Source organism: Somniosus microcephalus, chromosome 9 (assembly GCF_052327205.1).
Source record: "Somniosus microcephalus isolate GS21.2 chromosome 9, FLI_Smic_1.0, whole genome shotgun sequence".
NCBI classification, from domain to species: domain Eukaryota; kingdom Metazoa; phylum Chordata; class Chondrichthyes; order Squaliformes; family Somniosidae; genus Somniosus; species Somniosus microcephalus.
In genome coordinates, this window is record NC_140995.1 from 137,399,070 (window position 1) to 137,543,248 (window position 144,179).

The window sequence follows — 144,179 nt, forward strand, 5'->3', positions numbered from 1 at the left end:
GCGGTTTCCCGCGCTTGTCTTCTTCCCCGCCTACTGGCAAAATGGCGGTTTCCCGTGCTCGTCTTCTCCTGGCGGGAGGGTAAGCTTTTTTCCTCGGGCGACGACCGCTGGCTTTCGGGGTTCGCAGCCTGCGCGTCGGCTTCAGTGCGTTCTTTGTTCCCTTTTCTCGGCAGGGCAACTGGCGCTGGGGACAACCCGTTGATGGCGAACAGTTCCAGCCACGGGCTGGATCTCGCTCAGTCTCCCTCGCTCGGGCTCTGTCTCTCCCGCTCGCTCGGGCTCTGTCTCTCCCTCAGCGGCTTCCAATCGCGCTTCCCAGCCCTCTCGCAGTCCGGTGCTTTCCTCCCCGGCTGCGGCTGAGTTCTCCGCGATTTATTTATTTTTATATCTTCCCGCGCCTTATGATCCCGGTCGCAGCGCTTCGTGGCCTCGGTCGCTGCCGGCCTTTTTCACTCCAATCGCGCCTCCCAGCCCTCTCGCAGTCCGGTGCTTTCCTCCCCGGCTGCGGCTGAGTTCACCGCAGTTTATTTATTTTTATATCTTCCCGCGCCTTACGATCCCGGTCGCAGCGCCTCGTGGCCTCGGTAGCTGCCCGACCTTTTTCGCCAGTCGCGGTCTAGCTGTCTCACAACGCCGTTGCGTCTCCCAGCCCGCTTGTACCGCGGCTTCCGTGCTCCACGCTGCCCCAGTCTCAGCGCCTCTGGGCCCGACTTCTGTCCGGCTCCTTTCCCCCGACCGTGGTTGAGTTCACCGCCCTTATCCTCCGTTTATTTTTTTTATTTTCCCTTTACTCAGTCACCGTGGCCGACTTGCTTCTCGTGCTGATCGGCTCACTCACCACCGTGGCAGAAGGGACAATCAGTGCCTGTTGCTGATGGAAGGCTTCGTGTCTGAATTCTTCCTTCTTCCTTGCTCTGCAGGCTCAAGTTTTCTCTCAGCAGAACGACGAGGGCGGGTGCCTCTTCTCGACGCTCGTTAACTGCTTCGGAAGTATTGTTGCCGCAGGGTAAGATCGAACTCGTCGCCACTGTAAAGTCTGTGGGTATTATGTTGAATTAATACACAGACTACAAGAGTAACTTTAACAGGACTTTACTATTCGAAGGTCAGGGCGAATCTGCCCAATAAATCCTGACACAGCACTTATATACTGGTGTGGTCACCGTCGGTATTACAGTATACAGCAGCCAAGATAAAGTAGTGCCACACCTAAAATAGTTCTCTTAAAGGTAGAACAGTTACATACACTACACCATGGTATTGCTTCTCTGCTTTGACCATAAAACAATACACCTCCCCTTTAAGCCGTTGCAGGCCCTTAACTGCAGCAATGCCCAATTTCCCATCTCCAATTGGCAAGCTGCCTATAGGAAGCACGTTTCGTACCAGAAACTCACCTACTGCATGCAAATGAGGGACAGCCCGGAAACTGGAATGGGTCTCCAACCAGGTCCGTAGGCACCCATTGCTCTTGCTCTGCCCACCTCCCATACTGCGAGATCGACATTACCCCAAAGTATTTTAATTAAACCACAATTATCTATCTGTCATCTATTATCATAAATGTATTTGTTTTAAAGCTACAGTTAAACAAAGAGGGAACCAAAATGGATTGTTGTATGTGCGCAAGTATATCAATCCAATTAAATTAGAATTTGGATTCCAATAAACAACGCTAATAGTATCAAATAATTCTTGTTACTGTGTGTTTTCATTGCTAATAAACAAGTAAAGTATTATATAGATTTTTTTATTCTATCTTTTCACATCTTTTAACAAATTCTTTAGGCTTTTGAAAACATGCAGTGACATGCTTAAAGACACAATGCTGATAAAAGGGGAAAAATTTGTCCCCTTAGCACCACCCATTAGCGTCAGTAGATGGCACTAATGGGGTGCTAGACCAGTGTTGCTGGGGCGAGATGAATCCAGCGCCGCATGCCAAATCTGCACCCTCCCCCCCCCCCCCCCCGCAGCACCACCAGTAAGAGGTATCGCCGGGAATGTCAATGCCAGCTAGATCATGACGTCAGTGAGTATGCAACGCTCACTGACCATCCGATTTGCAAAATTGATTCTCGCCCCTTACCTCACCACCTGGAGTAAACACTGACAGGGAGAGCGGCATACAGCACCAGGAAGTTGGCTCTAGGGACGTTATTTAAAGGGATCATCAGTAAGCCCTTGCAGCTGTCAGGTTAGTACAGTTTCAGTGGTTTTTTATTAGTTTCACCCACGGCAACAGTTTCATTCAGTAATTTCAAGGTTCTTTTGTATCAGGAGAATTCTGGCAATGAAAAAGTAACTACATTTCTTTTTCAAAGATTCAAACTGTTACATTTGGTAACATTAATGGGGACTGTACTGGCATGCCACCTTGCCCTCCAGGATCTATGGTGGAGGGAGCGTAGACAGCGAGAAATATGGGAACATATGCACAGAGGGAGGAGGAGGGCGATCAGGGCTCTCACTAGGAGGTCTTACCCTCCAAGGGTATTCTGAGAGCATTTCTCCTACCTTCAATTAAGCGAGGAGCAGTGTAGGTGGTCACAGAACTCTGGCACCTCCTGCAACCAGACCTCCAGCCTCAGACCACGGTGACCATGGCTCTCCCAGTGGCAGTCAAGGTCACTGAGGCTCTCAATTTCTTTGCCAGCAGAGCCTTCCAGTCTGCAACAGGAGATATAGCTAACATCTCACAGTTCGCCGTCCATCGCTGCATCTGGGAGGTCACTGAGGCTCTCTACACCAGGAGAAGGGGCTATATTGGCTTCCCGATCACCAGAGAGAAGCAGGACGAGCGTGCATGTGGCTTTGCCAGGATAGTGGGCTTCCCCATGGTGCAGGGCACCATCGACTGCACTCATGTGACTTTGCGGGCACCGCATAACAATCCTGAGATCTTTCGTAACCGCAAAGGCTACCACTCACTTAATGTGCAGTTGGTGTGCGACCACACACAGCGAATCCTCAATGTCAATGCCCGCTATCCTGGCAGCAGCCACAATGCCTTCATCCTGTGCCAGCACTCGTCCAGCCACCACATCAAGCTCGAGGGTGGCTGCTTGGAGTCAAGGGCTATCCGCTCTCCACCTGGCTCATGATTCCCCTCCGCAACCCCAACACTCATGCCCAGCACTCATAGAATGAGAGCCATGCTGCCACCAGGAACATCACTGAGCAGACCATCAGCTTATTGAAGCAATGGTTCTGCTGCCTTAACCGCTTGGGAGGAGCCCTCCAGTTCTCACCAGAGTGGGTGTCCCATTTCGTCTGAAGCCTGCTCCACAACTTGGCTATCATGAGGGCCCAGCTCTTGCCAGCAGGGATTGCGGGACCACCTCAGGAGGAGGACAAGGCAGAGGACGATGAGGATGAGGAGGACGAGGAGGAACAGGAGGGAGGGAGGAGGCAGTGAGACAATCAGCCTTCTGGACAGGCTGTCTGTGACCGGCTCATCAGACTCTGATTCATATGAATGAAACCCCAGATCACCGTAGCTACCACATCCCATTCATACAATCCCTGTCTCATGGTATATCACAGCATCCTCCTGGGCACAAAGATGAAATGAGAGCGACCACAAAATATTCCAAAGACCATTAATAAATTTATCTAAAAAAAATCACACATATCACATTAATTCTAATAACTAATGACCCCTGTGCCTGCCATAGTTGAATAGCTGTCATTGTGTGCAAGGTGTGAAATGTGGGTGTGAGTGTTGGTAAGTGGAGATTGTTGGTAGGTGAGTGCTGGGGGTGTGGTGCTTTGGGCAGTGTGTGCAGACTTGGTTCAGATGGTGGTATGTAGCATTTGTTGAAGCATTCACTCACCCAGGCCACCTGAGTAAGGTCGTTCAATTTCTTCCTGCACTGTGTGTGGGTCGTGAGGACCACAGTGCTGCCCGAGACCTGCTGGGCTACCTCCCACCACATGGTGCGGAAGACTTGTGGTGAGGGCCTCTTGCCACTTGTCGGGTAGAGTGCCGCCCTCCGTCTCTCCACAGCAAAAAACAATGCCTCCGATGCTTCATCGGCGAATCTGCGGGCTCTTTCCCTGGGGCGTGGACCTGTCATGAGCACACTTGGTTCAGTCCTCTGGCTCATTCTCCTTGTTCTGCTTCTGCTTGCTGAGGCAGCTGCACAGCCAGCAATGCTGAGAATGAGGTGCTGCAGCATCATGAACCTCTCCTTTAAGTAGTGAAAAAAGCCTATGGTAATGATGAGTTGCAATTAGACTGCACCCAATATTGGTCCACCCTTTAAGTCTAACTCCAATGAGCTTGGGTTTTAAGATTTAATTTAGGACTCCAATCATTTTATTGAGCAGTGAGGACGAATTTGGCGTGCAGTCTAATGCATTTGCACCTGGCACTAATTCACCAAGGGCTAGAAATTCAGTATCTCCCCAGTTGGGGCGCTAAATTAAAAAAAGTTGAAGAATTAGCGCCAGGCGTTAATCCTTCTGACCTCCCACTGAATTGATTGTTAGTGCTCGAAGAAAGAACTGGAGCGCTAAATCAAGCGCTAATCACCTAACTTAGGGCACTACACACAGAGAGCGGGGCGCTACCCGCAGAGTAATAACCAATTTCAGGTGCAGTCCAATCGGGATTCACCATTCACACTGGCTCCTTCCAGTTAAAGGGGAGGTTCAATCATTCTGCACAACCTCATTCTCAGCATTGCTGGCTCTGAAGGCGACCTCAAAGCAATTCAACAGCTACACCTCTTATCCTCATGGCTGATCCCAGTCCCAGGGAGAGAGCTCACTGGTTCAGCGACCAGGCATTGGAGGCATTGGTCACGGCAGTCGAATGAAGGAGGGCAGTTCCTTACCCGGCCACTAGCAGGAGGCCATTGCCCCAGGTCCTCAGGGCAATGTGGAGGGAAGTGGCCCAGGACGTCTCGGCCAGCAGTGTGGTCCTCAGGACTCTCACACAGTGTTGTGAAAAATTCAACGACCTCACTCGGGTGGTCAGGGCGAGTACATGCTTCAACAAGTCCTACATGCCAGCATCTGAACCTCAGTCTGTACACACTGCACAAACCATCACACCCCCACCACTCACCCACCAAGCATCTCCACCTACTCAAACTCACATCCACATCTCATGCCTTGCCTACCGTAACAGCTATTCAACTATGGCAGGCACATCTCCCAAACACATAGCTGCACACTCACTCACATACTTTCCTTTCTCTTGCAGGCCAAGCTGGGCCACAATAGGAGGGAGCAGGAACGAACAGGCGGGGGAGAAGCGGACATCGAACAGCTTACAGACCTTGAGGAGCGAGTGCTGAGAGTCATTGGGTGCCAGGTGGTGGGCACTGTGGCCGTTGGCGACGTCGGCACCCTTGGGGGCAACAATGGTATGTTCATCCCCTCTCCTTCTCTCATCCCACTTCCTCCTCACACCACAAGCCTTTCCCACTTTCCAGCTCATTATACTGTCTGCATTCCTCGCTTCCTTCCTGCCCCCCTGCCCTCACCTTAATGCGAGTCTTGTGCCTTTTATGCTTTCAGGTAATCAGCAACCAGATGACCAGTCTGCCCCTGAGCCTCCCAGTGAGAGCGAGGTGGGAGAAGAGGAGGAGGAAGAAAGCACTGCATCACTGCATGTCTCACCCGCAGGCACCACCTCAGATACTAGGACTAGGCGATCTTTAGAGGCAAGTTTAGTAGAGGGATCTGCACAGGGTGATGCACCGGGGATGAGCGGGCTGCAGCAAGGCCAGGGGGAAAGGGTAGCTCGGGGGCCAGCTCCCCGGCGGGTGAGTTCACACACGAGTTCTGCTGCACAGGACTCAGATGAGGATCTCGATGGGGAGGCATTCACAAGAAGGGTGATGGCCGTGCACACTGAGATGATGGGTGCAATGGCAAGGGTGCCCGAAAGCCTCTCGGCAATGGTAAGGAGCGAGGAGGAGTCCGCCTCCAACATTGCACAGAGCTCTGCGCACACCATGGAGCCCATCATTTCCTTTCTGCAGAAGATAGTGAATTCCCAGAGAGACCGTGCGAATCCAGACCTCATGCCTCCTGGGCCAGATGTCATGGGTGATGTGGCAGCTTCCATTGCAGCACAGGCAGAAGCCACCAACATCTTAGTGCTGTAATGCACTTAATCGTTGCTGTCATCGAGTCTTAGACTGCTCTCATGCAGTCTCAGCTTGATGCCACGCAAGCTCTGACTGCTGCTATCGTCGCTGGGTCCCCCACAGTCCACTGGGGATCTCATGGTGTCGCAGCAGGCCAGCAATCTGTGCTCCAGCAGATTGGTAGGGATGCTGAGGTGCTGCCCCGGGAGAGTGGCAGTGGGTCAGTGGAGCAGGAACCTGCTGTCTTCTCTCAAGATGACAGCATTCCTGCTCCCACCACTGCCACTCTGCCATTGCCCTTGTCGCTGTCTGTCATCCAGCCAGCCCAGACTGCTGCCGCCCAGCCTGAGGTGGTGCAGTGTACAGCCGGGCCTTCCAGGCTCAGAGCTGATCGAGGGCGCCCTGCAAGGCAATCTGTAGTCTCTGGCACCGACACTCAGCAGCCTTCCACCAGCTCTGCTGGAGCCACTGGGGACAGACTACATAGGAGCAGTAGATTAGGAAAGAGGACTGTAAAGAGGGAAAGTAAGGGTTTGCACAAGGGTGATTAGTTAATATTGTTGTATGTATGTGTTTGCTGAATGTTGATAAAATTTATTAATTGAATTTTGCAGATTTTGTGGTGTCTCTCATTTCAGCTTTGTGCTGTGATATGGCAAGTGAAATGGATGGAATGATAGGGATATGGTCAGCAAACGGGATGTGGGGTAGAATTTATTGGAACCGTAGTCTGATGAGGCGGTCACGGACCACCATTCCAGAAGGTCGATTGAGTGGCTGCCTCCTCCCTCGCTGCTGTTCCTCCTCTTGCTGCTCCTCCGCATCCTCCTCTTCTCCCTCTTCCTCCTCCTGAGCTGGTCCTGCTATGCCTGATGGCAATGTCTGGGCCCTCATGATGGCCAAGTTGTGCAGCATGCAGCACACCACCACAAAAAGGGACACCCGCTCAGCCGAGTACTGGAGGGCTCCTCCCGAGTGGTCAAGGCAGTGGAACCATTGCTTGAGCACCCCAATGGTCTGCTCGATGATGTTCCTGCTGACGGCATGGCTCTCATTATATGAGTGCTGGGCAGGAGTGTTGGGGATGCGGAGGGGAGCCATGAGCCAGGTGGAGATCGGATACCACTTGTCGTCGACCAGCCAGCTGTGAGCTTGATGTGGTGGCTGGAAGAGTGCTGGAACACCGGCCTGGCGCAGGATGAAGGCATCGTGGCTGCTGCCAGGATAGCAGGCATTGACAGTGAGGATTCGCTGTCTGTGGTCGCACACCAACTGGACATTAAGTGAGTGGCCACCTTTGCTTTAAATGGGGTGTGTGTATGTGTTATGTTTCTGAAAAATGTGAAAGAAGAAAAACTATTGGAAGTAGAGCACCTTTTCCCATTTAACTTCTGTTATGAATGACTCTTAACACCTACAAAAATGTCACTTGCCTCAATGCCATGAGGAAAATATGAGCCCCAGGTGCTTAGAATATGTTTTACTGGCTGCAAACCATAATTCATTTTTAGCAGAAGCAAAAAAGGTTATAAAAGAAATCAGTGAACCAGACCAGATGAGGAGATGTAAACAGTTCTTGAGCCTCTCAATATCATTTGTATGGAAATGCAGAAAAACATGATGTGGATCTTGAGGGTTTTAACATCCTTAAAATTGAAATCATGAAACAAGATTGACAAAGAACCATTTAGGAAAATGTCACTTTATTGTTTTAAGTTATCAGGTTTTAATGAACAGGAGATTGCTCACATGCATGGTAACAACAATTGTATGAGTCTCAGTACAAGTGGGACTGCTTGTCAGTGATTTAACATGGAATGTTAAATGAGAAATTAGAAAACACCGACAAGCACTTTACAATAATAGTTCCAGTAAGAGGGAACATCACTGTTTCATGTGCTTTTCTTTATGGATAAATATCAGCTTTTTTCCCCCCAAGAAATGCATACAAGTAACACAGTGACTCTTTACAGATTGCCCTGTAGAGATGTGCCCGACAGCAGAAACAGGTATCAAACAACTTCACCCTACGGCACTCTAAGCACAAATTAATGAGGTTTCTCAGTTACTTATGGAACGGTCACAAAATTTGGGGATTTTCTAACAATTACCTTTGAAGATAAATGCAACTGAAAATGGATCCATCTGTGGATAAGATTTTTAAAAGTAATTTGGATGAGTTATTGAAAGGAGACATGAATGTTCTGCTTCAAAATAAATTAGTTACATGCACACTACTTGACAACTTGCAACACCTTTCAGCATCATTGTGCATTCTAAGCAAATATAAAATTTCAGTGCAAACGCCATTATAGCTAAAGAAATAAACAAAACTTGGATGCATGAGGACCAAATCAAACCTCAGAACTGTAGTTCTAGAACTGCTTATGTGACATTATGGATAAGCTATTTAAAAGATCCAAATAATAGGGTAGGGTGAATGTGGATATTTGTGGTGCTATATTGGCGAATACCTTTATTATTTGTTGACTAAATATTAGTCCAGCACTAAGCACATTGACTATAGGTTTCTCATACTACTGATAACTTCACCTCAAAAATACTAAAACAGAACTAGAACCTCTATCACAGCAATGATTAAATATTTTTAAAATTCTCATTCACATCAAGGATAAAGTTACTATTGCTTAGCACAAAATAGCAATCATTCTTACCTTTCTCAAATAAACCACAGTATCCTCCTCGGATACAAAATGATTCATATTACATGATTAAGACAGTGGAACTAGACATGCCATATTTGCACAGATATTTGAAGAAACATACACCAGATAGGTTCTATTGTCACACAAATTCCCCAAAACATACAAATCCTTGGGGATACATCACCGGGCAACCTTTTTCCAGAATGTTTTACTTTTACTGTTCATTAGGTCTACTTTAAATAAAAGATGCTTGAACAAAATAATTGCTGGTTTTGTTAAAAGACAAAAAAAATTCATTTGATCTAATTGTACAAAGATTTTTTTTTATAAATCCCCTTCTGTTAACTATATGAAGTTCCTCTTTATTCAGCTGAGCACAGTTTGTTTTATATAAACAAGTCAAAAAAATTGGGCAGTGTATTGGAAAAGTATTCAGTCAAATTTGTGATTTGACACAAAGTTAGATAAAATATCAAACATTCACTTAGTCAAGAAATATGAAACAGTACATCCAAAAGTGTTTTACTGGATGAATAATTCCAGGTGCAGAGTGAGGAGTCTGATACATAGGAATTGGAACAAATCTCCAAGGTTTCTGATTTTTCTTAAACTCTGCAACATGACCTTTTATACCAAATTATTTTGAAATATGTCCAGAATTGAATTATTTTATTGTATTAAACCATTGCTGCAAAAGAGATATTTCATTGTGAATGGAGGAAAACTTCAAACTGCAGGATAGTATCTTGGAATGTTATTACGGGGCTTCGATCATATGTAAAAGTCACATTTTAAAGGGGCTTAGAAAGAATGCTTTGGCAAAGTGCAAGAATGTGACGGAGAATGTATAAGATCAGCAAAACTTCTTCATTGCAAGGATTTATGACACTTTTCAGCTGGGCTTTCCTTAAATGATTTTACTGGAGTGCACATCCTCAAAAATAAGGTATATTTTGTGCCTTTGCATAGTCCTATTTAAAGGGTGATGCCACTGAATTGTTAGTTGATATTGAACATACCTCATAACTACTTGGTACCAACATCTGGAGTGCACTTCCAGAAAAATAATGCATCTATTCATAACTGTAGAAATTAGGCAGTGTCTTGAATGAATAGACCGGGCTAGACCTCAAGGTCATCTGGTCGAGGCCTGCTACTCCCTCTGCTGCTGGCTCTACTGGGTGGTCTCTGCTCCGTGAGACCAATAGGCTGCAACTCAGTTACTGATGGTAGCTTTTGCATGGTTGGGCGCTCACCATGAAAATCAAATGTCTGCGCGTGGCAGTTGGAAATGGTGCTCCCAGCCTGACCAATCCTGTTTTGTTCGGTGCTGTAATTTGCCCAGTTCTGTTCATTAGCTTGCTTATTGTAGCTTCTGCAGGAGGACATATTCCGGTCCCCAGTAGCAAGCTTGTATCCAGGAGGGGACATCGGAGCAGTTGGTGGGGAGCCCCCATTATAATAGGCATACTTCGAAGAGGAGCAGTCTTTGAGAGGATTCAAGCCCATTTTTTGAGAACCCTGAAATAAATGACTATTTTGTTTAACACGATCTGCTAAATTTTTGAAGATAATGTAGAACAGCTCTGCCACGTTCAGCATAGCTGACACAACGGATACCACCAACATGAATATGATAAAGATGGTCTTCTCTGTGGGTCGTGAGAGGAAGCAGTCTACTTTGTGTGGGCATGGATACCTCTCACAAGTGTAAATAGCATCCAGCATGAATTTGAAACCATAAATGCACCACTGAACTAACATAAAAGTCACTTCAAAAATGATTTTAAAGACTATACTGACTGCGTAAGTATGCAAGAGAGATCCTTTAATTTTAATTCTGCCTTGCTCCTCCACACCATACTTGATTTTCTTTAGTTCCAATTTTTTCAAGGACAAGCCCACATCTTCACCTTCTTCTTGGAGTAGCTTTAAATGTTTTTCTTTCCTAGATATTCTTTTCTCTTTATGAGAGATGAGAAAGACATGGGCTAGGTAGATCAGAGTGGGTGTTGAGACAAAAATAATCTGAAGGACCCAGAGTCGAATGTGGGAGATAGGGAAGGATTTGTCATAGCAGACATTATCACAACCTGGCTGCAGAGTGTTGCATTTGAACGCAGATTGTTCATCACTCCAGGCAGATTCTACTGCAGTCCCCAGCACAAGGAGACGAAAGATGAAGAGCACAGAGAGCCATAGTTTTCCTCCTGGAGTCAAATGAGACTGTGCTTTATCCAGAAGTTTTCCCAAAGCACTCCAGTCACCCATCCTGCTTTAACCTTAGCTGTAAAAATATGACAACAATTGTGTCAGAAGAATTCAAAGTTGCTTAAGATTTTTGTTCATTTTAAAACAAAGCTTACTTTACATTTATGTACTTTCTTTAATAATGCTCTTAGCTGAGAGCTACTGGTGTTACCAATTCTTTTACTACAACAGTGCAGTGTCCCAAAACCCCATTTAACTTCAATGATATTCTATGTACATAACCATTTTAATACACTACAGAATAAAAATTATGGCTAAGACTAATTATGTCAGATCAAATAAATCAATATTTTAAGACAGTAGTTTTAGTGCATGGTCTTTTAAGATCAAATACAATAATTACAATAATTTATAAATCACATCACACTGTAAATAGTTGGAGACTCTTCAATATGTCTAATCAATTAACAATGAAATAAAATGCAATAGGATAATGTTCTTAATGTTTTGATAAGTATATGTAATGATGTTAATGTCTAGCCAACTGACTGATTTTAAATGGTGCAGTACGCTAACAAGTTTTCGTGTTTGTGCCATTTCATATTCAGGAAGGAAAACCGCCCGATGATGCACTGATGAATTTTGGTAGACATTCACTTGTAAGCAAATGAAAGGGTTTGCAAAACACTTTCATGGAGGTGGCCCTCTTTTAGTCTTTACAACTACTTCATTATTATGTCAAAAATAACTGTTAGAATCAAATCAAGCTTCCTCTGATAAATAACCAGACTTAACATTAAATGTGAAAACAGATAACATGCTTTCCTATAAAGCTCAATATGCACAAATGATTTCATTGAAAGTTTTGCAGCATACTGTAATCAGAGAGCCAGTATCTGCCAATGCACTTTATTATGGTTATGTTTATGTTAATGTATTACAAGCCAAATGTATGTTGAATGTTTAAATGTCTTAATCTAAATGTACATTCTCGGGAGCCGCAAGCCTACATTTCGTTGTACTGCACTTGTGCACTAACAATGACAATAAAAGTTGATTTGATTTTTTTATGGAGAGAAAATAACTTGTCCTGCAGCAGCCCTTCCTAGTTTGATATAAAAACATATCAGAATTTAACCAGACACCTCAATCATTACAGCACTGGCATTCAACTGAAAAATGTACCTTTAGAGCTGATTTTGAGACAATCAGAAGACAACTGGGGGCGATTTTGTGACTGGGGATGCTTTGGAGGCGGGGCTGCTGCTTGTCGGGGTCGATGTCCCACCTCCAACAACTTCTGGCCAACCCACGCTATTTTCCCTTGATTGAGCTTGTTAAGCCCGCCCAGTGGGCTTAGCAGGCCAATTAAGGGAAAGCCGGTTGCAGAGAACGTCAACGTATGACATGTCATCTTCCAAAAAATTTTGACAAATGAATTGTCATCATTTGACAGCTCTGTGAAGCTGTCAAACAGTGACATTCTCTGCAGTTTGATGAGGTCTTGCATACAAGACCTCATCAACCTTCTTTCTTTTACAGAATTGAGCTGGTTGTTGCATATGAGAATGCAACGGCCATCTCTCATCTGCAACTCAGAGATCCGTGAGTCTCCGCATACAAACCAACTGAAGCCTGCAGGAAGAAACAAAGGTAAGTACACTTTTAAAAACACTTTGCACTTATCTCAGATACTCACCTCTACACTCTTGCACCCATCACTTACCTTCACACCAACTTTTGCAGCCCCCCCCCCACCGACACCCACAGACCCAGTACTCAACTCGCTGAGCTGGCAAGTTTTGGAGCCTTCCGGAAGCCCGCACTTGTGAGGGCAAAAGGGGGATAATCCTATTTTTTGCCTGTTAACTACCTGCTAACAGGCAGTTAATAGGCTTTAATCCCTTCCCGCCTCCAAGGAGACGTCACACGGCGTGGGATGGCTACCCACCTCCTGGGAAGATGGCATGGAGGCGGGTTGAGGGCAGGTTGGGCACCCGCCCCCAAAATCTGCCATTTCCCGGCAGTCCCGCCTCCCCAGGGCTGGCAAAATCACCTCCGCTAGCATGGGGTCCCACTTTGGAAAGCACAGGAACTAGGTAAGCAAAGTGTATTTAATTTTACGAAAAGAAAGGTAATAAAGAATAATTTGAATATTAGTGAGATATTAGGAAAAATTAAAAAATTAAAAAAGCAGGAAAATGGTCACATGATATTGAGGACAAAGGATGCCGGGTATGGTAGCATAGTGGTTATGTTACTGGGCTAGTAATTCAGAGGCCTGGCCTAATGATCCGGAGACGTGAGTTCAAATCCCACCACGGCAGCTGGGGAATTCAAATTCAGTTAAGTAAATAAAAATCTAAAATTAAAAGCTTGTATCAGTAATGTTGACCAGGAAACTACTGGATTGTCATAAAAATCCATCTGCTTCACTAATGTCCTTTAGAGAAGGAAATCTGCCATCCTTACCTGGTCTGGCCTATATGTAACTCCAGACCCACAGCAATGTGGTTGACTCTTAACTGCCGCTGAAATGGCCTAGAAATTCACTCTCTTGTATCAAGCCACTACGAAAAGCTACAATAAGAATAAAACCAGACCACTGAGGCACTGACAAAAGGCACACACAGCCCAATCGACCCTGCAAAGTCCTTCTAACTAACATCTGGGGATTTGTGCCAAAAATGGGCGACCTGTCCCACAGACCAGTCAAGAAACAGCCTGACATCGTCATACTCACAGAACAGTTCAGCCAATGTCCCAGACTCCTCCAGCACAATCCCTGTGTATGGCCTGTCCCACCAGCTGGACAGACCCACCAGGGGTGGTGGCACAGTGGTATACAGTCAGGAGGGAGTGGCCCTGGGAGTCCTCAACATTGACTCTGGACACCATGAAGTCTCATGGCTTCAGGTCAAACATGGGCAATGAAACCTCCCGCTGATTACCACCTACCACCATCCCTCAGCTGATGTATCAGTACTCCTCCATGTTAAACACCACTTGGAAGAAACACTGAGGGCAGCAAGGGTACAGAATGTACTCTGGGTGGAGGACTTCAATGTCAATCACCAAGAGTGGTTTGGTAGTACACTACTGACTGAGCTGGTCGAGTCCTGAAGGACAGAACTGCCAGTCTGGGCCTGCGACAGGTGGAGAGACAACCAACATGAGGGAAAAACTTACTTTACCTCGTCCTCACCGATCTACCTGCCACAGATGGATCTGTCGATGACAGTATTGGTAGGAGTGATCACCACACAGTCCTTGTGGAGACAAAGTCTTGTCTCAAAACTGCAGACACCATCGTGTTATGTGGCACTAACACTGTGCTAAATGGGATAGATTCAGAATAGATCTAGCAGCTCAAAACTGGGTATTGTATTCCACCACAATCTGTAACCTCACCATTACAATCAAGCCAGGGGACCAAGCCTGGTTCAATGAGGAGTGTGGAAGAGCATGGCCGGAGCAGCACCAGGCATACCTAAAAATGTGCCAACCTGGGGAAGCTACAACACAGGACTACATGCATGATAAACTGCGGAAGCAACATGCTATAGACAGAGCTAAGAGATCCCACAACCAACCGATCAGATAAAAGCTCTACAGTCCTGCCACATCCAGTCATGAATGGTGGTGGACCATTAAACAACTAATGGAAAGATGAGGTTCCATGAACATCCCCATCCTCAACGATGACGTAGCCCAGCACGTGAGTGCAAAACACAAGGCTGAAGCATTTGCAAATATCTTCAGCCAGAAGTGCTGAGTGGATGATCCATCTTGGCCTCCTCCTGAGGTCCCCACCATCAAATAAGCTAGTCTTCAGTCAATTCGGTTCACTCCATGTGAAATCAAGAAATGGCTGAGAGAACTGGATATAGCAAAGGCTATGGGCCCGACAACTTCCTGGCTGTTGTGCTGAAGACTTGTGCTCCAGAACTAGCCATGCCTCTAGCCAAGCTGTTCCAGTACAGCTATAACACTGGCTACTTCATCAATGAACTTCCCTCCATCATAAGGTCAGAAGTGGGAATGTTCGCTAATGATTGCACAGTGTTTGGTTCCATTTGCAACTCCTCAGATAATGAAGCAGTCCATGCCCCCATGCAGCAAGACCTGGATAACATTCAGGCTTGGGCTGATAAGTGGCAAGTAACATTCAAACCACACAAGTGCCAGGCAATAACTATCTCCAACAAGTGAGAGTCTAACCACCGCCCCTTGATATTCAACAGCATAACCATCGCCAAATCCCCATCAACATCCTAGTGGTCACCATTGACCAGAAACTTAACTGGACCAGCCACATAAATACTGTGGCTACAAGGGTGTCAGAGGCTGGGTATTCTGCGGCGAGTGTCTCACCTTCTGACTCCCCAAAGCCTTTCCACCATATACAAGGCACAAGTCAGAAGTGCAATGGAATACTCTCCACTTGCCTGGATGAGTGCTGCTCCAACACTCAAGAAGCTCGACAACATCCAGGACAAAGCAAATCGCTGGATTCGCGCCCCATAGAGTCATAACGGCACAGAAGGAGGCCATTCAGCCCATCGAGTCCATGCCGGCTCTCTGTGGAACAATCCAGTCAGTCCCATTCCCCCGCTCTATCCCCGTAGCCCTGCAAGTTTATTTCCCTCAAGTGCCTATCCAGTCTCCCCTTGAAAACATTGAGTGTTTCCGCTTCCACCACTTCCATCGGCTGCGAATTCCAGGTCCTCACCACTCGCTGTGTAAAAAAGTTTTCCCTCACATCCCCCCTGCATCTCTTGCCCAAAACCTTAAATCTGTGTCCCCTAGCCCTTGTACCATCAACTACCATCTACCACCTTAAACATTTATTCCCTCCACCATCGGCGCACTGTGGCTGCAGTACCATCTACAAGATGCACTGCAGCAACTCGCCAAGGCTTCTTCGACAGTACCTCCCAAACCCGTGACCTCGAGAAGGACAAGGGCAGCAAGCGCATGGGAACACCACCACCTGCAAGTCACACATCATCCTGACTTGGAAATATATCGGCGATCCTTTATCGTCACTGGGTCAAAATCCTGGAACCCCCTCCCTAACAGCACTGTGGGAGTACCTTCACCACACGGACTGCTGCGGTTCAAGGCGGCGGCTCACCACCACCTTCTCAAGGGCAACTAGGAATGGGCAATAAATGCTGGCCTGGTCAGCGACACTCACATCCCATGAATGAATTTTAAAAAAGAAATAGTTATGTTAAAATTTTACATTTTTGAACTGTTTATTTTTGTAGCATAATAATATTATACAAATAAAGCTACTCTTGACATTTGTTTTGAAGAAATAGCATCCAATTTCTGTGGATGTGTTGGTAGTCTAAGGGTTAAATAGCATCAATTGGGCATGAAGCAGAATAAAATAATGAAGTGCTTTCCTGATGTATCAGCTGGCTAATCCAGGGAGTAGATGACCCATGCAAACCAAGGAAGGTTTTAGTTTCTATCCCATCTGCACTGAGTTAGCTGATCTCAGCTCAGCTTGTGGGGGGGGGCAGCAGGGTTTTTATTTAACCTCAGCACCTGGGGGAGGAGGGGGGAAATGAATTTAAAAATCTGGCAGGGTTCCCACTTCTAATTACTATACAGTGATCGCAGCTGGAAATGCATGGTTTGATATGTAGGGTGAGGGCAAAATGGGGCTCAGCCTGAAATGTTACTTCCCTTTCTATTGTCAAATAGCTTCGGTCACTCACCATCTAGGCTTACATATAAAGAATGCCTATTTGGGTGATGTACTGGAGGGAGATGGTGCAAGTGGAACTCTACCCCAGTAAATGGTCAACACCTTCAGAGAAGAGCAGGGAAGGGGACAAATTTGGTAGAAAAAGGAGGAAATAATTATTTTTTTTAAACTTTTGTGCACCATAATTTTATTATCTCTTTCAAGTATTTTCTTGGGAAGATGGAATAATTAGATCTTTTGGAAATATAATGGGGGGAGGTTTTACAGGAAGGAGCGACTGGGTTTGGGAGCAGGTGGGTGTTAAAAGCGCTGAAATTGACAACGCGGCGGGAAGCCACCTCGAACCCACCGACCTCCGCATTTAACTGGAGCGCGTTCGACTGCATGCGAGAAACCCCCTTGGGGGAGGCGGATTGCTAATTTAAATATATTAAGAGCTTTTTTAATAGGCATTTTAAACTTTAACTGTGGGTGCACGGGTTTCTTGGGCTTCCTGGACCTCGCCAGTGAAAGCAAGGCGAGAGTACAGCGCCAATTGAGGGGGCTGAACAAAAGACAAGCAAAACGTCCTGTAAATACTGAGACTTCTCACCTGCTTCCTTGCCTAAGTGAAAGGCTTTTGCTCACAATACTTTTCCACATGTTTGCTTTCAGTACTTTGGAGGTGACTTTCACTATTTTGGAGGTTTGTGTGTCCGATCTCCGCTTTATATCAAATCAGCATGGGTGCTGCTTATGCTGTTTCACCTTGGACCTCAGATAAGGACCAAGATGAGCAGCAGCAGCAACAACAACAGCAGGATCAGCAGCAGCCTTCTCCTCACAGACCTGCCGCTCCACAGGAGAGAGGGGGCAAGCTCAGAGGTGCATCTCGCAGGAGGCGATACCCCTAACACAGGGTACATAGGCAGAGGATCAGCTTCCTGGACATGTCTGAACAGCAATGCCTCAAGAGGCTCAGGGTATCGCGTCAGGTCTTGGCAAACATTTGCATCCTGCTGGAACAAGACCTGCTGCCAAGTGGCCCTGGTGACCACGCTTTACCAGTGACTGTCAAAGTGACCGCCACCCTCAACTTTTTCGCCTCAGGCTCCTTCCAGGGATCTTTAGGAGACACCGATGAAGCTAGTCAGAATGAGCGTGTGCTTGTGGCTCTGGCTGGCTTCCCACAGGTGCAAGCCATCATCGAGTGCACACATGTGCCCATCAAGGCACACCCAAATCACCCAGGAGTGTTTGTGAACTGTAAGGGCTTCCACTCCATCAATGTGTAGCTCGTCTGCAACCACAAAATGATAATTATGCGGGTGTGTGCAAAATTCCCAGGAAGCTGCCATGATGCATTCATCCTGCACCAGTCCACCCTCCCTCAACTCTTTGCACCTCCGAAGCTGACTGCTCGGAGATAAGAGCTATCCACTTAACACATGGCAGATGACACCCATGAGGAGCCTAAGCAATGAGGCCCAAGAGCATTACAGTCAAAGCCATATGATGTTGAGATGTATCATTGAGCAAGCCATCAAGATGCTGAAGATGCGCTTCAGGTGCCTAGACGGATCTGGAGGCGCCCTTCAGTAGGCACCAGCCAGGATCTCCAGAATAATCGTGGTGCGCTGCGCTCTGCACAACACAGCGCAGCAGCGAGAATTGGAGCTGCAGGAGGAGCAAGGCGCAGAGAGCAGTGCCTCTTCAGAGGAGGAGGAGGAAGAGGATCGTCATGTGGCCACAGCACCAGCAGTGGTGCACATTGCTGCCTGGGATGGCCTCATAATGGCAAGATTTAGTTAGGTTGCAACACTGCACTCATCTGGCAGCTACATTCTGAACCCACTTGCACCCCACCCCACACCACCTTCCCCAGCACAAAGCAGTCCTGCAATCAACAAAGCATCCCTTTCACAGACACCCATTGCTCAGACGAAAGTTGTCTTACCATTCATCAGAAGAGAGAAGGCAACTTTCAGGCAACACAAAAATGGGCACGATGGGAAAGTGTTGCAAAGAAATAATTTTATGTGCCTCAAAATTTAACCATAAACTTAATAATGTAACAATGTATAACACACCCTTGTGCATACCATTGTGCAACTACAAATCTTTTATCTCCTTCTCCTACTACTCCTACGCCATGCAACCCCTGTGGCTTGAGCAGAGGTAGAGGCTGCTCACATCCCTGCTCTGACTGCTGAGATGCACTTGGCCAACCTCCTCTGGGTTTTGGAGCCCATAAGGGCCCCATCAAAGACTGTTCCTCCTGCATCTGTGCAGGGGCAGACTCGGCCATTGGGAGACGAGGCAGCATGTGGGGCACTGACTGAGGTGGGGGAGGAGCAACGGGTGAGAAGTGGAAGTATTTTGAGCTGAGTCCCCACTTCCATGTCCCCAATCTCCATCATCCCTCTCATGACCCACCCGCACTTCCTGTTAGCAATGAACCAGGGAGCACTTTGCTGCACATCGGTGGGGTGCTGAATGGCCAAGGCTAGGTTTTGATTAATCCTATTTAAGGTCGCATTCAGAGTGTGCAAGCCATTGGTGAGGGCCAACATGCACCCACTTGACTGCCACATTTGATGCTCCATGCAGGTGGCCACTCTTTCCATGGACAAACACATCATAGCAAAGGCCTGCGACATCATGCCACTCATGTTTGAGATGGACTCCTCCATTCTCTCTGCAAGCATGGACAGTGCAGCTAGAAAGCCTGCCAGAACCTCGCACATATTTTGCTACTGCTCCAGAAGTATCCTCATCATCGACGGCCCCTAAGGTTCAGCATCTGCATCCAGCTGAGCAGAGCTTGGAGTGTCCTGCACCCTCTGACAGGGACTCTTCACTGCTGTCCCTGTCTCCACCATCTGCTCTTGTTCACTTGTGATGTGTGAGACACCAGGTGACAACACAACTATCTGCCTACTGGTCCCACCAACGTGTGTGTATCTGCACTGGTGCATAGTTTGCATGATGGTGCACCCTCAGAGTTAGCGGCCTCCTCTGAGGATTCATCGTTGTCCTCCGGCACCACCTCCTGCGGGACACTTGATGGGCCTGTGGGAGATTAAAGATATGAATTAGAACTGTAATGGTAAGAATGTTTTAAGTGAACATTATGCACATGATCATGTTTCACTGACTGTTGACATCAAGTCAACATGAGTGAGTGTTGTATGCCATGTGGCTGTGTAATATTTAATTATGTCACCAGGTAGCTGGGAGGCCCCAATCTCTCCATCTCCGATCGCCAGGCATGCCAACATTTGTCTTATCTCCAGCACATCCCCCTCTACAGCTGTCAGTGTGGCGATGGCTGGAGGGCCACCTCTGGTTCTCTGCCTCTCCCTGGTATTCTGTGCTTTCTTCTCCTGTAAGGAGGGAAACAAGAGATCTTTGAGTGAGAGTCATGGAATGTGTGGAATGGATGGATGGACATCATTTGTTGAGGGTGACTATGAGGGAGAGGCATAATATTGCATTAAGATGAGGGTGAGTGTCAGTGGTGGATGGTCAGATGGGGATGTGAGGAAATCCATAGACACCAGCAAGGTAAGTTGGTGTGAGGAGTGATGTGCTGAAGTAGGCTTGGGAAGGCAGAGTGAGAAGGTTGGGGTGACATACACATCAGCACGTAGTTCAATGTGCCATTGTACTCACTTTTTCTGCCCTCATTAGGTCATTAAACTGCTTCCGGCACTGTATCCAGGAGCATGGCACCACACTCCTGCTGCTGGCCTCCTCAGCAATCTCCAGCTATGCCTTCTTAGTCTCTGAGGTCGGATTCTTCCTCCCATCAGCAGGGAATAGTATTTCCCTGCGGGCCCTGATACACTGCAGCATCAGCTCTATGGAGGCATCATTGAATCGAGGCACGGCCTCGGCACGTTGCGAGTCCATCCTTGCATCCTCTGTTTCCCCCACCTCCACAATGCTTTAACTGTCATCTTTGCTGTTTTCCTTTAAATGCTTCAGCTGAAATAGACCCATGCGTGTCGTCATCACGCCCACTCGCTCTAATTGGCCAGGAAACCCAGAAGTCCCAGTGGCTGGGATAAAAAGCCACTGACAGATGCGCTGCAGTTACTTCTGGGTTTCCCACCCGCTACCCGGTGCCTGCTCCCCCGCTCCCAGTGGGCCTCCAGGTAAAAATTCCAGCTAACATGTTTCCTTTCTGTAGATAACAGAGACAATATAAATTCTGGGATAATCACAGGAATTTAAGACTAGGTACAAATCATGCTTATCAGGTCTTGTCCGGGCACAGTGACAAGATTAAGGGTGTTTTATCGTTAGAATTAAGTCTAAATTTTAATCTTGTCAACTTTTATTACTACACCTGATGTTCTGGAATTTTCACATCAAATGGGTAATGCCATTTATTTGATTGCAGTGTTTAATCTGCATTAGTACAATTAATGTTCTGGACATTCAAACCAATGCATAAATCTAACCCTATCACAAGAATCCATTCTTAGATTTTGACTGCTGAATCTAAAATTCTGGTAACATGCACAGCTAGAGTCATAGAGTCATAGAGTTATACAGCACAGAAAGAGGCCCTTCGGCCCATCTTGTCTGTGCCAGCCATCAAGCCCTGTCTATTCTAATCCCATTTTCCAGCACTTGGTCCGTAGCCTTGTATGCTACGGCGTTTCAAGTGCTCATCTAAATGCTTCTTGAATGTTGTGAGGGTTCCTGTAACTATGATATAACCGAGGACAATGTTGAAAGTGAAATAATTTACTATTACATAAAATTATTTTAGATAATCCAGATTTATATTAGCAAAAGTGTCAGCCTTAACTCATTGGTAGTACTCTCGTTATTGAGTCAGAGGTCATGGTTCAAGCCCCACTCCAGAGACTTGAACACATAAATTAGGCTGACACTTCAGTACAGTACTGAAAGAGTGCTGCACTGTCAGAGTTGACGTCTTTCAGATGAGACGTTAAGCCAAGGCTCTATCTGCTCTCTCCGGTGGATGTAAAAATAATCCCATTTCAAGAAGAGCCGGGGAGTTCTCCGAGTGTCCTGGTTAACATTTATTCCTCAGCCAACACGGCAAAAGCAGATTGGGGGTAACTTTCAACATGGGCAGGGCAGAAAATTGGTGGTAATGGATCAGCCACCCATAATACGCCCTGTCCAAAATCGGCAGTGTGTATAACGGGTGTCCCATCCACTACCACCAGTTTTCCGTTCCTACCAAAGTTCAAAATTACCCCCATTAACTGGTTATTTATCTCACTGGTGCTTGTGCAAATTGGCTGCCTTGTATGTCTGCATTACAACAGTAACTACACTTCAGAAGTACTTAATGGTGCTATATAAATGCACATTTATTTTCTTTCTCTCTTATCTTTCAATAGAACATGCATTATAGTTTGTAAATTGTCCTTTTTTCCTCTAGGCTTACTTTGTCTCCCAGAAATCTCCATTCCTCTGACTCCAACCTCTTGTGCAGCCATCCCTTCCTCCCTTTGTCCCACCATTTTGGCGGCTGCGCCTTCAACCGCCTAAGTCCTACTTCATGAATTGCCTCTGTAAACCCCTCCACCTACCTCTCCTCCTTTATGACTCCACCCTAAAACCCACATTTTTCACCAAGTTTTTTGTCATTTCTCCTAAGCTCTCCTGCTTCAGTTTGGTGTGTGTTTCTCCTCATGACTCTGTGAAGCGCCTTGGAATATGTTTCTATGTTAAAGGCACTATTTAAATGCAAGTTGTTGTTCTCTGACTTTAGCCAAGGTGCTGCTGATGAATGATGAGTTAGAAGTGCTGGACACCCTCTGGGCTCCCATTCAAATGACTATTTTTCAATTGTTAATTTCAACAGTCAATCTAGCAGGTTATTTTGTAGTGGGAGACATCGCATTCAAAGTAGACATTGTACTTACTAATGTCAAATGTTGGAAAGTGTAAACAACAGCAATCAGTAGTGGGAGCCCTGGCTCATTTATTCTTCTTTCTGGCCAGTAATGTTGACACCAATTGTACCACTGTACCATCACACCAGCTGAGATCAACAAACTCAACTCAAGACCAGGGTTCTTTCCAGCCCAAATGTCTGTGGGACATGCATTTGCCAATTAAGCCGTTGGGGATGTCTTAAGGTGGTAATTTTCTAATTAAAATAGTACATCGGGAAACTGAACAAAACTGACCATTTGACCTGTAGGCACAGTAAAACAATAATGATAATGTACTTGTGGTTCATGTAGTATGGCAGATAAAGTCTGACAGGATTAAACATCAAGTTTTAAAGATGTTTCATAAGAGATTTCTTCAGATTTTTCAAATTTGCTGGAAAAGTTATGTGGGCTGAAGTGAATGATGAGTTTGTATTTGAAATGAACAAATCTATTTCTATCTGAGGAGCTATACTATCCATGCAAGTTCCTAACCAGAATAGGTTCAATAGGCAAATAGAAGTTCAGTAGAAATTTATAATCACAAGTCATTTGGTGTAAATGCAATGTTCAAATGCAGAAAAATTATGGTCAGGAAGGGCGGTTGCTGCATGTTCTTTGCTGAAAGAATTTCATGTTAAGTGTGATTCATGCACATAACTATGAGGTGCCAGACTGACTAAGACGTTTGGCTGAATTCATGATGCAAAAATGAAGGAATCATTGCAGAAAGTCTATGGCTACTATAAAGTTGTTTGTCATGATAGCTAATATGTCTATCGTGTAATTGAACATATTTTCTTAATAAAAGACTTTGTGCAATTAACTTTTTGGCTGTAAATTCAAATATGAATTGGTAATAAATTATATTGTATTTTCACAAACTGACAGAGGAAACTTCCGAACATCCTACAACAGCAACCTTGAAGGGAAAAAAATATGTAAAACTTAACACCCCTCCCCCTTTATTTGGCAAACCAGGAATCTCTTCATATATTCATTGGTGCTTTCAAATATGATGGCAGTAAACCAGAGCTTTAGTGCCAACTTACAGGAAGGTCCTGCGTCAAATAAGATGCTGTTTTATAGAGGCATGACATTCCTCTCTACATAAAGGGTACTTAGGAGAGAATTATAAGAACTATTCAATAAATGTATGTTTTAAAGAGTCGTCAAAACACTCCTGATTGAATTACAGTATTTTATTTTGATGTTTACATACTTTGGGAATTTTTAGTTCAAAATTGTAATTCAATGCCTTCTCCTGCTGCAAAGTTTACCGTCTGCGATGTCTTAACCAAATCTTGCTCCTGGTTTATTCAATAATCATCGTGTTCTCTCCTCTCGAACAAGCGACCAGCCTGTATCTACCCTGAAGTACATTGTTAAAACACTCCTGTCAACAGGAGCATTCTGAAATTCCGATTTGGTTTCTTTGTTATTCAAATACTACTGATTTGAAAAGATGCAAGTGTACAATAAGTGCTGTAATTAAAATCGAATGACCAGGAGTCGGTGCCCGATACCAGAATGTAATCATTTAATTTATACAATAATTTACCAACATATGCAGTATTATAAAGTGTTTTCCAATAAGTGGCCTATTCTTTTAAAGAATAACACCTTTTGAGTTCATACAAAAACAAGCTCAGCGACTTTGATATATTTTTCAAAAGCAAAATGCAGAGTTTTACAATCTGCGCCTAACCCTATGTGATGTCCCTCTAGGTGAAGTCCCCCTCACTCCCCCTCCTCCACACCTTCTTTGGTCTGTCTTGGATTCTGAAGTTAAGTCCGCGCTGGCCGTTTACTAAGGTTAAATCATCCAAGGCCTGCCTGACACTACTGATCATAATGTGCTTTGTATTCCTTTGCACACTAGTATGTAGGTAATACAATAAGTACACAATCATTCGGGTAATTTGAATAATGGTTATTTTATCTATTTCTTTGTGAACGCACTAAAATAACTGGGGCTTCATAAACACACAGCGGTCAACCCTTTGAAAATGAGATTTTCTTCTTTGAATGCATCACTTCACTGAAATGGCTTAACACAATGAAGTAAAGCACCTGCTGACCGCCTCTCCGCTGGGACCCGGAGACATTTCACTTCAGTGCAAGTGACAAATTGGAACACTTCGTCTCACCGAGGTTTTCTTGTTCAGCGGTGGTGGGGGTTGTGGGACTGGTAGTATAGATAAGGATGCCAGCTAATATTGTCAATCTAAACTAAAGCGGCTGGTTAGCACATAAGGACAGTAAAGGTAGTTTAAGATGAGAAAGCTGCGTTTTCAAAGTTTACATGAGTACCGCAGAGAGTGAAGCGAATTCATACTGACATTAAAAAATCCGTTGATGCAACGATGCTGCAACTGTTTCAAGGTGGCAGGAAACAGCACACTAAATTTAAAGAAGTCACATCCGTCCCCTTTCTCTCTTCTCAACACACACGCGTTCGTTGGGATGAGTGAATACTGAATAAGTGTTGTAAATTCAAGACTGTGGGAAGATTAACAGTCTGAGTTGAGAAGTGATACACTTTATTCTTTATCTACATATGTCAAGACCCGCTTGTACAGCCGGAGAGCAGCCTGTTGTACATTTCACTTCAACATTCCTGTAATATCTGGTGTGCAGAGCCGTTTTCAAACTATTCATCTCTACTAAAAAGAATGGTATCACTTTAAAACACACGCTAATTGGACTAGAAAGAGTTACTTTCAATAGTTTGTACACTTTGCTGTTCAGACCCACAGCGGTGGAGCTAAACTCCAGCAACTTGTATTTAAAAAAAGTTTTACAACTTACCAACAGAGTCTCAGGAGAAAGCGTTGAAGATGATTCAAATTGGTCAGATCGGAAGGAGTAATAATAATCAGCCGAGTCCTTGATCGTTGCTCCACTTCTAGGTGAAGAGGGACCCTTTCTCCAGCCTGTGCAATCACTGCTGGCCGATTTAAAGCTCTTTTAGCTCAAAAAAGTTTTTAGTCACCTGACTCTGACGTCACGGGTTCCGCTGAATTCTCTGAAAGTTTCAAGGATTCAGCGGCCGGTTGTCACTTTACCTCAGGGCTGGTCCCGGAATTGGCCCTGGCTGGCAGCCTGCGCCTGTCCCAGCTGGGACCAGAGAACTTTTATATATAGCAGTCGTTACCAGTGCAGCCCACAGTGTGATCGTGGAAGCTGTTAAACATATTTTCAAAACGTTAACGCTGTGATTCATTGGATGTACATTGTTTTCTTCACGGTTCGGAATGTTTTCCACTCTAACCCAACATTTACTTCAAACAAATGTAAAGAATAAAGTGCATCAACTATTAAAGTACACGTGGGTTATTTGCTCTGATTTCTCATCAAATGATTTCTAAATCTTCAAAACCACCTAATGTTACAGGACGTCTGGTGGATATGTTTAATAATATACGGTTTTCCAACATTTTCTGCTTTTATTTCAGATTTCCAGCATCCGCAGTGTTTTTCTTTTGTTTTAGTACAAAAGTTGCTGTTTTAATCCACTAAATTAAAGTGACTCCATGAGCAAAACTCCGCACTGTCTTTTACAGCCGTATTCGATACAGGACACACGCTTTTAAGAAATGCATTATTCACTAGTGACTCCCGACAAAAGGATTGTGATATTTAGAATAATTATTTAGATTGAATGGAGAGTCAATCCAGTATTGTGGCCATCAACTTGTACTTTAAAATATAAAACTTTAGGATGTAGTTCAATATATAAACTGAATCCCTCGAGGATTTATCATTAAGTTGATCATTTGCTGTCAGAAATATAAATGCGATTAACAGCGAACGGTGGTGTTAGCCGGACCAGAACTTTATGTTAGAACCCGCTATAAAGAGTATGTACAGGAGCGGATAAGGTCTACATGGAGAAATATTTCAAAGGGGAACAGAAGAAAGTAACCCATTTGATTTCACCAACGTAAAGTAAAACACTTTTTCGACTCAGTTGTCCATTAAAATACAGATTTGTCAAGAGCTTTACAAAAAAAGGTTTTCGTTACACTCTGGAACGTCACAAGTTGATTTTAAGTATTCTTGCATGTTCTGGTTTAAAATCGCCACGACATTAAAGGAACATATAAATAAATTCCTAAAGCCATTACCCATTACACATTTTAAAGTGCAACTAGGTGTGTAGTGTTTCTTATTCCCCTACAGCAAGTAAACTGGCGGCGGCAAAAGAAATGCTGACAAGCTATCATTACAGGAATTCTTCAAGATTCAGCTCCAAAATACTGCAAAGAATTACTTAAAGCCGCGACGTTAATGACAGCATTCAATTGCCTCTTGAGATTGTTAAAAGTTTAAAAAGTTTGAATAAGATTTCTAACTCAGAATGGGGAAGAATTGCTCTGGTAGCTAGGTGCAGCGCTCATGGTAAATGCATTCTGAAAGAACATGCTTGCAAAGTCGTTATAGCGACCAGAACGATGCCCCTCCATGGCGCTGTGTGTGGGGCTGACTCCGTCCCACATATGGAGGGAAATAAATATTTATTAAATCCGGATGAAGATAAATAAGCAGTTTTCAAACTTTGTGAATGTTTAGTTTACATTCAATGATATTTGCCCTTCCTACGCTCAGAATATGTCCAAACCCTTTAATGACCCTGTGACCGGTTTACTGGAAAGCGCAGCTGGAATATTATCTGCTGGGGAAGGGAACGACACTGATCACCGCACCCGTAGGAAATTATCCATTTCAGTGTATTCAGGGGCAGTGATCTGGTAACTTGTCAAATTGTCGGTCGCTGTTTGTGGGGCGCTGTATTGTAAAGTTGCTGGACGCAGTTACCCGCTTAGGAAACACTTTTCCGCCGTCCTGGAAAGTCAGCCCGAAAATGTAATATGCCTCGATAATGGATTTTGTTTTCTTGCTATTCGAAGATTGCCGGGAATAAACATTAAACAGTTTATGCAGTCGTAATACTCGGGCATTGGAATGGGCATTCTCATAGGGTGGTGTTATTGCGCCCTCTGGTTTAAAACCTGTAAAAGCAGCGGCGGATTTAACACTCTCGCCTGGAGTCTCACCATTTCCAGCTCACTGAGACAGAGATTGTTTTATCTCTTAATCTAACAGGTGTTATTTACACAGCAATAGGTTTTTCCCTACACGATTTTAATATTGAAGAAAATTATTAAAGTTAGTGAAGTAAAAGCGAAAATATGAGGAAGGAATGTCCACTTAACGTTAGCCAAGCCGCAGACTATGAACGTGGCGTACAAAACAAGTCAGATTTGAAAATACGTCGTGGTCTATGCTGGTGGAGTAAAGTCACTAGGTTTGAAGTCAACTTTAAAAAAGCGATCTGAATACATCTGTGAAAAACAGTGTGCATGTCATTCTAGCGTCTGAGGAGCCATCCAATGTACATCTCCATATATATATATATATTGATGCATTCCGCAATATGTGTGACCAGCCCTCCCTATATTTTATTCATTCACAGGATGTGGGTGTCGCTGGCAAGGCCAACATTTATTGCCCCACCCCTAATTGCCCTTGAGAAGGTGGTGGTGAGCCGCCTTCTTGAACCGCTGCAGTCCGTGCGGTGAAAGTATTCCCACAGTGCTGTTAGCTAAGGAGTTTCCAGGAATTTGACCCAGCAACGATGAAGGAATGGCGATATATTTCCAAGTCAGGATGGTGTGTGACTTGGAGGGGAACTTGTAGGTGGTGGTGTACCCATGCACCTGCTGCCCTTGTCCTTCTAGGTGGAAGAGGTCGCAGGTTTGGGAGGTGCTGCCGAAGAAGCCTTGACGAGTTGCTGCAGTGCATCTTGTAGATGGTACATACTGCAGCCACGGTACGCCGGTGATGGAGGGAGTGAATGTTTAAGGTGATGGATCTGGTGCCAATCAAGCGGACTGCTTTGTCCTGGATGGTGTTGAGTTTCTTCAGTGTTGTTGGAGCTGCACTCACCCAGGCAAGTGGAGAGTATTCCATCACACTCCTTACTTGTGCCTTATAGATGGTGGAAAGGCTTTGGGGAGTCAGGAGGTGAGTCACACTCCACAGAATACCCAGCCTCTGACCTGCTCTTGTTGCCACAATATTTATGTGACTGGTCCAATTAAGTTTCTGGTCAATGGTGACCCCCAGGATGTTGATGATGGGGGATTCGGCGATGGTAACACCATTGAATGTCAAGGGGAGGTGGTTAGACTTTCTCTTGTTGGAGATGGTGATTGCCTGACACTTGTGTGGTGCAAATGTTACTTGCCACTTATCAGCCCAAGCCTGAATGTTGTCCAGGTCTTGCTGTATGTGGGCATGGACTGCTTCATTATCTGAGGAGTTGCGAATAGAACTGAACACTGTGCAATCATCAGTGAACAGCCCCACTTCTGACCTTATGATGGAGGGAAGGTCATTGATGAAGCAGCTGAAGATGGTTGGGCCTAGGACACTGCCCCGAGGAACTCCTGCAGTGATGTCCTGGGGCTGAGTTGATTGGCCTCCAACAACCACAACCATCTTCCTTTGTGCTGGGTATGACTCCAGCCAGTGGAGAGTTTTCTCCCTGATTCCCATTGCCTTCAATTTTACTAGGGCTCCTTGATGTCACACTCAGTCAAATGCTGCCTTGATGTCAAGGGCAGTCACTCTCATCTCACCTCTGAAATTCAGCTCTTTTGTCCATGTTTTGGCCAAGGTTATAATGAGATCTGGAGCCAATGTTCCTCCTAAGGTGTGCAGCCATGCATCAATCGCAAGGTCCCGCACAGGCCACTCACCAGCTTCTATTGCTAGAACTTTAAAGGGAACGTATACAAAAAAAATTAGAGGGAACATTGTCTGGAATCGACTGATCCTGGTGAATCCAAACTGAGCATCGGTGAGCAGGTTATTGGTGAGTAATGCCGCTTGATAGCACTGTCGACAGCACCTTCCATCACTTTGCTGATGATTGAGAGTAGACTGATGGGGCAGTAATTGGCTGGATTGGATTTGTCCTGCTTTTTGTGGACAGGGCATACCGGGGCAATTGTCCACATTGTCATGTAGATGCAAGTGTTGTATCTGTACTGGAACAGCTTGGCTAGAGGCACGGCTAGTTCTGGAGCACAAATCTTAAGCATAAGAGCCAAGATGTTGTCGGGGCCCTTTGCTGTATCCGTTTCTTCATATCATGTGGAGTGAATCGCATTGGCTGAAAACTGGCTTCTGTGATGGTTAGGACTTCAGGAGGAGGCCGAGATGAATCATCCACTCGACACTTCTGGCTGAAGATGGTTGCAAACACTTTCGCCTTGTCTTTTGCTGGGCTCCGCCCAATTGAGAATGGGAATGTCCATGGCATCTCCTCCTCCCGTTAGTTGTTTAATTGTCCACCACCATTCACGACTGGATGTGGCAGGACTGCAGAGCTTTGATCTGATCCGTTGGTTGTGGGATCGGTTAGCTCTGTCTATAGCATGCTGCTTCTGCTGTTTAGTATGCATGTAGTCCTGTGTTGTAGCTTCACCAGGTTGGTACCTCATTTTTAGGTATGCATGGTGCTGCTCCTGGCACGCTCTTCTACAGTCCTCATTGAACCAGGGTTGGCTTGATGGTAATGGTAGAATGAAGGATATGCTGGGCCATAAGATTACAGCTTGTGGTGGAATACAATTCTGCTGCTGCTGATAGCCCACAGCGCCTCATGGATGCCCAGTTTTGAGCTGTTAGATCTGTTCTGAATCTATTCCATTTAGTACGGTGGTAGTGCCACACAACATGATGGAGGGTGTTTTCAGTGTGAAACTACTCTCAGTGCTTCTTCCAAATGGTGTTCAACATGAAGGAGTACTGATTCATCAGCTAAGGGTGGACAGTAGGTGATAATCAGCAGGAGGTTTCCTTGCCCATGCTTGACCTGATGCCATGAGACTTCATGGTGTCTGGAGTCAATGTTGAGGACTCCCAGAGCCACTCCCTCCCAACTGTATACCACTGTGCCGCCACCTCCGGTGGGTCTGTCCAGCTGGTGGGACAGGACATACCCAGGGATGGTAATGGAGGAGTCTGGGATGATGACTGAAAGGTATGATTCTGTGAGTATGACTATGTCAGGCTGTTGCTTGACTAGTCTGTGGGACAGCTCTCCCAATTTTGGCATAAGTCCTCATATTTTAGTGAGGAGGACTTTGCAGGATCGACTGGGCTACATGTGCCTTTGTTGTGTCCAAATCTGGTGCCTAGGTCGATGCTGGGTGGTCCATAGTTTTCATAGCGGTTTTGATACAGATGAGTGGCTTGCTAGGCCGTTTTAGAGGACAGTTAAGAGTCAATCACATTGCTGGAGACACATATAGGCCAGACCAGGTAAGGACGGCAGATTTCCTTCCCTAAAGTACATTAGTGAACCAGATGGATTTTTATGACAATCCGGTAGTTTCATGGTCACCATTACTGATACTAGCATTTAATTCCAGAGCAGGTCAGAGGTTAAGTATTCTGCAGCGACTCTCTCACCTCCTGACTCCCCAAAGCCTTTCCACCATCTACAAGGCACAAGTAAGGAGTGTGATGGAATTCTCTCCACTTGCCTGGATGAGTGCAGCTCCAACAACATTCAAAAAGCTCAACACCATCCAGGACAAAGCAGCCCGCTTGATTGGCACCCCATCCACCACCTTAAACATTCACTCCCTCCACCACTGGCGTACCATGGCTGCAGTGTGTACCATCTACAAGATGCACTGCAGCAGCTCGCCAAGTCTTCTTCGGCAGCACCTCCCAAACCCCCGACCTATTCCACCTAGAAGGACAAGGGCAGCAGGCGCATGGGAACACCACCACCTCCAAGTTCCCCTCCAAGTCACACACCATCCTGACTCAGAAGTATATCGCCGATCCTTCATCGTCGCTGGGTCAAAATCCTGGAACTCCCTCCCTAACAGCACTGTGGGAGTACCATCACTACTCGGACTGCAGCAGTTCAAGAAGGTGGCTCACCACCACCTTCTTAAGGGCAACTAGGGATGGGCAATAAATGCTGGCATTGCCAGTGACGCCCTGATCCCATAAACAAATAAAAAAATATATTAAAAAATATTATTGGCCCGTATTTTTCGATCGCAGGCCTCCCACGGGCGGAGTCCTGCGATCTGGAAAAATCTACGCCCTTACCTGAGGGCTCCTGGGACGCACACGCTTCCACTCCTGGGTCTCTCCAAACTCCAAAAGTGCAGGGCCCACATATCCCAGAGGTGCAGGCTGTTCACAGCGTCCCTGGAATCATGTGGGCCATGGGGAGCCAATCAAAGAAGGGAATCTCCCTTCATACACTTGACAGGAAGACCTGTCAGATATATGAATGGAGATCACCCCAAAAACATAGTAAAACTTTAAATAATTTTTTTTTTAATCACATTTTTAAAATGACTTGAAATTACAATAAATTAAGTATTTTAAACAAAAATTAATTTTTTTGGAAAAACAAAATTAAGTTTTTTACAGAGCTAAAAATAAACTTACCTTTTTTAAAGTATGTTTAAATGATAAATCAGTGAAAAAAAATTTAAAACTTTTTTCAACTCTTATCCTGGTAAAAGCAGGCCTTGCGCTTTTACCAGGCATAAGAATTGTAAGGGTTTTCTGCGGGCGGAGAGTCTCCAAAATGCAGAGGCCCTCCTCCAGGGCAGCCAGAGGATCTGTCAAGAGCATTCTTGACAGATCGGAAATGCCGGTTTTCAGCACATGTGCTGTGCATGCCTGAAACCGGCATTTCCAATGTCCCTACGGTTGGGTACACAGCCCGTACACACCCATAGGCATCGGAATATCTGGGCCATTTAATTAGCTGAATTCAAATTCCCCAGTTGCCATAGATGGGATTTGAGCTCATGTCTCTCGATCATTAGTCCAGGCCTCTGAATTACGAGTCCAGTAACATAACCATTATGCTATCATACATCGTATGCTACCATACATTTTTGAATCCACATATGTATATAATTACAATATATATATGTGGAAGAACTATAATAAAGTACTCTGTTGGAAATAGCACCAATCAAAATATCTGTGCCAAGAATATATTAATGTCCCACGAACCACAGGATGACAGAGCATATTCCAGAAATGGTTGTAGTTACACCTAGGAAGATAAACAGGCACTATTCTGAAGGATCCAATCTACATATCAACTGGGATGGAAAGATGGTATGGAAGGAGAAAAAAGACACTGGCAACATAAGTGAGAAAAATAAATATCACTTACTTTGACAACTGGAAAAATATTAAATAGCAATAGGCAGTACCAAAGTAAATTATGATTGACCACAGTAATTTCTACTACAATGGCCCAGAATTTGCTGGGAAAATAACGGCGAGTTTAATGCGCACGTCGTTATTAGTCTGTAAAAAAAACAGCAATTTGTGGCGAGGAAGAGATGTACCCTGAGTTGTGAATCGCCACAAATTGCTGGATAATTTGTGCTGCTTCACCCTTAGCCAAGCGAAAACTGGAACTCAACGTCAACCTCACCATGAGTTTCAAGTAATTGCTGCATTTGCACCATAAATACGAATGAACCTCTCCATAGAAAGTGAGGGCTGGTACTTAACGATGTAGGGACACTTTTAATGACAAGATTTATCTTCCTGCAATGCCACTCAACCTCTCTGGCCCAAAAAGAGAACAATTGAAACTGCAGAGTCTCATTCATGCAGGGAGTAAATTGTTCTTAGAGAGATTTTAAATTAATTTTTTTTCCCTTACTTTTCCTTTTTGTTTCCTTTTTCTCTCTCTCTTAATCCAATCTTTCTTTCCCTCTCATTATTTCTCTTTCTCTATCCTTAAATCTCATTGGTTAAGGGGATAGACCTTTGGTCCCATTGTTCAGCAAGGACCCAGAAGCTCCATTATCTGCTCGCACTTCCAGCAATTTGTGGCACAACATTTTTATGAGCTGAAGGGTGAGGAAAACAATATAACAAATGGGGCATGCCGTGACATGCCCTGCTCCAGCAAGTTTGGGGTCAATGACATTTCAATAATTGATAAATGGTGATGATAGAACAGTAAAATCACTATTAATGTCAGTTTTAAGTAGGCATGATCATAAAACTAAACCTCGGTTATTCATCTCTATTCATATATGTAAGAAAATTGACTGGACTTTGGGAGAGGTCATCTGCCAAAGGACCCTCCATGGTAGTGCTCTATAAAGTGGAGGGGCTGCCTCCGCCGCATGAGAAAAGGATGCTCGGAGTAGAATATCCATGCAAAGGTATTTGGAAGATTAAATGTAGTTCTGAACACATACATCCCAGAGCAACATGGAGTTCAATTGTGGCCCTTGAATTATGCTGTAATAATTCATGTAGATGTTGATCTTTTAAAATTTATTTTTTGCCACCGTTCTTACTACAAGATAATCTTTGTTTATTTTCCATCCCACTAAAAGTAACATTGCAACTGCAGACTCGTCCAGAAGTTCCTTATACGGAAACGCAACATCTGAGAGAGAGGAGCTTTCAACTGGAGTTCTACTCTGAATACAGTTGGTGGAGCATGAATGAAACCTATCTACTAGTTTTAAAAATTAAGATAGTTTAAAAAATGAAAGGACTATAAATCAAGTGAATAAAGGAAAACAATTGTGCCTTTGTATTCAAACAAGATAAAAGGAAAAATTGCAAAAGCTGAAAACATGAAATAAAAACAAAATGCTGGATAGAGTCACAGAATCATAGGCCTAGAAATTCAGTTTGGGCCCGCCAGCTGGTTTGCGCCCAAAAGTTAGCGCTGAGCGCGGAGCCAGTTGCGCCCGTCAGATATTTGTTTTTTGCGCCCCAAGTCGGAACCGGGCGCTATTCCAGGGTGTGCCCGCCCCCGCTTGGGGCGCTGAAACTGAATTTCAGCGCTGTAGGCGCCGCTGCGCCACCCGATGCGGTGCAGCAGGCTGCGGTACTGCAGGCCTCCTCCTTCTCTTAAGGTGGAGGTGCCTGCAACGGGGAGATCGCCGCTGGATTGTGCCGGCAAATGAGCCCGGCACCACGGAGAAGTGCCGGGCTCGCGGAAAGCAGCCGGCAATGCCGCGGGGGGGGGTGGTGGAGGAGGCCGGGGAAGGAGGTGCGGGCAGGCGGCCGCCGAAAAAGTGGCCGGCCGCAACTCCACCTTTATGCGCCCCACTAAGGCTGCAGTAAGGCCCTGGTCTCCGGATGTAAGTAGTGGCCGCCACGGAGGAGGCGGCGGCAACTGAATATGGGATTCGGGCCGGCATCAGGGCGGAACCGGGGCACTGCGCACACCGATGACGTAATCGGTGCCGGCGCAGCGCTACCGGCTACCGCCGCCATTACCGTAGCGCTGAATATCAGCGCGAACTCCTCTATTGGCGCAAAAGCCCTCTTTGGGCGAAAACTGGGCGCAAAGCCAACCGAATTTCTAGGCCATGGAATCATAACAGCACAAAAGGAGGCCATTCGGCCCATTGAGTCCGTGCTGGCTCTCTGTGGAGCAATCCAGTCAGTCCCATCCCCCCGCTCTATCACCGTAGCCCTGCAAGTTTATTTCCCTCAAGTGCCTATCCAGTCTCCCCTTGAAAATATTGAGTGTCTCTGCTTCCACCACTTCCGTCGGCAGCGAGTTCCAGGTCCTCACCACTCGCTGTGTAAAAAAGCTTTTCCTCACGTCCTCCCTGTATCTCTTGCCCAAAACCTTAAATCTGCGTCCCCTAGTCCTTGTACCATCAACCAGTGGGAACAGCCTTTCCCCGTCTAGCCTATCCAAACCCGCCATAATCTTGTACACCTCTATCAAATCACCCCGCAACCACCTTTGCTCTAATGAAAACAAATCCAGCTTCTCCAACCTGTCCTTGTAGCTAAGATCCCCCATCCCTGGAACCATTCTGGTAAATCTCCTCTGCACCCTCTCAAGGGCCTTTACATCCTTCCTAAAGTATGGTGACCAGAACTGGACGCAATACTAGCACTGCAGTTGATGAGGTCTATAGCTACAGTATCATTTGCAGCCAGACAGTGCCTTGTTTCTACTGCCTGGCTCTGATTGCAATTCCCCTGCCCAGAAAAGAGCCAGCACATGTGTGATTGCACACATTTGGATCAAATCCGGGAAAGTTGAAACCAATGGATCTCCTGAGTGCTTTTAAACCAGGTTTGATACCCCATTAGAGTTCTACCCAAGCAGTCTGCCACTACCTGCTCCAGGAGTCTAACATCGCTTCCCTCTGAGTCAGGGCAGAACACAAGACTGGTTATATTGGAAGTCAGCATCACTGCAAAGTGGAAACCCCAGCGATGGTAACATTGAAATCTAAAATGCACCCCAAAACACATTGGTGTCTGTCGTGCAAAAGTTCATTGTGACAAAAAAAACTCACAGCTCTTCTCACTCCCAGGTCTTTTATCCCCTTTGAAAAACACTGATTCTTTAATGAAAGAAACAACTAGTCTTCCCTACATTACAACACTGACTACACTTCACAAAAAGTAGTTAATTGGCTGTGAAGCATTTTGAGACATCCTGAGATCATGAAAGGTGCAAGTTATTTATTTTATTCTATAACCTTGTAGAGTTGATTTACCTACATTAAGTCTAGTCTATCCAAATATTTATGTTAGTTCCATTGCAAGTCACGGGGGTGGGGGGCGGGGGGTGGAGGGAATTATTTCCTCTTTGTGCTAAATTGTAAATGTGTTCATTGCAAAGAGGTTTACAATTCCGCTCCACATGGCAGACAGAGGAAACATCCCCCTTCCATATGTTTCCTCTGAACCCGCTATTTAATTTTGTTTCCATAACAGATGCATACATCTGCAAGTAATGCAGAGCAGAAAGCAAGGAATCTGCATTTGTACTCATCCAGTGATCTTTCCAATACACAAACTGAAACATTATTGGTAGTACTAATGATTACATTTTTCAGTTCTAATAATGCCAAGTCTCTATACAATCATCTATTAACACTATCTGTGAGTCCTGATCTCTCAACAGCTGTTCCAGAAATTGTTGGTAACTTAACTATTGAATTTATGGATCTTTTATGACCAATATCCATTGCAATATTTAGAACTGCCCTTCTGTGCTGTATCATTCTATGATTCTTTAGTTCAATTGCAGGTTGCAACTATGAAGGCAAACTCCAGAGTAATTCCAACTACTCATTTTTAAAAGGTTCTCTGATATCCACCTGCCAAGCAGTTTTCCCCTGCAGCTATATTGCACCAGCAGCTACAGAATGTGAAACGCAACTGACAAGAATAGTGTTCTATTGTGGATGGCGAATCGCACTGTCTGCTAGGTGAAAGCTCCGGTGCACTTTCTCAGCCAGTAATTTTTGAATATTTTGAGAGCACTAACAAGAGCATCAGCTTTCTCAAAACACTGAAAAAAGGCACTGCTTTTCACTGCAAAGGGATTATACTCCATATAATGTCAAGCCTATGCAATGTGAGATAACCTCACCGAAGGTGTTTCATACCATTTGATTTTTCTGCAGATTGGTCCAACTTTGCATCAATGCAAATACAGTAGTATAATTGCACCCTGAATTGAAATAGGAACATACAATTTTTTTAGGTAATAAAATCTAGTCGGCCCACAGACTTAGCCCCTTTTGATAGATCCCAGCCCCACTCAACCACCTTATCACCACCAACTTCATCCTCTCCAGAAACGCACCGAATTCCCTCTTAAAATCTTTCATACTGTCTGCTCCAAAGTTTTTCACCAGGTCACTTATTTCACAAGTTTATTACCCTTTGTGTAAAAAAAAGTCAGCCTGATATCCTTTCTAACTCTTAACTTCTTAATTGAAATTTATGTCTCCCTGGTATTTAAACTCTTCCCTACAGTAAACAATCAGAATTTTAAAAGCATTAATTACATCTATTCAAAATCTCTTCTTTTCCAACGAGAACAATTTCCTTTACTTTTTCCTCATGTATATGGGCACCACATCATTTGAACAGTGACTATTTGATCTTTCAGAATGATTCTGCTTTCTATCTCTTCTGCGCCTGAAAGAGATCCCTAAGTGATAGTCACGATCATGATCCATGCAGTAGAATTCCTCTGTATGCCAGTTTACCTGGCGCATGTTGCTGAGTTTTCACACAACTTGGCCTCTGAAACTTGCATTCATCTTGATTGCTTGCCTCTGCACTGTCTCAAGGGAAATAGCATTTTCTATGATTTCTTACCATTCCATATAACTTATCAGGGTAGATAAAGGGGAACCAGTGGTTGTGGTGCATTTGGATTTTCGGAAGGCATTCGATAAGGTTGGGGCTCATGGGGTTGGGGGTGATATATTAGCATGGATAGAGGATTGGTTAACAGAGAGTAGGAATAAACAGGTCATTTTTGGGATGGCTGGGTGTAACTCGCGATCAGTGCTTGGGCCTCAGGTGAATATAGAAATAGGAGGATAGAGCAGATGAATGCGTAGCTGGAGAGATGGTGCAGGAGGGAGGGCTTTAGATTTCTGAGACATAGGGAGCGGTTCTGGGGAGGTGGGACCTGTACAAGCCGAATGGGTTGCACCTCAACAGAGCTGGAACCAATGTCCTTGCAGGGGAGTTTGCTAGTGCTGTTGGGGAAGGTTTAAACAAATTTGGCAGGGGGAATGGGCACCAGGATGTAGCATTAGAAAGAAGAAACAAGGTGCACAAAGGATTGGGAGAGACAGATAGCATTAGATATAGTAAGGTATTAGGTGGGGTTAGACTAAGAGAGAATACAAGAAGGTGTAAGATAGGTTTATCGTGCATATGTGTAAATGCACGAAGCGTGGTAAATAAGGTTGGTGAGCTGCAGGCACAACTAGCCACATGGGAATATGATGTCGGGGCAATAACGGAGACCTGGCTCAAAAAAGGGCAGGATTGGGTCTTAAATATTCCTGGATATAAGATGTTCAGGAAAGATAGGGAAGGAAAGAAAGGATTCTCTTATTACCTGTTTATTATTTATATGCCTATAGAAGACTTTTGGATTCCCTTTTATGTTAGCTGCCATTCTATTCTCATACCCTCTCTTTGCCTCTCTTATTTTCTTTTTCACTTCTCCTCTGAACTTTCTATATTTAGCCTGATTCTCAGATGTATTCTCAACCTGAATTCTGTCATACGTGCACTTTTTCTGCTTCATCTTACTCTCGATCTCTTTCGTCATCCAGGGAACTCTGACTTTAGTTGCCCTACCTTTCCCCCTAGTGGGAATGTACCTCGACTGTACCAGAACTATTTCCTCTTTAAAGGCAGCCCATTGTTCCATTACAGTTTTGCCTGCCAATCTTTGATTCCAATTTACCCGGGCCAGATCCGTTCTCATCCCACTGAAATTGGCCTTCCTCCAATTAAGTATTTTTACTTGAGATTGCTCCCTGTCCTTTTCCACAGCTAATCTAAACCTTATGATACTATGGGGGGAGAATTGGCTCACGCCCCCTTTAGGGCGAAAACTTGGCCGAGGTGCTACTTTTAGCACCCCGAAAAAGTTAGCACACCCGCGCCCAAAATTCAATGGTAGCACTCCAAGCATGAGGCAGGGCGCTACTGAAAGCGCTCCCCTGCCTCTTGGGGCGCTCCCATTGAATATTGCGGTGCTACGTGCAGCTAGGTCAGGGGGCATGAGCCAAGTTTGCGGCCGGGGTGCTGCGCATGATGATGACGTCATCGCCAGAGGCACAGCACCGCGGGACGCTACTGGCTACTGCCGCCGCTAACCTCCCGCTGAATTTCATGGGAAACATTAGCGGAGCCATGCCAGGGCGCTAGTTGCATTGCACCCCATGACCACTGTTCACTAAATGTTCACCTACTGACACTTGCTCCACTTGATCAAGAAAGTTCTCCTGAACACACTTCAGAAATTCTTCCCCCTCACTATTATTATCCCAGTCTATTAGGATAGTTGAAGTCACCCATTATCACTACTCCATAGTTTTTTTTTTCATTCATTTATGGGATCTGGGTGTCGCTGGCAAAACCAGCATTTATTACTCATCAACTAATTGCCCTTGAGAAGGTGGTGGTGAGCCACCTTCTTGAACCGCTGCAGTCCGTGTGGTGATGGTACTCCCACAGTGCGGTTAGGGAGGGAGTTCCAGGATTTTGACCCAGCAACGATGAAGGATCAGCGATAAACTTCTAAGTCAGGATGGTGTGTGACTTGGAGGGGAACTTGGAGGTGGTGGTGTTCCCATGCGCCTGCTGCCCTTGTCCTTCTGGGTGGTAGAGGTCGCGGGTTTGGGAGGTGCTGCCGAAGAAGCCTTGGCGAGTTGCTGCAGTGCATCTTGTAGATGGTACACACTGCAGCCACGATACGCCAGTGGTGAAGGGAGTGAATGTTTAAGGTGGTGGATGGGATGCGAATCAAGCAGGTTGCTTTGTCCTGGATGGTGTTGAGCTTTTGGAGTGTTGTTGGCGCTGCACTCATCCAGGCAAGTGGAGAGTATTCCATCACACTCCTTACTTGTGCCTTGTAGATGGTGGAAAGGCTTTGGGGAGTCAGGAGGTGAGACACTCGCCACAGAATACCTAGCCTCTGACCTGCTCTTGTTGCCACAGTATTTATGTGGCTGGCCCAGTTAAGTTTCTGGTCAATGGTGACCCCCAGGATGTTGATGGCGGGGGATTCGGTGATGGTAATGCCATTGAATGTCAAGGGGAGGTGGTTAGACTCTCGCTTGTTGGAAATAGTCATTGTTGGCACTTCTGTGGCACGAATGTTACCTGCCACTTATCAGCCCAAGCCTGAACGTTGTCCAGGTCTTGTTGCATGCGGGCATGGACTGCTTCATTATCTGAGGAGTTGTGAATGGCGCTGAACTCTGTGCAGTCATCAGCGAACATCCTCATTTCTGACCTTATTTTGGAGGGAAGGTCATTGATGAAGCAGCTGAAGGTGGTTGGGCCTAGGACACTGCCCTGAGGAACTCCTGCAGCGATGTCCTGGAGCCATTGACTTCAGTTTTACTAGGGCTCCTTGATGCCACACTCGGTCAAATGCTGCCTTGATGTCAAGGGCAGTCACTCTCACCTCACCTCTGGAATTCAGCTCCTTTGTTAATGTTTGGACCAAGGCTGTAATGAGGTCGGGAGCTGAGTGGTCTTGGCGGTATCCAAACTGGGCATCTGTGAGCAGGTTATTGGTGAGTAAGTGCCGCTTGATAGCACTGTCGATGACACCTTCCATCACTTTGCTGATGATTGAGAGTAGACTGATGGGGTGGTAATTGGCTGGGTTGGATTTGTCCTGCTTTTTGTGGACAGGACATACCTGGGCAGTTTTCCACATTGTCAGATAGATGCCAGAGTTGTAGCTGTACTGGAACAGCTTGGCTAGAGACACAGCTAGTTCTGGAGCACAAGTCTTCAGCACAATAGCCGGGATGTTGTCGGGGCCCATAGCATTTGCTGTATCTAGTGCGCTCAGCCATTTCTTGATATCACGTGGAGTGAATCGAATTGGCTGAAGACTGTCTTCTGTGATGGTGGGGACCTCAGGAGTAGGCCGAGATGGATCATCCACTCGGCACTTCTGGCTGAAGATAGTTGCAAACACTTCAGCCTTGTCTTTTGCACTCTCGTACTGGGCTCCACCATCATTGAGGATGGGGATATTCATGGAGCCTCCTTCTCCCGTTAGTTGTTTAATGGTCCACTACCATTCACGACTGGATGTGGCAGGACTGCAGAGCTTTGATCTGATCCATTGATTGTGGGATCGCTTAGCCCTGCCTATAGCTTGCTGCTTCCGCTTTTTAGCATGCATGTACTCCTGTGTTGTAGCTTCCCCAGGTTGGCACCTTATTTTTAGGTACTCCTGGTGCTACTCCTGGCATGCTCTTCTACACTCCTTATTGAACCATGGTTGGTCCCCTAGCTTGATGGTAGTGGTAGAGTGAGGGATATGCCAGGCCATGAGGTTACAGATTGTGGTGGAATACAATTCTGCTGCTGCTGATGGCCCACAGCGCCTCATGGATGCCCAGTTTTGAGCTGCTAGATCCCATTTAGTCCCGGAGGCCGAGGGGTGAGTGCCAGAGGCCGAGGGGGGAGTCCCGGAGGCCGAGGAGGGAGTCCCTGAGGCCGAGGGGTGAGTGCCAGAGGCCGAGGGGGGAGTCCCGGAGGCCGAGGAGGGAGTCCCTGAGGCTGAGGGGTGAGTGCCAGAGGCCGAGGGGGGAGTCCCGGAGGCCGAGGAGGGAGTCCCTGAGGCCGAGGGGTGAGTGCCAGAGGCCGAGGGGTAAGACCCGGTGGCAGAGGGGTGAGTGCCAGAGGCCGAGGGTCGAGTCCCGGAGGCCGAGGGTCGCGTCCCGAAGGCCGAGGGGTGAGTCCCTGAGGCCAAGGGGTGAGACCCGGAGGCCGAGGGGGGAGTGGCGGCAGGGGGGTGAGTCCCAGAGGCTGAGGGTCGAGTCCCGAAGGCCAAGGGGGGAGTCCCAGAGGCCGAGGGGTGAGTCCCGGAGGCCGAGGGCGGAGTCCCGGAGGCTGAGGGGTAAGTGCCTGAGGTTGAGGGGTGTGTCCCGGAGGCCGAGGGGTGAGTCCCGGCAGCAGAGGGGGGAGTCCCGGAGGCCGAGGGGTGAGTGCCTGAGGTTGAGGGGTGTGTCCCGGAGGCCGAGGGGTGAGTCCCGGCGGCAGGGGGGTGAGTGCTAGAGGCCGAGGGGTGAGTCCCGGCGGCAGAGGGGGGAGTCCCGGAGGCCGAGGGGTGAGTTCCTGAGGTTGAGGGGTGTGTCCCGGAGGCCGAGGGGTGAGTCCCGGCGGCAGGGGGGTGAGTGCTAGAGGCCGAGGGGTGAGTCCAGGCGGCCGAGGGGGGAGTCCCGGAGGAAGATCATCATGCATGTTTGCATAAAGTACCCTGGCAGTTGCCATGACTCCTTCATCCTGCACCAGTCTACTGTGCCTCAGCTCTTCCATCCGCCAACCCAACCTCCCAGATGGCTTCTTGGCGACAAGGGCTATCCCCTGAAAAAGTGGCTTATGACACCGAAGAGGAGGCCATCAAACAAAGCTGAGGAGCGCTACAATGTGAGTCACATATCCACCAGAAGCATCGTCGAGCAAACCATCAGCTTGCTCAAAATGTGCTTCCGATGCCTAGACAGATCTGGAGGAGCCTTGCAGTATGCACCAGCCAGGGTGTCCAGAATTGTCGTGGTCTGCTGTGCCCTGCACAACATCGCACAGCAGCGCGGCTTAGTGCTGCCGGATGAACAAGTGGCTCAGCACACAGCCTCCTTGGAGGAAGAGGAAGAGGATGAGGAGGAGGTTGAGGAGGAGGACGGGGAGCGACGCTTTGCGGGGTCGGATGTGGCCAATCCAGCAGCAGGCGACCACATTGCTGGCCGTCAGGCAAGTGATGCACTCATCCATGTCACCACCAACATTCTACATGGACCCCTCCAGGACATCCTCCCTCTCCAGCACTGTAACATTCTCCTTAATCAATACTGCCACACCACCTCCTATCTTTCATTCCCTATCTTTCCTGAACACCTTATATCCAGGAATATTTAATACCCAATCCTGCCTTTTTTTGAGCCAGGCCTCCGTTATTGCCACAACATCATATTCCCATGTGGCTATTTGCACCTGCAGCTCACCAACCTTGTTTACTATGCTTCGTGCGTTCACATACAAACACTGTAAACCTATCTTAGACCATCCTGTGTTCTCTCTTAGTCTGACCCCACCTAATACCTTACTATTTCTTACTTTAGTGCTATCCATCTCTCCCAATCCTTTGTGCCCTTTGTTTTTCCTTTCTAATGCTGCATCCTGGTGCCCATCACCCTGCCAATTTAGTTTAAACCCTCCCCAACATGTGCAGGGGTAGGCAGAGGAAAGAGTCTGGCCCACCCATTCTTTATTTAGCAAGTCTTGCATTAGTCTGCTGTGTTTACTGAAGAAATGGTGCCTCTATATGTTGCACTTTTTTTAAACAATTTTTTAACAATTTTACATTTAAGTAGTTTACTGACAAACAAAATTATATGCCAAGCGATTTGAACCACGTGCTCTGGTTTTGAAGAAAAAATCAGCTTGAAATGCAGTTTTCACCACTGGAGGGCGCCGTTTCCCCTCCTTCAGGCTGTCGTGCTGCCTGGTGTTGCACAGTATTGTTCTAGCTGCTTATTCTTCAATACCTGTCACAAAAGGTTTGCTCATAAAGCTCATACATATTTTGTCTAACAAGACTACACAATATTCCAATTGCAGCCGAACCAAGGTCTTGTACAAGTTCAACATTGACTCCTTGCTTATGTATCCAGATACAAAACCAAATTACTTTTACTCCTACTCTATGTTTTCTACCCTCTCACCATCCCTCTATCCATGTGGAGACATTTCCCTTAATTTGATGTGCCAATGTCTTGGTATAAGTCTCTTATGTGCCAGAATTTGGGACAGGACCCGGTTCCACCAGGCCTCTGCCTCTCTATAACAATGAGGAACAATTCCAACAGGGTGCAGGCACTTCTTACACCATTTACGTCCTCCTGCTGTCACTTCCGCTTCATCTTCTATCCTACAGAGAGTATATGATGCAGATATACTTGCAATCAATCTGGCGGAAGTGGGGCCCACAGTGCCATTTTCCTAATTGCAATGAAGGTTGTCTTGATAGCCTCAATAGCCTGCCCCGTCTCCAAAGGAATGGCAAGGTGGCTCTCCCATACTCCCGGATCCCCGCGGGGTAGACGTCCAGGGAATGCCATTAATGGTATCAGTCCTGCCCACTTTATAACTTTATGTAAATGACCCCATCCCTGGAACTGGGGACAGGTTCAAAGCCGGATGTCCCGTCCCACAGCACTTCCAGCAGCAGAGTGGGGTTCAAGGAATTTCACCCCTAATATTTACCAACAACTGAAGTAAGGCTTATTATTTCCTGGATTATCCCTGTTTCCTTTTTTGAAGAATGGAGCCACATTTGCCCTCCCAGTTGTCTTCTGACACAATTTTCCTTTCAACAGAATTTTGGACAATTTATAGTCAGAGCCTCCACTATTTCTTCCCTAGCTTCCTTCAGTATTCACAAAAGCAAACTATTAGATTCTGGTGAATTTTCTACTTTTAGCCTGAATGAGTTAATTACCTTCATTTCTCTTTGAATAATGACCTCAACCAATTGCTTTACCCCACCTCTGACAGTTTTACAATCCCAGTCTATCAGAACTGAGGTAAAATACTTACTTTCTATCACTGCATCGGTTTGCCATTATAAGTTTGCCTTCTTTACTTCTTAGTGGCTCCATCCCTATCTTGACTATCTTTTTATTTCTCGTATATCTAGAGAAAGCCTTTTTTATTATGTTCTTTGCTTATTTTCACTCTACTTAGCTTTTCTAATTTTTTTGTAATTTTCCTACATATTTGTATATTTATCATAGTTTTCTTTTTTATTGTCTGACTTTTGAATTCTAAAAGTTTTTTAGCTTCAAATTTGATTTAATCTCCCCATTCAACCATGGAACTCCAGCCTTCGATATCCTTTTTTTTCTTCCAAACCTTTCAACCTCCTGTTTACATCTTTTCCATTGCCAGTCTATAGTTCTATTTACCAATTTTTCTTTCCATTTAATCTGGACCAAGGTCCTGCTTAACTTGCAAAGATCTTCACAATCGTTACTCCAAAGCATTTAAACATCTAGCCCAGAGTATTTAAACATCTACTCCAGAGTATTTAAACATCTAGCCCAGAGTATTTAAACATCTAGTCCAGAGTATTTAAACATCTAGCCCAGAGTATTTAAACATCTAGTCCAGAGTATTTAAACATCTAGCCCAGAGTATTTAAACATCTACTCCAGAGTATTTAAACGTCTGTTTCAAAGTTTAAAACATTGGGCTCGAATTTCCCAGGGCTGTGGAGGCGGGAATGGAGGCGTGTGGGGTGTTAAAATTGCAAAAAGTGACAGGCGGCCCCAACCCCGCCTCCATCCCGCCTCCAAGCAATTTTCAAGAAATCGTGTTTACTGCTCCCGCCTCCGTCCCGCCTCCAAGAGGCGGGATAGGCCCGTAAGGCCCTTAACAAGCACTAAATTGCCTCTATTATCCCATTTTGAAAGGCCTTTGTGATTTTAACCCTTTTCCCACGTGAAGCATGCCTGCTCTGAAACACGACGGTGAAACCTGGCGGGAGCACAATTGGATTGCTGACTATCAGCTGCAGCTCCACCATTAAATAGGATATTTGATCAGTCATCATTTGCAGGTGGCAGGACTTTGTTGTTTCAGGTCTGGGGGAACTTTTAGAAGGCATAACCACAGCTGTGGAAGTTTGGAGCCTGACACCCATCTCCAGTGTGACCTCATGGGAAACCCCTCTCGCCACCTTGACTGAGCATATCCTCAACTGAGGCATATACCAGAAGCATGGGAGCCATTTATTTCCTTCCCTTCTGGATATCAGATGAGGACAAAGACCAGCCGCAGCACCAACAGAACCATGAACAACAGCAGCACCAACATCAGCAGCAACAAAAGGAGCGCCAAGCTGCTGCACACCCACCTGAAGCTGCACAGGCCAGAAGGGGCCAGCGCATGGAAGCCCATCAGCGCAAGAGATACCCCCCAAACAGGCTCTACAGAAACAGGGTCAGCTACCTCAACATGTCTGAGCAGCAGTGCCAAAGGCGGCTCCGACTTTCGCGAGAGGTAGTGGGTGACATCTGCGCAATGCTGCAACAATACCTGCAGCCCAGAGGACCAGGTGGACAACCCTTACCAGTGGCCGTCAAAGTCACCACCGCACTCAACTTTTTTGCCTCCGGCTCATTCCAGGGATCAGCAGCAGACATCAGCGGCATCTCCCAGGCGGCCGCACGCACTTGCATCATGCAGGTAACCGATGCCCTCTTTGCCATTGCGCACAAACACATCCATTTCACCAAGGATCAAGCAAGTGTCACGGCGCGTGCGGTTGGATTAGCTAATCTGGCAGGCTTTACAAGGGTGCAGGGCGTCGTTGACTGCACACATGTGGCCCTTAAGGCACCCCATCGCAATCCAGGTATTTTTGTCAACCGCAAGGGCTTCCACTCCCTCAACGTTCAGCTGGTGTGTGACCACAAGAAGAAAATTTTGCATGTTTGTGCCATGTACCCTGGCAGTTGCCATGACTCCTTCATACTGCGCCAGTTTAGTGTGCCTCCGCTATTCAGTCCACCAGACCAACTTAACGGATGGCTACTTGGAGACAAGGGCTATCCCCTGAAGATGTGGCTAATGCCGCCATTGAGGAGCCCATCCAACAATGCTGAGGAGAGCTATAACTCCAGCCACATTTCCACCAGAGCCATAATCGAGCAAACCATCGGTTTGCTGAAGATGCGCTTCAGATGCCTGGATAGATCAGGTGGAGCCCTGCAGTACTCAGCAGCCAGGGTCTCCAGAGTCATCGTGGTTTGCTGTGCACTTCACAACATGGCACAGCATCGTGGCTTGCAGATTCCTGAGGACCAAGTGGCTCCTCACATATCCTCCTCAGATGAGGAGGAGGAGGAGGAGGAGGTGGAAGAGGAGGAGGAGGAGGAGGAGGAGAGCGAAAATGAACATCTTGCAGAGGCCCATCAACCAGCGGCAGCAGTACGCGAGAACATTGCTGCCCGGGATGCAAGGAACGCATTCATCTTGGCCAGGTTTGCTTAGCCTAGCCAATCAAGCACTTTTGCCTCGCAGCTTCTTACCAGAGCTTCGACAATAGCCAAGAACCAGCGGATTCCGAACAATTGACCACCATACTGACAATTGCAAGTAATCCTAAGCCCTCAAGGTGGAAGTCCCAATAGCAAAATGACACATGCCACAACTACAGCAGTAGCCATCAGATTTTTTATTTACAGTAACCAGCTGATGGCTTTTTAACATTAAACATCAAATTTCACCCAAGTGACTAGCCTTGTGACTATTTGTGCAGTATCGTTCTCTTACACGTGCTCCTACGTGGTGCTTCCCCTGTGGCTTCAGCAGATGTGGAGGCCCCTTGCTCAGTTTCTTGCTGCTCCTGTCTCGACACCTTTGGCAGGTGTCCTCTGGGGTTGCGAACCTGTGAGGGCTCGCCAACAGTCTGCTGCTCCTGCGGCTGTGCAGGGGTTGAGACACCGATCTCAGTTGGGTGGGGACTCTGGTGGGGCTCTGACCGAGGGCTCTGCAGTGGCATGGAAGTGTGAGCACTTGGAAAGGAGCCCCCACTTCCTTGATGTCTGCCACCAACTTCCCTCTCATGGGTCAGGTCCCCCTCAGCACTTGCAAGTAGCTTGAGAGCACCTTGCTGCATATCAGGGGGGCCATGGGGACCTGTATCTGCACTGGCAGTGCTACTCAGAAGGACTTCCATCAAGGTCTGGTTTCTCTGTTCAATAGATGACCACCGCCCCTCCAGAGATGTCATTCTATTCAGAACACTCACCATATTTTCTGCACTCTGGCGACGTATCACCTCCATGGAGGTTGCCATCCTTTCCATGGTGATGCGTTCATGTGCCAATGACTCCACAAAGGCTCTGCTCATGTTCGCAATGGACTCCTCCATTCGCTCCACACTCGCAGCAACCCTGGAGACAAAACCTGCCAGAGACTCCTGCATCTGTTCCTGGAGTTCCAGCACTGCTGATCTTGTGGATGGACCCAGAGGCAGAGGGTCGACATGCAGCTGAGCTGAGCTCGGAGAGTCCTGCGCCCTCCAACTAGGACTCTCCACTGCTGTCCCTGTCTGCACAATCTGCTGATGCTCACTTGTGAGCTGTGATACACCAGGTGACAACACTGCACTATCTCGCGAAGGTACCACCGAGGTGTGAATGTCTGCGCTGGTGCTGGGTGCACTGAATTCTGCTGACGCTGCACCCTCAGAGGTTGCAGCTTCCTCTGAGGAGTCTGGATGCTCAGGCTCTTCCTCCTGGCTAGTGGGGACACGTGCTTGTGGTGGTCCTGTGGGGGAGTAAAGGAAAGAGTCAGAGATGTGATGCCAAGGTTACATGCACATTGCATTTTGCAGATGATCATAAGTCCATCTGTTAGAACTTCAGAATCATTATCAGCGACTCATGCAATGTCAATGAGAGAGATGGAAAACTATTCTGTCACCAGCTTGCTGTGATGCACCCGTCTGTCCATCCCCCCACTTGCGCATCTTCCTCCACTCCCACGATCTCCAGGACCGCATCCTCCCAGGGGGTGAGCTGGGCTACTGAGGGTGGCCCTTCTCCTGTCCTCGCGCTTTCCCTCTCATTGTGAGCTCTCTTTTCCTGCAATGAGGGAGACAAGTGGAGTTTGAGTGAGAATGAAGGAGTGAGTGTAGAGAATCCATAGCATAGATGCTTAGAAGGAGACAAAGATGGAGTGAGGTGGCAAGACCAAGGGCCCTCCCTGTGTGTTGTAAGTTGTTTTCATAGCATCACAGTGATAGGGAGTGTGAAGGCTGCATAGTTGAATAGTTAGGTGAATGTGACCATAGAGAGAGAGGGAATGGGTAAGGGTGCATGGATGTCAGTGTCAAGTGGGATGTGGAGGAACAGATTGCTAAAGCTGAGTGCTGGTGAGGAGAGGCAATGGGGATCAGTTTGAGGGTGTTGGGAAATTCATACTCACTTTTCCAGTGCGCAGAAGGTCATGAAACCTCTTCCTGCACTGAAGCCAGGTTCTGCAGGTTGTCGACAAAGAGTTGACCTACTGGGCCACCTGGATCCACACTGCCTTGGTCTGCTGGGGAGGCTTCTTCCTCCCTGAAGAAGGGAAGAGCACCTCTTTATTGGCTCTTGCTCCCTCCACTAAAGCTTGCAGGGCAACGTCATCAAACCTGGGAGCAGACCTAAGTCTCTGGCTGGTCATTCTGCCTCCAGGTCCTTCTAACATGAAAGGCCAAAAGGTTGGCAGTTTGCAGAAGAAGCAAGGCTTGTTGCAGACCTTAAATGCAGCAGCAATGATGATGTCATCGGAGGCGAGTTTCAGACTGAAAAAACTAATTGGGCCATGGGTTCCCACATGCTGGAACTCAATTGCCCACTTAAGTTAAAATCGCATCATTCTCCCACATCGATTTAGAATCGGGTGGCTAACACGAAAAGCAGATTACACGACCCCAGCCTGCCCCATGACAAAATCCAGCTCATTGAATCCAGTGTGTTTATATATCTATTCCAGAGTATTTGTCCATAATAGTTATTTTCTAGTTGTTTAAGTGAAAGAAATACATTCTTTTCACTATGACTGTAGGGTCCTCTTTCTTCCTCCAGTTTTTGAAAACATTGTTCATAGGTAGAACATGGCGACTGCAGATCTTGCTTGGGAGAATTGCAACTGATTCTGCCATGTTTGGTGCCATTTGGTGCTCCTTTCTCCTAGGACAACATAGCAAAAATTATGGGAAGAACATCTTTATTGGCGGTTATTAAATTGCAATTATATGTACTTTTAGCATATATATTCATTTATGAAGTGTGCATTGAAAATAGTGCACTGTCAAAATGGATTTGCAACAAACGAATCAGCATTGGAAAATGCATCAGTACAGCATAGCCACTGTTTCTCAATGAAACATTTTGTACGATAGTAAAAAGCAATCTTTGTTGTATTGAGTTACCCCACACTGACATCTTAAAAGTGATTTATAATTCCAGATGATTATGTCACATAATATTGTGGAAATTGCAGTCTTGCTAAAGTTAATTTGATCCACATTAATAACTGACGTAATTGGTATTTTTTTGTTCATTGGCCTTAAAACTTTACTGCCTACTTTACTGACCTGTAAAAGCTATGCTATGAAATGCAAACGGTCATTACTACCGCTCAATTGCACTTGAACACTGAAATGGATATTATTCATGTGGCATCCACCCTTTGCTCCTCCAATACTTGATTACTATTCAGTCCCTCTTCCCATGCTCCACCATCAAAGGCCACTCTTTCAGCCATGATACTCCTGTTCACTGGAACTCTCCCTGTATCTCTTTGCTTAGTTACCTTCCTCTTACTTTCAAAAGCCTTCTTAAAAAACCTTTACTTTTACCTTGCATTTGCTTCCCCCGCCCTTGATTGTCTGTTCCTTTTTTGTTCTGTTCAATATTTACATGTCTCCATCCCTAGAAGTGTACTTAGATGTCTTTTTTTAAATAAGGACTGTTATAGAAATATTAGCTGTTGTCCAATGTAGTCTTCTTCTGTATCTTTCTCAAAACATGAATAAAAAGACATTTTAATAAAAATGTAATATTTATTTTTCCTTCATTCTCATTTCCAACATTGAAACATTATTTTAATGAACTTATAGTAGTTTGTTAAGTAACATTAATGGACAATGAAAATATTTTCAGGTTATTAAGCTGTGATTAAGACTAGTAATATGACATGGAATGACATCTCATGAAAACTCCTGTGATTTTATAACCTACCATGACTTTGCCTATAACTAGAATGATTCTCATACATTTCAAGACCCAGCATGACTTCACTGTAAGCATTTATTTCTGATACATTCAAATGGTAAAAATCAATCTAAAATACAGCTCTGTGATCTATATAAGTTGTCATTGTCACTTGTCTATGTGATTGTAACAATGCACTGTCAGCTTGGCCAATCGGCAAACAGTGCGCCAGTTTTAAAAATGCTCTCACGCTGGCCACCACCTATGCACATGTGTGCTGAAAGATTTTTGGCAAAATTTCCCGTGACAAATTATTACCATAGATATGAGATCTTCAGGGATATCAGAGAAAAATTGACCTAGTTGTCAGAAAGTTGTATATTGTGGTTCAATTGTCTCCTGAAGTCACTCATATAGAAATAATCCCCCCTTGTAGTGGCAGCAGTAACTGCTTTATGATAATTAACTGCAAGTTATATTATTAGGTTGATGCATCTACTACAAGAATGTAATAATTATTGTTACCATTGTCTACCCTTGTACCTGTCTTGGGTTCTTGGCACCCTTTTGGCTACCTGCTCTCTGAAATAGAGACAGATTAATCTTTTTTTCTCCTAACATCATGCTCTCATTCTTCCTTAGGAGTTTTTCCTAGATTGTCCTTCTGTTTCTCTTCACTCTCTTCAATCCTACAATTAATGCTATTCTGAGAATTGGGATCCTGGCTACTGTATTGTTTCGCTGCCTTCGAAAGCTCCAGTTTAGAGTCTGATGGAGTTATTTCTGCAGCCAGAACTGATTTATTGGAAGAGTCAAAAACATATCTGGGGCCGATTTGATGCCGATACTTCTTACGTGTGGAAACAGTTATTTGCTTGAAAACAAGGTAAATTATTTCAATTAAATTTAGAACAAGTGACAGACAACTCACAGCCAACATGAAAATAATGAAGATGGTCTTTTCTGTTGGGCGTGAAATAAAGCAATCTACAATATGTGGACAGGGATATCTGCTACATACATATACGGGATCCAAAAAGAATCCAAATAGATACCATTGACCCATAATGAAAGCAACTTCAAATATGATTTTACACAAAACATTTAATAAGTAAGTGAATAATAGGATCCCCTGTATTTTTACTTTCCCATGATTTACAATGTACTTTGGTGTCTTCTTGGCCATTCTGAACACGATTTCAGTTTCATTGGTTGTTCTTGCTGCTTTTCCTTCTATGTGGATTACATGTAAAGCATGCCCAAGATATAACAAGGTAGGAGTTGAGACAAAAATGATCTGAAGAACCCAAAAGCGAATGTGGGAGATGGGAAATGCTTTATCATAGCAGACATTTTCACAACCAGGTTGGCGTGTGTTGCAAACAAAGCCAGACTGTTCATCACCCCAAACCTTCTCTGCACCAGCCCCAAGTAGTAAGATCCTGAACACAAACAATACAGTGAGCCAGATTTTCCCAACGACTGTAGAATGTGACTGAACTTTATCGAGTAGTCTTCCAAGAAATGTCCAGTCTCCCATTCTTCAAAAACGCTATCTGTCAAATTAAACACATGCAGAATTATAAATTTGAAACAAATCACCTACGTTATTATTTAAATTAAAATGTTGTATTGCTTTTTATAGTCCTTGGGGTAAATTTCTGCAAGAGTTCTCCTACTCATCTGCCATTCCTTCAGCAGAGGAGCCATGGAAACTCTGGAAAAACGGTGCAAATGGAGAACTGGAACCCCTCAGTGAAAATTCACCCCCCAGAGTATTTTCCACACAAATGTAAACATGTCCTTGAAATCTTAAAGCCTTTACAATTTATATGCAGCCTTTAATATAATATCAACGGCAATTTTATATTTAAGAGATAAAGTTTGATCTTAGGAGAAAATAAATACCATTAACATAAGAACATAAGAAATAGGAGCAGGAGTAGGCCATTTGGCCCTTCGAGCCTGCTCCACCATTCAATAAGATCATGGCTGATCTTCTACCTCATCTCCACTTTCCTGAACTATCCCCATATCCCTTGAATCCCTTAATATTCAAAAATCTATCGATCTCTGTCTTGAGTATACTCAACGACTGAGCCTCCACAGCCCTCTGGGGTAGAGAATTCCAAAGATTCACCACCCTCTGAGTGATGAAATTTCTCCTCATCTAAGTCCTAAATGGCCAACCCCTTATTCTGAGACTGTGACCGCTGGTTCTAGACTCCCCAGCCAGGGGAAACGTCCTCTGCATCTACCCTGTCAAGCCCTGTAAGAATTTTGTATGTTTCAATGAGATCACCTCTCATTCTTCTAAACTCTAGAGAATATAGGCCTAGTCTACTCAATCTCTCCTCATAGGCCAATCCCAGGAACCAGTCTGGTGAACCTTCGTTGCACTCCCTCTATGGCAAGTATAACCTTCCTTAGGTAAAGAGACAAAAACTGTACATAATACTCCAGGTGTGGTCTCACCAGGGCTCTATATAATTGCAGTAAGATGTCTTTACTCTTATACTCAAATCCTCTTGTAATAAAGCCTAACATACCATTTGCTTTCCTAATTGCTTGCTGTACCTGCATGCTAACTTTCAGTGATTCGTGTACAAGGACACCCAGGGTTAAACGGAGTGGACTTGAACAGAGTGCTTTGGTTGGGAATTTGGAGACGAGAGGGAAGGAGTTGTTGCTTTTTGCCTGCACTACTTGTCGTGCTTTGTGCTCCAGGTAGATATTTAATTTCAGTACCCTTAACTTAATCTAGATCAAGTAAGTAGTCAGGAAACTGCACTGCAAACTAAGTTACCTAATTACAAATTTAATTAAATTGAATTAAACAAATCAAGGTCATATAGGGATGACAGTGCAGGTGGTGTGCCGCAACTGCAGCATGTGGGAGTTTGTGGAGATTGTGATTCCGGACATTTGCTGTAAGTGCCTGCATCTTGAGGAACTTCAGCTCAGAGTTTTTGAGCTGGAATCTGAGGTGCAGACATTGCGGGGCATCAGGGTTGGGAAGAGTTACCAGGACACTTTGATCCAGGAGGCAGTCACACCCCTTAGGTTAGGTAGTGGTACAGGTCTGGTTAGTGGTCAGGGACAGGAGGGTGTGACTGCAACTCAGGTAGGTAAGGGGACCTCAGGTGCAGTGCTGGAGGAGCCTCAGCCTTTGCCCTTGTCCAACAGGTATGAGGTTCTTGCTGCCTGTGAGGATGAGGGAAAAGGCTGCAGGTTGGATGAGCAGGCTGACCATGGCACCATGCAGGAAGCCATTCAAGTGGGGGGAGTGAAAGGGAATGTAGTTGTGGTAGGGGACAGTATAGTCAGGGGGATAGATACAGTTCGCTGCAGCCGGGACTGAGTGTTCCGAAGGTTGTGTTGCCTGTCCAGTGCCAAGGTTAAAGACATCTCCTCACGGCTGGAGAAGAACTTGGAGTGGGAGGGGGAGGATTCAGTTGTCGTGGTCCACGTAGGAACCAACAACATAGGTAGAACTAGGAATGAGGTTCTGCTGAGAGAATTTGAGGAGCTAGGATCCAAATTAAAAAGCACAACCTCAAAGTTAATAATCTCTGGATTGTTACCTGAGCCACGCACAAATTGGCATAGGGATAAACAGATTTGTAAGTGCAGGGTTCTCAAAATTCCCACACTCCCCGTAATTATGGATCAAGGTGCCCTGTTTCGACAAGTTATTAAAAACAGGGTACCCAAAATGGCTTCTGCAGCCTCGTGACCAAACCAACAGGATTTTTTTAAGCAAGGTTCTGCAGACAAGCAGGCCCGGAGACGAAACTTAAAATGCAGGAATCTGTGACAAGGGACTCTCTGGAGCCAGCCAGACAAAATAAACACAGAATACGCATTCATTCGACTTGAATCAAATCAAGCTAGAGTGGGCCTATAATCGTGGCCATTAGGTTTCTGCATATTTAATCGACAACAGATCACAGTAGTCATCAAGTTAGGATGGGGACAATTAAGTCTTATCCATGACAAACAACCAGGACATTGGGGCCATTAGACCCGGAGACAGCCACTCTAAAAATTGTTAAAGCAAATGGTTGTAATCATTTAAACAAGCCTGCCAAAAGTGAAACAATGGACTGACCTGATTTGGCGCGCAGATAAGGAGATGAAGAACGGGTATAATTGTAGGCCCATCAGTGGTAATCGTATGGTTTTCGCTTAGCGCTTGCTCCTGCTCTCATCGTTTGGCTTTTGGCCTGCTGCCGCTCGTACTCGCGCCCTGGCCTCGTGGTGAGTTCTCTTCTCACTCCCCGCACCGCTTAACAACCAAGGACGCCCATTACACCGGGGCCAAACGCGGGAGGATAACAAGACCGGAGTTCAAAACCACACAGGGCACACAGGCCACAAACGGGCAGACGAGACGAGACGAGGAAGAAGGTAAACCGATAAAAGCAGAGAGGGGCAGCGAAAAACGCATTGGGAAAACCCAAACGCCTAGTTATAAGCTGGCGTTTGGTGAATAAGTTGGCAGTGCATGCATGGACAATGAGAATAAGTTGGCGTTGCATGCATGAACATTGCGAATAAGCAGGCATTTGAAGAGTGGGTGGCAGCGTCCGTGACGAATAAACTAGCATTTGAAGGATGGGTAGTAAAATCTTGTAGACAGTAAAGACCGCCAATCGACTCCGATCGTAACATTACTGCCGACGACCGCCCGAGAGAGAAGGATTCTTTGAGGATGTAACATACAGGGTGGATAAAGGGGAACCAGTGGATGTAGTGTATTTGGACTTCCAAAAGGCATTTGACAAGGTTCCACACAAAAGATTACTGATCAAGATAAGAAATCACAGGATTGGGGGTAATATACGGGCATGGGTGGAAGATTGGCTATCTAACAGAAAACAAAGAGTTGGGATAAATGGTTCGTTCTCGGGCTGGCAATCAGTAACTAGTGGTGTTCCGCAGGGGTCAGTGCTGGGACCCCAACTCTTTACAATCGATATTAACGATTTGGAGGACGGGACCGAGTGCAACATATCCAAGTTTGCCGACGATACAAAGATGGGAGGGAAAACAATGGGCCAGAAATTCCAGAACGGGGCTTGGAGCGCGTGCAAGCCCCGTATTTGCACTTACCCCGCGCTCCTGCCGATCAGCTCCAGGGACGCCTGCACTTCCAGAAACTGAAGCAAGAATCCCGGGCAGCGTATGCCGTCACGCCGCCCAGGAGCGCAGCCAGCGCAGACCCAGGAGCGTGCAGTGTAAGTGAGACACGCACCTTGAGGTCTCAGTTTCACTGGACACGCCCCCAATGTTTCTGTCAAGCTGCTTTGCTTTTTTACATGCAAAGCAGCAGTTTAAATAGGTTTTTGGAAGTTTTTTGAAGATTTTGGTATCTTTTATAAACTTTTTTAAATGTTTACATTATTTTGAGTAATCTGAAGTAGTTTTAAAGAGAATTAAAGCAATTTAAAGACTTTTAAAAGCCCTAAAAGAATTTTTTTAATTCCATTTATTTATTTAGCAATGTCGTCGTCATACGTGTCTTCACACTGTTCCCTTTGGGGAACTGTATGAAGTGGTGGAAGGATTTATGGCCGTGATTAATGCTCATTCCGTGACCATAACCATCTTTGAACCAGCCATTAGGGCGGTTAGTCCTATGGCGGGAGGGTTTTACGGGCTCCCACAAGCTATACAAGGAGGGGGGGCCACCCACACCCACGGACGCAAATATCCCACTGGATGTCAACCCAGAATTTAGAGCCGGGGCTCCGACTCCACTTGCCGGGACTGTCTGGAGCGGGGTTCGAAACCCTACCCCGTCTGGCCCAGTGGCGGGGATGCTACCGCTACGCCAAAGGCCCACTCCGATTAGCAACGTGAAATGGCTGGAATGAGCACAATTCACAGCATTAAAAGAACTCACAATTGAACTGATGTTGACCTCAGCAATCTCCTCAACAAGGTGGAGGCGCAGCGCCTGCTCATCATTGGTAATGAGAAGTCCAAGGCGCCGCAAAAAGGACAGATGATAGCTTGGTCTTTCAAGTGGCAGCATAGGGCTCCAGTCACGGGGAGGGAAAAGGCGCAGGAAACGTATGGCTGTCACCTTTTGTGCGGAGTGGGCCTTTTGCGTAGCAGTAAGCATCCCCGCCGCTGGGCCAGAAGGAGTAGGGTTTTGAACCCCACTCCAGACAGTCCCGGCAAGTGGAGTCGGAGCTCCAACTTTAAATTCTGGGTGGACATCCAGCGGGATACTTGCGTCCGTGGGTGTTGGTGGCCGCCCCCCCCCCCTCAGATGGGTTGTGGGAGCCCGTAAAACCCTCCCGCCATAGGACTAACCACCCTAATGGCTGGTTCAAAGATGGTTACGGTCACGGAATGAGCGTTAATCACGGCCATAAATCCTTCCACCACTTCACACAGTTCCCCAAAGGGAACAGTGTGAGGATACGTCCGATGATGACCTCTTGCGCAATGCACCTCCTTGGACCCTCAGTCGCAGGTGCGAGGGGGCAAGTGGTGCAAGTGTTAAATTTTTTATTTTATTGACATGTAAAATGTTGGCCCAATAATTCCCTTCCAAATGCGCTAGTACGGTCGGGGTACTTACGCATCTGGCCGGATGAAATGCCGGTTTTCAGCATGCACAGTGCATGTGGGAAAAACCGGCATTTCCTGTCCTCTGAACGAAGGGGTTCAGAGGCAGAACGCGTGCGCAGTATAATTCGCCGCTTTCATTAATGCTTTCAGTGAGGTCCAGTCATTACAACTTACACATGAAAAAAGCATGGGTACAGTTGCTACAGAGGCTGCGGAGGAAGATATTTCTTATCGTGGAGCTTCTGAAAGTATGTATGTCTGTATATATTCCTTTGCGTGTTATGTATATATTCCTTTACTTATGTGTATGAATGTATTATTTAATTATGACTTTCAGAGAAAGTAACTTATTGGAAAATCATAATTAAAAACATACATTCATAGTAAAGGAATATAAAACATACATACATATACGTAAAGGAATATATGTGGACATACATACATAACTCATTCTCACATTCCATTCACACAGCCACAATTGCTCCTTCTACCTACCGTTTTGAAAACCCTTTAAAAAAAAAAAAATTTTAACTTTAAAACTTACTTAAAATTTCTTAAAATAACTTCCCTCCCTTTCCCAAACAAAAATATTGCATTTCAAAAGCTCCACGATAAAATATATCTTCCTCCGCAGCCAATGAACCACTTTACACTTGCTTTTTTTCAGTGTAAGTTCTGAGGACTTACCCTCACGGATTTCATGAATGAAATCCACGAAGTTCACTGCGCAAGCGCTGCCTGTGCAGTCGCACACGCTCGAGGTCTGGAAATGCCGGCGTTCCCCGCATGCGCTGTTCCTGCTGAACGCCGGCATTTCCAACGGCCAGAAGCGTGAGTACCCCAAGCGCACTCACGCTTCTGGCCTGGAATTTCTGGCCCAATGAGTGAGGATGACATAAAAAACCTGCAAAAGGACATAGACAGGCTAAGTGAGTGGGCAGAGATTTGGCAGATGCAATATAATGTTGGAAAGTGTGAGGTTATGTACTTTGGCAGAAAAAATCAAAGAGCAAGTTATTATCTAAATGGAGAGAAACTGCAAAGTGCTACAGTACAAAGGGATCTGGGGGTCCTGGTGCATGAAACACAAAAAGTTAGTATGCAGGTGCAGCAGGTGATCAGGAAGGCCAATGGAATCTTGGCTTTTATGGCAAGGGGGATGGAGTATAAAAACAGGGAAGTCTTGCTGCAGTTATACAGGGTATTGGTGAGGCCACACCTGGAATACTGCGTGCAGTTTTGGTTTCCATATTTAAGAAATGATATACTTGCTCTCGAGGCGGTTCAGAGAAGGTTCACTCGGTTGATTCCGGAGATGAGGGGGTTGACGTATGAGGAAAGGTTGAGTAGGTTGGGCCTCTACTCATTCGAGTTCAGAAGAATGAGAGGCGATCTTATCGAAACATATAAGATTGTGAGGGGGCTTGATCGGGTGGATGCGGGGAGGATGTTTCCACTGATGGGTGAGACTAGAACTAGGGGGCATAATCTAAGAATAAGGGGCTGCCCTTTCAAAACTGAGATGAGGAGAAACTTCTTCACTCAGAGGGTAGTAAATCTATGGAATTTGCTACCCCAGAGAGCTGTGGAAGCTGCAACATTAAATAAATTTAAAATGGAGATAGACAGTTTCCTAGCAGATAAGGGAATTAGGGGTTACGGGGAGAGGGCAGGGAAGTGGACGTGAGTCTAGATTCGGATCAGCCATGATCCTATTGAATGGCGGAGCAGGCCCGAGGGGCCGTATGGCCTACTCCTGCTCCTAATTCTTATGTTCTTATGTTCTTATTAACCCATCGCGATGAGACGACGACAGTAGCTGAGGAAAAAGGAGGGTGCTTTGCATCAACAACTTCAGCGCCGTGCCCTGAGACCACGTGGCGACGGGATACCCTAAAGGAAAGCGGGAGCGGACCTCAAAACTCATAACCGTTTAAGCAACAGGTTTTGGGATCGGTGAGCATGAATTCCTGGCCCCTCATAGCTTAATCCAGTTAGGTATAGGGGGTGGGATAAGGATAAGGGGATTGTTTAATGTAGTTGTGTTCCCTCGATGTGCCTTGTGTTCCCCATTCATATATAAGTGTAATTGTTTTATGCCTGTAATTTTTCATACCAGTAATTCTCATAAGATTGTTCTATTCTGCTTTTAATAAAATGTTGGTTTTCTGGCACCAAACCACTTGTCTATGTTATATCCGTGTATTAATGGAGACACAGAATGCAGGAGTTGGTTTAACAGGTGTTTACTGAACAAAGTCTGGAGGTGAACTAAAAGATACAAGACGCTATACAGGCTTATATAGCCCGAGTGGTCACTACCGGCATTACAGTACACAGGGGCTCTTAAAGGTACATACACTACAATTCCTCCCCTTTTAGATAATTAGTACATAACATTTTAAGTAATCATTAATTAACATGTTTACAAGAACAATAATCTACACATTTGCTGCAGTTAATCAATTATAAGTCAGTCTCTCTGGAGGCTTCCTGACTAGGTCCGGATAATGCCTCGGTGGTGTAGTAGTTTTCGGTGGTGTAGTAGGTTCTTTTGGCAAGGTTGATTCGGCTTGAATGCCAGTGATGGGTTCATCTGGTTCCAGTATCACCGGATCGGAGGTAGATACTATGGGTATCTCTGCTTCATCATTAGGCGTATAGAGTTGTGGTGTAGGTTGTCCCTTTTTGGATGATTCTATGATCTGGTCAGCATGGCACCTTATTATGCTTTCTCCAATGTCCACGGTATACATCAGCGGTCCTAGTCGTGTGCAAATAGTTCCAGGCTGCCATTTCTCGGTACGGTAGTCCCGGGCCAAAACTTGTTGACCTATCTGGAAGGTTCTAGTTGGCCTTTCATTCATGCCTTGAAATTGCCGGTTCTCTATGTCCCTTCTGATGTTTGGCTTGATCAAATCCAGCCGGCATCTTAGTCTTCTATTGAAAAACATCATGGCGGGAGTTTGGTTTGTAACCACATGTGTTGCATTCCTGTACGCAAACAAGAAGTTATCTACCTTATGTTGTAGTTTTATGCCTTCATTACCCATGGCCTTTATTGCCTTCTTGACGGTCTGGACAAACCTTTCAGCTAATCCATTGGTGGCAGGATGGTATGGGGCGGACATGTAGTGCTTAACCCCATTGTTTTTTAAGAACTTCCTGAATTCTTCGGACACAAATTGCGGTCCATTATCAGAACAGATCTGTTCAGGCAGCCCATTCCTGGCAAATATGGTCCTTAATACTGTGATGGTTTTTTCTGTGGTGGTGGAGGACATCTTTATTATCTCCGGCCACTTGGAGTGTGCATCAACCGCGATTAAGAACATTGAGTCCATAAATGGACCAGCAAAGTCAATATGTAACCTTTGCCATGGAGATGAGGGCCACTCCCATGGATGTAGAGGGGCTTGTGGTGGGGCGTTTTGGACCTTCTGGCATCCTAGACAGCTCTTGGTCATTTCTTCGATGTCTCCATCGATTCCTGGCCACCACACAAACGCTCTGGCTAGGTTCTTCATTTTCACTCCACCCAGATGCCCATCGTGAAGCTCCTTTAGCACTTTATCCTGGAGTTTGGGTGGAATCACCACTCTGGATCCACACATCAAGGTTCCTCGGCACACTGACAGATGTTCTCTTCTTTGCGAGAAGGCTGGCAACAGTGGTTCGCCATGTGCTGGCCATCCCTTCACCGTTAAATCGTAGACTCGTGAGAGAGTCGGGTCATTTCTCGTTTCCTTTTCAATGGTAGAATTTGTTACTGGTAGACATTCCACTATGGTTGAGTGGAACATCTCCACTGGGTCCACTGTAGGTGCCTCTTCTACCGTTGGCAACGGTAGGCGCGATAAACCGTCAGCATTCCCATGCTGTTTTGATACTTTGTATTCTATGTCATATTGGTGTGCCCCTAGGAAAAGGGACCACCTCTGTAGCCTTTGCGCTGTCATAATGGGAACTCCCTTTTTAGGGTTGAATATGGAGACGAGGGGTTGATGGTCAGTCAACAAGGTAAATTTTTGTCCGTGTAGGTAATGGTTGAATTTCTTCACTCCCCACACCAGGCTGAGTGCTTCCCTGTCGATCTGGGCATAGTTACGCTCAGCTGAGTTCAATGAGCGTGACGCAAAAGCTATCGGCCGCTCCGAGCCATCAGGGAATCTATGCAATAATACCGCTCCTACGCTGTAAGGGGATGCATCGCACGCCAGTCTGATTGGCAGTGATGGGTTGTAATGAGCCAACATTTCCTTGGATGTGATCAAGCCTTTGCATTTATGGAAGGCAAGTTTACAGTCTTCGCTCCATTTCCAAATTACTCCCGTTTGTAGCAGTGCGTTAAGAGGGTGCAGAACAGTTGACAAGTTCGGTAAAAATCTATGATAGTAATTTATCAATCCCAGGAATGACCTTAATTGTGAGACATTTTCAGGTGCTGGGGCTTTTATGACCGCTTCAATTTTTTTCAGGTGACTTATGCAACCCTTCCTCGTTAATTATGTGACCACAATATGATATTTGTTTCTGGAAAAATTCGCACTTGGGGCGATTTGCTCGTAGGCCCCGTTCTTTCAGCCTAGTGAGCACCTGCTCCAAATTGGCAAGGTGCTCGTTGTCGTTTTCTCCTGTTACAAGGATGTCGTCTAGGTAGCATTGAGTCCCCGGAATCCCTTGCAGGACTTGCTCCATAGCTCTTTGCCAGATAGCTGGAGCTGATGCTACTCCGAAAACCAGTCGATTGTACTGGTACAGGCCTTTGTGTGTGTTTATCGTGAGATACTTTTTAGAGGCCTCCTCAACCTCCATCTGTAGATATGCCTGTGCCAAGTCAATTTTGGTGAAACATTTCCCTCCGGATAGTGAGGCGAAAATATCTTCTATCCTCGGAAGAGGATACTGTATCGTGTGAAGGACCGGGTTTACAGTCACCTTGAAATCCCCACAGATGCGAATTTTTCTCTGTTCTTCAGATTTATCATTATTCAACGTTTTCTTCATGACCGGGATGATGGGTGTTGCCCACTCGCTCCAATCTATCTTGGATAATACGCCTGCTTTTTCCAAATTCTCCAGCTCTGCCTCGACTGCCGGACGAATTGCGTATGGCACCGGCCTTGCCTTAAAAAACTTGGGAATTGCCGCATCTTCCACTTTTATTGAGGCGGTGACGCCTTTCAAGGTTCCTAGTTCCTGTTGAAACACTTCTTTGGCGTTGGCCAAGATGTCTTTTAATCGTTCAGGTATGACGTCATCATCATTTTTTTTCTTACTGGTCACCGTCAGTGCCTGAATGGAGTGCCAGTCTAAACGTATCTTCCTGATCCATTCACGTCCCAACAGCGGTGAACCACCATCTTGCAGAACGTATAAATACAACTTCTGTATTTCCTCGCCGTTGTATACAACAGGCACCCTTATTTTCCCTCTGGGGTATACTTTCTGCCCCGTATATGTTTTCAAGATAATGGATGTGTCTTTCAAAGGTATATGCGGAAATAGCCGCTCGTAATCCCGTCGAATTATGACGGTCAGAGCTGATCCTGTATCTAGCTTCATTTTAACTGGGGACCCCGCTATCGTGAGGGTAACCCAAATGGTCTGGTAATCTTCTTTGGCAATTACATTATGTAATTTGAGACAACTTAGTCTCTTGTTTCCGGAGTCGCTATTGCTCTTCTGGTCTTCAGAGCTACTGTCCGTCATCATTTGTACCTTTCTGTACTTTTCCTTATTGATTTTTTTTCTGTCAGTGGATTTTTTGTTTCCAGATCGGCATACACGTGCAATGTATCCCATCTTTCCGCATTGCCTGCATGCTTTGTCCTTGAACCAGCAGTCCTTCTGGTCATGGGTGGATCTACCGCAGCAATATCATCTCTCGAAACCCCGTGTCATTTCATGGGTGCCGAAGTCCTGTGGCTTTTGCTGTATCTCTGCAGCTCCTCTTGCTGCTGCTTCGTATGATACAGCCACACTGAAAGCCTTGTCCAGTGTCAAATCTTTCTCAGAAAGTAGCCTTTTCTGTGTTCCTTCACTTAGGAGACCGCAGACGAATTTGTCTCGTAGAGAATCTGTCAGTCCTGCCCCGAATTGGCAGTGCTTTGACAGCTTTCTTAATTCGGTGAGGTAATCAGCGTTACTTTCATTCTTGTGCTGATTCCTCCTGAAGAATTTGAATCATTCCGCTATCAGCAGCGGTGTTGGATTTAAGTGCTCCTGTAGGGTATCAACAATCTCCTTAAAATTCTTGTCCATCGGTTTGGCTGGAGTGATTAAGTTTCGTAACAGCCCGTATGTCCTTGCGCCCATCAGATTTAGAAGTACCGATGTCTTTTTATCATCCTCTACTTCATTCGCTGTGCAATATACCTCCACTCTTTCCACATATGTGGTCCAATCCTCTATATTACTATCGAAAGCAGTAATATTGCCAGTCTTAGGCATCCTGAAAATCAAAAATGGCGCCTCCCGCGCTTTCCTTTCTTCCCTGCCGAGAAAAAATGGCGCCTCCCGCGCTTTCCCGCCGCTGCCGCTGCTGACAACGCTGTTCTCCGCGGTTTTTATTTACACAGATATTTTTAATAGTTGGAGACTCGTTCCCGCCAGACTCTCTGGGACTTTTCCCTCCCTCTGCTTGGTCCGAACGCCGACCTGCTTTGCCGCGCCGGCCGTCTCCCGAGTGCTCCACCCTCCATCTCTGTTTGCCTCCGCCTTCTGACTCGCTGCTTGGCACCGCTGCAGAGCCACCCGATCGAGCCCCAGCCCGCCGCCCAGGAAGGATTAGTGCAGTACCTGCCACCAGCCCAGCTAGCTGGTGAAACCACCGTTTTTTTTTTTTTTTTCTCTTCTTCGATCTTCGTCTGAGGAATCGATCTCCTTGAGGTGCTGCCGAATTGCAGGTAAGTCCGTTTCCAATTCATCGCCACTGTTGTATCCGTGTGTTAATGGAGACACGGAATGCAGGAGTTGGTTTAACAGGTGTTTACTGAACAAAGTCTGGAGGTGAACTAAAAGATACAAGACGCTATACAGGCTTATATACCCGAGTGGTCACTACAGGTATTACAGTCTACTCGATTTTCTGTATCGCCGCCTGTACCTAAGTCCGGTGTCTAGAACCCAGGGGTGTGGGAGCGATTCGAACCACTCAAAGGGGACAGCCAGAGGCAAAGCTGGCTGGGCACCACACACCACCCCCTACAGATTAGAGGTTTAAATGCGTGACTCAAAGAATGGTGGTGGAGGAAGGGATTTCAGTTCATGCGGCACTGGCACCAGTACTGGGGAAAGAGGGAGCTGTTCCGTTCGGACGGGCTCCACTTAAACTGGGCTGGGACAAGTGTCCTGGTGAACCGAATAACTAGGGCAGTAGACAGGGCTTTAAACTAATGAAGCGGGGGGGGGCGGGAGGATTCAGAAAAGAGTAAATTTAAAAGCAGCGAGAGAAATGTCAAGGCTCTAGAGCAGTGTTTTGGGTAAAAATAAGCAGAGTGATTCAGGAAGGGACAGAGAGAGTAACAAAGGTAATATGGCATCAGTGACTAAGGTGACATCAGGGAAAAAGCGAAATAAGCCAAAGCTAAAGGCACTATATCTGAATGCGTGAAGCATTCGCAACAAAATAGATGAATTAATAGCGCCGATAGAAATTAACAGGTTTGACCTAATAGCCATAATGGGGACTTAGTTGCAAAGTGGTCAAGGTTGGGAACTAAATATTTCAGGGTACATATCTTTTAGAAGGGATACGCAAAATGGAAAAGGAGGAGAGGTAGCCGTGATAATAAAGGATGGGATAAAGACAGTAGAGAGAAAGGATCTTAGCTCTGAAAATCAAGAAGTAGAATCAGTTTGGGTGAAGCTAAGAAACAGCAAGGGGCAGAAAACATTGGTGGGAGTTGTTTATAGGCCCCCAAACAGTTGTTGTAATGTAGGGCAGAGTATAAATCAGGAAATTAGAGGCGCATGTAACAAGGGTAATACAGTGATCATGGGGGGCATTAATCTACATATAGACTGGGCAAACCAAATTTGCAGTAATAGTGTGGAGGGTGAATTCATGGAATGTATGCAAGATAGTTTTCTAGATCAGTATGTTGAGGAACCAGCTAGGGAACAGGCTATTTTAGATCTAGTATTGTGCAACGAGAAAGGGTTAATTAATAACCTTGTAGTAAAGGGGCCTTTAGGGATGAATAACCATAATATGATAGAATTTTATATTGGGTTTGAAAGTGACTTATTTAAATCCGAAACTAGGGCCTTAAATCTAAATAAAGCAAGCTACGTAGGTATGAGGGGTGAGTTGGCTAAGGTCGATTGGGAAACTACATTAAAAGGTATGACAGTGAATGAGCAATGGCTAGCATTTAAAGAATTAATACATAATTTACAACAAATATACATTCCTTTAAGGCACAAAAATCCCACAGGAAAAGTGGTCCAACCGTGGCTAACAAGAGAAGTTAAAGATAGTATTAGATCAAAGGAAGAGGCTTATAATGCTGCCAAAAAGAGTAGTAAGCCTGAGGATTGGGAGGATTTTAGAATTCAGTAAAGGAGGACCAAGAAATTGATAAAGAAAGGGAAAATAGAATATGAGAGTAAACTTGTGAGAGTCACAAAAACAGATTGTAAAAGCTTCTATAGGTATGTAAAAAGGAAAAGATTAGCGAAAGTAAATATGGGTCCCTTACAGGCTGAGACGGGAGAAATTATAATGGGGAATAAGGAAATGGCAGAGAAATTAAACAAATACTTTGGGCAGGATTTTCATTGGGCCGTGGAGGCGGGATTGGAGGTGTGTGGGGGGTTAAAATTTCGAAATCGGGGGGCATGAACCCATCCTGCCCCCATCCCACCCCCAACCCACCTCCATGCCAGTTTCAAAGGAGGCGGATACCCGACCTGTGCTGGGACCCACCTCCCCGAGGTGGGAAGGGGATTAGTGCCAATTAACTGCCTGTTAACAGGTAGTTAACAGGCAGTTTTTAGCCTAAACCCTATTTTTATTGCTGAAGTGTGGGATTCCTGACGGCTCCAAACCATGCCAAGTTAGCGAGGCGGGCTGAAGGGCTTGGAGGGTTCGAGATGTCCGGTGTTCAGGTGAGTGATGGGTGCATGAGTTCAGAGGTAAGTGTGTTTGGTGTGTGTAAAATGTTTAAAGAAGTTTTACTTACATTTACTTATCTTTACAGCCTTCCTTCCTTCAGGTCTCAGGCGTCCCTCATCTCACCGGCACAGAAAGCAGAATGGCCACGAGCTGTCAAAAGTTGCAGCATTCAGCTTTCTGTTCTGGAGAGATCTCTAAATCAGCCTGAGAGGAAGGAATTAACTTGGAGTACAGATTGTCAGTGTTTGACAGCTTCAAACAGCTGTCAAACACTGATATTTCATCTGTCAAAAGCTTTTGACAGATGAAATGTCAATCTGTGACATCCCCTGTTGCCGGGTGGCCCTTAATTGGCCTGCTGAGCCCACTGAGTGGGCTCAACAAGGTCAATCAAGTGAAAATCGCATGGGTTGGCCACAACTCGATGGAGGCGGGACTACAACCTCGAAAGTTGTAGTCCTGCCTCCTACGCCTCCTCAATCAAAATCCAGCCCTTTTTGTCTGTCTTCACGGAAGAAGACGCAAAAAACCTGCTGGAAGTAGTGGAGAACCAAGGAATGAGAAATTGAAAGATATTAGTATAAGTAAAGAAGTAGCACTGGAGAAATTAATGGGACTGAAAGCCAATAAATCCCCTGGAACTGATGGCCTACATCCTAGGGTTTTGAAAGAGGTGGCTATAGAGATAGTGGATGCATTGGTTGTCATTTTCCAAAATTCCATAGATTCTAGAACAGTTCCCGTGGATAGGAAGGTAGCAAATGTAACCCCAGTATTTAAGAAAGGAGGGAGAGAAAATGGGGAACTACAGACCAGTTAGCCTGACATCAGTAGTAGTGAAAATACTAGAATCTATTATTAAGGATGTGGTAACAGGGCACTTAGAAAATAATAATAGGATTGGGCAGAGTCAACACGGATTTATGAAAGGGAAATCATGTTTGACAAATCTGTTAGAGTTTTTTGAGGTTGTAACTAGCAGAATAGATAAGGGGGAACCAGTGGATGTGGTGTATTTGGATTTTCAGAAGGCATTCGATAAGGTACCACATGAGGTTATTAACCAAAATTAGGGCTCATGGGATTGGGGTTATATACTAGCATGGATTGAAGATTGGTTAATGGACAGAAAACAGAGAGTAGGAATAAACGGGTCATTTTTGGGTTGGCAGGCTGTAACTAGTGGGGTACTGCAAGGATCAGTGTTTGGGCCTCAGCTATTCACAATCTACATCAATGATTTGAATGAGGGGACCAAATGTAATGGGCCGTATTTTCCGATCGGAGACTTCCTGTGTGAGGAGGCCTCCGATCTGGAAAAAATCTATGGACTTACCAGAGGACTCCCGAGGTCCGGACATTTCCACTCCTGGGCCTCTCCAACTCGAAATGTGCAGGGCCCACGTATCCCAGAGGCGCATGCAGTTCGCAAGCATCCCTGGGATCACGTGAGCCAGGCCAGCCAATAGGAGAAGGGAATCTCCCTTCATACACTTGACAGATACATGAATGGAGATCACCCCAAAAACACTGTAAAACATTAAGTAATTTTTTTTTAAATCACATTTTTAAAATGAGTTGAAATTACAACAAATTAAATATTTTAAACAAAAATTTAATTTTTTGAAAAAAATAATTACAGTTTTTTACAGGGCTAAAAATAAACTTACCTTTTTTAAAGTATTTTTAAATGATAAATGAGTGAAAACATTTTTTTTTACTTTTTTTAAAATCTTATGCTGGTAAAAGCAGGCCTTACGCCTGCTTTTACCAGGCGTAAGATTTCTAAGGGTTTTCTGCGGGCAGAGGTTCTGCAGAAAGCGGAACTCTCCCCCTGCAGAGGCCCTTCTCCAGGGCAGGTGTCCGATCTGACAAGAGCATTCTTGACAGCTCGGAAATGCTGGTTTTCAGTGCATGCGCTTGGCATGCCTGAAACCGACATTTTCGATGTCCCTACGGGTGTGTACACAACGCGTACACACCCGCAGGGATCGGAATATACAGCCCAATATATCCAAGTTTGCTGATAATACAAAGCTTTGTGAGGGATGCAAGGAGACTTCAAAGGGATATAGATAGGCTAAGTGAGTGGGCAAGAACATGGCAAATGGAATATAATGTGGAGAAATGTGAAGTTATCCACTTTGGTAGGAAAAATAGAAAAGCAGAGTATTTTTTAAATGGTGAGAGATTGGGAAATGATGGTGTTCAGAGGGACCTGCACAGAGCGGGATTAATGCACCAAAACAATCAAAAGCTACATTTAAATAGTTGTTGTTAAAACAAAACTGCTCCTGATGGTTCTGTGGGGGAGACTTTCAACTGCTGGCCATCCATTTCTCACCTGAGAAACACTGGGAGATCAGGAGAACCCCCACAAAAATTCTACTCCAGCATTGTTTTTGACTGAAAATTGTGTTTGAACCATGATTTATGCAGTATCAAACTCTCACCTTTCTTATACTTTGTGCTATTTATATTGAAGCAACGGGATATATTAAATGGAAGAAGCATTTAATAACAGCATTGCATAAGGTAACTTTCCTTCAGTATCTCAGAGTTAAGCCCTGTTATTAGTAAAATGAAGTTTACTTGGTTTTAAAATTGTCAGCTGTTTAAAAAGCAGTTGAGAACATTTATTACTGAGTGATACACAGTGATCAAAGAGTAATTACAATCCAGGACAGAAGACAGAGGCCTAGAAATTGACCCACTTACCGCCACGAGTTTTTGCCACGATCCGGTCGAAAAATGGTGGCCGTTACTCTAGTGCCCTTCTCTGGCGCGGTGGCCGCCATTTTTGTGAGGGCCTTAGCGCTGCCAACTGCATGGCCCTGGAATTGTAAATTAAGAGAGGGTGACGTCAGTTGGCGTGCAACACCGACTTAACGTCACTTCAGCGAACTTGGACCTTAGCGCTGAGTTCAGCGCTGGGTCCGAAGCTTGCCATGAAAACACAGCATTCAGCAGACTGACAGAGATGCTGTCAGCACCTCTTAAAGGGACACACACATCTTTGAGGTAAGTTTGCATTTAAGCTTTTGGACTGGTTTTGTTTGATTTTATTAAAGTAGTGGCTTGATGCAATACATGTTAAAAGTTTTTAAGTGTGCAGGGAGTGCTGCTGGACACTTGCAAGGCCTCGGATGGTAAAGGAAGGCCTCTGAGAAGACAGAAAATGCTGGAAATACTCAGCAGGTCAGGCAGCATCCATGGAGAGAGAAACAGAGATCACGTCTCAGGTTGAGATGCTGCCTGACCTGCTGAGTATTTCCAGCATTTTATATTTTTATTTCAGATTTACAGCATCCACTCGCAGAGAGAAGAGGAAGGCACAGAAGAGGAAGACGCAGAAGAGGAAGAAGCAGAAGAGGAGGAAGCAGAAGAGGAGGAGGCAGAAGGAAGGATGCAACCTAGACATCCCCTTTCTGGCCGGGATATCCGTGACAGAATCATCCACCTGCGGTACCAGTGACCACAACCCCAATTCCCCTTTCAATATTTGTCCTACACCTTACCTTCCCTCTGTTACTGACCATCACAATGTCCTCTTGGCCACGATGCTGAAACAAAAGCCACCAGGAAGCAAACTTTCCAATCCAACTTTATACATCTATCCATCCAATATGACATCAAGAAATCAACTCATCAACTTTATGCATTCCCTTAGTGACTGTCTTGTGTGTGCCTTTGCCTAACCTTCTGATGTCACACAGTGCTACCCCAGTGGCTGCAGCATGGTTGGTGGAAGGCTGCTGACTTTCAGTGGGGGACACTGCAAATGGCCTTGCGGGTCAGCCTTGAGGAGCTGCTGGTTGGGAGTGTGAAATCGAGTGATGATGTTCTTCTTCTTATTCTTCTTATTCTTCTTTCTCCCCCTCTTCTTGGTCACCCACTGGCTGGATAGGCTGCATTTCTTCGGTGTGTGAAATGAGGAAGGCACAAGAGTGGAGTTGTAGTGAGGGGAGGATGGGAAAGCAAGAGGTGCATGCGAGAAGGATGATAACGTATAAGGATCTTGTATACTTTCAGCCCCGCTGCTGGCCAAGGGCTCAGCCATGCCCCTACCAAGAATGGCCAGCACCGTCTCCTCCAAGGGGGTGAGGTGAGGCTAGGAATGGGAGGTGTGCCTCGTGTCTGGTACAGACTGTTGGTAGGTGCATGATTGGAGGGGTGGGGGGAGTCATGCATTGAGAACTGAGCGAGGCTAGTGATGCAGTTGGTAGGAGACAGCTTTTGAAGATGCATTCACTGCCCTTGACCACTGGTCTGAGGTCATGGAAAAATGGGAGGACTCGTAAAAATCAACATTTCATTGTGCAGTACACACGTCTGCTGCATATATGACAAATAAAATTGAATTGAATTGAATTGAATCTTCTTTGGGCACTGGAGCCAGTTGGTGGGAGCGACACTGCTGGCAGTGACGGCCTCGGTGATGTGGTTCCACATCGTTCTTTCTGGAGGGCCTCCTGGCCCCTGTGGGTAGAGGACCTGTCTTGCAGTGTTGACCTCCTGCACAAAGCTGGAGTGCTGCATGCAAGACCCTGGGTGCCCCTTCCATGGCTTGCTGAGCCATTTGTGTTGGTGCTGAAGCACTTTTCCCATTTCTTTAGATGCAGAAAGGAATTCAGCTTGAAGAGCTGAAGACTCCCAGGGAATTCTTTTTAATATTAATTTTTTTTCAGAAGACAGTTGAGCTGTAAGGGTTAAAATCTGCATATTTTAACATCATGTTCATTTTTTTCATTTCAGCAGTCATTGCCCCTTTAAGGAAACAACACTGCTTTTGGAAATCACAGCCTCGCTTTCAGAGAGACTGTTCTAGCAGCAACGACGCTTGGGCCATGCTACATTGGAGCCTCCTGCTGGGACCAACGCCACCAGAATGGCATTCCACGGTCAGTTAAACGCTGGGCTAATGATGATTAGTACCCAGCACCAATTTTTTTGTCCTGCCAGTGCCACCATTTTTGCCGGCCATTAATAACCAGCCACAGTGGCACAGGCAGCTTTTGTGGTGGCCACGAATTTCTAGGCCAGAATGACTTTTTGCAAATTAATATTAATATGTATTCTTTAATCAATAGTTTAGATGCTATTTTAATAGTCAGATGACACAATTACTTAGATTTGGATTTTATGCAGCCATTACTGTGATCTCAAGCTGACATGCATGTAGCTGAGGTGTTATATCTAGCCTATGAATTTGATCATGAATGTCCTAATATGCAAGGTATACATGAGCCTGTCTTGAATTTCACTGTTGAATAAAATGACCGGAATTTTGCCTACCTCGGTGGGTCCGGTGCGGCCGGTGTCCGTACCGGGTCGCGACCCCGTTGCTGGCTCCATCCCGCTGTTGAAAATGAACTTGCCTTAATGGGGCCTATTAAGCACCCAGCGCGTTACCCGGCCCAATGAGATGGAGCGAGTCTGGTGACATCATTCATGATGCATTTTCAGCTGGGATCCTTAAAGGGACCCTGGCCACATTACATTTGAAGTTTAATCTTACATTGTGCTGTCAGTACACTACAGCATTGGAATGCTGCAAACATTGACAATGACTGCACAGAGGGAGAGGCTGTACCCAGGTTCTCCAATGACTCCCTCCATATGCTTATAGAGGGAGTCAGAGCATGCAGGGAGGTCCTCTTCCCTTCCCATGGGTGGAAGAGACCACCCCAGGAGACCAAGACAGCCTGGTTGCAGATTGCAGAGGAAGTCACAAGCAGGGATGTGCTCAGGAGGACCTGGATGCAGTGCCGCAAACATTTCAGTTATCTCATTAGGTCAGGGAATGTTAGTACAAAGCCACACTAAACCTCATCCTGCTGTGCCTCTCATCACATCCCCCTCACTCTGCCTTCCCTACCTGACTCCTGCACATTCTTACTCACACCAACTTAACTTGCACCTCCACCCATCCCTCTCTCTCTATCTATATTATCACATCGCTGTCTCACTAGCCACCCCTCACACTCACCCTCATCCCAGTGCAATCATATCAAGTAAAAACACACAACGGTAGCCACTTGGGTGTTTTATACAATGTGAAAGGATTAGCAAATTTCATGTCTCCCCCGAAGATTTACTTTTGGTTTATTAAAGAAACCCTGGTTGGACTGAGTTTAAAATCAAGGGCACAACAAGATGGCTGCGGTCAGCCTCATGGCAAAAGCCTGTAAGTTTCAGTTTGGACTGACAGCTTGTATTCTGATGACTGTGAGAAGGAACTTTCCAGAACTCGAATGCAGACAGACCTTCTGCATTTATGCATTAGAAGCAAACCCAGTGGCATTCGGGCCTCTGATTAAAAGCCATGAAGGTTGTTTGCACAAACAATCAACAGCAGTCAGGGCCTATTGAATATGTAGTGGGACAAGCTCAGCAGCATTCAGGCCTTTGTTTAGAGAACATCAACACTGTTTACAAACGATCAACGGGGCATTCAGACTGGAGTGGCCCCATCACGAAACCAGTTGGACAAAGGGGAACACTGATGAGATCAGTAAAACCGATTACCGGCCATCCAGGTCGATGGGCCCAGATCGGTACCTTTTGTATAAGTTTCAATACGTCCAGATTAGACAAAAGAAATGAGCTGATCTGGCGGGAGATAAGGGCTACTGGGAAGGGTATAACTAGTCCCTCGGGAAGCCATATCTCTCTCTCTCTCTCTCTCCTGCCTCACCTCCGGTGCCCTGCCTTACCATCAACCCAGCAAAAAGGAACATTGACGAAGAGCCCATCCAGGGAAGTAGAATACCCGCAGTTACGTTTAAATTACTGGGGTATCTCTGCTTTGGGGCGGTGAAAACCTAAGACATCAGCAGGCAACAGGGCACAGAGCAGGTGTTTCAACATCCTAGGCTGGTGAGCATCAATTTTCTGGCCCATCACAAGATAACCTAGATAGGTGTAAAGGGTGGGAGTTAAGGGGAATTGCTAAAGTGTCATTTTAGTCATTTTCCCTTGATGTGTCCGTTTCTCCTCCCCCGTTAAGTGTAATTGTGCTGCATCCATAGTGATTTTCTCTGTATAGTAATTGTTCTCTATTTTAATAAACATTGGTTATCTTTGCACTGAACCACTGGTCTCGTTTGTCTATATCGCTACTTGCAAATAAGTTCGGTGCTCAGAACCAAAGGGGAAGCGATTTGAACCGCACGGGGCTGGGGCAGCTCAGGCACACGACTGACTGACCAGACACAAACCCCAAACCAAAACCCCCTTACAAATGTTTATGTAAAGTTTCTGTTAATGTGGTGTCAAACATTGAAACCTTTATTTGAAACACTTTCCGTTCCTAGACAGATTTGTGTGCACCTTTGGAAGTGGCTTAGTGAGTTGCAGTGAATGGTGAGACATAACGGTACCCCCCGCAATGGTGGTGAGTGTGAAAGGTATGTCTTGGTCATTGCAGGGATGCTTTATGGAATTGGTGTGGGGTAGTGCCAACCTGGTGCATCAAGTAGCAGCCATATGGGTGTACAGCATAAAGTTAACTAAATGTCGGCGGGAAGCGCAAGCGGGAAGCTTAAAAAGGCTTCAGAGACCCAAGTAAGGCCTCAGACCGCGGGTGTTGGCGGGAGGCGCGAGCGGGAAGCTTAAAAAGGCTTCAGAGACCCAGGTAAGGCCTCAGACCGCGGGTGTTGGCGGGAGGCGCGAGCGGGAAGCTTAAAAAGGCTTCAGAGACCCAGGTAAGGCGTACCAATCTCCAGTCTCCGAAGTCAGAGGGAAGGAGAGAGGTAAAAAGTAATCCAAGTGTGACGTCACCAGAAAGCGGGTAAGTGATTGGTTGGTAAGTATTTCTCTCTTTTTAAGCTTAAACTCTGTGGTTTATAGTTTCGAAGGTGCGATATTCATCATCTAGAATCGGGGCAGAGGGTATTTAAAAATAATATTAATAAATGTAATTAATTACATAGAACGGGAGATCAGGTGATGTGTTGCTGCTGCAATATGTGGGAGCTGGTGGACACCATTGATGCTCACGGTGATCACATTTGCAGTAAGTGTTGGCTGCTCGAGGAATTCCGGCTCCGTGTTGAAGAGCTGGAGTCCGAGCTTCAAACACTGAGACACATCAGGGAGGGGGAGAGTTACCTGGGCTCTGTGTATCAGGAGGTAGTCACACCAATTAGATTAATTAATTCAGATGTAGTCCGTGGCCAGGGTCAGGATGGTGTGACTAGAAGTGAGGCAGGTACGGGGATACAGGAGGTAGTGTTGGAGGAGCCGCAGCCTTTGCTCTTGTCCAACAGGTTTGAGGCTCTTACTCCCTGTGAGGATGGGAACAGGGATTGCGGGGAGGATGAGCAACCTGGCCACAGCACCATGGAGCGGGGGGCCATTCAAGTGGGGGGAGTTAAAAGAAATGTTGTAGTGGTAGGGGATAGTATCGTTAGGGGGATAGATAGAGTTCTTTGCAGTCGAGAGCGAGAGTCCCGAAGGCTGTGTTGCCTGCCCGGTGCCAGGGTTAAGGACATCTCCTCTGGGCTGGAGAGAAACTTGGAGAGGGAGGGGGAGGATCCAGTTGTCGTGGTCCATGTTGGTACCAACAACATAGATAGGACAAGGAAGGAGGTTCTGCTGAGGGAGTTTGAGCAGCTAGGGGCCAAATTAAAAAGCAGAACCACAAGGGTAATAATCTCTGGATTACTACCTGAGCCACATGCAAATTTGGCTAGGGTAAATAAAATTAGAGAGTTAAATGCATGGCTCAAAGACTGGTGTGGGAGAAATGGGTTTTGCTTCCTGGGACACTGGCATCAGTACTGGGACAGGAGAGAGCTGTTCCGTTGGGACGGACTTCACTTGGCCAGTGCTGGGACTAGAATCCAGGCGAATCGAATAACTAGGGCTGTAGAGAGGGCTTTAAACTAATTAGTGGGGGGGAGGTTTTAAGAGAGCAAAAAATAAAAATGACAGCAGAGAAGGCAATAGAGCAAGGTAGCAGTGGGGGAATTAAAAACCAGAGCATGTCAGGAAGGGACAGAAAGTATAATGATAAAGGTAAAGTAGTAAAAGGGGTAAAAGCAGGAATAAATTGTCAGAAAACATATTTGAAAGTTCTTTATCTGAATGCACGCAGCATTCGTAACAAAATTGACGAGTTGACGGCGCAAATAATTACACATGGGTATGATCTGGTGGCCATTACGGAAACATGGCTGCAAGATAATCATGAATGGGAACTAAACATACAAGGGTATTTGACAGTCAGGAAGGACAGACAGGAAGGAAAGGGAGGTGGGGTTGTTATGTTAATCAAGGATGGAATCACTGCAATAGTCAGAAATGATATTGGGTCAAAGGATCAGGATAGTGAAACAGTTTGGGTGGAGATAAGGAATAATAAGGGGAAAAAGTCAGTAGTGGGCGTAGTCTATAGGCCTCCTAACAGTTGCAACTCTGTTGGTCGGAGTATAAATCAGGAAATAGTTGGGGCTTGTAATAAGGGAACAGCTATAATCATGGGGGATTTTAACTTTCATATTGACTGGACTAATCAAATTGGGCATGGCAGCATTGAGGAAGAGTTCATAGAGTGTATTAGGGACAGGTTCCTTGAGCAGTATGTAACTGAACCAACCAGGGGGCAGGCAATCTTAGATCTGGTCCTGTGTAATGAGACAGGATTAATAAAAAATGTCCTAGTAAAGGATCCCCTTGGAATGAGTGACCATAATATGGTTGAATTCCAAATTCAGTTTGAGGGTGAGAGAGTTGGATCTCAAACCAGCGTACTGAGCTTAAATAAAGGAGACTATGAAGGTATGAGAGGAGAATTGACTAAAGTGGACTGGGAAAACAGATTAAAGTGTGAGACGGTACAAGAGCAGTGGTCTACATTCAAGGAGATATTTCACATCTTTCAAGATAAATATATTCCACTGAGGAAAAAGGGGAGTAAAAGAAAAGACAGCCATCCGTGGCTTAGTAAAGTAATAAAGGATAGTATTCGACTGAAAACAAGGGCATATAAATTAGCCAAATCTAGTGGGAGGATAGAAGATTGGGAAGCATTTAAAAGCCAGCAAACAATAACTAAAAGATTAATTAAGAAAGGGAAGATAGATTATGAAAGTAAACTAGCAAAAAATATAAAAACAGATAGCAAGAGTTTCTACAGCTATATAAAAAGAAAAAGGGTGGCTAAAGTGAACGTTGGTCCCTTAGAGGATGGGACTGGGAAGCTAGTGGTGGGGAACATGGAGATGGCAAAGACGCTGAACAAATATTTTGTATTCGTCTTTACAGTAGAGGACACTAAAAATATCCCAACACTGGACAAACAGCGGGCAATGGGGGGGGGGGGGAGGAGCTAAACCCGATTAAAATCACTAAGGAGATGGTACTCAGTAAAATAATGGGACTTAAGGTGGATAAATCCCCTGGGCCTGATGGCCTACATCCTAGGGTCTTGAGAGAAGTGGCGGTAGGGATTGTGGATGCATTGGTGATCATTTTCCAGAACTCCCTGGACTCAGGAAAGGTACCGGCAGATTGGAAAACTGCTAATGTAACACCCTTATTTAAGAAGGGAAGTAGACAAAAAGCTGGAAACTATAGACCAGTTAGCCTAACACCTGTGGTTGGCAAAATGTTGGAGTCCATTATTAAGGAAACAGTAACAGAGCATTTGGATAAACATAATTTAATAGGACAGAGTCAGCATGGTTTTATGAAGGGGAAGTCATGTTTGACAAATTTGCTCGAATTCTTTGAGGATGTAACATACAGGGTGGATAAAGGGGAACCAGTGGATGTAGTGTATTTGGACTTCCAAAGGGCATTTGACAAGGATCCACACAAAAAATTACTGATCAAGATAAAAAATCACGGGATTGGGGGTAATATATTGGCATGGGTGGAAGATTGGCTATCTAACAGAAAACAAAGAGTTGGGATAAATGGTTCATTCTCGGGCTGGCAATCAGTAACTAGTGGTTCTCCGCAGGGGTCAGTGCTGGGACCCCAACTCTTTACAATCTATATTAACGATTTGGAGGAAGGGACCGAGTGCAACATATCCAAGTTTGCCGACGATACAAAGATGGGAGGGAAAGCAGTGAGTGAGGAGGACATAAAAAACCTGCAAAAAGACATAGACAGGCTAAGTGAGTGGGCAGAGATTTGGCAGATACAATATAATGTTGGAAAGTGTGAGGTTATGCACTTTGGCAGAAAAAATCAAAGAGCAAGTTATTATCTAAATGGAGAGAAACTGCAAAGTGCTACAGTACAAAGGGATCTGGGGGTCCTGGTGCATGAAACACAAAAAGTTAGTATGCAGGTGCAGCAGGTGATCAGGAAGGCCAATGGAATCTTGGCTTTTATTGCAAGGGGGATGGAGTATAAAAACAGGGAAGTCTTGCTGCAGTTATACAGGGTATTGGTGAGGCCACACCTGGAATACTGCGTGCAGTTTTGGTTTCCATATTTAAGAAAAGATATACTTGCTCTCGAGGCGGTTCAGAGAAGGTTCACTCGGTTGATTCCAGAGATGAGGGGGTTGACGTATGAGGAAAGGTTGAGTAGGTTGGGACTCTACTCATTGGAGTTCAGAAGAATGAGAGGCGATCTTATCTGTGGTGTCTGTAACCGTTCCACCTTTAAGAGAACTATTTTAAGAGTGGCACTACTTTATCTTGGCTGCTGTATACTGTAATACCGGTGGTGACCACACCGGTATATAAGTGCTGTGTAATGATTTATTGGGCAGTTCCGCCCTGACCTTCAACTAGTAAAGACCTGTTAAAGTTTACTCTTGTGGTCTGTGTAGTAATTCTCAATATAACACACAGACTTAACAGTGGCGACGAGTACGATCTTACCCTGCGGCAGAGATACATCCAAGGCAGTTTAACGGGCGTCGAGAGGAGGCATCCGCCCTCATCATTCTGCTGAGAGAAGACTCGGGCCTGCAGAGCAGAGGAAGAATTCTGACACGAAGCCTTCCATCAGCAACAGGCAGTGATCATCCCTTCTATCACGGTGGTGGGTAAGCCGATCAGCGACGAGCAGCCAGTCGGCAACGTTGACTGTGAAGTAGGGGAGGGAAAAACGGAGAATATAAGGGCGGAGAACTCGACCACGGCCGGGGAAAAGAGCCGGACAGAAGTTGGGGCCAGAGGCGCTGAGACTGGGGCAGCGTAAGGCACGGGAGCCGCGGTGAATGTAAACGCAGCCGGTGCGAAAGACCGGGCTGCAAGCGGGCTGGGAGACGCAACAGCGTCGAGAGAGAGCTCGACCGCGACCGGTGAAAAAGGCCGGGCAGCTACCGAGGCCGCGAGGCACAGCGACCGGGTCAGCGTAAGGCGCGGGAGAAAATTTAAAAAAACGCGGAGAACTCAGCCGCAGCCGGGGGAAAGGACCGGACTGCAAGAGGGGCTGGGAGGCACGATTTGAAAACCGCTGGGGAGGGCGAACGCAGCAATACGGCAATCGCCATTACAGCCAGCGGGGGAGAAAGGCAAACGCGGGAAGCCGCCATTTTCGTAGGCGGGGGAAGAAGACAAGCGCGGGAAACCGCCATTTTGAAAAAATAAATAGATAAATAAAAGAAAAATTTCTTTTTGTTCTCAAGAAGACTGCGAGGATGCCTAAGCGTGGTAACATCAATGATTTCAATCCCGCTGTTGAAGATTGGGCCACGTATGTAGAACGCATAGAGATATATTGTAAGGCAAATAAAATATCGGATGAAGATAAAGCACTAACCTTAGTGAACTCAATGGGTGCAAAGACATATGGGCTATTGAAGCATCTTCTATCACCAGCTAAACCGGCGGATCAGACTTTCGCTAAAATTGTTGCTGTTCTGAAAAATCATTTGAACCCCACACCGCTGATGTTAGCGGAACGATTTAAATTTTATGCGAGAACGCAACTGAAAGAGGAAAGCAACGCGGAGTATTTAATTGAACTGCGTAAACTAGCGAAATACTGTCAGTTTGGGGAAAGTCTGACAGAGGCACTGAGAGACAAATTCGTGTGTGGATTGTCGAAAGAAGGAACACAAAAGCGGCTGCTTGAAGAGAATGATCTTACACTTGATAAGGCTGTCACTATTGCAGCATCGCACGAAGCCGCAGCGAGAGGCACTGCGGAAATGCAGCTGAAGGCAGCGGTACTCAGCGTAAATCAAATGGCTTTGGGTACAACGAAATGTTATCGTTGTGGAAAGACAACACACGATCAGAACCAATGCTGGTTTAAAAACCAGGAATGTAGAAAATGTGGCAAGCTTGGTCACATAGCTAAAGTATGCCGGTCATGAAAGAAGACCAGCAACAAAAGTCACCGCAGGAAAAGTGCAGAAAGGTACATAAGGTGGCTGAGAAGAGTTCGGATGAACAGAATTCGGATTCAGACTCCAACAGCAAGGAACTGGGTAGTCTGAGAATTCACAATGTGAGTAAGGAAGCTGACCGACAAACTATCTGGGTCACACTTCAGATAGCAGGAGTCCAAGTGAAGATGGAATTGAACACCGGATCGGCGTTGACGGTCATGAATAAGCAAGATTACAAAAAGTTATTCACACATATTCCCCTACGGGATACGGAGATAGTATTGCAGACATACACGGGGCAAAAAGTATACCCCATCGGAAAGATAAAAGTCAAGGTGGTACACAAGGGCAAAGAACACCAAGGAATGGATATATATGTACTACCTGAGGGAGGTCCACTACTTCTGGGATGGGAGTGGATCAGGAAAATAAATATGGACTGGCACTCCCTAAATGCAATAACGGTAGATTCCGGAAAAAAAGATGTTAAACCTGAACGATTGTCCAGAATATTGGATGAAGCTAAAGAGGTGTTCCAACAGGGACTGGGAACACTGAGAGGAATTAAGGCAAAAATCAAGATTGCAGAACATGCAAACCCAAAATTTTTCAAAGCCAGACCGGTACCTTATGCGATACGACCTGCTGTGGAAGCTGAGCTGGAAGGGCTTGAACGTTCAGGAGTACTGTCTAAGGTGGACTGGAGTGAGTGGGCCACGCCCATTGTTCCCGTCATGAAGCGTTCATCGAGTAACAAGCCAGGGGAACCGGGGAAGGTCCGCATCTGTGGAGACTTCAAGATCACAGTTAATCCGGTGCTTCACACGGTGCAATATCCGCTTCCGCGGATTGAGGATATCTTTGCTTCATTGTCTGGCGGGAAGCACTTCACCAAGATAGACCTGGCGCAAGCGTACTTACAGATGGAAGTTGAGGAAGAGTCGCGCCAGTATCTCACAATCAACACGCACAGAGGCTTGTATCGATATAATAGACTGGTTTTTGGAGTGGCTTCGGCTCCAGCAATTTGGCAGAGGGCCATGGAGCAGGTATTACAGGGAATTCCAAGCACTCAATGTTACTTGGACGATATCCTGATTACAGGAGATGACGATGAGGAACACCTTGCAAATTTGAAACAGGTGCTCACCAGGTTGAAGGAATATGGCCTTCGAGTTAATCGCCCGAAATGTGAGTTCTTTCAGAAACGGATCTCGTACTGTGGTCATGTCATTGACCAGGAGGGGCTGCACAAGTCACCTGACAAGATCGAGGCTGTTGTGAAGGCTCCCGCTCCGGAAAATGTATCCCAGTTGAGGTCGTTCCTAGGGTTGATTAACTATTACCATAAGTTTCTGCCAAATCTATCCACAGTGCTGCACCCGCTGAATGCTCTTTTGCAGAAAGAAGTACCATGGAAGTGGAGCGAGGACTGTAAGCAGGCCTTTCGCAAAAGCAAGGCATTGATCACCTCAGAGGAAGTGTTGGCTCACTTCAACCCAACGCTACCTATTCGTTTGGCTTGTGATGCTTCTCCTTATGGTATTGGAGCAGTACTCTCACACAAGTTGCCAAATGGCTCGGAAAGGCCAGTCGCATTTGCATCCAGATCATTGACCTCCGCTGAGCGCAACTATGCTCAGATAGATAGGGAGGCTCTCAGCCTGGTGTGGGGAGTAAAGAAGTTTAACCATTACCTGCAGGGCCAGAAGTTTACACTGCTGACAGACCACCAGCTGTTGGTATCCATATTCAACCCTAAAAAGGGCGTTTCAATTATGACAGCGCAAAGGCTACAGAGGTGGTCCCTTTTCCTAGGGGCACACCAATATGACATAGAATACAAAGGATCAAAACAGCATGGGAATGCTGACGGTTTATCGCGCCTACCGTTGCCAACGGTAGAAGAGGCGCCTACAGTGGACCCAGTGGAGATGTTCCACTCAACCATAGTGGAATGTCTACCAGTAACAAATTCTACCATCGAAAAGGAAATGAGAAATGACCCGACTCTCTCACGAGTCTACGATTTAACGGTGAAGGGATGGCCAGCACATGGCGAACTACTGTTGCCAGCATTCTCGCAAAGAAGAGAGCAGCTGTCAGTGTGCCGAGGAACTTTGATGTGTGGATCCAGAGTGGTGATTCCACCCAAACTCCAGCATAAAGTGCTAAAGGAGCTTCACGAGGGGCATCTGGGTGGAGTAAAAATGAAGAACCTAGCCAGAGCGTTTGTGTGGTGGCCAGGTATCGATGGAGACATCGAAGAAATGACCAAGAGCTGTCTAGGATGCCAGAAGATCCAAAACGCCCCACCACAAGCCCCTCTACATCCATGGGAGTGGCCCTCATCTCCATGGCAAAGGGTACATATCGACTTTGCTGGTCCATTTATGGACTCAATGTTCTTAATCGCGGTGGATGCACACTCCAAGTGGCCAGAGGTAATAAAGATGTCCTCCACCACCACGGAAAAACCATCACAGTATTAAGGACCATATTTGCCAGGAATGGGCTGCCGGAACAGATCTGTTCTGATAATGGACCGCAATTTGTGTCCAAAGAATTCAGGAAGTTCTTAAAAAACAATGGGGTTAAGCACTACACGTCCGTCCCATACCATCCCGCCACCAATGGATTAGCTGAAAGGTTTGTCCAGACCTTCAAGAAGGCCATAAAGGCCATGGGTAATGAAGACATAAATCTACAACATAAGGTAGATAACTTCTTGTTGGCGTACAGGAATGCAACACATGCGGTCATAAACCAAACTCCCGCCATGATGTTTTTCAATAGAAGACTAAGATGATCAAGCCAAACATCAGAAGGGACGTAGAGAACCGGCAATTTCAAGGCATGAATGAAAGGCCAACTAGAACCTTCCAGATAGGTCAACAAGTTTTGGCCCGGGACTACCGTACCGAGAAATGGCAGCCTGGAACTATTTGCACACGACTAGGACCGCTGATGTATACCGTGGACATTGGTGAAAGCATAATAAGGCGCCATGTTGACCAGATCATAGAGTCATCCGAAAAGGGACAACCTACTCCACAACCCTATACGCCTAATGATGAAGCAGAGATACCCATAGTATCTACTTCCGATCCGGTGATACTGGAATCAGATGAACCCGACACTGGCATTCAAGCCGAATCGACCTTGCCAAAAGAACCTACTACACCACCGAAAACTACTACACCACCGAGGCGTTATCCGGACCGAGTCAGGAAGCCTCCAGAGAGACTGAATCTGTGAACTGTGGTACATGAAGTTGTGTATATATGTTATTATTTTATGTTAATGGGGAATATATACTGTTAAGCTAAAAAGGGAGGGTTGTGGTGTATGTAACCGTTCCACCTTTAAGAGAACTATTTTAAGAGTGGCACTACTTTATCTTGGCTGCTGTATACTGTAATACCGGTGGTGACCACACCGGTATATAAGTGCTGTGTAATGATTTATTGGGCAGTTCCACCCTGACCTTCAACTAGTAAAGACCTGTTAAAGTTTACTCTTGTGGTCTGTGTAGTAATTCTCAATATAACACACAGACTTAACATTATCGACACATATAAGATTGTGAGGGGGCTTGATCGGGTGGATGCGGTGAGGATGTTTCCACTGATGGGTGAGATTAGAACTAGGGGGCATAAGCTTAGAATATGGGGCTGCCCTTTAAAAACTGAGATGAGGCGAAACTTCTTCACTCAGAGGGTAGTAAATCTATGGAATTTGCTACCCCAGAGAGCTGTGGAAGCTGCAACATTAAATAAATTTAAAATGGAGATAGACATTTTCCTAGCAGATAAGGGAATTCGGGGTTACGGGGAGAGGGCAGGGAAGTGGACGTGAGTCTAGATTCAGATCAACCATGATCCTATTGAATGGCGGAGCAGGCCCGAGGGGCCGTATGGCCTACTCCTGCTCCTATTTCTTATGTTCTTATGTACTTATGTGGCCATGATGAGGCCATCCCTGGCCTCCCGGGCAGCAATGTGCTCAGGTGCTGATGCCGTATCCTGTGCAGCATCAGGCGATTGTGGAGAACGTTGGTGTTGTTGTTGGTGCTACTGGTGTTGGGGCTTATCATGGTCTGATTCTACGGACCAAGGTGAGAGAGTATAAATGGCACCCATGGCGATGGAATAGATGGCAGGTGAAGTACAGATGACAGAAGCACTCTGTCAATGGTGAGAGAGTTCTTCCGATGAGGTGAGACTGGATGGAAACTTTGCTGGAAACACTTGCAGCCTGCAGAATCTGCTGGAAATGGACTGAGCAACAGCTTCTGTCTGAGGAAAGTGATCAGCTGTCAGGTGGGAGCTTTCACTGTACATTTGAAGCTGTCAAGTAATCAGCTGGAGCAATGGCCACGGAACTCCCTGCTTAGGTTGACAGATGTGGTTCCCGAGCTGCGTGAATCCCGTGGCCATGCAAGGAAATTTAAAAAGTAAGTGAAAAAAGGCTCTGAATTGTCTGATAATCATCTCAATTGGGTCCCACGCCACTGCCAGCCGGGTCGGCTCCGCAATGTCAGACGCGCCTGGGGAAAGGTGTGTGGGAGCTAGATGACAGCGGGTTGCTGACCCGCTGTCAAAAATAGCAACTTTCCCACCCGACCCACCACTGAACATGCCCGATACCACCCCGGAAAATTCCAATCAATGTTTTAATAAAATCAAAGATATGGGGCAGGATTTTCATTGGGCCATGGAGGCGGGATTGGGGGCATGTGGGGGGTTAAAATCCGAAATCGGGGGGCACAAACCCACCCCGCCCCCAACCCGCCTCCATGCCAGTTTCAAAGGAGGCGGGTACCCGACCCACACTGGGACCTGCCTCCCCGAGGTGGGAAGGGGATTAGTGTCAATTAACTGCCTGTTAACAGGTAGTTAACAGGCAGTTTTTAGCCTAATCCCTATTTTCATTGTTGAAGTGTGGGATTCCCGACGGCTCCAAACCATGCCAAGTTAGCGAGGCGGGCCGTCGGGCTGAAGGGCTTGGAGGGTTTGAGATGTCCGGTGTTCAGGTGAGCGATGGGTGCATGAGTGCAGAGGTAAGTGTGTTTGGTGTGTTTAAAGTGTTTAAAGGAGTTTTACTTACCTTTACAGCCTTCTTCCTTCAGGTCTCGGAAGTCCCTCATCTCACCGGCACAGAAAGCAGGATGGCCGCCAGCTGTCAAAAATTGCAGCATTCAGCTTTCTGTTCTGGAGAGATCTCTAAATCATCCTGAGAGGAAGGAATTAACTTGGAGTACAGATTGTCAGTGTTTGACAGCTTCAAACAGCTGTGAAATGCTGATATTTCATCTGTCAAAAGGTCTTGACAGATGAAATATCAATCTGTGATGGCACCTGTTGCCGGGTGGCCCTTAATTGGCCTGCTGAGCCCGCTGGGTGGGCTCAACAAGGTCAATCAAATCAAAATCATGTGGGTTGGCTACAACTTGATGGAGGCGGAACTATAACCCCGAAAGTTGTAGTCCCGCCTCCTACCCGCCTCCTCAATGAAAATCCAACCCATGGCCTCTCCAAATTCAGAAGGAGTCCAACACAAATGAACATCTCCACTGTTTGAGGTACAAGAGGTGGGTTACTCCCTGTATATGATTGGATAACCAATCATTGCTGTAAGGATTTATGTGTAGTCCTTCGAGACTTAGTTGTACACCGATGAACTACAGACACTTTTTGAAAATCCTGTGCCCAGGTAGTAACTGAAGGATAGTCTCTTATACTGGTAACATTTGCTCGCCACTTGAAATAAAAAGGTATTTTCTGTGACCTTCTTTTATGGCTGTATGAATGTAGGAGATTGATGCTAGCCTGCAGGATCCAGCGATTTGACACTGAGAAGGGTGCCTATGTTCTGTATTTCCTTCCTAAGGAATCCTTAAATATTCATTATGTTAAGAACAGACCTAAATCTTCTTGATCTATAGAGCACTACAGAGTAATGGAAATAAAAGGTGGGTTCGGGACATTTTGTCAATAAAATGGGAGGAAGTTTCCTCTTACACACACTCTATAGTAATCCTTGCAGCACAGCTAAGGATACATTGCCCGACAATTTAAGGACTGCCAGTTCAAAAATGCAATTGATCTATTTATATTCTTGCAGCACTTTGCTAACAGATACATTGGTATCAGACTTGGCGCAGAGATTCTATAAAGGGTATACAATCTGTCTGTTCCCCCCAGATTACCACCCAGCTTGTCAAGCTGAAAATCTATCACCTCATCAGAAATTGGATTGTATCTACTCAAAAACAAAAGGACGCTCCTAATTTAAACTCTGAACCGTTTTCAGTAAACAAGAGAAAAAAGAAGTCAATGTGAGCATCAAGCAGGGAAGTCAAAGACAAGAGAGCTGCAGGTGAAATACTGTCAAGTCATTTTAAAATTTTCGTTAAATGTCTAACAAAATTAAATATTTCAGAGGCTGATATCCCTGTAGCTCCTCCACTGAAATTGAATTTTTTTCAAGCTGGATGAATGGCCAAACAGGAAAAAGCTTTGGAAATGTGTCAAGTGTAGCAGATAGAATGGAACATTAGATAAGTAAACACAATAATTTACTGCACAGATGATAAAGCAGACGATATTCTCAGAGGATTCAACCAGACAGACGGTGACAGTGAAAACCATGACACGATGATGGGAAAATTTAACGGACAGTTAATCATCGAAAGAAATGTGATTTATGCAAGGGCTAAATTAGACCAACAAATGTCCTTGATGTACCATGAGCACCACCAACTGCAGCATCATTGATACAAGCCATAGGGGGCAATTTTCAACTGTCTGCCGACCATTTCTTGCCTGGAAAACAAAAGGCCAGCAGTTGCAAAAGTACAGGAACTGGCCGATTTCTCGCCCTCCCACAAACGGCGAGCAGCAGCAGCGTACCCCTTTGGCACCTATGGCTACATTCAAATGAGACCAATCCCAAATATAGTTCGGGCCTCCAGACACCAGCTTCAGGTGAGTAATACAGCCATTCCACCGAGTTTGTGCCCGTTTTGTGTGGAAGTTGAAGATCCCTCCCCACCGCCTGCCCCCATAGACAAGAAAGTGCATAATTCAAGCACAACAAAAATAGTAATATATCTTATAAATATAATCAATAAAGGTGACTATCAACAGCAGGGAGATCTGTCCAGCCATATATTCTGGTATCCATATTACAAAAAGTATATAGAGAAGGTGCAAATAAGATTACAAGGATGATATCAGAACTGAGAGGTTATACCTATCAGGAAAGACTCAACAGGCTGGGGCTATATTTCCTAGAAAAGAGAAGGCTGAGAGGTGACCTGATAGAGGTTTTTAAAATTATGAAAGGTTTGGATAGGGTAGACATAGAGAACAACAACAACAACTTGCATAGCGCCTTTAAGATAGTAAAACATCCCAAGACACTTCACAAGAGCATTATCAAACAAAATTTGACAGCAAGCCACATAAGGAGATATTGGGACAGAGAGATAGGTTATAAGGAACATCTTCAAGGAGGGGAGAGAGGTAGAGAGGCAGAGAGGTTTAGGGAGGAAATTCCAGAGCTTCAGGCCTTGGCAGCTGACGGCACAGTCGCTAATGGTGGAGCGATTAACATCGGGGGTGAGCAAGAGGCCAGAATTGGAGGAGTGCAGAGATTATGGAGGGTTTTAGGGCTGGAGAAGGTTACAGAGATAGGGAGGGATGAGGCCAAGGAGGGATTTGAAGACAAGGATGAGAATTTTAAAATTGAGGCACTGCTGGACTGGGAGCCAATGTAAGTCAACGAGAACAAGGGTGATGGGTGAACGGGACTTGGTGTGAGTTAAGATATGGGCAGTAGAGTTTTGGATGAGCTCATTTATGTAGGGTGTAAGATGGGAGGACGGCCAAAAGAGCATTGGAATAGTCAAGTCTAGAGGTAACAAAGGCATGGATGAAGGTTTCAGCAGCAGATGAGCTTTTTTTAAATGTTTTATTCATTTATGGGATGTGGGCATCGCTAGTGAGGCCAGCATTTATTGCCTATCCCTAAATGGCCTGAGAAGGTGGTGGTGAGCTGCCTTCTTGAACCGCTGCAGTCCGTGTGGTAAAGGTACTCCCACAGTGCTGTTAGGTAGGGAGTTCCAGGATTTTGACCCAGTGACAATGAAGGAACTGCGATATACTTCTAAGTCAGGATGGTGTGTGACTTGGAGGGGAACTTGCAGGTGATGGTGTTCCCATGCGCCTGTTGCCCTTGTCCTTCTAGGTAGAAGAGGTCGCGGGTTTGGGAGGAGCCGCCGAAGAAGCCTTGGCGAGTTGCTGCAGTGCATCTTGTAGATGGTACACTGCAGCCACGGTACGCTGGTGGTGGAGGGAATGAATGTTTAAGGTGGTGGATGGGGTGCCAATCAAGCGGGCTGCTTTGTCCTGGATAGTGTCAAACTTCTTGAGTGTTGTTGGAGCTGCACTCATCCAAGCAAGCGGAGAGTATTCCATCACACTCCTTACATGTGCCTTGTAGATGGTAGAAAGGCTTTGGGGAGTCAGGAGGTGAGACACTCACCACAGAATACCTAGCCTCTGACCTGTTCTTGTTGCCACAGTATTTATGTGGCTGGTCCAGTTAAGTTTCTGGTCAATGGTGACCCCAATGGATGTTGATGGTGGGGGATTCGGCGATGGTAATGCCGTTGAATGTCAAGGGGAGGTGGTTAGACTCTCGCTTGTTGCAGATAGTCATTGCCTGGCACTTTTGTGGCACGAATGTTACCTGCCACTTATCAGCCCAAGCCTGAACGTCGTCCAGGTCTTGTTGCATGCAGGCATGGACTACTTCATTATCTGAGGAGTTGTGAATAGCCCACACAAAAGAACAAAAATGTCAAACCCTGATCTAGAAAGATTAGATATTGCTAGAGATTCTAAATAAAGGCTTATGTTACAACCCAGATGATTGGATGATTATGTTACAAAGTGGATTACATAGGATTACACATAGAATTACATAGGATAAACAGCACAGAAACAAGCCATTCGGCCCAACCAGTCCATGCCGGCATTTATGCTCCACACGAGCCTCCTCCCGTCTTTCCTCATCCAACTCTATTAGTGTAACCCTCTATTCCCTTCTCCCTCATATGCTTATTTAGCCTCCCCTTAAATGCATCTATACTATTTGCCTCAACTACTTCCTGTCGTAGTGAATTCCACATTCTCATCACCCTCTGGGTAAAGAAGTTTCTTCTGAATTCCCTATTGGATTTCTTGGTGACTATCTTATATTGATGGCCTCTAGTTATGCTCTTCCCCACAAGTGGAAACATTCTCTCTGTATCCACTCTATCAAAACCTTTCATAATTTTAAAGACCTCTATTAGATCACCCCTCAGCCTTCTTTTTTCAAGTGAAAAGAGACCCAGCCTGTTCATCCTTCCCTGATAGGTATATCCTCGCATTTCTGGTATCATCCTTGTAAATCTTCTCTGCACCCTCTCCAGTGCCTCTATATCCTTTCTATAATATGGTGACCAGAATTGTATGCAGTACTCCAAGTGTGGTCTAACCAAGGTTCAATACAAGTTTAGCATAACTTCCCTAGTTTTCAATTCTATCCCTCTAGAAATAAACCCTATTGCTTGGTTTGATTTTTTTATAGCCTTGTTAACCTGTCGCTACTTTTAGCGAATTGTGTATTTGTACTCTGAGATCCCTTTGCTCCTCTACCCCACCCAGACTCATACCCTCCAAGTGATAAGTGACCTCCCTATTCTTCCTACCAAAATGTAATATCTCACATTTATCTGTGTTGAAATTAATTTGCCAATTATATGCCCATTCTGCAAGTTTATTAATGTCCTCCTGTAATTTGTTGCAGTCCTCCTCAGTATTGACTATCCCCCCATTTGGAGTCATCCACAAATTTAGAAATTGTGTTTTTATAAGGTTGCAACTAAAGCTAAGAATAGCGAACTTCAATATTTTGACAATTATGTATTCAGTCTGTTAACACAATGAGTGTTTAATATATTTACAGAACTATATTTTGGTGTGATCTCTGCAGCTGTTTACAGTTAAAGAAGATTGATGGATATGTGCTTGCCCAGGACCTCAGCCACTGACCCAACCAAGGGTCAGGGGGATGTCCCCTGTTTTGTATGTGAATTGTTGGAGCCTATGCCACTGGGAGCACATCGAGGACATTTGCCTGACTCAACATGTTTGACAGTCTGGAGCAACCTACCAATTCCAGGATGGGTACCTGTGGTCACCCCAACCCCCACTGAAATAATTTAAATGTACTCCACTGCCCACCTTTGTAAGAGGCTGCTATAAAATACATATTTTTTTTAATTCTACTTTTCTTCAGGGGTCCACTTCAACCATTTGGTAGCTTGGAACGTCTGGCCCTGGGAAGCAGCAGTAACAGCCCAGAAGTTTCTGCCCATGGTGGGAAATGGCCTTATAGCTGCCTCTTCTCCCCCCTATGTGGCTCCCAACACATACCCATTGAAGGCCCCAATCTCGGCCTTCAGTAGAACAGCTGGTCCTTTTAGGTCACTTGTCAGTTCTTCTGGTACTGTAGTTGCATCCTCAATACAGCAATGTTGAGATTCTTCTCTTCACAGTGGTGGGCTCCTTCTTGGCAGCAGGAATCCTGCCAGGAACCCGTTGTGCATCTCTCAACTCCAACTCTAAGAAATGAGTTATGGTCTAGGTGCATTCTGAGGGGTTGGCAGAAGCCCTGGCCCATACAGCACCGCCTCGATATACTTTGCCTTCAACAGTTGTTATTTACTGCTGCTTTAAAGAGAAATTGCATTCTAACCACCTGGATAATGGACCTGAAATTGCGGTCGGAGTCTTCTCGCGGGCGAATGCCTCCAAACCGCAAGTAAAATCCGTACTTACCTGATGACCTACGAAGACTCGCGCTCCTGGGCCTGCAGGCATACGTCTGCGTAAAGGCCCACGTATCCCAGGGGCGCATGTGGTTCGCAAGTCTCCGTGGGATCACGTGGGCCGGCCCAACCAATCAAAAAGGGGGGTTCCCCTAAAAAATACACTTTCACCCCCTTAAATAAAAATAACTCATCACATGTTCAAAATTAATTAAAATACAATTTAATTAAACATTTAAAACAAAGATTTAAAAAATTTGAAAAATAAATGTAAACATTTTTAATGGGGCCAAAAATAACCTAAACTAGTTTTAAAGGTTTTTGAATGTTTAAATGATTTTTAAAATTTTATTTTAATATTTATTTAAACCCTTACACTGGTAAAAGAAGGCCGTACGCCTTCTTTTACCAGGCATAAGAGTTTTGTGGGCATTCGCTGGGCAGCAGTTGGGCAAATAACTCTCCGCCAGCCAATGTCCATTTCCTTTGGATTCGTACGATCTGTCAAGCTGAAACTTGACAGATCGCAAGTTCCAGGTTTTCGCGCATGCGTATCACACATGGAAACCTGGAACTTGCAGGGCACTCACGCGTACACCGTCATAGGCCCTGGAAAATCCGGGCCAATATTTTCTAAGTGTTTTCATTGTTACTTTAAATAGTGTTTACAAAGTGTGTCTTAATGGGCTGATTTGCTGCTAAATGATGTTTGTCCAGTGCTTCTGGCAATTAGCAGGGAAATCTGGTACTGTGCTTTCATGGTATATTTTATGCATTATTTATTCAAGATCATTCAAAGACAATATGGAGCAGGTGGGCCAAATCTGACCTAACAGACGTGATACACCAATCTGTCTAAGCAATTCAATCATTCCTAAAATCCCAGGCTGATGTACACATGCTGATTCTGGGCATAAGAATCTTAATCGTGCTACAACCTGTGACACAGAGGAAGGTTGCTCCATTAATATCAGATATGTGATTATACCTGGAATTACCCCTGTATGTCCTCTCAATAGTGTGTCGTCCTAAAACACACCTGTTTTAAAACTGCCACAGATGCTCAGAAAACAAACAGGGTAGAAACTTAAATAAAAACTACTGAGTTTAACACAATACAGTTGTGCTTTTATATGTGCCTTTAAAATTGTAGGATGAGGGCTTATATCCACAATCACCATAGAGAGAATTTCCAATATTGATCATGATATCAAGAGGTAGTAAAAAACACAAGCAATGTGCTTTGCTACAGAGTTTCTACTGCAGGGAACAGGAAGCAGACAGTGAAGCTGTGCCATGTAACTTGAGATTTAAAGAGTGGTTGTTACACAAAATTAGTAACACGGAGGAACTTAAAGTTCGAGAAGACCTATTGTTGCATAAGTCTCATATTAGAGGTTAGAGGAAAATATTTGCAGTTTTGACGATTGAAAGAGTCTTCATTTTTCTAATGTTTAAGTCTATTTGGATACTTCTATATAAATTATTTAGATATTCATTTGTACGAGGGTACAGTTTTATTTTTTTTAATTGAACTTAAAACAATATTCGATTAAGTAAGTAATTCTCTTATTGTTATGTATTGTGTGTTCTCCTCCCACCTGTGGTGACGCTGTCACAGCAGATAAATGGTTGGGTGTTCTCTTGGTTAAGTTTAGCTCTCTTTGTTCGGAACTTTCCAGAACTTCCTGTCCTTCCTGAATAAAGCATTTTATGTTTGAATCTCTGAGTTCTGAGTCCTAAATTATGTCTCGGTAGAAAGGTACCGACACAACAAGTGGCAACGAGGATCGGATGAATCTGCGTTGTGGGAACTTTCTTGTTTTCGACTACAAAACACTCAGAACAGAGATTGCAGCATCACATTAACGTTACGGCAGTGAGTAAACAGAAATTTTAATTTGAAACATGAGATGGCTACTATATTAGGGAACATTGGTGATTTTGATGAAAATGTGGAGCAATGGAGCGCATATACGGAACGTTTTGACTATTTTGTATTGGCGAATGCGGTGGCAAACGAAAAGGTCATGCCTACCTCTTTGAGTGTAATGGGACGGAAGACATTCAATTTACTTCGCAGCCTTGTGCAGCCAGATAAGCCAGGAACTAAAACATATAAGCAACTAGTGGAAATTCTTGGAGCACATTTTTCACCAAAACCTCTGGTTATTGCTGAGAGATTTAGATTTCACAAACGGAATCAAGAGGAGGGGGAATCAGTGACGATGTTTATTGCTGCTTTAAAAAGGTTGTCAGAACACTGCGAGTTCAAGGAGGTGCTGAAGGACACCATTAGAGACAGACTCGTGTGTGGTCTGCAAAATGCAGCCACACAGAAGCGCCTTCTTACTGAGGACAACCTTACTCTTGAAAAGGCCATTGAAGTTAGTGTCTCCATGGAGATGGTGGAAAAGGAGGCTCACCAGTTGAGTTCAACAGGGAGAGTTCACAAGGTGTCGTCTGAGCCTAAAGGTGCGCGGAACGGCACATGTTACCATTGTGGGAAAACGGGCCATCACGCTAATGACTGCTGGTGTACAGAGCTGGAATGCCAAAATTGTGGCAAAAAGGGTCACATTGAACGTGCCTGTAGAGGTAAAAAAAGAACAGACAGAGCTGGGAAGCATGAAAGCAAAATGTCTATATTTGGACAAGAGAGGAAAAGGAGTGTTCATTCAGTGCAGTATGATGGAACAAGCAAAACAGAGGGGAGCGACACCTCTGAGGAGGAAGAGGTGCACATACTGACGGTTGCAGGTGGTTCAAATGGCTACTGGGCATCACCACTGGTGGAGGGACAGTCAGTGCGGATGGAGGTGGACACAGGCGCGGCTGTGTCCCTTGTTTCAGACACTGTCTACAACAAAATGCTAAAGCATCTTACCTATCAGCCAACAAACATTGTGCTAAAGACATATACCGGCGAACCTGTGGCCATGAGAGGTGTCATTGAGGTGACAGTTAAATTGAACGGACAGACTGCGAAACTGCCACTATATGTGGTAAAGGGAAATTACTCATCGCTACTGGGATGTGCGTGGCTGGAGAAAATCACGCTGGACTGGCCTGCAGTCCGCATGATGTCAAAAGGGGAGTCAGGTCTGACTGCAGTGTTAAACAAACATGCAGAACTCTTCAATGGGGAACGTGGGAGCATGAAAAAGATCAGCGTGAGACTGGACATTAAACCTGACAGCAAGCCGAAGTTTCACAAAGCCCGACCTGTACCCTATGCAATTAGGCCAAAAGTTGAGGCTAACTTGGAGGCCTTAGTCGAGAATGGAGTCCTGGAGCCTGTGAGCATGAGCAAATGGGCCACACCCATTGTTCCTGTCCTGCAAAAGGTTGGATCTGTTCGAATCTGTGGGGATTTTAAGGTGACTATTAACCCGGTGCTGTCTGCGGAACAGTACCCTCTTCCCCTTATTGATGATCTTTTTACGGGCCTGGCTGGAGGGCAAAAGTTCAGCAAAATAGACTTATGCCAGGCTTATCTACAAATGCATGTCGATGACAAATCAAAGGAGCTGCTGACAATTGTGACACACAAGGGGCTATACCGGTACTGCCGCCTTCCATTTGGAATTACGTCGGCCCCTGCTCTATTCCAAAGGGCAATGGATCAGATTTTGAGTGGACTGCCAGGAGTCCAGTGCTACCTGGATGACATCCTTGTCACTGGGACAAATGAGGAGGATCATCTTCTGAACTTGGATGCGACACTACAACGACTGAAAGAGTACGGACTCAGAGTTCGTAAGGACAAATGTGAATTCTTTCAGTCTTCAGTTGAGTACCTGGGGCATGTGATTGACGCTACTGGCCTGCATAAGGCGCCGTCAAAGGTCAAGGCGATCGTGCAGGCCCCAGCACCCCAGAATGTGAGCCAGTTACGTTCATTTCTGGGGCTACTTAACTACTATGGGAAGTTTATTCCAGACTTAGCAACATTGCTGAATCCGTTACATCAGTTGCTATGTCAAGGCAAAACATGGAAATGGACTGAACTGTGTAACGAAGCTTTCGCCCAAGCAAAGAAAGCATTGCTGAAATCGAAGGTCCTGACACACTTCAACCCAAAGCTACCCGTGCAGCTAGCATGTGATGCGTCACCATATGGTGTGGAAGCAGTCATATCCCACATCATGCCCTCTGGTGAAGAGAAACCTATCGCCTTTGCATCACGCACCTTGAACAAGGCCGAGAGTAACTATGCACAGATTGAGCGCAAGGCCTTGGGAATCATTTTTGGAATTCGAAAATTTCATCAGTACCTGTTTGGGAGAAGGTTCACACTCCTGACGGACCACCGTCCATTGACTTCAATCTTCGGGCCCCACACCGGAATTCCATCTCTTGCTGCAAACAGGCTGCAAAGGTGGGCTTTACTGTTGTCAGGACACACATACGACATCAAATATCGCATATCAGACTTGCACGGCAACGCAGACGGTCTCTCGAGGCTACCCTTGCCTATTACTCCCCCAGAGCCTCATCAGATAGACATCTTCTACTTTAGACAAGTGGAGGGAGCACCTGTCACTACAGTTCAGGTGCGAAGGTACACCCGCAACGATCCAGTCCTGTCTGAGGTAATGGACAATGTCATTCGAGGGAGAGCTATAGGAGATTCTCCTAGTTTGAAACCTTACGTTTCAAAAAGAAATGAGCTCTCCGTCCAGGCAGGTTGTCTTCTTTGGGGGCGCCGTGTCATCATTCCGCCACCTCTGAGGGAACCTATACTGCAACAACTTCATACAGGCCACAGTGGGATGGTTCGGATGAAGGAAATGGCAAGAAGCTACTTCTGGTGGCCAGGTCTTGATGGAAATATTGAGGAGAAAGCCAAAACATGTTCCCCATGTCAGAGGGTCCGGAATGTTCCACAGCTGGCAACCCTACACCCCTGGGATTGGCCTGCAGAAGTGTGGCAGCGAGTACATGTGGACTTCGCCGGTCCTTTCGAAGAGAAGATGTTTATGGTGGTTGTGGACGCTCGTAGCAAGTGTGAGGTCTACCATGGCAGAGAAAACAATTGAGAAACTTGGTGAGATGTTCAGCCGTTATGGCTCACCGGAACAACACGTAAGTGACAACGGTCCACAATTTGTATCACAGGAGTTTGCAACCTTCCTGCATGTGAATGGTGTCCAACACATCAGGTCTGCGCCCTATCATCCCTCTACTAACGGCCTGGCAGAAAGGTTCATGCAAACTTTGAAGCATGCCTTGAAGGCATCGTAAGGTCAGGGCTCCATCCACCAATGTCTGAACAGCTTCCTGTTGTCCTACAGGAACGAGCCACATGCCACAACCAAAACTTCCCCCGCTTCGCTCATGATGAAGAGGCAGTTGTGGACAAGTTTTGACTTACTCAAACCTCCAAGGGCAGAACAGGTTGTCCATTGTCAACAACAAGCTGAAGTTGAAAAGAGAGAGAAAAGAGCCAAGGAGAGACGGTTTCACCCTGGAGAGCACGTCCTAGCTCGAAACTACAACACTGGACCGAAATGGGTTCCTGCTACGGTGATCGCACAGACAGGCCCTGTGTCTTACACGGTTGAGACTGCCGAGGACGTCATCTGGAGAAGACACACAGATCAACTGTTGCTAGGAGCAGAGACAGCCACAGAGGCTCCAACGGCTGGTTGGCCTGAACTGTTTCCGGATGATACCGCAATTCAGCATCCTTTGCCACAGTGCTCTTCTCCAATACAGGAAGTCATAGAGACTGTTCCACCTGTGCAAACTCCTGACTTTCGACTGGCACAGGCACCTTCTCCATCCAGGCCTGTGTCAATGCCTACTGCTGTGCAAGCCAGCGATGACCACCGGTATCCTATCAGGGAGCGGCGGTCTCCAAGACGCTTGGATCTGTAGGCTTAGTGACTTACCCACAAGACTGGGGCAGAATAAACCCCAGGGTAAAGTCAGGGTTTGAGGCAGTCTACCTCTACCCTTGGTTAGTGAGTGCATTGAAAGTAACTTACCTGTTGAGCAATAATGTGGACCTTTCATTTAAGAGGGGAAGAATATGTTATGTATTGTGTGTTCTCCTCCCACCTGTGGTGGCGCTGTCACAGCAGATAAATGGTTGGGTGTTCTCTTGGTTAAGTTTAGCTCTCTTTGTTCGGAACTTTCCAGAACTTCCTGTCCTTCCTGAATAAAGTACTTTATGTTTGAATCTCTGAGTTCTGAGTCCTAAATTGTGTCTAGGTAGAAAGGTACCGACACAACACTTATTATCCTGGTTGTCATCGCTGTCACTTTGCCACCGGTGTCAAGTTGTAGATGTCTGGAGATGTCGAACTAAAATCTCCTCAGCCTGTTTGGAAGTAGAATTTCAGTATTGCCAATTCCAGCAGAAACAATACTAAATTAAGACTGACTAATCTCAAAGAGCCAAGCTACACAGTTCATGCTGAATTTATTATTCCCTCTGAGCTCCATCTCACGTTAAATATTCTGCCACGTCAGCCTATACTTTTAACCCATTAAACTCTGAAAACATATTGGTACCTTATTAACACTTATTCATAAATTGTTTGCCAAAAAATCTTTCTTTTCCCAGGTAACATTTTCTTTTACCTAAACAAACATTTTCTTGCCATAAATTTGTTACAGGATGTTTTCTGCTCTCCTATATGAACTCTGTTCCTCATTTGCACATGTGCCAGAGAGTGCTATGCTGTGCATTTGAAAGCTGATTATGTGGAAACAACTAGATATGTTATTTGTTTATTCACGTACCGCAGTTCCTAGTATCAGAGGTCAAGTTAGAAGTGGTGGTTTTGCAACTGAATCATTATTTACACTGTTTTGCAAAACATTGTCACCTGGAGTGGGTACTGCTGAAGGTGAGCAACATTTAATAGTCATTAGGATTTAATAATCAACATTGCAATATTAACCCCAGAAGGAGTACAGTAAATTTTTGAGCAAAATAAAATTGAAACTTTTGTAAGGAGAGAGCCTTGTCTCCTGAAAAGTTGTTGGGAGAGCTTTTTTGCTTTCTTTAAAACATGTAGTACAATGGTCAATTTATGCTAAAAAAAATCATATCATCATAAGAACAATCCACATGATGTTACTGTGACATTAATGACACTGAGTTCATTTTCCCCATTCTTCTTTTTCTTTACTGAAGGAGCAGCCATTTGCTGGGCTGAAGTTCCATGGACACTTGTAGCCTTCCAGTAACTCCCCAAACGATCCCTCTTTATGAGTGAATCTTGATGGCACTCAATTGTGGAGGAAATCACAAACAAACGCAATCTGGTTCTCACCCAATATCCACACATGCACATCGTCCAGTGTAGGTGACGATATCAAGCATGCACATCGTCCAGTGCAGGTGATGATATCAAGCAAGAGTGAAAATCCTAGCAGATTTTGCTCCAACCTAAACTGGGTGATTAACTTATTTCCTACGGGCTTGTTCCCTCCTGAAAATAGTGCCACCCTTCAATCTTCTCTTTGCAAATGTTTCCTAACTTACACCCCCTTCCATCCCATCTGCATCCATATTATGCTACTTAATCAGAAGGATCCAGCCTTTGAACAACACTGTAAGATGGCCTCATCATTATTCTCTGGTCAACCTGTCTATTTTGCCCTCTCTCCCAGGTAATTGGCAAACTCATCCCTTTAGGAAGGTTCAATTCAAATGAAAACACTACAATTTTAATCCAGGTCACTAGCTGGATACCTGGCATTATAGTACTTGACAAGCCCTGTTCACTATAATTCATGCCAAAACAATGTTATGTTCCACAGTGTTTATTAATTTAATATACAACAAAAGATTTAGGGGGAACAATTTGGTATCGACCATTTTGGGATGCTATCATCGTCTGGGCGCTAACTTATTAGCGTCAGCGAACGCAAAATTCAGTTTTAGCGCCCCAAGAGGGAAGTGGAGCGCTAAATCAAATGTTCCACTTCTTTCTTAGAGCGCTAACCCCGAATATCGGGGCGGTGCCTTCTGCAGCACTATGCACTGGGCCACGTAGCGCTGCCGCATGGAAGGACTCTTTGGGTCATTAAAGGGGAGTGCCCAAGTACACAACTCTGCGGGGCCCTACATCAGAACATAAGAAATAGGAACAGGAGCAGGCCATTCGGCCCCTCGAGCCTGCTCCGCCATTTAATGAGATCATGGCTGATTCGATTTTGGCCTCAACTCCACTTTCCTGCCTGTTCCCATAACCCTTGACTCCCCTGTATCAAATGTCTGTCAATCTCCGCCTTGAATATATTCAATGACTCAGCTTCCACAGCTCTCTGGGGTAAAGAATTCCAAAGATTCATGACCCTCTGAGAGAAGAAATTCCTCCTCATCTCTGTCTTAAATGGGCAACCCCTTATTCCAAGACTATGCCCCCTAGTTCTAGATTCCCCCACGAGGGGAAACATCCTCTCAGCATCTACCCTGTCCAGCCCCCTCAGAATCTTATATGTTTCAATAAGATCACCTCTCATCCTTCTAAACTCCAATGAGTATAGGTCCAACTTGCTCAACCTTTCCTCATAAGACAACCCTTCCATCCCAGAATCAACCTGGTGAACCTTCTCTGAACTGCCCCCAATGCAAGTATATCCCTCCTTAAATAAGGGGACCAAAACTGTATGCTGTACTCAAGGTGTGGTCTCACCAGCGCCCTGTACAGATGTAGCTGTGATGAAATATTCCATTCATCACTGCCTGTGACTGTGGCCGGTTTCAGTGTCATTTCCCTTCCCCCAGTCCTCATTGTATTGTTTATTGGAATGTGCTGGAATGTGCTGTGTGTAGGGCTCCGCCCATACCTGGGCCCCTTTTGTAAGCTAGCTCAGTCTGGCCTCAGTCTCCAGAAGGAAGATATCTCTCTCTCTCTTACGTGTTACTTTCTAAGTTAATAAAAGCCTTATTTTGTTTCGCTAACATCGGGTCTCGGAATTATTGAGGCACATCAATTTTATTAACTTACTTTTCAACACTATGGATCAACTCCTGAAACCCGAACGTTTGGATTTGGATCAACATGCTCCGGACGCATCAGCACGCTTCGGACACTGGTTTGAGTGTATGGAATTCTTCCTGGACAATTCCGCAGCCGTCAAAGACGCTACGGACGCTGCGAGGATGAGACTCGGAATTGGGTAAGCCACCGGGTTTACCCCCTCATCCAAGACGCCGATACGTACCTGGCCGCCTGCGACATCTTAAAGGCGCATTACCAGCAGCCTACGAATGAGGTGTATGCTAGGCATCTGCTCGCTACTCGCGCACAGCGACCTGGGGAATCGGTGGAGGAGTTCCTAAGCACCCTGAAAATGCTTGGCAAAGACTGCAAGTGCCGAGATGTAAAAGCCGCAGTGTACACTGACGAGCTTGTTCGCGATGCCTTTATCACAGGCCTCAGCTCCACTTACATCCGGCAAAGACTGCTGGAAAAAACGGGGTTGGACTGAAACAGGCTGCGGACGCCGCGCGATCCCTGGATGTGGCCCAGAGAAACTCGGACGCCTACTCGTCAGCCCGCGTCGTCCACGCCGCCACGTGTGCACCGAGGGCGCCGCCATCTTGGAAGGCATCTTCCCCGCCCGGCAGCCCGACACCGGCGGGGCCCCGCTCTCCCCCCAGAAGCCCTACGACAGCCGCGACGCGTCAGGGACCCAACTGCTACTTCTGCGGGCAGCCAAAACACACCAGAAACCTGTGCCCGGCAAAAGGCACCACCTGCTTTAAGTGCGGTAAGAAGGGGCACTTCGGGAAGGTGTGCAGAGGGAACCCCGCCGGAAAACCAACCGCCGGAAAACCCGCCACCGCCGCGTGTGCGCCGTGGGAGCGGCCATCTTGGACGCCATCGTGCCCGACCTCGTGGGGTCCGCCATCTTATGAGCAGACAGCGTGGACGCCATCTTGTATCGATCAGGGCCCTACAGTGGCATCGGTCACAGTGGACCAGACCAGGCCGCACCCGCTATCCAAATCAATGGTGGACATCGAGGTAAACGGGTGCCGGGTTAAATGTTTAATTGACAGTGGAAGCACGGAGAGTTTCATTCACCCTGAACTGGCACAACAACTCTCCCTAAAGGTGGTCCCTGCTCAGGGTACCATCTCTATGGCTGATAAAACCCAGACATCGACCATTCTGGGTTACTGCACGGTACAATTGGGCGTTAACGGAACTGTATACGATAATTTTAAAGTATTAATCATGAAGAACCTATGTGCGAGCGTGATCTTGGGCCTGGATTTCCAGTGCAATCACCAAAGCATCACGCTCAAGTACGGTGGGTCCCAGCCGCCCCTCACAGTGTGCGGTCTGGCTACCCTGAAGGTAAAGCCGCCTTCGCTATTCGCGAACCTTACCCCTAACTGCCGGCCAATAGCGACCAAAAGCAGGAGGTACAGCTGGGAGGACAGGCGGTTTATCGCGACCGAGGTAGACAGGCTCCTGAAAGAGCGCATTATTGAACGCAGCAACAGCCCGTGGCGCGCCCAAGTGGTAGTGGTAAGGGGTAGCGAGAAGAAACGGATGGTGATCGACTATAGTCAAACGATCAACAGGTACACCCAACTAGATGCCTACCCGCTACCCCGCATATCAGAAATGGTGAACCAAATCGCCCAATACCGGGTGTTCTCCACCATCGACCTCAAGTCAGCGTACCACCAGCTCCCTATCAGACCAGAGGACCGCCCGTACACCGCCTTCGAGGCGAACGGACGCCTCTACCAATTCCTCAGAGTCCCCTTTGGGGTGACGAATGGGGTCTCGGTCTTTCAGAGGGAGATGGACCGCATGGTCGATGACCACCACTTGCAGGCAACCTTCCCCTACCTCGACAACGTCACCATCTGCGGCCACAATCAGCAGGGTCACGACTCGAACCTCGAGAGGTTCCTGGAAACCGCACAAAAACTCAACCTCACCTACAACGAGGACAAGTGCGTTTTCAACACCAAGCGCCTCTGCATACTAGGCAGCGTGGTGGAGAATGGGGAAATCGGACCAGACCCCGACCGATTGCGCCCCCTACGGGAGCTGCCCCTGCCCAACACTCCCAAAGCCCTGAAAAGGTGCCTGGGGTTATTTTCTTATTATTCCCAATGGGTCCCCAACTACTCCGACAAAGCCCGCCCCCTCTTGAAAGCATCCTCTTTTCCGCTCTCTGCTGAGGCCCACGCCGCCTTCAAAAGCATTAAGCAGGATATTGAGCGGGCTATGCTACAGGCAGTGGACGAGAACACTCCATTTCAAGTGGAAAGTGATGCGTCTGACTTCGCCTTGGCGGCCACCCTCAACCAGGCGGGGCGGCCCGTAGCTTTCTTCTCGAGGACCCTCCAAGGGCCCGAGATCAGACACTCCTCCGTGGAAAAGGAGGCCCAAGCCATCGTGGAGGCAGTGCGCCACTGGCGCCACTACCTAGCCGGCAAACGCTTCACCCTACTTACCGACCAGCGGTCGGTAGCGTTTATGTTCAATAATAAACAGAGGGGGAAGATTAAAAATGATAAGATTCTTAGGTGGCAGATCGAGCTCTCCACCTTCGAGTACGACATCATTTATCGGCCAGGGGCCCTTAACGAATCCCCTGACGCCCTCTCACGAGGGATGTGTGCCAGCGCCACCAGGGACCGGCTACAGACCCTCCACAATTACCTCTGCCACCCAGGGGTCACGCGGCTGTTCCACTTCATAAAGTCCCGTAACTTACCCTACTCGATTGAGGAAGTTCGGTCTCTGACCAGGAACTGCCGCACTTGCGCTGAGTGCAAGCCTCGGTTCTACCGCCCAGATAGAGCCCACTTAATCAAAGCTACACGGCCCTTTGAGCGGCTCAGCTTAGATTTCAAGGGCCCCCTCCCGTCCGTCGACCGCAATGTTTACTTCCTGAACATTGTGGACGAATACTCCCGGTTCCCATTCGCCTTCCCCTGCCCAGACATGACCAGCGCCACGGTCATTAAATGCCTCAACAGCCTGTTCTGCCTGTTCGGTATGCCGAGCTACATCCATACGGATAGGGGGGCGTCCTTCATGAGTGAAGAGCTACGCCAGTACATGCTGTCCAAGTGGATCGCCACGAGCCGTACCACCAGCTACAACCCCCGGGGTAACGGCCAAGTGGAGCGAGAGAACGGGACAGTATGGAAAGCAGTCACTCTAGCTCTAAGGACCAAGGGCCTCCCTATCTCCCGCTGGCAGGAAGTCCTCTCGGATGTGCTCCATTCGATACGGTCGCTATTGTGTACGGCCACTAATGCCACGCCTCATGAACGAATGCTTGTCTTTCCCCGGAAATCCACCTCAGGCGTATCCATGCCGTCATGGCTCTCCACCCCAGGTCCGGTACTCGTGCGAAGGCATGTGAGGGGCCACAAGACGGACCCTCTCGTGGAGCCAGTACACCTACTCCATGCCAACCCCCAATATGCATATGTCCGGCACGCCGATGGAAGGGAGGACACCGTGTCCATAAAAGACGTCGCCCCAGCCGGCATCGACAACAACCACGGCAATAGCAGCAACGACGATCACAGCAACTCTTACCCACCCACTACTCTTTCATCACCCCCGGAAGAACATCGACCAACGGCACCCCCACCAACTACCCCTTCAACAACCCTGGCGGCACCCCCGGCAGAGACCCAGGAGGCTACCGGGGACACCCAGCCGACACCCGCGGCACCACAACAGCCACGTCGGTCGCAGAGGACTATCAAACCCCCGAACAGACTAAATCTATAGAAGGGGTGAATGTGATGAAATATTCCATTCATCACTGCCTGTGACTGTGGTCGGTTTCAGTGTCATTTCCCTTCCCCCAGTCCTCATTGTATTGTTTATTGGAATGTGCTGGAATGTGCTGTGTGTAGGGCTCCGCCCATACCTGGGCCCCTTTTGTAAGCTAGCTCAGTCTGGCCTCAGTCTCCAGAAGGAAGATATCTCTCTCTCTCTTACGTGTTACTTTCTAAGTTAATAAAAGCCTTATTTTGTTTCGCTAACATCGGGTCTCGGAATTATTGAGGCACATCAGTAGCAAGACTTCCCTACTTTTATACACTATCCCCCTTGAAATAAAGGCCAACATTCCATTTGCCTTCCTAATTACTAGCTGCTCCTGCATGTTAACTTTTTGTGTTTCATGCATGAGGACACCCAATTCCCTCTGTACCGTCACATTCTGTAGTCTTTCTCCATTTAAATAATATTTTACTTTTCTATTCTTCCTACCAAAGTGGATAACCTCACATTTTCCCACATTGTACTCCATCTGCCAAATTCTTGCCCACTCACTTAACCTATCTATACCCCTTTGCAGACTCTTTGGCTGGAATTTCGCTGGTCCTCAGAGTGTGGGATTGGAGGCGGGACCACTGTCAAAATCGCAAAGATTGACAGCGGGTAGGAAACCCGCTGTCAACCCGCCTCCAATCAATCTTCCCAAGTGTCGGGTCCCCGATTTGCATATGGACCCAACACTTAGCGGCGGGAAGAGGATTATAGCCATTTACCTGGCTGCTAACAGGTACATGATACTTGTTAACAGGCTCTTTTTCAATTTTGCCGCTTCTACCTCCGATTTCCCGACGTCCGGACACCACATCAGGTAAATGTGGCGTGTTGTGAGTCTGCTGTAATGTTTCTGCATTGATGACAGCTGCAGAAGTGGTGTGAAGGATCCAATGGTGCACTGGTGAGTTTCAGAGGTAAGGAAATGTTGGGAAAATTATTTTTAATGCATTTAAACTTTTCTGTAGGTAACAAGTTTTGAATTGGATGTCTAGTCCCACCTCATTGGGAGAACCTCTCTCACCAGTGACAGATCGCTTCTGTAACCTCACCTGCAGCTGCCATCTCATCTAGCCTATGGAGGGAGTCATTGGAGTGCCTGGGTGCAAGTGCTCACCTGTGAACAGTGATTGTCAGTGTTTGCAGCACTTCAATGCTGTCAAACACTGAGAAATGAGCTGTCAAAGAAAAATTGTGCATGGTCCCTTTAAAAAAAATGGCAGATGATGCATCATCAAATGATGTCATCTGACCGGCTTCCTCTTAATTGGCCGGCAAGCCTGCAGGGCGGGCTTAACAAGGCCAATCGATGTAAAATCACATCCGTTGGCCGGATGCAGTTGGGGGTGGGACTGGAACCCGGAAACCAGTTGACCCACTCCCAAGCAGTGTCCATTTGCAAAACTGCGACCTTTATGTCCTCCTCACAACTTGCTTTCCCACCTATCTTTGTATCATCAGCAAATTTGGCAACAGTACACTCGATCCCTTCATCCAAGTCATTAATATAGATTGTAAATAGTTGAGGCACCAGCATTGATCCCTGTGGCACTCTACTAGTTACAGATTGCCATCCTGAAAATGACGCATTTATCCCGACTCTGTTTTCTGTTAGTTAGCCAATCCTCCATCCATGCTAATATATCACCCCCAACACCATGAGCTCTTATCTTAGGCAGTAACCTTTTATGTGGCACCTTGTCGAATGCCTTTTGGAAGTCCAAGTACACAATCACATGACATCACTGCAGGAGTTCCTCAGGGCAGTGTCCTAGGCCCAACCATCTTCAGCTGTTTCATCAATGACCTTCCCTCCATCATAAGGTCAGAAGTGGGGATGTTCGCTGATGATTGCACACTGTTCAGCACCATTCGAGACTCGTCAGATACTGACGCAGTCCATGTCCATATGCAGCAAGACCTGGACAACATTCAGACTTGGGCTGACAAGTGGCAAGTAACATTCGCACCACACAAGTGCCAGGCAATGACCATCTCCAACAAGCGAGACTCTAACCATCTCCCCTTGACATTCAATGGCATTACCACCACTGAATCCCCCACTATCAACATCCTGGGGGTTACCATTGATCAGAAACTGAACTGGACCAGCCATATAAATACTGTGGCTACAAGAGCAGGCCAGAGGCTGGGAATTCTGTGGCAAGTGTCTCATCTCCTGACTCCCCAAAGCCTTTCCAACCATCTACAAGGCACAAGTCAGGAGTGTGATGGAATACTCTCCACTTGCCTGGATGAGTGCAGCTCCAACAACACTCAAGAAGCTCGACACCATTCAGGATAAAGCAGCCCGCTTGATTGGCACTCCATCCACCTTCAACATTCACTCCCTCCACCACCGGCGCACTGTGGCTGCAGTGTGTACCATCTACAAGATGCACTGCAGCAACTTGCCAAAGCTCCTTCAACAGCACCTTCCAAACCCGCGACCTCTACCACTTAGAAGGACAAGGGCAGCAGACGCATGGGAACATCACCACCTACAAGTTCCCCTCCAAGCCACACACCATCTTGACTTGGACCTGTATCGCCGTTCCTTCACTGTCGCTGGGCCAAAATCCTGGAACTCCCTTCCTAACAGCATTGTGGGTGTACCTACACCATATGGACTGCAGCGGTTCAAGAAGGCGGCTCACCACCATCTTCTCAAGGACAATTAGGGATGGGCACTAAATGCAGGCCTAGCCAGCCAGCGACACCCACATCCCATCAATGAATTAAAAAAAACATCAACTGGTTCCCCTTTATCCACCCTGCTCATTATCTCCTCAAAAACTCTAATAAATTTGTCAAACATGATTTCCCTTTCATAAAACCATGCTGACTCTGTTTGATTGTATTTTGATTTTCTAAATGCCCTGCTACTGCTTCCTTAATAATGGATTTGAGCATTTTGCCAATGACAGATGTTAGGCTAACTGGCCTATAGTTTCCTGCTTTCTGTCTCCCTCCTTTTTTGAATAAGGGCATTACATTTGCAGTTTTCCAATCCGCAGGGACTTTTCCAGAGTCAAGGGAATTTAGGAAGATTACAACCAATGCAATCACTATTTCTGTCGCCACTTCTTTTAAGATCCTAGGATGCAGGCCATCAGGTCCAAGGGACTTGTCAGCCTTTAGACCCATAGGGCTGGATTTTCATTGAGGAGGCGGGTAGGAGGCGGGACTACAACTTTTGGGGTTGTAGTCCTGCCTCCATTGAGTTCTAGCCAACCCACAATTTTGAATTGATTGACCTTGTTGAGCCCGCCCAGCGGGCTCAGCAGGCCAATTAAGGGCCACCCGGCAACAGGTGATGTCACAGATTGAAATTTCATTTGTCAAGACCTTTTGACAGATGAAATATCAGCGTTCGACAGCTGTTTGAAGCTGTCAAACACTGACAATCTGTACTCCAGGTTAATTCCTTCCTCTTGGAATGATTTAGAGTTCTCCCCGGAACAGAAAGCAGAGGCTGCAGATTTTGACAGCTGGCGGCCATTCTGCTTTCTGTGCTGGTGAGATGAGGGACTCCCGAGACCTGAAGGAAGGAAGGCTGTAAAGGTAAGTTAGTAGAACTTCTTTAAACACTTTACACAGACCAAACACACTTACCTCTGCACTCATGCACCCATCACTCACCTGAACACCGGACATCTCAACCCCTCCAAGCCCTTCATCCCGACGGCCCACCTTGCTAACTTGGCGTGGTTTGGAGCCGTCAGGAATCCCACATTTCAACAATGAAAATAGGGATTAGGCTAAAAACTGCCTGTTAACTACCTGTTAACAGGCAGTTAATTGGCACTAATCACCTTCCCGCCTCGGGGAGGCAGGTCCCAGTGCGGGGCGGGTACCCGCCTCCTTTGAAACTGGCATAGAGGCGGGTTGGGGGCGGGATGGGGTCGAGACCCCTGATTCCGGGATTTTAAACCCCCACACGCCTCCAATCCCGACTCCACGGCCCAATGAAAATGCAGCCCATAATTTTGTCTAGCACTTTTTCTCTAGTGATAGTGATTGTTTTAAGTTCGTCCCTCCCTTTTGCCCCTTGATTTTCTATTATTACTGGGATGTTTTTAGTGTCCTCTACTGTGAAGACAGATACAAAATATTTGTTCAATGCCTCTGCCATTTTCTTGTTGCCCATTATTATTTCCCCAGTCTCATTTACTTTAGCTACTCTCTTCCTTTTTATATACTTGTAGAAGCTCTTATGTCAGTTTTTATATTTCTTGCTAGTTTACTCACATAAGCTATTTTCTCCCTCTTTATTTTTTTTTCGTCATCCTTTGCTGGTTTCTAAAATTTTCCCAATCTTCTGGGCTACCACTAATCTTTGCAATCTTGTATGTCTTTTCTTTCAATTTGATACCATACTTAACTTCCTTGGTTAGCCATGTTTGGTTCATCCTTCTCTTCGAGTCTTTCTTTCTCACTGAAATATATCTTTGTTGAGAGTCATGAAATATCTCTTTAAATGTCTGCCACTGCTTTTCTACCATCTTACCTTCTAATCTATTTTCCCAGTCCACTTTAGCCAACTCTCTCCTCATACCTTTGTAATTGCCTTTGTTTAAGTTTAATACTATAGTTTCAGACCCAAATTTCTCACCTTCACTCTGAATGTGGAATTCTCATGTTATGATTATTCTTTCCTAGAAGATCCTTTACTTTGAGATCATTAATTAATCCTGTTTCATTACACATGGCCAGATCTAAAATAGCCGGTTCCCTGGTCGGTTCCACAACGTATTGTTCCAAGAAACTGTCCCGAATACACTCTATGAATTTGTCCTCAAGGCTGCTTTTGCCAATTTGGTTTGTCAAACCTATGTGAAGATTAAGATTGCCCACGATTATTGCTGTACCTTTCTTGCAAGCCCCCATTATTTCTTGATTTATACTCTGTCCTAGAATGTAGCTACTGTTAGGGGGCCTACAGATTACTCCCACCAGTGCCTTCTTTCCCTTACAATTTCTTACCTCCAAACAAATTGATTCTTCATCTGGAACTTCCGAGCCAAGATCATTTCTCACTATTGTACTGATCTCATCCTTTATTAACAGAGCTACCCCACCTCCTTTTTCTTTCTGTCTATCCTTCTGAAATGTCAAATACCACTGAATGTTCAGTTCCCAGCCTTGGTCACATTGCAACCACATCTCTGTGATGACTATTAGATCATACCCATTTCTTTCTATTTGTGCCATCAATTCATCTATCTTGTTACAAATGCTGCGTGCATTCAGATAACGAACCTTTAGTTTTGTCATTTTATCAATTTTCCCTACTCTGACCCTATTTGCTGGTGCACTCTTATGTTTGTACGCCTCTGGTTTTCATTGCCCGTATCGCTACCCTGCACTATCGCCCTGTCCTTTCTCTTTAACTTTCTAAATTTCCCTTTGCTTGAACCCTCGCCCCCACTATTTAGTTTAAAGCCCTACCTACAGCCCTAGTTATTCAATTCGAAAGGACACTGGTCCCAGCATGGTTCAAGTGAAGGCCGTCCCAACAGAACAGCTCCCTCTTTCCCCAGTACTGGTGCCAGTGCCCCATGAATTGAAACCCATTTCTCCCATACCAATCCTTGAGCCACGCATTCAACTCTCTGATCTTATTGACCCTATGCCAATTTGATTGTGGCTCAGGTAGTAATCAGTGATCGTGACCTTTGTGGTTCTGCTTCTTAATTTAGACCCTAGCTGCTCATACTCCCTCAGCAGAACCTCTTTCTTAGTCTTACCTATGTCATTGGTACCACCTTCTTCTTCTTAGGCAGTCCCTCGGAACCGAGGATGACTTGCTTCCACATTAAAAATGAGTTCTCAGATGACCGATGAGTCCAATGCAGGACCCACAGTCTCTGTCACAGGTGGGGCAGATGGTGGTTGAAGGGACGGGTGGGTGGGGTGCTTGGGTTGACGTGCGCTCCTTGCGCTGCCTGCGCTTGGCTTCCGCTTGCTCCCGGCGAAGAGACTCGAGGTGTTCGGCACCTTCCCGGATGCTTCTCCCCCACTTTGTGCGGTCTTGGGCCAGGGATTCCCAGGTGTCGGTAGGGATGTTACACTTTTTCAAGGAGGCTTTGAGGGTGTCTTTGAAGCATTTCCTCTGCCCACCTGGGGCTCTCTTGCCATGCCAGAGCTCCGAGTAGAGCGCTTGTTTTGGGAGTCTCGTATTGGGCATGCGGACAATGTGACCTGTCCATCGGAGCTGATCGAGCGTGGTCAAAGCTTCGATGCTGGGATGTTGGCCTGAGCAAGAACACTGACGTTGGTGCGCCTATCCTGCCAATAGATTTGCAGGATCTTGCGGAGGCAGCATTGGTGGTACCTCTCCAGTGCTTTGAGGTGCCTGTTGTACATGGTCCATGTCTCTGAGGCACACAGCAGGGCGGGTATCACTGCTGCTCTGTAGACCATGAGCTTAGTGCCGGGATAGAGGTTCTGGTCTTCAAACACTCTCTTCCTCAGGCGAAGTAAGGGGCCGATTTTCATTGACCCGTGGAGTCGGGATTGGAGGCGTGTGGGGGTTAAAGTCCTGAATTCGGGGGTCCCGACTCCATCCCGCCCCCAACCCGCCTCCATGTAAGTTTCAAAGGAGGCGGGTACCCGCCCCGCACTGGGACCCACCTACCCGAGGCGGGAAGGGATTAGTGCCAATTAACTGCCTGTTAACAGGTAGTTAACAGGCAGTTTCTAGCTTAATCACTATTTTAAAGCTTGAAGTGTGGGATTCCCGACGGCTCCAAACCACGCCAAGTTAGAGGAGTCGGGCAGTCGGGTTGAAGGGCTTGGAGGGGTCGAGATTTCGGTGTTCAGGTGAGTGATGGGTGCATGAGTGCAAAGGTAAATGTGTTTGGTGTGTCTAAAGTGTGTAAGGAAATTTAAATTACCTGTACTTACCTTTACAGCCTTCCTTCCTCTAGGTTTCGGGAGTCCATCATCTAACCGGCACAGAAAGCAGAATGGCTGTGAACTGTCAAAAGTGACAGCCTGCAGCTTTCTGTGCCGGTGAGATTTCTAACTGAGTCTGTGTAGAAGGACTCAGGTTAGAAGTAAGACTGTCAGTGTTTGACAGCTTCAAACAGCTGTGAAACGCTGATATTTCATTTGTCAAAACGTCTTGACAGATGAAATTTCAGTCTGTGACGTCACCTGTTGCCGGGTGGCCCTTTATTGGCCCGCTGAGCCCGCTGGGCAGGCTCAACAAGGTCAATCAAGTTAAAATCGTGTGGATTGGCCGCATCTCAATGGAGGCGGGACTACAACCCCGAAAGTCTGAATGAAAATCACCCCCTAAGTTTCTGCAGCTCGAGGAACTTCGGCTCAGAGTTGATGAGCTGGTGTCCGAGCTGCAGACATTCCGATACATCAGGGAGGGAGAAAGTTACCTGGACACTTTGTTCCAGGAGGCAGTCACACCCCTTAGGATAAATACTTCAGATTTGACCTCTTCCTCATTGGTACCTACATGGACCACGACAACTGGATCCTTCCCCTCCCACTGCATGTTCCTCTCCAGTCCCAAGGAGATGTCCTTTGTTGTATCCGTGTGTTAATCGAGACACGGAATGCAGGAGTTGGTTTCACAGGTGTTTACTGAACAAAGTCTGGAGGTGAACTAACAGATACAAGACACTATACAGGCTTATATAGCCCGAGTGGCCATTACCGGCATTACAGTACACAGGGGCTCTTAAAGGCACATACACCACATCCTTCACCCTGGCACCAGGCAGGTAACACAGCCTTTGGGTCTCACACTCTCGGTTGCAGAGAACAGTATCTATCCCCCTAACTACACTGTCCCCTACCACTACTACATTCCTTTTTACTTCCCCCACTTGAATGGCCCCCTGAACCATGGTGCTGTGGTCAGTTTGCTCATCCTCCCTGCAGTCCCTGCTCTCGTCCACACAGGTTGCAAGAACCTCATACCTGTTGGACAAGTGCAAGGGCTGAGGCTACCCCAATGCTACCTCCTAGATCTCCATACCTGCCTCACTCGCAGTCACACACTCCTGTCCCTGACTATGGGCCAAATCTGAAGTATTTATCCTAAGGGGTGTGACTGCCTCCTGGAACAAAGTGCCCAGGTAACTTTCTCCCTCCCTGATGTATCGCAATGTCTGCAGCTCGGACTCCAGCTCATCAACTCTGAGCCGAATTTCCTCAAGCTGCAGAAACTTACTGCAGATGTGGTCGTCCTGGATCACACTGGGGTCCACAGGCTCCCATATGCTACAGCTGCAACACATCACCTGCCCTGCCATCTCTATTGTATTTAATTTAATTAATTACATCAATATCAATCAATTGTCTATTTATAGTTTTTAATCTAGGTAAAATTGGTAATAACCTTGTTTAATTTATTAAATTTATTAAAATAAGTTTAGTTTGCTATAAATGTATGTTATATGCTATAGGTCTTTACTGTAACCCCTCAGTCCTAAGAGAAAAGAAATACTCACCACCAATCACCTACCTGCTTACCTGTGACGTCGCACTTTGATTTTTTGTTATTGAATCGGAGCCTCGCTGCCCTTCCCCCACTGGCTCTGCTCTCAGGCTTCCTCTCGCTGCGCTCCTTATTCTGCTCCCGCTGCCGATCGGTTCTGCCCAGGTCTGCTGGCTCTGGACCGCGGGGTGCCATGCCAGCAGCCTGGCACTCAAGAGGAATGCTGGGCTGCTAGATCGCAGCACGGACCCCGCGTTCAAAGATGCAACGGGCCGTGTGAATTAAGTCGGAGGACTTTTTTCCCCCACCCACCACCCCCCCTTTAGTTAGCATCCCACGAGCTTCCTGTCACTCCGTTCCCACCCCCTGAATCAGTTGCTGTCATCATCCGGCGCAGATTCAGGGGGCGCGGACCAATTTTGCAGGCAGAGTGAAAACGGGGTGCTGCACACAGTGATGATGTCATCATCGCCTGCACAGTGGAGCGGGCGCCACCGGTTACCGCCGCTGCTAAACTCCCACTGAATTTAGCAAGAGTCGTTAGCGGTGCTGTGCCGGAGCGAAAAATCGTTTCCTCCTCGTAAGTGCTCGCGGAGGCGCTAACGAGAGGAACAAATGCACCGAATTTCTAGCCCTTAATTTCCAAGTGACATAGCGTATGACATGCTGAAAGCAATGCTATATTATGAACTAACCTAGGTATATAGTTAGTTAAGTAATAAAGGATAGTATCCGACTGAAAACAAGGGCATATAAAGTAGCCAAATCTAGTGGGAGGATAGAAGATTGGGAAGCAAATAAAGGCCAGCAAACAATAACTAAAAGATTAATTAAGAAAGGGAAGATAGATTATGAAAGTAAACTAGCAAAAAATATAAAAACAGATAGCAAGAGTTTCTACAGCTATATAAAAAGAAAAAGAGTGGCTAAAGTGAACGTTGGTCCCTTAGAGGATGGGACCGGGAAACTAGTGGTGGGGAACATGGAGATGGCAAAGACGCTGAACAAATATTTTGTATCAGTCTTTACAGTAGAGGACACTAAAAATATCCCAACACTGGACAAACAGGGGGCAATGGTGGGGGAGGAGCTAAAGACGATTAAAATCACTAAGGAGATGGTACTCAGTAAAATAATGGGACTTAAGGCGGATAAATCCCCCGGACCTGATGGCCTACATCCTGGGGTCTTGAGAGAAGTGGCGATAGGGATTGTGGATGCATTGGTGATTATTTTCCAGAACTCCCTGGACTCAGGAAAGGTCCCAGCAGATTGGAAAACTGCTAATGTAACACCCTTATTTAAGAAGGGAAGTAGACAAAAAGCTGGAAACTATATACCAGTTAGCCTCACATCTGTGGTTGGCAAAATGTTGGAGTCCATTATTAAGGAAACAGTAACAGAGCATTTGGATAAACATAATTTAATAGGACAGAGTCAGCATGGTTTTATGAAGGGGAAGTCATGTTTGACAAATTTGCTCGAATTCTTTGAGGATGTAACATACAGGATGGATAAAGGGGAACCAGTGGATGTAGTGTATTTGGACTTCCAAAAGGCATTTGACAAGGTTCCACACAAAAGATTACTGATCAAGATAAGAAAACACGGGATTGGGGGTAATATACTGGCATGGGTGGAAGATTGGCTATCTAACAGAAAACAAAGAGTTGGGATAAATGGTTCATTCTCGGGCTGGCAATCAGTAACTAGTGGTGTTCCGCAGGGGTCAGTGCTGGGACCCCAACTCTTTACAATCTATATTAACGATTTGGAGGAAGGGACCGAGTGCAACATATCCAAGTTTGCCGACGATACAAAGATGGGAGGGAAAGCAATGAGTGAGAATGACATAAAAAACCTGCAAAAGGATATAGACAGGCTAAGTGAGTGGGCAGAGATTTGGCAGATGCAATATAATGTTGGAAAGTGTGAGGTTATGCACTTTGGCAGAAAAAATCAAAGAGCAAGTTATTATCTAAATGGAGAGAAACTGCAAAGTGCTACAGTACAAAGGGATCTGGGGGTCCTGGTGCATGAAACACAAAAAGTTAGTATGCAGGTGCAGCAGGTGATCAGGAAGGCCAATGGAATCTTGGCTTTTATTGCAAGGGGGATGGAGTATAAAAACAGGGAAGTCTTGCTGCAGTTATACAGGGTGTGATGAAATATTCCATTCATCACTCATCAGTATTTCTCTGCCTGTGACTGTGGTTGGTTTCAGTTTCATTTCCATTGTATTGTACTGTGTGTAGGGCTCCGCCCATACCTGGCTCCTATGTAAGCTGGCCCAGCCTGCAACACATCCAGTACGGCAGACCTCTGGATGGAAGATACATTCTCCTCTGTGTGTTACCTTCTAAGTCAATAAAAGCCTTGTTTTGTTTCACTAACATCGAGTCTCGGATTTGTTGAGGCACATCACAGGGTATTGGTGAGGCCACACCTGGAATACTGCGTGCAGTTTTGGTTTCCATATTTAAGAAAATATATACTTGCTCTCGAGGCGGTTCAGAGAAGGTTCACTCGGTTGATTCCGGAGATGAGGGGGTTGACGTATGAGGAAAGGTTGAGTAGGTTGGGACTCTACTCATTCGAGTTCAGAAGAATGAGAGGCGATCTTATCGAAACATATAAGATTGTGAGGGGGCTTGATCGGGTGGATGCGGGGAGGATGTTTCCACTGATGGGTGAGACTAGAACTAGGGAGCATAATCTAAGAATAAGGGGCTGCCCTTTCAAAACTGAGATGAGGAGAAACTTCTTCACTCAGAGGGTTGTAAATCTATGGAATTTGCTACCCCAGAGAGCTGTGGAAGCTGCAACATTAAATAAATTTAAAATGGAGGTAGACAGTTTCCTAGCAGATAAGGGAATTAGGCGTTACGGGGAGAGGGCAGGGAAGTGGACGCGAGTCTAGATTTGCATCAGCCATGATCCTATTGAATGGCGGAGCAGGCCCGAGGGGCCGTATGGCCTACTCCTGCTCCTACTTCTTATGTTCTTATCTTGTTAAATTGACTTCTTCCAAATATAAACAAAAGCTAAGCTTGTAGTTGTTTGTGTCAGGAATGAAAAATACAATGCAATTGAAATGAATAACAATTGATAGTAATATCTACACAAAAATGATTGCTTTCACGCTCAAACGTAATTTTAATATTTGATTGTTGTATACTGAAAAATTAATAAGAATTCAATTCTTGGGCTGAAGGGGAGAAAGAGCAATAAATGTCACTTTTCAAGGAGGTGGAACTGGCGTGTGATTCTGGTGGAGGGGTCTCAGTTTGGGGCAGAACCTGGATGCGCACCTGTAATTTCCCAAACAACAAACTTTGTTTTAGGAGAGCTGGGCACTTCTGCCCACCCTTTCATATCTAAAACCAACTCTGCAGTCATGTCTGGGGGCTTTCATGGGAATTCTGCCCATCTTACCTCTAATAGGTCCAGCAAGACAGCCCCGTTCTGCACCTTTCGAAAGCCTCCTGAATGCAGAAGACAAAGGTATTCTAGCCCTCAGTTCTGCCAAACCGCAGTTACCCCATGCAGTGCAGCCCAACTGCAGGACTCCCTCCATTGGTCCCAGGCACCAGGACACACTCTCCAGTGCTACAATACTACAATATTTAGAAATCAATGGAAATGAAAATTGGGAGAGAGATATAACGGGTGACTGAATCGATATCGCCCATTTTATACTATCACCCAAAGTCAAAATTACCCCCATTAAATCTTTCCAATGTGTTCACTATGTTGCTAACACTTAACAAACAGAGGAACTCCTCCCATTTACACTTCACATGTAACCTTTTTTAAAGATTGTATTTTAAAAGATGGCGAGAAGCTTTGGTGTTTCAACATGTGACACAAGTTGCTCTCAGATACTCTCGTGCACTGTATAACGGCTGGAGCAACAGTGGCAGTGGCCTGAGAGCAGATTGCCGGCCACACGCTTAGCTGGGGAGGTAGTGCATGGAGTGCGGAGATGTGCAAGAGCATAGGAACAGAAGTAGGCCATTCAAGCCCTCGGGCCTGTGCCACAATTAAATTACATCAATATCTTAACTCCATTTACCTGCCTTGGTTCCATATCTCTTAGTACCCTTGCCTAACAAAAATCTATTTGCAATTTTCAATTGACCTAGTCTTAACTGCTTTTTGAAGAAAAGGAACATATAAATAAACAATCTATTTAGAAAGGTATAGTGTAGCGCTAGTTTTTTCTTTCATACAGCTGTAGGGTTGTTATGTTGCACAGTCTGTGCTAATGCACACCAGGTCAGCCCAACGTCGACTTAGCAAAATGTGCAGTGTAATTCGCCAGCAAGGTCACACCATTTTGGCTTCACCCGTGTTGCAATGTAACTGCAGCTGGTGCAAAGCAAAGCTTAAATGTTACCACCTGTGAACCTTTTAAAGCTGTTTGAATGTTTTAAAAGTTAGCACAGAGCTAAATTTCCTGTCAACCCTCTGATAATAAATCCACTGTCCTGTCAGCTGTCTGATAACATACACTGTTCTGCCGACTCAGCCAACATTAAAATTCATCAGGCATTTGGATTCTGGTGAGCAGAGCTCCATATGTAAGCGTGAATAAATGGCAAACTTCTTCCAGATCAGGAAATGACACTGAATCATGTATAACGTAATGCTGATGACCTCTCTCAGTAAGCACTGGTCTCAGTCTGGGGCCTATAGTATAATAGGATGTACGGTACAACTTATAGTAGGTTAATTTGAAAGTGATTATACAGACTTGGTTTTATCCCCAGTCTATGCTGAGTTAGGTGATCTCATTTAGAGCAGTGATAGGAGCACCACAAGATGCCCCAATGAGCCAAGGTTAGGGAAGGGGAAACAGCTAAGATTGACCAGTATCCAGTGACCATCACTAAAAGGGTGTACAGCATTAGGGTCAGTTTTGGTACCCCCACCATTGAATAGCCTGCCAACACTCACAATCATGGCTCACACATGGAACAGTCTTCAGGAGAGAGAAGAAAATTAGCAAGAAGAAGAAAATAAAATGACCGGATTATGAATTTAGAAACATAATTAATACCTAAAATGCCCTTACATTTAGAAAAATGTCAAATTTTCCTTAGGTAGAATGTGGAAATTCAAAGTGAGCAAAATCATTTTTTTCCAAACCAAATAAAAATCATGTCAGTGAAAGAACTTGGTTATTTTAATATCATCGAATGATAATGGAATCACTTACCTGCTTTAAATCACTCCGAGTAAAGAAAGACAATCTGTTTATAACAGCATAGAATGATTCCTAAGAGGTGCAGGTGCTCTAATATAATGTGAGGAAAGACAGAGTATTGCATAAGAAATTCAAATGTTTACTGTTCCAAAATGTTGTAATCACAAAGTTTATTTGTCTCTGCTCTACAAAAACCAAGGTTACACTCTTGCTAATCCACAATGATAGAGCGTATTAACTAGACATCTGTTTCAATAAGCATGTAATAATAAACCTATTTAAGAACTATAAAATGAAACATCTGGATGATTTTAGTTTTGCTTATTGGGTGGAGAATATCAGCAGTGAGGACTAAATAGGTTTTCCCAAGTGGCCATATGAAGTACTCCCAGTTACAGAGTGAATAAAACCTTCTTTTATACTGATGCAATGCACCTTCATTTCAGAAAAGCCTCCCCAACTACACCAGTCTGACATTTTAATTTTAAATGCCAGCTAACCTTGAGACCTTACTGGCAACACGGCTAAATAGGGAAGCGAAGAGTCATTTAAACTAGAAAGGAAGGGCACAAGGAACATAAAAGTAATCAGAAAAAGCAAGTAGAGAAGGTAGAAATAGATGAGATTAATATCCAACTAAAAAATAATTTAGCAAAAAGAATAGCATGCAGAAGAAATAAAGGCAGTAGCAGAGGAAAATCAAATCGACCAGCTATAGAAAGGAAAAGACTGAGATAAAGGAACAAGGTGCTAGCGCGGGCAAAAAAAGAGTAGAATTAATGGCAAACAAAAAAAAGAAAATGTGCAAGTATTGCAATGCTTGAAGTGTAGGAAATAAACTGGGAAAAATAGAAGCAATTATGTCACAGGAAGATACAGATTTACCAGCAATAACAGAAACTTGGCTGCAAACTGAACATAAATGTATCAGGTTATTATGGCCCGGAATTTGAACAAATGCAAATATGAAGACTTGAAAAAGGGGACTGTTTTCATTAGGAGACTGGGGTGTCATTTTCTAGAGATATTTTACATTATGAAGGATGGGACAGAGTAACTAGAAACAAAATGTTTCCAATGGTTGTAGAGTCTAAAATGAGAGGACGTAGATATAAGATTAAATGTAAGAGATTTAGGACTGAGAGCAGGAGAATTTTTTTTTAAATACACCAAATCTATTGAAATGCTAATTGATAAGTACCACACATGAACTTGGCAGATAAAATGACTCGTCAGCTGTGGCATATCTCCAGAGCTGGAATTTAACATTGTTCTCTCTCCTTCTCTTGATGTTAAGTAACAGAACGTAAAGGGCCTGTCTTGTTTTACAGACTTTGTACAAAAATAATAAATTGCAGGACAACGGAGTATTACAGTTTAACTCTTTATTTAAGCAATAGGTCTGTTAACTTTCTTATACAGCACAGTGGGGACAAGATGGAGTTAGGACAACAGAAAATGCTGGAAAAACTCAGCAGGTCAGGCAACATCCGTGGAGAGAAATTTGAGTTGACGTTTCGGGTTTGACCCTTCTTCAAAACTGGAGAGAAAAGGAACTGGATCGAAGGCAGGGCTGCGATCGGACAAAAGAATAAAAGAACCAAAAGAAGTAAAAGAGATTAGAAGCTAGACGAGATGGTAATAGGCTGGGATTAGGTGTAAAGTGTACTGGCAGGGCAAAAGATAGCTGCCAGGTGTGAGAGAGAAACAAAAGGAAAGGGGGGGGGGAGGAAAGGAGTGGAAAAATATAAGTAAAAATGAAATAGGGGCCGGGGTTATGATCTGAAATTGTTGAACTCGATATTGAGACCGGAAGGCTGCAGAGTGCCTAATCGGAAGATGAGGTGCTGTTCCTCGAGTTTACGTTGAGCTTCCGTGGAACATAGTGGAACACGGTGGCATAGTGGTTAGCACTGTTGCCTCACAGCGCCAGGGACCCGGGTTCAAATCTGGCCTCGGGCGACTGTCTGTGTGGAGTTTGCACATTCTCCCTGTGTCTGCGTGGGTTTCCTCCGGGTGCTCCGGTTTCCTCCCACAGTCCAAAGATGTGCAGGTTAGGTTGATTTGGCTATGATAAATTGACCCTTAGTGTTAGGGGATTAAATACGTGGGGTTACGGGGATAGGGTGGGGTATGTGTCGGTGCAGACTCGATGGGCCGAAATGGCCTCTATCTGCACTGTAGATTCTGTGATTCTGTGATTCTGTGAATACAAGAGGCCAAGGACGGTGAGGTCCGAGTGGGAATGGAGCGGTGAATTGAAATGACAGGCGACCGGAAGCTCGGGGTCACCCTTACGGACTGAACGGAGGTGTTCCGAAAAGCGGTCACCCAATCTGCGTTTGGTCTCCCCAATGTACAGGAGACCGCATCGTGAGCAGCGAATACAGTATACTAGATTGCGAGAAGTACAAGTAAATCGCTGTTTCACCTGGAAGGGGTGTTTGGGGCCCTGGACAGTGGGGAGGGGGGAGGTATAGGGGCAGGTGTTACATCTCCTCCGCTTGCACGGGAAGGTGCCAGGCGAAGGGGAAGGGCTGTTTGGGGTGATAGAGGAGTGGACTAGGGTGTCTCGGAGAGAGCGGTCCCTGCGGAATGCTGAAAGGGGAGGGGAGGGGAAGATACGTTTGGTGGTGGGATCACTTTGGAGGTAGCGGAAATGCCGGAGGATGATCCGTTGAATGTGGAGGCTGGTGGGGTGAAAGGTGAGGACAAGGGGAACCCTATCGTGGTTCCGGGAGGGAGGGGCAGGGGTGAGGGCAGAGGTGCGGGAGATAGAACTGACACGGTCGAGGGCAGTGTCAACCACGGTAGAGGGGAATCCTCGGTTGCAGAAAAAGGAAGACATGTCTGAAGCACTGGTGTGGAAGGTGGCATCGTCGGAGCAGATACGGCGGAGGCGGAGAAACTGGGAGAATGGAATAGAGTCCTTACAGGAAGCGGGGTGGGAGGAAGTGTAGTCCAGGTAGCTGTGGGAGTCAGTGGGCTTGTAGTAAATATTGGTTGATAACCTATCCCCAGAGATGGAGACGGAGAAGTCGAGGAAGGGAAGGGAAGAGTCAGAGATGGACCATGTGAAGGTGAGGGAAGGGTGGAAATTGGAGGCAAAGTGAATGAAATTGTCAAGTTCGGGGCGAGAGCAGGAAACGGCACCGATACAGTCATCAATGTATCGGAAAAAGAGGTGAGGGAGGGGACCAGAGTAGGACTGGAACAAAGATTGTTCCACATAGCCCACGAAAAGGCAGGCATAGCTAGGACCCATGCGGGTACCCATGGCAACACCTTTGATTTGGAGGAAATGAGTGGAGTTAAAGGAGAAGTTGTTCAATGTGAGAACAAGTTCAGCCAGGCGGAGGAGGGTCGTGGTGGATGGGGACTGGCCGGGCCTCTGTTCAAGGAAGAAGCGGAGTGCCCTCAGGCCATCCAGGTGGGGGATGGAGGTGTAGAGGGATTGTACGTCCATGATGAAAAGGAAGCGGTTGGGGCCAGGAAACTGGAAACTGTTAAAGTGGCGGAGGGCGTCCGAAGAGTCGCGGATGTAGGTGGGAAGAGACTGGACAAGGGGAGAAAAGATAGAGTCAAGATAGGAAGAGATAAGTTCCGTAGGGCAAGAACAGGCTGAAACGATGGGTCTACCAGGGCAGTCCTGTTTGTGGATCTTGGGAAGGAGGTAGAAGCGGGCTGTGCGGGGTTGGGGAACTATGAGGTTGGTGGCAGCGGGGGGAAGATCTCCAGAGGAGATGAGGTCAGTGACAGTCTTGGAAATGGTGGTTTGATGTTCGGTAGTGGGGTCATGGTCCAGGTGGAGGTAGGAGGAGGTGTCGGAGAGTTGGCGTTCAGCGTTCTGTTGTTATTTCGGATTTCCAACATCTGCAGTATTTTGCTATCATAATGGAGTTAGGACCCCTGGCCTGGGTCTTCCAAAACAATAGCAGTCCTTACAGATGCCTGCAGGCCAATGACAACTCAGCATGTGATCACATGTGAATATAATAGATATTGCTTACAGATGCCTGCGGGCCAATGATAATTCAATATGCAAATGTTACATCCCTTTTCTTTTAAAAGAAAAAAGTTATGCATTACTTTTAAACCTTTCTTCAACCTAATGTTCTCGGTAGCATAAACATATAAGTAAACTCAGCATTTAACTAGCACTGAGAACATCTCAACGTTTCAATAACGATGTACAGTTATTTTTTAGGGCAGCGATCCGCCTACACCCTTTGACAGTTCACAAGTCAAGGATAACTCTAGGCTTGACCTCTCGTCCCAACCTTGTGTGGTATGAAACTGAGCATGCTCCTGAATCGGTCAACAAATCAGGTTCAGGTTTAGGTTCAGGTAAGTATGATGTGTTTTGTGTATTGCTCGGTTCATCACACTCTGTTGAACTGATCCTCTCGTCGGCATGACAGTGTTGTTCCTTGGTGTTCAGGAGGTGCCTGCGATTGCGGCGGTACACCTGTCCTTCTGGGGTGCGGACGTGATACGATCGCTCAGTGTCAGCTGGCTGGATGATGACTGCTGGCTTCCAATAGTCTTGCTCCTGGATTCTGACGGATTCTCCATTGTGCAGCGGCGGCAGTAGTCTAGCTGACCTGTCATAGTATCTCTTTTGGTGTTGCTGTATCTGTACACGTTTTGCATGCACTTGCTTGCAGCTGACAACCTCTGGCTGCAGCTGCTGGTTGGTGCTTGGAAGGATTGAGCGAAGTCTGCGGCTCATCAACAGCTGTGCTGGTGACTTGAAGTTGTCAACTGGAGTGTTGCGGTACTCAAGGAGACTGATGTAGGGGTCTCTTTTGTCTGCTTTGGCTTTGTCCATGAGTGTTTTTGCAATCTGGACAGTTTTTTCCACAAGGCCATTACTTTGAGGATAATGTGGGCTTGATGTGACGTGTGTGAAATCCCATGCCTTGGCAAACGACTCGAACTCTTATGATTTGTATTGGGGGCCATTGTCTGAGACTAAAGTCTCTACTATGCCATGCCTGGCAAAGGCTGCCTTTAGCTTCTGGATCACAGCTGCAGATGTGGTGCTGTGAAGCTTGTCCAGTTCAAAAAATCTGCTGTAGTAATCAACAGTCACTATGTAGTCCTCGTTGTTCCATGTGAACAGATCCGTTGCCACGACCTGCCAGGGACTGTCTGGGATACGGTGAGGTATCATGGGCTCTTTGACATTTGATGGGTGGCGTTCTAGGCAAATGGAACATTTTCCGACAATGTCCTCAATGTGTTTGCACATTCCGGGCCAAAACATAATGTCACGTGCGCTTTGTTTGCATTTTTCCATGCCCATATGTCCAGCATGAATTTTTGTCAACATCTCTTCTCTGAGACTGGTAGGAATGATGATTTTCTCCCCTTTGAAGACGATTCCGTTGATTTGTGATAGATCGTCTCTGTGGTTCCAGAATTCAGATATGCTCTGAGGGCATTTCCTCCTTTCCTCAGGCCATCCTTCATGTGTGACTTTGCTCAGCAGTGTGAGTTGTGCATCTTTCTCTGTTTCTGCTAGGATCTCCTTCAGTTTTGAGTCACTCACAGGTAAGCTGTTGTACACCATGTGCACCTGCACATCCATGCCTTCACTGAGGCTGCTGTCCTGGTAGCTAAGAGACTTTCAGGAGAGCGTGTCTGCGACAGGAATGTCTTTGCCTGGACGGTGAATGATTGTGAAGTCGTACTTCTGTAGCTGAAGGATCATTCTCTGTAGCCTTGGTGGGGCGGCGGCTAGTGGTTTCCTCATGATTGACTCGAGGGGCTTGTGGTCGGATTCCACAATGACTTGTCGGCCATAGACATACTGGTGGAAACGCTTACATCCAAACAGAATTGCATACAGCTCTTTCTCAATTTGAGCATAGTTGATTTCACTGTCTGTGAGAGATCTGGAAGCATAGCCAATGGGCTTTCCTTCTTGCAGTAATACTGCGCCTAGTAAACATAGAAACATAGAAGATAGGAGCAGGAGTAGGCCATTCGGCCCCTCGAGCCTGCTCCACCATTCAATGCGATCATGGCTGATCATCCAAATTCAGTACCCGTCCTTGCTTTCTCCCCATACCCCTTCATCCCTTTAGCCTTAAGAAATATACCCAACTCCTTCTTGAATATATTGAATGTATTGGCCTCTACTGCCTTCTGTGGTAGAGAATTCCACAGGTTCACCTCTCTCTGGGTGAAGAAATTCCTCCTCATTTCTGTCCTAAATGGCCTACCCCTTATCCTTAGACTGTGACCCCTGGTTCTGGACTCCCCAACCATCGGGAACATCCTTCCTGCATATAGTCTGTCCAGTCCTGTCAGAATTTTGTAAGTTTCAATGCGATCCCCTCTCATTCTTCTAAACTCCAGCGAGTACAAGCCCAATCAATCCAATCTCTCCTCATATGTCATTCCTGCCATCCCAGGTATCAGCCTGGTGAATCTTCGCTGAACTCCTTCCATGGCAAGAACATCCTTCCTCAGATAAGGCGACCAAAACTGCACACAATACTCAAGATGTGGTCTCACCAAGGCCCTGTACAACTGCAGCAAGACATCCTTGTTCCTGTACTCAAACCCTCTCGCTACGAAAGCCAACATTTGCCTTCTTAACCGCCTGCTGCACCTGCATGCTTACCTTCAGCGACTGGTGCACAAGGACACCCAGGTCTCGTTGCACTTCCCCTTCTCCCAATCTATTGCCATTCAGATAATAATCTGCCTTCCTGTTTTTGCCACCAAAGTGGATAACCTCGCATTTATCCACGTTATATTGCATCTGCCATGCTTTTGCCCAATCACCCAACCTGTCCAAATCATCCTGGAGTTTCTCGGCATCCTCCTCACAGCACACATGCCCACCCAGCTTTGTGTCGTCTGCAAATTTGGAGATATTACATCTAGTTCCCTTGTCTAGATCATTAATATATATTGTGAATAGCTGGGGCCCAAGGACCGATCCCTGCGGTACCCCACTAGTCACTGCTTGCCACTCGGAAAAAGACCCATTTGTTCCAACTCTTTGCTTTCTGTCCGCCAACCAGTTCTCTATCCAAGTCAATACCATGCCCCCAATCCCATGTGCCTTAACTTTACACGCTAATCTCTTATGCGGGACCTTATCAAAAGCCTTCTGAAGGTCCAAATACACCACATCCACTGGTTCTCCCTTATCTATTTTACCAGTTACATCCTCAAAAAATTCCAGTAGATTAGTCAAGCACAATTTAGCTTTTGTAAATCCATGTTGACTTTGTCCGATCCTGTCACTGTTTTCCAAGTGCTCTGCTATTACATCTTTTATAATGGACTCTAGCATTTTCCCCACTACCAATGTCAGGCTTACCGGTCTGTAATTCCCTGTTTTCTCTCTACCACCTTTTTTGACGCGTCCACTTGCAGTCTGAACTCTTTGTTGGGGTCGAAGTAGGCAAGAACTGGTCTTGGTTCTCTGGTGATTAGGTCTTTCATTTTCTGAAATGCTGTGTCATGTTGTTTGTCCCACAGGAACTCATTGGATTGTTTGAGCAACTGACGCATGGGTGCATTGATTTCGGAGAGGCTCGGGGCAAACTTGGCTAAGTAGTTAACCATGCCTCGTACTGTCTCTAGCTCTGCGCGGTTCTTCGGCGGCTCCATCTTCTTGATGGCGGAGATTTTCTCTGGATCCGGCTTAATGCCATCAGTTGAGAGGCGATGCCTGAAATAACTGATCTCGGTGGATCCGATTATGCTTTTCTCGGGGTTGAGCCGGATACCTTTCTCTCGTGATCTTTGTAGCATTGCACGGAGGTTCCTGTCATGTTCCTCTCTATTCCTGCCATAGATGAGGATGTTGTCTACGATTGCGACAACTCCGTCAAGGCCTTCATAGGTTTCGTCAATCTTCCGCTGGAATTCATCCTGAGCTGAGATAAGACCAAATGGTAAACGCAGAAATCGGTACCGTCCAAATGGTGTGTTGAACGTTGTTAGCTTAGATGACTCTTCCGTGAGCTTGATAGTCCAGTATCCTGATCGTGCGTCTATTATGTCCGTGTCTAATTGAGACACGGACTGCAGGAGTTGGTTACAACAGGTGTTTACTGAGTGGAGACAAAACTGGAACTACTATGCAAAGTTACTACACAGGCTTATATACAGGGGTGGTCACTACTGGTACTGCAGTATACAGGGGCTGCAGAATATAGTTCCTTCTGCAAAGTACATACACTACAATTCCTCCCCTTTTAGCTAAACAGTACATAACATTCGATTAATAATTAAATAACATATTTACAATCACAGTTGTTGCTATATACATTAGCTGAAGTTAAGCAATTATAAGTTCAGTCTTTGAGGAGGCTTCCTGATTCTGTCTGGATAACGCCTCTTTGGGGTATCAGGTTCTTCTGGCAAAGTTGATTCGGGATCAACGTCGTTGTTTGGTTCGTCTGCTTCCAATATCACCGATTCTGAGGTAGATGCAATTGGTACTTCGGTTTCATCACCAGGTGTATCGGATCATGGTGTGGATTTGACATTTTCCAGTGACTCTAGAATCTGGTCAGCATGGCATCTTACAATGCTCTCTCCAACGTCCACGGTATACATTAGAGGTCCTTGCCGTGTGCAGATCGTTCCTGGCTGCCATTTCTCTGTGCGGTAGTCCCGGGCCAAAACTGGTTGACCTATCTTAAAACTCCTGGTCGGCCTTTCATTCATATTCTGAAACTGCCTGTTCTCCACATCTCTTCTGATGTTTGGCTTAACCAAATCCAAGCGGCATCGTAGTCTTTGATTGAAGAACATCATAGCTGGAGTTTGGTTGGTAACCGCATGTGTCGCATTCCGGTAGGCAAACAAGAAATTATCCACCTTGTGTTGTAGGGGTATGTCTTCATTACACATTGCCTTGATAGCCTTCTTGAATGTTTGAACGAACCTCTCAGCCAATCCATTGGTGGCTGGATGATATGGAGCGGATGTGTAATGCTTAACACCATTGTTCTTTAAGAACCTCCGGAATTCTTCAGACACAAACTGTGGTCCATTGTCGGAGCAAATCTGTTCAGGCAGCCCATTTCTGGCGAATATGGTTCGTAAGACTGTGATAGTTTTTTCTGTGGTGGTTGAGGACATTTTTATTACCTCTGGCCACTTTGAATGTGCATCCACCGCAAGGATGTAGAGGGGCTTGTGGTGGGGCGTTTTGGACCTTCTGGCATCCTGTACAGCTCTTGGTCATCTCTTCGATTTCTCTATCAATTCCCGGCCACCACACAAACGCTCTGGCTAAGTTCTTCATTTTTACCCCTTCCAGATGACCCTCATGAAGCTCATTGAGCACTCTATCCTTCAATTTGGGTGGAATTACTACTCTGGATCCACACATCAAGGTTCCTCGGCACACTGACAGCTGTTCTCATCTCGGCGAGAATGCTGGCAACAGTGGTTCGCCATGTGCTGGCCATCCCTTCACCATTAATCATAGACCCTGGAGAGTGTCGAGTCATTTCGTGTTTCCTTTCCTATGTTTGCATTCGTCACAGGTAGACATTCGACTATGGTCGAGTGGAATATCTCCACAGGATCCACTGCAGGTGCTTCTTCCACCGTCGGCAACGGTAGGCGCGACAATCCATCAGCATTCCCATGCTGTTTAGTTCCTTTGTACTCGATGTCATATTGGTGTGCCCCTAGGAAAAGGAACCACCTCTGTAGCCGTTGTGCTGTCATTATCGGGACGCCCTTCTGAGGGTTCAAAATGGAGACAAGAGGTTGATGATCAGTTAGTAGAGTAAATTTCTGTCCGCGCAGGTAGTGATTGAACTTCTTCACCCCCCACACCAGGCTGAGGGCCTCTCTGTCAATCTGGGCGTAGTTACGCTCGGCTGAAGTTAACGAGCGTGACGCAAACGCTATCGGCCTCTCTGAACCATCAAGGAATTTATGTGACAGTACCGCTCCAATGCCGTAGGGAGATGCATCACACGCCAGTCTTATCGGTAGTGATGGGTTGTAGTGAGCCAATACTTCTCTTGAAGTGATTAGGTCTTTACTCTTCTGAAAGGCCCGCTTACATTCATCGCTCCATTTCCATGCTACTCCAGTTTGTAGTAGGGCGTTCAGTGGGTGCAGAATTGTGGACAAATTCGGCAAAAACTTATGGTAGTAATTCACCAATCCGAGGAATGACCTCAGTTGCGACACATTTTCAGGCGCTGGAGCCTTAACTACCGCTTCAATTTTGTCAGGGGACTTATGTAACCCCTCTTCATCAATCATGTGGCCACAGTACGATATCTGTTTCTTAAAAAACTCGCACTTGGGGCGATTGGCTCGTAGCCCATGTTCTCTTAGTCTAGTGAGCACCTGCTCTAGGTTGGCAAGGTGTTCACTATCATTTTCACCTGTCACTAGGATGTCGTCCAAGTAACACTGAGTCCCCGGAATCCCTTGCAGGACTTGTTCCATCGCTCTTTGCCATATCGCGGGAGCTGATGCTACTCCGAATACCAGTCGATTATACTGGTAAAGACTTTTGTGAGTGTTTATCGTGAGATACTTCCTAGAGGATTCTTCAACCTCCATCTGCAAATATGCTTGTGCCAGGTCAATTTTTGTAAAACGCTTCCCTCCAGATAGTGAGGCGAAAATATCTTCTATCCTCGGGAGGGGACCCTGTGTGAAGGACTGGGTTCACCGTCACCTTGAAGTCCCCACAGATGCGAACCTTCCTTGGCTCCTCAGACTTATTGTTTAACGATTTTTTTATGACAGGAACGATGGGTTTCGCCCACACGCTCCAGTCTACCTTAGATTACATGCCTGCATTCTCCAGATTCTCCAGCTCTGCCTCGACGGCTGGGCGAATTGCATACGGTACTGGTCTTGCTTTGAAAAACTTGGGAATTGCATTCTCTTCTATTTTTATCGAGGCGGTTACGCCTTTAAGAGTTCCCAGTTCTTGTTGAAATACCTCTTTAGCGTTAGCTAAGATTTTTGACAATCGTCCAGGTGTGACGTCGTCATCCTTTTTACCAGCCACAGTCAGTGCCTGAATGGAGTGCCAGTCTAAACTTATCTTTCTGATCCATTCACGTCTCAATAACGGTGGTCCACCATCTTACAGTATGTACAGATACAATTTCTGTATTTCCTCGCCATTGTATACGACAGGCACCCTTATTTTCCATCTGGGGTATACTTTCTGCCCTGTATACGTCTTCAAGACAATGGATGTCTCTTTCAAGGGTATGTGTGAGAATAGCCGCTCGTAGTCTCGTCGATTCATGACGGTCAGGGCTGATCCTGTATCCAATTCCATTTTGACTTGGGACCCTGCTATCGTGAGGGTGACCCAAATGGTTTGGTGATCCTCTTTTGCGATTACGTTGTGAAGCTTGAGACAGCTTAGTCTCTTGTTCCCGGATTCACTATCGCTCTTCTGGTCTTCAGAACTACTGTCCGTCATCTTTTGTACTTTCCTGTACTGTTCCTTAGTAGCCTTTTTGTTGTCGTTAGTCTTCTTCCCAGACCTGCAAACTCGTGCAATGTGTCCCATCTTTCCGTATTGCCTGCATATTTTGTCCTTGGACCAGCAGTCCTTCTGGTCATGGGTTGTTCTGCCACAGTGATAACATTTTTCAAATCCCCGTGTCATTTCATGGGTGCCGTATTCCTGTGGCTTTTGCTGTATTTCTGCAGCTCCCCTTGCTGCTGCTTCATACGATACTGCCATGCTGAAAGCCTTATCTAGCATCAGCTCTTTCTCTGAGAGTAACCTCTTCTGGGTTCCTTCACTCAGGAGTCCACAGACAGATTTGTCCCGTAGGGTATCTGCCAGTCCTGCTCCGAACTGGCAGTGCTTTGATAGCTTGCGTAGTTCCGTAAGGTAATCAGCATTGCTCTCATCTTTATGCTGATTTCTCTTGTGGAGTTTAAATCTTTCTGCTATCAGCAGCGGTGTAGGATTTAGGTGTTCCTGTAGGATATCAACAATTTCGTTAAAACTCTTCGCCATCGGTTTGGCTGCAGTGATCAGGTTCTGCAATAGGCCGTACATTCTTGCGCCCATTAAGTTTAGTAGTACTGATGCCTTTTTCTCATCGGCTACTTCGTTTGCCTTTCAATATACTTTGACTCTTTCCACATACGTGGTCCAGTCTTCTATTGCATTATCGAAGGCAGTGATATTGCCAGTCTTCGGCATCTTGGAAATCTAAGATGGCGCCTCCCGTGCTTTGCCTTCTTCCCCGATTGAACAAAATGGCGCCTCCCGCGCTTTGCCTTCTTCCCCGCTGGATTAAGATGGCGCCTCCCGCTCTTTCTGTCTTCTCCGCTGCTGCTAGCGCTGTTGCTGGCGTTTTTATGCTTTGATGGTGACGCCCTATGGTCTTCGTGCACTTCCCCCCGCGCTGCTGCTAACGCCGCTCTCCGCGGTCCCCATGGCAAACTGCAGCTCCTCGCGGCTTTCTGCGCTTCTAATTTCTTTTATTTTCCCGTCGTCAGAGCAAACCCTACGGGACACTTTCCTCCCTCTTCTCGGGTCTGTACGCTGCCCGGCTTCGTAGCACCGGCCACGCCCTGTGTGCTCCACCCTCTCTCTCTCTCTCTCTCCTCTTCCCGACAACGCTGCTCGGCCCCGTTGAAAAGCCACCCGATCGAGCTCTAGCCCGCCGCAGCCCAGGAAGGATCAGTGTACTACCTGCCACCAGCCCAATTAGCTGGAACACCATAGACAGGATAACCAAGCCCCGCTCTCGACAGCCTCTCCTGCAAATCTTCAACTCCGATGAATCAGAGGCGGTTGCCCACGGTCGACGCCCGTTTCTTCTTAGTTTTTTTTTCTTTCTTCCTTCTGGCCTCGACCTCTAACAACTTCGCTTCAGGGATGGATCCCCATGAGGTGGTGCAGAACTGTAGGTAAGTTCGGATCTGCTCGTCGCCAGTATTATGTCCGTGTGTAATTAAGACACGGACTGCAGGTGTTGGTTACAGCAGGTGTTTACTGAGTGGAGACAAAACTGGAACTACTATGCAAAGTTACTACACAGGCTTATATACAGGGGGTGGTCACTACTGGTACTGCAGTATACAGGGGCTGCAGAATATAGTTCCTTCTGCAAAGTACATACACTACAGCATCCATTACACTGAATTAACGTGCTCCCACTAGCTTGGGTGTGATGTCATCTAGCGTTGGCAGAGGGTAGTAAGGGCGTTTGATAGCCTTGTTCAAATCTCTGGGGTCGAGACAGACTCTGAGCTTGCCTGTACGTGATTTCTCAACCACTACTAATGCGTTGACCCACTCTGTCGGTTCTGTTTCCCGGACGATGATTTCTGTATTCTCCATGCTCTGCAGCTCCTCCTTCCGGTGGCTATGTAGAGCAAGGGGTATCCTTCTCGGTGGGCAAACCACAGGGGTTGCTGCTGGGTCAAGGTGAATAGTGCATTCACCTGGGAATAGTCCGATTCCTTTGAAAACGTCAGCAAACTCCTCCATGACTGTCTGCTTCTCAACTGGTGCTGTCAATGATAGCACCAGCTTGACGAGGTCCATGTCTAAACATGCCTTTAGACCTAGCACTGGAGGTGCTCGAGTGTCAATAATGTAAAAGTCCATAATCATGTCGCTTTCTTTGTAACATAGAAACATAGAAGATAGGAGCAGGAGTAGGCCATTCGGCCCTTCGAGCCTGCTCCGCCATTCAATGAGATCATGGCTGATCATCCAAATTCAGTACCCTGTCCCTGCCTTCTCCCCATATCCCTTGATCGCTTTAGCCTTAAGAAATATATCCAACTCCTTCTTGAATATATTTAATGAACTGGCCTTCACTGCCCTCTGTGGCAGAGAATTCCACGGGTTCACCACTCTCTGGGTGAAGAAATTCCTCCTCATTTCAGTCCTAAATGGCTTACCCCTTATCCTTAGACTATGACCCCTGGTTCTGGACACCCCGGCCATCAGAAACATCCTTCCTGCATCTAGTCTGTCCAGGCCTGACAGAATTTTATAGGTTTCGATGAGATCCCCTCTCAATCTTCTAAACTCCAGTGAGTATAAGCCCAATCGACACAATCTCTCCTCATACGTCATTCCTGCCATCCCAGGTATCAGCCTGGTGAACATTCGCTGCACTCCCTCCATGGCAAGAACGTCCTTCCTCAGGTAAGGCAACCAAAACTGCACACAATACTCAAGGTGTGGTCTCACCAAGGCTCTGTACAACTGTAGCAAGACATCCTTGTTCCTGTACTCGAACCCTCTTGCTACGAAGGCCAACATACCATTTGCCTTCTTAACCGCCTGCTGCACCTGCATGCTTACCTTCAGTGACTGGTGCACAAGAACACCCAGGTCTCTTTGCACTTCCCCTTCTCCCAATCTATTGCCATTCAAATAATAATCTGCCTTCCTGTTTTTGCCACCAAAGTGGATAACCTCACATTTATCCACATTATAGTGCATTTGCCATGTTTCTGCCCAATCACCCAACCTGTCCAAATCGTACTGGAGTTTCACGACATCCTCCTCACAGCTTACCCTCCCACCCAGCTTTGTGTCATCTGCAAATTTGGAGATATTACATCCAATTCCCTCGTCCAGATCATTAATATATATTGTGAACAGCTGGCGTCCTAGGACCGATCCTTGCGGTACCCCACTAGTCACTGCCTGCCACTCGGAAAACGACTCGTTTATTCCAACTCTTTGCTTTCTGTCCGCCAACCAGTTCTCTATCCAAGTCAATACCTTGTCCCCAATCCCATGTGCCTTAATTTTGCACGCTAATCTCTTATGTGGGACCTTATCGAAAGCCTTCTGAAAGTCCAAATACACCACATCCACTGGTTCTCCCTTATCTATTTTACCAGTTACATCCTCAAAAAATTCCAGTAGATTAGTACTTGCATTTTATCACGCATGTGCCTTTTACAATGAGCTGCTCACCCCCATAGCCGGTCAGTCTGCATGAGGTGGGCTGTAGCTCACACTCATCCTTCAAGCTATGATATTCACTCAGAGGAATTACATTAACCTGAGATCCAGTGTCTAGTTTAAACTTAAGCTCTTTGCCCTGTTTTCCTATCTCAATATCGGCAAAGGCTTGCTCAGTCTCTGAAATCTGTTTTTTCTGTGACACAGAATCAATAAACAGTTCCTCTGCATTTGGCTCTCTATCTGGCATTTGGCTGTCACTCGCTGTGTGTACTGCTTTTACGAAAACAGTCCTGCAGACTTTAGCAAAGTAGTTCCGTTTACCACATTTAGCACATTGCCTTCCTTTGGCAGGGCATTGCACCTTTTCCCCGTGCATCTTGTTTCCACAATATCCAGTTTTTGAAGCATTTTATGTCTGTGTCACCCATTTTTAGAATTCTCTCTGTTCTTTCTGTTCTGAAACACGCTCTCTGGGCAGTGTTCTTTGGTGTGTGTCTATTAAATGCGTGCACTGCCTGTTCACTCGAGCTGCTCGTGGCGCCGGTTATGGTTTTCAACTGTGCTTGGGCTATCTTGTGCGATCTAGCTATGTCCCTAGCTTTGTCCAGAGTTAGCCCGGACCCAACATTCAAAAGTTTCTCTCTCACTTTAGCTGAATGTATTCCAAACACGATGCGGTCTCTGACCATCTCCTCTTTATCTGCATATACACAGTCTTTTACCAGCAGTTTTAACTCAGTCACGAATTGTTCAAACAACTCACTAGCTCCTTGTACTTTCTCCTGAAACTTGTACCTAGCGAATATCGTATTTGTCTTGGGCATCACATATGCTTCAAAACGGTCAAAATAACTTTTCAGTAGCTTTGCTTCATCCGCGGTGAGAGACCATGTGTTAAAAATGTCTCTCCCTTTTTCTCTGATCCACAGGAGTAGGTAGCTGCATCTTTCTTCCTCCCCTTTGCTTTTCAATGGACCCGAGAACATCAACTGCACGTGTTGCTTGAACTTGCGCCATTCTCTGTGTAAGTTCAAAGATTCCCAATTCATTCGAGGTAAGGGAGCTCCAATGATGTCAATTTCAAATCCCTGTTCTGACACCATGGCCCCGATTTTATGCCAGCCGTCAGGCGGCTTTTCATGCGACCGGGGGCCGAAAATCGCAGAAAAAGCGGGTCGTGACCCCCCCCGCCTCGTCCGACTTTCGAACCGCCGTTTCTCCGGGACCCGATTCAGTCCCGCCCGCCGCTGGCGGGACTGACCGTCGGAACAATAATTATCAATTATTTCCATGTTTAAGCCGATTTTCAGGGGCCGTTGCGACTTTCAGGGGTTCCCCACGCTAAACACGCCTGCGGGGAACCCCGCTGATGAAACCTGGCATGAAGCTTGCCGGCTTGCTCGCTGTCAGCTGCAGCTCATTCAGGAAAGCTGCGATTTAAAGGGGCAGTATTTGTTTGGTGAAGGACCTTGTTGCTGCAGGCTTGGGGCTACTTCTTCAAGGCTTAGGCACAGCTTTGGAAGGTTGGAGCATCACACACTTCTCCAACTTGATCTCCTGGGAAGTCCCTCTCACCACCCTCACTCAGCGCTTCCTCAGCGGAGGCATCTACGAGAAGCATGGGACGCCTTTTTTTCCTTCCCTTCTTGCCATTAGAGGATCTCCATCAGTAGAGGCTGTAATGTTATCTTCGTAACCTAATTACGAGTCTCACAAGCAGTTGTTGAGGAGAACCATTTTATTCAGTCCTGCTTCTGTCTCTCCCAGTACAGTCTGAAAGCATGGCCAAGATGGTGTCGGATCCCGCCCCCGGATATGACATCAGCCGTCAACCAGCTGTCAATCAAACCCCCACTGGCCTTACAACAGCTACGGTTATCCTTACATCTTCCCCCTTCAATGAAGACATAACACAGTAACAACATAACATAACACAACACATAGAACATGTTAACATCATATAGAACCAGTCAGTGTAACTAACTGCAGGTAGGTATAAACCTTACCCACACCCATGAGTCCATTAACTGTTTACAGTCTTATCAATCTCTGTCTACAGGTCAAGTTTAACTACAGGCTTTCTGGTGCGCTGTGACCTGCGTGGCTGGACAGGTGTTTGCTGAACCACCCCAGTTGTATCCACATTATCACTATTGTGTCCTTCATCTCTTTGTGGCATTTCCCTCCTCTCGTCTCTTTGTGGCATTTCCCTCATCTCGTCTCTTTGTGGCATTTCCCTCATCTCGTCATCCTCTCCGTCCTCCTGAGGCTGAAAGGTCTCTGTGGTTTTCAGTAGGTGCCTCCTGTTTCTGCGAAGCACATTGCCGTTCTCTGTCATGACACTGTATGACCTGGGGGGCGACCTGTTGTAGAACTGTGGCTCTTGTAGGCCATGACTCAGGCCCTTCAATGCAGACTATATCCTTCTCCTGTAGCGGCACTAGTGTAGTGGCTGTGCAGTCATGAAGTGTTTTTTGTTTCTGTTGTAGCTTACGAGCCTTGTCTGCCCACACCTCATCTCTGTGGTCAGGTGTGACATAACTGGAAAGTCGTGTACGGATTTTCCGACCCAGTAAGAGCTCAGCTGGAGACTTGCCACTTGCTAGCGGGCCCGCTCTGTACGACATCAGGGCCAGATATGGGTCAGTGTTGCTGTGTGCTGCTTTCTTTAATAGTCTTTTCACAATCTGTACCCCCTTCTCCGCCTTTCCATTAGCCTGAGGATAGAGCGGGCTGGAGGTTACATGATTAAACTCATACTCTGAAGCAAATAACTGAAACTCATGACTGGCATAGGGAGGGCCATTATCAGAGACCAGGGTTAGAGGGATGCCCTGCCTGGCAAAGATTGACTTCAGGTGAGTTATCACAGCTCTTGATGTAGTCCTGGACAAGAGAGCAATCTCCGGATAATTGGAATAATAATCAATAACTAACAAATAGTCTTTTCCTTCATAGTGAAATATATCAGTTCTGACCTTTTCCCAAGGTTGTGATGGGAGCTCTGTGGTAATGAGGGGCTCTTTTGTTTGCTTGTAGTGATACTCCTGACATGTAGCACACTCGCTGATCAACTGGTCAATATCAGAGTTCATGTTTGGCCAGTAGAGTGCCTCACGTGCTCTCCTTTTCGACTTTTCTGCACCCAGATGCCCTTCGTGTATCCTGTTGAGCATTTCTCGTCGCATAGAGGTGGGCACTACTATCCTGTCACACTTAAGCAGTAATCCATTGACCACAGAGAGCTCAGACTGAATGTGATAATATTGTTTACATGACCCTTTCTTCCAGCCCTCTTGAAGATTTCTCATTACTTTACTCAGGACTGGGTCCTTTGATGTCTCTGTGACTATCACTGATAGTTTCTCCTGTGTGGCAGGCAATGCTGCATAGACCATATCCACATGAAGAGCCACATCCTCTTCTGTTTCACTGTTTTGTGTGGCATACGGCGCAGCCCTGGATAGTGTGTCTGCAATGAACATTTGTGTCCCTGGCACGTATGTTAGCTCGAAATCGTAACATTGAAGTCTCATCATCAGGCGTTGTATCCGTGGTGACATGTCACACAGATTCTTCTTTGCGATCCCTAGCAGTAGCTCATGGTCCGTTTCTAGGATAACCTTGGGAAGACCATAGATGTAGGTATGAAATTTTTCACACCCAAATGCCAAGCCAAGGCACTCCTTCTCGACCTGCGCGTACCGGCACTCTGTAGCCGTCATGGAACGTGACGCATACGCCACTGGTCGCCATTCTCTTTCATCTTCCTGTAGAAGGACAGCCCCTAATCCATTCTTAGAAGCATCTGTGGACACTTTTGTCCTCTTTTTAGGGCAGAAGAACTTCAGTAGGGGTTCACTTGCTAGAATGTGTAGCAGCCCCTTCCATTCTCTCTCATGTTCATGTCCCCATTGGAACTCAGTCTCTTGGTGCAGCAGTTTTCTCAGATGAACAGTTTTCTCTGCTAGATTTGAAATGAATTTTCCTAGGTAGTTAACCATGCCAAGGGCCCGCTGAACCCCTTTCTTGCCCTTTGGTTTCTCCATGTCATGTATAGCTTTTACCTTTGACTTGTCTGGCTGAATCCCCTCTGCAGAGATCTTGTCTCCGAGGAACGTGATTTCATTGACACTGAACTGACATTTGTCTTTATTTAGTTTGAGTCCATACTGCTGTACTCTCTGAAGTGTTTTCTCCAGTCTGGTGTCGTGCTCCCCTTGAGTGGAGCCCCATACTACCAGGTCATACATGTACACCCGCACTCCCTCCAGGCCCTCAATGATTTGCTTCATTGCTCAGTGAAAGATTTCTGGGGCGGAGCTAATACCAAAGGGCAGACGTTGGTAGGAGTATCGACCAAACGGGGTGTTAAAAGTGCGTAGCTTAGCACTTTCTTCATCAAGTTTCAACTGCCAGAAACCATGTGAGGCGTCCATTTTGGAGAAGACTTTCACTTCTGTCATTTCGCTGACTATTTCCTCTCTCTTTGGAATTTGGTAGTGCTCTCTTTTGAGATTGGTGTTAAGGTCCTTGGGATCCATGCAGACATGCAATTTATCAGTTTTCTTTGAATTGACGCAGACCATGGAATTTACCCAGTCAGTCGGTTCCTCAATCTTCTTCATGACAGCTAGTCCCTCCATGCGGTCTAGCTCTTTCCTCAGTTTTTCACGGAGAGCCACTGGAACTCTCCTGGGTGCGTGAATCACAGGTTGTGCATCCTCTCTCAGTTTGATGGAGTATGTAAAGGGCAGTGCTCCAAAACCCTGAAAGACATCTGCATATTTGTGTGCTATAGTCTCATGAGTCAGATTTGTAGTATCTTGGGGGGCACTCTGCACACAGTTCTGTTCATTGATAGTATAGATTCATTTTACCAAGCCCAAATCCACACAGGCCTTGTCCCCCAACAGTGACTCATGTCCTTCAGGCACTATAACAAAGGTCAGAGGGTGAATGTGATTTTTTACCTTAACATTCAGCCTACACGTTCCTTTTGTTTCAATGCTTTGTCCATTGTATGCCTTCAAAGACACAGTCTTGTTCAGTATTTTAGGTCACACTTTGAGATTCCGTGCATCACTCCAACTTATGAAACTTGCCTTAGCACCTATATCTAGCTTAAAGGGAACAATGGTGCCATTTACCAGCAAGGGAGCTATCCAAACTTCAGTCTGTGGTCCTACAGAGTGCACTTCATTAGCATTGTTGCCCTGTTTTGACTCATTTTGCACCATTCCAACAAACAAAGTCCCCGCTCCTGTCTCTTCAGTCGCAATAGCATGCACTGTCTTTTTACCTTCAGTTTTCTCTTCCCAAAAACACATCCTGGCAAAGTGATTCCTGCCTTTACATTTTGCGCAGTTCTTCCCATAAGCAGGACACTGTCTGGCCACTTGTTTACAACCGCACCGTCTGCATTCATAAGGCGTATTCGTCTTGAACTCCGTGGGCCCTCTTGTGTCCCTTTTGTGTATCACATCCACTGTCAGGTTTTTTAGCCCCAGGGCGCGCTCTTCTGCTATGCTGCTCCCTTCGAACGTTTTCGTGTGCATGGCTGAGAGTTCACTAGCATGACAAATTTTCACTGCTGCATCCAAATTTAGGTCATTATCTCTAAGCATTCTCGCCCTCACCTTCTTGTCGAGTATTGCAAAAATGACTTGATCGCATATCATCGATTCCTTCAGGTCCTTAAAGTTGCATGTTTGTGCTTTTATTTTCAAGTCCATCAAAAAAAATCAAAGGATTCTCCTTGCTTTTGCACGCGGGAGCGAAACACGAATCTCTCATACATTTCATTCTTTTTTGGAGTACAGTATTCGTCGAACCGTTCTATCACCATGTCCAGATCATTTTTATCATCTTTGGCTGCAAACGTAAATGTATTAAACAGCTCGATTGCCTGCGAGCCAGCCACTGTTAGCAACAAAGCTACTTTACGTGTTCCAGAGCTAGTCGAAGCGTCAATCGCTGTGAGGTAGCGAAGAAAGCGTTGCTTGAAGACACGCCAATTTTCATCCACATTTCCTTCTAGTTGCAGATTAGCCAGGGGTTTAATTCCTTCCATTGTTGTAGTATGTCCTTATCGTGAGTTCTATAAATCCTGGTACCATGTAATGTTATCTTAGTAATGTAATTACAAGTCTCACAAGCAGTTGTTGAGGAGAACCATTTTATTCAGTCCTCACTCTGTGTCTCCCAGTACAGTCTGAAAGCATAGCCAAGATGGCATCGGATCCCGCCCCCAGATATGACATCAGCCATCAACCAGCTGTCAATCAAACCCCCGCTGTCCTTACAACAGCTACGGTTACCCTTACAGAGGCGGCAGCAGCAGAACCAGGAACAGCAGGATGAGCACCAGGAGCACCAGGCTGCTGCTCACTCACCTGAAGCTGCACAGGCCAGAAGGGGCCAGCGCTTGGAAGTGGCTTGAGAGCACCTTGCTGCACTTTAGGGGGCCATGGGGACCCATTTCTGCACTGGCAGTCCTACTCAGAAGGACTTCCATGAAGGTCTGGTTTCTCTGTTCAATAGATGGCCAATGCTGCTCAAGAGATATCATTCTCTTATGAGCACTCACCATGTTTTCCGTACCCTGGCAAGTTATCTCCTCCATGGAGGTTGCCAACCTTTCCATGGCGATGCGTTCATGCGCCAATGACTCCACAAAGGCTCTGCCATTCGCTCTGCACTCGCAGCGACCCTGGAGACAAAACCTGCCAGAGACTCCTGCATCTGTGCATGGAGATCCATCATCTCTTCTCTTGCGGATGGACCCAGAGGCAGAGCGTCGACATGCAGCGCAGCTGAGCTGAGCTGGCAGAGTCCTGCGCCCTCCGACGAGGACTCTCCACTGCTGTCCCTGTCTCCAGAATCTGCTGAGGCTCACTTGTGAGCTGTGAAGCACCAGGTGACAACACTACTCTATGTCTCGAAGGTCCCTCCGAAGTGTGAATGTCTGCGCTGGTGCTGGGTGCGCTTACTTCTGCTGACGCTGCACCCTCAGAGGTTGGAGCTTCCTTTGAGGAGTCTGGCTGCACCGCCTCTTCCTCCTCCACAGTGGGGACGGGGGCTCTGGATAGTCCTGTGGGGGAGTAGAGGAAGGAGTTAGAGATGTGATGCCAAGGTGACATGCACATTTGAGTTGACATCTGCTGACACCTGCATCCATGCAGCCTTGGCCTCAGTGGGAGGCCTCTTCCTGCCTGACCTAGGGAAGAGGACCTCCCTGTGGGCCCTAACCCCATCCAATAGTGCCTGCAGGGAAGCTTCATCAAATTTAGAGGCAGCTCGGGGTCTGGCACTGGCCACAGCTGCTGCAGGCTCCTCTGCCATCCTGTACGGTTCGTTTGGAAGCCAACAGAGGAAGCAATGCTGGCTGTGGACCTTGAAAGCACCACGAATGATGACATCATACTGCGGGGCTTCCTGACTGGAAATGGACAATTAGCAAGGCTGTCCACATGCTGGAAATTAATTGGCCACTTGAGGGAAAATTGCGTGCAGCTGGCTGACACATTTTTTTGTGTGTCAGAACCCCACATTCGGGGGAATCCGACCATTTCCCACACAATCCACAAAATCGGGCCCCATGTCTTGTTTTGCACACTTTGTACAAAAATAATAAATTGCAGGACAACGGAGTATTACAGTTTAACTCTTTATTTAAGCAATAGGTCTGTTAACTTTCTCATGCAGCACAGTGGGGACAAGATGGAGTTAGGTCCCCTAGCCTGGGTCTTCCAAAACAATAACAGTCCTTACAGATGCCTGCAGGCCAATGACAACTCAGCATGTGATCACATGTGAATATAATAGGTATTCCTTACAGATGCCTGCGGGCCAATGATAATTCAATATGCAAATGTTACAGGGCCTATCCCAGAAATCCCAGAACAAGTGAAAGAGCTCCTTTAAAGGTACAGGATTCACTGTTTTAATAGAACGATCAGTTCTGTATATCTTCCCCTACCTTTAGGGAAGTGCCTGGCTTCTACTCAGTAACTGGCCATAATGGTATGATTGAAATCATGTCCTCAATTGTGAATGCAGATCCACATCCATATCATCCGATGGTGCAGCTTGTGGGAGCATTCCTGAGAGTGGCATTTAAACAAGAAACTGTTTTGAATGTTGTCCCTGGCAAAATATGAAATAACACTGATGATATCTATTTCAAAATATTTAATATGTATCACTTTATCTTAAAAGGACAAACAAAATATTTATCAATATACCATAAAGTGCAGTGTTTTTATACTTAAAGCATAATACATAAAGGGTAAAAGCTTATCATTCACTAACATCTGATACTGTACAGCTCTCATATGCTTCAGTCTCAACCTCTGCACATATGTGTTAGAAGTTGTGTGTCAACCAAAGCAGAGGATCAGATATATTGGCCCTCAATTTCCGCTCGGAGGCTTCCTGCGGGCAAAAGCCTCCGACCAGCAAAATAAATCTGCACGGACCTGGAGTCTGTTCCCACACGGAGAGTTGTGCTTTGAGTCTGCAGAATCCGGGGCAGCGTATGACGTCATGCCGCCCAGGAGCGCAGCCTGTGCGGAGCCTAGGGCTTCATTCGTAAGTGACACCCGCCCACAAGGCCTGTCAAAATTCCACATTTGCATAGGCCACGCTCCCAAATTTTTTTCAACTGTGCAGAGCCTTTAGCAGTGAAAGCAGCTGTAATTCTCAATGGTAAGTTCTTTTTATATAGTTTTAAAAACCTTTTGTAAACTTTTAGAATATTTTAAGAAGACTTTTACATGGAGTTGAAGATTTTAAAATAGTTTTAAAGACTTTTAAAGAGATTTTTAAAACCTTGAAAGAATTTTCAATAATTTTAATTAAACAGCAAAGTGAAATGGAAGGTGCAAACAAAATTGTGATGATGAAGTGAGCTCAGAATTTTAATGATGATGACATCAGCACACTCCTCAATGAGGTTGAGGCAAAGTGCCTGCAGCTCATTGGGACTGGAAGTCCAGAGCATCGCACAAAGGACAAATGACAGCTTGGACAGAAGTTCACTTTGGCATGAGAGGGCTCTGGTCATGGGGAAGGGCAAAGTGCAGGAGACAGTAGGGTGCCACCTTTTGCACAATCCACCTCCTTCGACCCTCAGACACAGATATATGCTGTGCTAGTGATAGAGGAACAAGTATCTATTTTCCAGCACATCAAGAATGTATCCTAGATAGCTTAGTGATATAGATCTTCCATACAAATACTTCATGTTCCTATATAAATAGGTCCCTGGAAGCACAAAGCCTCACGGGCAGAGGGTGCCGATCAGGAATTCAGTCTCGCAACCAAGCATGGTCAGTTCAATGGGAGCCCAATTTCCCAACCAATTACTTTCTTGCAAAAATGAGGTTGCAGTACCAGCAAGCTTGGGCTCATTTAAGTGGATCATTTATACAAATGTGGTCCCTAGCCTAAATTGTCAACTGTTGGTAAGGGGCTACCCACATTGTGTAACTTGCCCATTTAACATGGTGCATCAGAAACCGTGGGACCTGGCAAGTTCATGTCTTGGTCACAAACATTTCAGCTGAATGTTGCCCCAGGCCTTTGCTGTTTTTGCTGGGAACACAGTGAGGGTGAAATTTGATACCGCTGAAAAACGGGCATGGGCACCACGATACGCGATATACCTGCGCCCGTTCAAGGAGCGCAGGCAGCACGTCAACTTCGTGCTGCCTGCTAATTATAAAGATCGCAGCGCACAGCCTATCGCTGAACGTGCTGCTAACAGACTGTGCAATCAGCAGGGGGCCGAAGTCCTTGAGGTTCAAGCGCGAGGCTAGCTTCACTTAAAGCTAGCCTGCGCCTCTTAAAGGCAGTCTGCACCTCTTAAATGTGTACTGCCTTCTGCTGATGAAAAATGGTAAAGGTGCTTCAGCACTAACACAAATGGCTCAACAGGCCAGGAAAAGGGTACCCAGGGTCTCGAATGCAACACTCAAGCTTTGTGCAGGGGGTGAACACTGGAAGAGTGGTCCTCAACCCACAGGGGGCCAGGAGGCCCTCCAGTAAGAAGGATATGGGCCCAGATCACCAAAGCGATTGCTGACAGCAGTGTTGCCCCCAGGACCTGGCTCCAGTGCTCAAAGAAGTTTTGTGACCTCAGACGAGTGGTCAAGGTCAGTGAATGCATCTTCAAAAGCCATCTCCTACCAACTGCACCACTAGCCTCACATACTGCTCAAAGCACAAACGCACCCCCATCCCCCGCCCATCACTCACCTACCAATAATCTCTACTGAACACAAGGTACACCTGACATTGGGAACGGTAGCATCGTGGTTATGTTACTGGACTAGTAATCAAGTAGGCCTGGGCTAATAAGCCGAATATATAAATTCCAATCCCACCATGGCAGCTGGGAATTTAAATTCAGTTAATTAAATAAATCTGGAATAAAATGCTAGTATCAATAATGATGACCATAAAACTATCAGATTGTTGTAAAAACCCATCTGGTTCACTAATAGGAAGAAAGACTTGCATTTATATAGCGCCATGACCACTGGACATCTCAAAGCATTTTACAGCCAATTAAGTACTTTAGGAGTGTTGTATGTGCGAACTGCGGCAGCCAAGTTGCACACAGCAACCTCCCACAACAGCAATGTGATAATTGTAGTGTATGTACCTTTAAGGGGAGAACTACTTTTTCAGCTCCTGCATACTGTAGTACCGGCAGTGACCACACCTGTATATAAACCCTGAGTAGGGATCTGTACTGTTAGTTTTTAGAGTAACCCTCATCCAGTAAACACCTGTTGATTGTTCCTTTGCAGTCTCTGTCGATTTATTGAAGGACACCATACATCAAGATTCACGGATTTAACATTGGCGATGAGTGGATTCAAACCTACCTGCAACTCTGCATCACCTCCCAGGGATTCGCTCCTGGAGAGCAGTGAAAGGGGAAGGCCGAGTCCAGAAGTGCGGGTGTCGACCATCCAGAGAGGACTTCAGCATCGCAGAGGAGGCTGTGGAAAGCTGGGCTTGGTTCTCCAGTCACGACGATCCAGCGCAGCGGGCTGGCAGCAGGTACGGCGCAGACCCTTCCCGGACAGCGGCGGCTGGAGCTGACCGATGGCACAGAAAAATGCCGAGCAGCATCGACGGGGTAAGAGAGAGGGTAAAGCGCACAGGGCGCAGCCGGGGTTGATGACCGAGCAGCGTCAACGAGAGAGGGTAAAGCGCACAGGGCGCAGCCGGGGTTGAAGACCGAGCGGCGTCGACGGAAAAAAAAAAGAGAGAGAGGGTAAAGTGCTCAGGGCGCAGCCGGGGTTCAGGACCGAGCGGCGTCAACGAGAGAGGCGCGCAGGAAAACGTGCAGAGCGCGGCCGGTGTTCAAGAGCTGAGCAGCGTCCGCGGGGGAAGAAAGGAAAGCGCGGGAGACGCCATTTGGGCCGCAGCGGAGAAGAAGGGCGAGCGCGGGAGATGCCATTTTGAGCCACAGTGGAGAAGAAGGGAGAGCGCGGGAAGAAAGGAAAGCGCGGGAGACGCCATTTTGAGCCAGCGGAGAAGAAGGGAGAGCACGGGAGACGCCATTTTTAGCCAGTCTAACCACACCCAGGGATGCCGAAGAGTGGCAGTGTCACAGCGTTTGACAATGAAGTCGAAGATTGGGCGACATATGTAGAACGCATAGAAGTGTACTGCAAGGCGAATGAAGTGCCAGATGCCAGGAAAGCACTGGTATTGTTGAATTCCATGGGTGCAAAAATGTATGGCTTACTGCGAAACCTAGTAACCCCAGAGAAGCCAGTGGAAAAGGATTTTGAAAGCATAGTGGCAATCCTACAGAACCACTTAAACCCCACACCGCTGCTGATAGCAGAAAGATTTAAGTTTCACAAAAGGAACCAGCATAAAGACGAAAGTAATGCTGAG

At 46.2% G+C, this 144,179-nt stretch overlaps 2 protein-coding genes across 2 annotated transcripts; both read right to left on the reverse strand.

Annotated features, from left to right (window-relative positions):
• Positions 1–7,790: 7,790 nt before the first annotated feature.
• gja1b (gap junction protein alpha 1b) lies at positions 7,791–25,667 on the reverse strand. Its single transcript, XM_085997290.1, has 2 exons — positions 25,421–25,667; positions 7,791–11,057 (listed from the first exon to the last, which is right to left on the reverse strand). The coding sequence occupies exon 2, from the start codon at positions 11,039–11,041 to the stop codon at positions 9,893–9,895; it is 1,149 nt and encodes a 382-aa protein (XP_085853416.1). The 5' UTR covers positions 11,042–11,057; positions 25,421–25,667; the 3' UTR covers positions 7,791–9,892.
• Positions 25,668–50,796: 25,129 nt separating this feature from the next.
• On the reverse strand, positions 50,797–117,428 carry LOC147112713 (gap junction Cx32.7 protein-like). The gene is made up of 2 exons (XM_085997291.1): positions 117,341–117,428; positions 50,797–52,523 (listed from the first exon to the last, which is right to left on the reverse strand). Exon 2 carries the CDS (start codon positions 52,505–52,507, stop codon positions 51,596–51,598), a length of 912 nt encoding a protein of 303 aa, XP_085853417.1. The 5' UTR covers positions 52,508–52,523; positions 117,341–117,428; the 3' UTR covers positions 50,797–51,595.
• Between the last annotated feature and the right edge of the window lie 26,751 nt (positions 117,429–144,179).

Coding starts and splice junctions, on each gene's coding strand:
- gja1b (XM_085997290.1), bottom strand. CDS start 11,041: ATGGGTGACTGGAGTGCTTTGGGAAAACTTCTGGATAAAGCACAGTCT.
- LOC147112713 (XM_085997291.1), bottom strand. CDS start 52,507: ATGGGAGACTGGACATTTCTTGGAAGACTACTCGATAAAGTTCAGTCA.